We start from the raw sequence: 142867 nt of genomic DNA on the forward strand, positions 1-142867 counted from the left end.
ACAGCTCCTAACCACTACATCAGTGGTAGTGAACCTATGGCACGTGTGCCAGAGGTGGCACTCAGAGCCCTCTCTGTGGGCACGTGTGCCCAGAGTTCATCATGTGGGCGGGGCGGAAAATCACACCCCCCCTCCACACACACATATCTAGGCTGGCCTGGGCACAATCCTTTACCTGGGAGTAAGCTCGGTTGCTGGCAATGGGGCTTGCTTCTGAGTAAACTCTCCTAGGGTCGTGATTCACCCATTCGAAATGTTGCACGGTTGCTTCACCAAGCTTACTCCTGAGTAACGCGCACCTCGGAGCCAACCGTTGTTTCTAAACAAAAACCTCAGCATTCAGGTTAAATTGCCGCGTTGGCACTTTGCGATAAATAAGTGGGTTTTGGGTTGCAGTTTGGGCACTCGTCTCGAAAAGGTTCACCATCACTGCACTACACCAAGCGTGGCCTTGGCCAGCTTTCCAAGAAGGAGGCACTTGGCTTCTCCTTCCTTCCTTCCTTCCTTCCTTCCTTCCTTCCTTCCTTCCTTCCTCCCCCACCCCAATGGTGCCTGGGCTGGATGGTGCACATTTCAGCTCAAAGGGGATTGTGGAAAGTGGTGTTGGTGTGAAATGCTGTCCAGTCACGGCTAACCTGAAGGGTTGTTAAAGGAAGAGGCCAGCAGAGGTGGTTTGTCATTGCCTGCCTCTGAATAGCAACCCTGGACTTCCCATCCCAGTACTAATCAGGGCTGACCCTGGCTGAGCTTCTGAGATCTCAGGAGATTGGTTGAGTCTGGGCCATGCGGGTCGGGGCTGGGCAAAGGGAAGCAGAAATGAATGTGGTAGTTATCAGTGGCCCCTGAGAAGTTTTCCTGTATCCTAAGCCCTCACTTGACATTTATTCTCCACATCTACTACCCAGAGGATATACAGCCTCTAAACATGGAGGCTTCACTCTTGGCTGTTGCAGCTGCTGGTCCAGATCTTTTGTATGCTTTCTATTAACCCTATGACGACAGCTGACCTACCTGCCTCCATTAAGCGACCCTTCAGCTTGGATGGCTTCAAGACCCAGAGGCCTGTGCCTCCCCCCACCCACCCGCAGCAGAGTTGCCCATTTCTAAGCCCTGGGAAGGGTGCAGCTCTCGCCAGGTGTGAACAATTTCTTTAGAACTCCAAGAAGAGGACCGCGAGCCTCTCCCCATTCTGCACCTTCCCATCTCTGAGGCTCATGTTAGATGAGGGGCTTGTGCTGGCGAATGGAGAGAGCTCCCCCCACCAAGCCCTAGGGGTCTGCGGGGAGGACGCCCTTTCAGAAAATACATTTCTGCCTCCCCCAAGAGAAGAATGAAGTGCATCCGTTTGCAAGCTTTGCTATACCTTCCTGTCTCCCAAGCACTGGGCTATAGACCAGCTGCTCTTTTAAAAGACTGCTATTGACACTGCAGTGATCTCTCAGCCCTTTCCCCTGATGTCTCTGCAGCAGAGAGGCCTAGAGCAGTGGTGGCGAACCTATGGCACGGGTGCCAGAGGTGGCACTCAGAGCCTTCTCTGTGGGCACACGCAAGCAGAGAAGCCCCCCTCCCACACATCTAGGCTGGCCTGGGCTGCTGGGCTCGATTAGCATTAAACCTGAGACCTAGTTTTGGGGAAGCAGTGTAGGTAACCCTGTGTTAAGCATGCTAAGCAAACCCCACTCCCCGGGATTACTCATGCAAAAGAACTAAAACGCGATCCTTTACCTGGGAGTAAGCTCAGTTGCTGGCAATGGGGCTTGCTTCTGAGTAAACCCTCTTGGGGTCGTGATTCACCCGTTGGAAGAGTTGCATGGTTGCTTCAAAGCAAAGCCACTGACTACCACCAAGCTTACTCCCGAGTAACGTATGCCTCGCAGCCAACCCTTTTTTCTAAACTAAAACCTCAGTATTCAGGTTAAATTGCCATGTTGGCACTTCGTGATAAATAAATGGGTTTTGGGTTTCAATTTGGGCACTCGGTCTCGAAAAGGTTCGCCATCACTGGCCTAGAGACTTACTTTTAAAAAATGAAAGCTGGGAATTCAGAAACCCTGGTACACATAGTTGTTAAAATAGACTACTGATAACGTACTAATCTTGTGCCTTTTAAAAGAAAAGTAAAATCTGAAGGGGGAAATGGCTGTGGCTGCTGCTGCTGCAGCAAGGACAGCCTCAGGGAAAATCTGGGGGGACTCAACTATCCTTTCCATGGAGGATATGGCTGACTTTACGCATCTCCTCAATATTCTTTCCCCACTGAGCACCTGTATGTTGTTGTGGGCTTGATTTTCTATTTTGGGTGAGCAAAAATAGTTTAGCGTTTCCCCCCACAGGTGAGTACTTTTTGAGAGGCCAGAGTCTCATCACTTTGTTCAATGAAGCTCATGACTAGGTAGTTGGTGCCTCGCCTATGCTTACTTCATAGTGCCCTTCTGAATTCTGGTTCAGTCCCTTGGCTGGGAAGTCCTTCTGATTCTGCTTATTTGAAGATGATGATGATGATGATGATTCTTCTTCTTCAGACTGTGTCCTATTGCAAACTGCACACTGTAAATTGTGTTAAGGAAAATGCATTCCGTGTAATCCAGCCGTTTGCTGATTTTTAATCCAATCAACAGTTACTGTTCATGGTCTCAGAAAGCCAAGTGATTTGTTTCGTTATATTTGGTTTGGATCACGGCCACATGGCAGGGACAGACGAAATCTTTGTTTTGGATGACTTGGGATGTTCAGACAAGCCCCTGGAAAAGGACCGGAGGGACAGCAGAAGGCCTCTCTGTGTTCTAACAGCCCGTGACCTGCATTGTTTTTCTCTTGAGACCCAGCGTGGTGGATAAGAGCAGTGCACTCTAATCTGGAGAACTGGATTTGTTTCTCTGCTCCTACACATGAAACCTGCTGGGTGACCTTGGACTAGTCGCAGAACTCTCAGAACTCTCTCAGCCCCACCTGCCTCCCAAGGTGTCTTTTGTGCAGAGAGGAAGGGAAAGAGTTTGAGGCTCCTTACAGGAGAGAAAAGGGGGAGGGGGTATAAATCCAAACTCACCTCCTCCTCCTCCTACCAAACAGCCCCCTCTAGAAAAAAAGAATTTAACTATTAGCTCCACACTTTTTAGAGTTGCTGCACACAAATATGTCATATGTGCCTTCCAAGAAAGTTTCTCATTGAATATTAATCCCAGATATTTGTAGAAGCTACTTTGTCCTATTGGTGTACCCAAGATGCTCCACGCAGATTTCTTCTGAAGCCCACCACCTTGGTTTTGGAGTAGTTTATGTCCAGTCCTTCTTCCTCACAGTACATCCCAAGTTTATTCAGGAGTCTCATCAAGCCAGCTCTGGTCATGGAAACTAGGACCATACCGTTGGCATACAAGAGAATTGACACTCTTGCCCAGCCAATTGATGGGCCCTCCAACTTACCTACTACATCACGGGTGTCAAACTCGCGGCCCTCCAGATGTTATGGACTACAGTTCCCATCATCCCCTGCCAGCATGATGCTGGCAGGGGATGATGGGAACTGTAGTCCATAACATCTGGAGGGCCGCGAGTTTGACACCTATGTCTACATCATTAATATACAAATTGAACAGGAGAGGGGGCAACACGCACCCTTACTTCACCCCTTTATCTACTGGTTCTGCGCTGGTGGGTGGAATGACTACCTCAGAGAGTTGGTGGGAGTCTCCTTTGGAGGTTTTTAAAGAGAGGCTGGGTGGCCATCTGACAGGAGTGCTTTGATTGTGTGTTCCTGCATTGCAGGGGGGTGGACTTGATGGCCCTGGGGGTCTTTTCCAACTTTCAGAAAAGTGAAGACAGCAGTGCTCTCCTCCCCGTGTAGCCTTGGGGGTGGGAGCCAAAACAAAGAGCCCTGTCGCCACTGCTTTGCAAGGCATGATTTTTAGAAAGGAAAAGCATCCCTCTCCTCACTTTGTAACCTGCAGAACGCTGAGTATCAACAGAACACAAGCCCAACTTCACAGCAGTTACACTGGCTACAGATCTGCTCGGAATCCCAATTCAAGCTATTGGTTGCCACCTCTAAAGTCCTGCATGGCTTAGCACCATTTTCTCCCATATGTCCCTGCCCAGGAATTAAGATAAAAGGGAGAGGCCTTTGTAACTGTCCCACAAATCCAAGAGGTTTGTTTGGAGGGCCTTTTTAGTGGCAGCCCCATGATTATGGAACCGCTTCTCCAGAGTGGTGCGCCTGGCTCCCTCACTTGCACCCTTCAGATTGCAGCTGAACATGGCCTCAGGTCTGCAGGGAATGAAAACAGTCCTAAATTGTAATTTTAAGTTTCAGCACTTTCTTATGTTTTATGAACACAGGAAGATGCTTGAGTTCTGTTGAAAGACGAGCAGCTCATAAATACATTAAAGAAATCCTGAATTCTTCCTAGAAATTAAAATGTTACAAGACAAGACTCAGTGGAAAAGACAATAACACTAGGAACATTTGAAGGTGGCAGGAGCAGAGGGAGACCCAACTCTAGAAAGGGAGCTGCGCCCTGCAGCCCTCTACAAGACCTGAGCGAGGCTCAGCTCAGGTTGGCGGGGAAGGGGGGATTTTGGAGGTCCCACATTCATAGGATGGTCATAAGTTAGCGCGCCCCCCCCCCCCCCGCAGAAGGTCTACTGGCAGCATGATGTCCACAGAGCCATTTAATCCTCCTCCTCCTCCTCCCTGCGACGTTGGTGGTCCTCACACAACTCCCGGGAGGCGGGTCAGGTTCCGAGTAATGGGCTGAAGGGCGAACCCACCTGTCCTGCGGGCCTAACCACTGTACCATCCGGCCAGTGGTGGGATTCAAATAATTGAGCACCATTGTAACGCCCCGTCCTGCCCAAGAGGGGCGACCCTGCCGGTCCCCCCGCTGCCTCCGGGCCGCGCTAAAAAGAGACGGGTAGCAGCTTGGCGACCCCTTCCAAGCCAGCCGGTGCGGGAGGACGGGGCCGGGCGCGGGTTCTCGGCCGCAGCGCCGCTCCGGATGGGGCCACTCGCCCGCCCTGCCCGGTCCTCCGGCGCGCTTTTACGCAGGAGCCGCGGGGGCGAGGCCGGGCTGGCTCCGCCGGGGTCTGGGCGCTAGGACCCGGGCGCTCCCGGTGGCGGCGGCGGTGGCGGCGGCGGCGCAGCAGCCCGCCCGCCCGCCCGCCCCGGCGGCTCCCCCGTGGCCAGGTGGTCCCCGCTCCGAGCGACCCTCCGGCGGGGGCGCCGCGGCTGCAGGCGGGGGGCGCGGGATGGGTCCGGCGGGGGCGCGGGCCGGGCTCTGAGCTGCAGCATCCCCCGGCCGGAAGGAGGAGGAGGAGGAGGAGGAGGAGGCCTCCCGCCGCCGCCGCCGCCATGGCCATGGCCACCGAGCTGGAGCCCGCCGCCGGGCCGGCAGGAGCGCCGCTGGACGCCGACGACGACGACGAGGAGCACTGGCTGTACGGAGGTAGGCGGGCGGGCGGGCGGGCGGGCTCCTCGCGAGCAAGCCAAGGCAAGGGCCCCGCCCCCGCGGCCGCAGACCTGTGTGGGGCCGCCCCGGCCGGCCGGCTGGCTGCTGCTGCTGCTGCTGCCGCCGGGATGAGGAGGCGCCGCGCCGGCCCCGCTGCAGGTGGACCCCCCGCCCCTCCTCCGCGCGCCCACCCACCCACCCCCATCCCACCCCACCCCACCCCCGCCGCGCTCCTCCTGCGTCTCTTGCCTGCCTTCCTTCCTTCCTTTCCTGGGCTCCGCTTTGCTCCTCGCGCCGGCGCGCGGCTTTTGTTCTCTCTCCCAGCCAGCAGCCCTGTGAGGTAGGCCAGCGGCCCACCCCCCGCGTTGCAGCGGGAAGGGGGCGGCGACGCAGCCCAGAGGGGGTCGCGGGCCTCCCAGAGTCCGGGGGGGGGGGGCTGGAGCCCGTCGTGGCGCCTCCTGCCTTTGTCTGCAGCGCGGCCGGGCCGGCCGGCCGGGGCGTCCGAGGCGAGCAGGGGCTGGCCGGGCCCAAGGCGCCCCACGTGGCCCCCGACCCTCCCCCCGGGATGCTGCCGCCGGGCTGCCTGCAGGCGCTGCGCCGCCCCGCGCCAAGCAGCAGCCCCCCCTCGCTCCCTCCCTCCCCCCCTCCCCGAGCGGAGTGGACCCGCCTGGCTGCGCCCCGCTTTGTGCAGGAGCAGACCCCAAGAGGGGCGCCTGCCCCGGTCAGCCTACAGTCACGGGGAGGGGGGGGGCAGCCAGAGGCCTCGCTCTCCCCTCCACGGGTCTCGTTTCCAGGGGGGCACGAGGGCCGAGGGGCTAAGCCGTAGGCCAGGTGGGCTTTTAGGAAGGGGGGGTCACGTTATCAATTAGCTAACTAATTAATTAATTTCCAGGCCGCCCTTCCCCAGGCAGGCTTCGGGTGGCTTATAGCCATGAAAGCTACAATAAATGACAAAAGCCATAAAACGATTGCTTCGGCCTTATTTAAAATTGGGGGCTCAAACACCCCCCGCGCCCCCCGCCCCATCTCCACAAAACAGCCTTGGGAGGCAGAAGAAAGAGGGAGGCTGCAGAATTGCAATGACTCCCACCGGGCGGCCCCACATTTCACTCAGCCAGGGCAGAGATCCCAGAGGAGGGGTACAGCTGAAGGGCAGGGGCAGGGGGCACCTGGCTCTGGCACACCCCCAGTGTGGGGACAGGAAACCAGCACACGGTAAACATGCAACGGTTAGCGTTTCCATCTCAGTTTTCCCCATCCTTCAGCTCATTTTCAAGGGGATCTCAATTTGCTCAGAGGCTTAGTGAGGGCAGCCGACCAAGCGTGGTCACTGCTTCTGATTGGCCTCTGGCTCATATTGTACTGCAAGGGAAGCTTAGATGTCAGCTGGCAGTGGTTTTTGAGTTTTTCAGCGTAATAGCTTGTGAGCAGAGCTGGTGCCCACTTTGGGCCGTCCTGGGCATGGACAGCCTTCCCCCCGAGCCCCCCCCCCCAAGGTTGCCACCGCAGCCTTTCTTGCCACACTCCTCACTTGCCCTTGGGCTAACTGTGTGACCAGCAAGTGATAGTGTGTGTGTGTAGGGGGATTGGAGTGGGCCTGGAGGCTTCTGGTTGCTGATCCCTAAGCCAGAGGGGCCTTTCCCTCTGCTTTGCAGTCCAAAGATCCCACCAGAGGGATCAGCAACCAGAACCCCCCAGACCCACTCTAACCCCCCCTCCACACACACACACTATCACTTACTGGTTTCACTGGGTTGATTTGATGCTGGAAGATCTGGCCATGTCTGATGGCATCAGAGCTCAGCTATTGCCATCCTGAGCGCAGGAGAGTTGGTTTGAGTGACTGGTGTGTGTGTGTGTTTCCCCCCCACTTCCAAACCAGGCATCCTCCGTAGATGCCATGGAATTGCGACTTGCTGTGTGAGAGGAAAACAAAACGGATCGCCACCAAGGTTACAGTCCTGTGCACGTTTGCGTGGAAGTACGCATGGTGCTGAAGGAACTGTGTTCCTCCCATATCTGGCAGCCATAGGTGCTGCTTTTCCTTGCAAACAAAAATAAGTGGATGGCTTGTTTCAAAATGTCGGCTGCGTGGAGCGGCTGATTGAGTGAGGTCATGACTCTTGTGGCTGGATTATGTGTTGTGAGCTGCGATAGAAAATGGGCCAAACGGAAAACATTAACAACTCAATTAGAAAAGTAAGTTGTGGCCTCCCAATGAGTAGTGGTTAAGATGCCAGACTAGGGCCTGGTCAGGAGTTGGGTCACGACACGAAGGTAGGCGGTGGCAAACTACCTTCCAGCGTCGTTTGCCCTGAACAGTCCACTAGGGGGTGTTGTGACTTGACGGCAGAAAAAACTTAGCCTGGGCTAATAAGAAAAAAGTAAAGCGATGAATGAATGAAGTTCACCTTTGCTCAGTGCCAGGATGTTGTTGTATGCCCGTGGTGGCAAACCTTTGGCACTCCAGATGTTATGGACTACAATTCCCATCAACTGGCAGGGGCTGATGGGAATTGTAGTCCATAACATCTGGAGTGCCAAAGGTTCGCCACCACTGTTGTATGTTATTCCGGGGTGGATTCCTCCAAACTGGCGGTCTTTAGGCAGAGGTTGGACAGCTGCCTGTTATTGCTCATGGACTTCCTTTGGATTTCCTGTCCTGGTTCATCAGCCACCTTCCAACACTGATTCTAAGATATCTCACATATGGTCAGGATTTTCTAGTGAGGATTTTGTGGCTCCGTTGTTTGGAGGAGTGGGTTTTCTTGGCTGTGATAGTGCTTTGGTGTTTCCAAATGCCAGCCTTCCAGTGTTGTTGGATTACTGTCTGTGGGGTTTTGAGGACTGTGCTCCCGTGGGAATGCTGCTGGGACTCTGGCTGTGCGCGGTTGTCCACCGGCCTGTTTGGTTGGAGCCAGTTCCTATTTGCACTTCCTTTTCGCATCTGCTCACGGACCAAACTGGTTCAGCTTCAGCAAATCTGTAGCCTCCTGGGCAGTCCAGCCAGAATGTACCTCCCTCTCAGAAGGAAGGGGGATGATGATGATGATGATGATTAATTAATTAATTAAATTTATAGGCCGCCTCATCCCCGAAGGGCCGGGATCCCTACCAAGGCCAACAAATCCTTCCTTGTAGAAAACTTGGCGTGAGGGGAAATGGCTGGAGCGCAGCTATGTTTCTAAACAGGCGATTTGGGGAGAAGGATGTAGGCAGCCGGGACAGTTTGAAATGCTACAGCACTGATTCAGGTTTATCCTCTTTGTAAGAACCTGACTCCACTGATTACCCCACCTGTAGTCTATGGAAAAGTGGAGAACACAATTGATGTATCACCTTTCAATGGGACCAATCCTGTGAAAAAGAAACATATGCAAAATTTTGACTTTCCCAGAATCCTTTGTCAGAGCAGGACACGTTTATCAAAAAACGGGGGGCTAAATTTCAGCCGAGCAGGAGGCAAGGGTAGTTATTCTCCACACTGCGCTTCGTGGTAGTTGCCACTGCAGTGAGAGACGGCCTGGGCAACCGCTGCACATTTGCGCATGTCTTTTTTTCCCTGCTATCACTCTTGGCACCTTTCTGGTTCCTGCTGTTGGTCCCACACTGAGCAAATGCTTGATGTTAGTGTTTTTCTCCACCTTTCCATCCATGTCCCAGGATATAGTGTGCTGAGACAAGCAGAGAATGCTTATGGGATATTTTACCTTTTGAGTTTGGAACAAGTGTCCAGTTGTATTCCAGGTAGGTAGCAGACTGGGGGCAACCGTGGTTCCGAGAACAAATTGGTGTGTAAAGTTGTATTCATCTGTTTCGACTGTGTCCCTTTTCAAAGGCTCAAGGAAGGTAACTGTACTTGTTTTTAATGCTCACACACATACAAATGCAATATCTAATTGAAACGTAAGCCATCTCACATCTGCTAACTTAGTTCTGGCCTTTGAATGCCAGGCAGGTGCTTCATTTCTCATATAAATGGCAACAGAAGCGATGGACAATCTCTGTGATGGTGCAGCTTAGATGATCACCCAAGAGTGTAAACTACTGCAAAAGTGAATGGGAAGGAGCAGCTGTGGTCCATCAGGAGAGAACCTCGTGGTAACGCCTCCATTGCTGTTTCCTTTGGCAAGGAGTGGGTTAAAGAATCCTTTGTTCAAATCTGAACACACATATGAGTTGACATTGCGGGTCCTTTTGCTCAGTAAAACAGGCCTTCATTAAAATGAACTGCAGAAAAATGTTGTGTTGGAGAAAACAGAAAGAATCTGTGATCCGAAGCCACCCGATTACTTTGAGCACTGAGTACCTCTATTGAATGTGATAGGCCTGTTCTGGAATGTAGAGCGTGATTGTGACACATTTCTGAAAACGGAAGCATCCCTGGGTTCCCTCTAAGGGGGTGTTGTGCACAGCGGGGCCTTTTATGCTGTGGTACCACAATTTCAAAATGCGCTTCTTGAATGGCGACACCTACCCAGTTATGCCATTCTCTAGTGAAGACCTTTCTGTTCAGTTTTCTACAGGGATTCATTTCGACTGCTGCCAGAGATCTCATTTTTAATAGTATTTAAAATCTTCCAATTGTATTAATTTTTGGCCTAGTCCTGTTGATAATGTTAAATGAAGGAGTGGTGCACATAGGGGCAAAAAATCCAAACTTCACATACACGCTACAGGGGTCAGTGCTATCAGTCACAGACCAGGAAAGGGATTTGGGCATCTTAGTGGATAGTTCCATGGGAATGTCAACTCAATGCATGGCAGCTGTGAAAAAGGCAAACTCTATGCTGGGGATAATTAGGAAAGGAGTTGATAATAAAACTGCAAGGATTGTCATGCCCTTATATAAAGCCGTGGTGCGACCGCACTTGGAGTACTGTGTTCAGTTCTGGTCGCCACATCTCAAAAAGGATGTTGAAGAGATAGAAAAAGTGCAGAGAAGGGCAACGAGGATGATTGAAGGATTGGAGCACCTTCCTTATGAGGAGAGGCTGCAGCGTTTGGGACTCTTTAGTTTGGAGAGGAGACGTCTGAGGGGGGATATGATTGAAGTCTATAAAATTATGCATGGGGTAGAAAATGTGGACAGAGAGAAATTTTTCTCTCTTTCTCACAATACTAGAACCAGGGGGCATCCATTGAAAATGCTGGGAGGAAGAATTAGAACTAATAAAAGGAAACAGTTCTTCACGCAACGTGTGATTGGTGTTTGGAATATGCTGCCACAGGAGGTGGTGATGGCCACTCACCTGGATAGCTTTAAAAAGGGCTTGGACAGATTTATGGAGGAGAGGTGGATTTATGGCTACCAATCTTGATCCTCCTTGATCTGAGATTGCAAATTCCTTAGCAGACCAGGTGCTCGGGAGCAACAGCCGCAGATGGCCCTTGCTTTCACATCCTGCAGGTGAGCTCCCAAAGGCACCTGATGGGCCACTGCGAGTAGCAGAGTGCTGGACTAGATGGACTCTGGTCTGATCCAGCAGGCTAGTTCTTATGTTCTTATGAGTCTTAAAGTTTTGTGAATGCAATAAAAGAGCAGTTTTATGTTCACTGCAGACAGCCTGTCTTCTGCAAGTAACGCGCGGAGTCTCCTCCAGAGTTGCTTTTTGATGATTTTGTAATCCATGGTGTAATATTTTTTGCCTATTAAAAAGGGGGCGAAAAAGGCTCCGGTTTCTCTCCTTCAGAAATAAGACCTTTGTTGTTTTCAAACTAACAGTTTATGAGATTGAGGAATTTTGAAAATTAAGGAAACAAACCCACAAGACACACATTCCCCACTTCTCAGCAAACATGAAAACCATTCTCGTTTTTCCAAGATGCCAACCAAAGTCAGTTTTGAGAGAATAATTTTTCCCGTTTTCAGTGGAACTTGAATAGTTCCCACCTATGTGAACCTTTGGTTCCTCTGGTTTTAAAGTTTTATTGGGGCATTTCTAGGTGTGTTATTTTGTCCCCAAGGGACCCAAAGCAACTTGGGGGAGAGTTCACAAGCACAATAACTGCCAATCTAACAATACCATTTTAAAAAGTAGATGAAAACAAAGAAAGCATCACTATGCCTTGGGCTAGTTCTAGTCTGCTGGGCTGCTTAATGCTGGCCTTGGGCTGCAAGCTGAGGACTGAAATCCCTCTGTTTCCTGCCTTTTGGCTCCCACCTCTGCCCACACCCAGATTTAATTGCCGCAAGGAGAGAAAAAAAAAATTCAGCCCAAATGGTACTCAGGTGCTGCTAGCAAATTAGCAGGATCTTGCCCACTCACTCTGCTACTTGTGATTGTGTTTAATGCTGTCTTAATCTTATTGGTAAACCCATGTGTTTTAAACATTAAAGGGAAAGTGGTATGAGGTATCTTTTAACAAATAACTCGGTAGATGTCTAATTCTGCAGCCTTCTCCTGCATGGGGCCGTTGGCTTCAGGGTCCCAGAGGGGTTTCCACTCCTCTGCTGCCGGAGGTGACCGGGACTGGACCTCTGACCTCCTCGGAGGCCAGTTCTGAAAGTAGAGAGCTGGGAGGGTTCCTCGTTTGGGAGATTTTTACAATCTAGGATTTGCCACTGTTGCGCAGGTCAAGAGGTTCTGGATTCAAATCCCCAATAAATCCAAGCAGCCAGATCTGTTATCCAGGGCAGGTGTCTTGTTTGTTCTGTTTTGCACGCGGATGGTCAGCCTTGTGCTTTGGTATTACTTGGCCCAACTGCACAAAACGGCAAATATGTTTTTTTTACCCTATGTGGCCCTTTGTTTAGAGCTGGGCCAAAACTCATTAGTTTATAGGGCCTGCTTGAGAGCCTTTAAATTCTGGTTTTGCCTGCATTTCTTACACAACGAGCATTCGCTGGTTCACCTACTTTTATCTGATACCCAGGTTAATCCATGGTTCTCTCTAATAGAGAGAAAGATTGAATCACTTGGTATATCCCTCGACTCGCTTTTCCCGCTATCCAGTTCAGAATCCTGCAACTTGTTAAAACAAAAATTGTTTTTAATTTAATTAGGGCTGCTATGAAAACTTGTTCACCTTTACATCTCTCAGTACCCCTACATCAAAACAGGATGGCTCCCTGCTTGTATTTTTTTCACTAATCCTATTCAGAGAAGACCTCTCACACTTGCTTGTTTCAATGTTTTCCCCTCTGCTTAATTGCGTGGTAGATTTAACAACGTGGAAATGATTGAAAGGGTGTGCTCTTGTGGTGAACAGCAAATTGAAACATTGGCACATCAATTGCTCTGCTGCCCTAAATCCACAAACATCAGATTAAAATATTCCAATATCTTTTCTAGGATATCCAGCGAAATGGGAGAGTCAAGTAGACTCCCTTTCCTCTGGGACAATTCTGACAATGAAATTTGTGAATTGGTAGCAAGTTTTTTTTATTGGAGGTGATGCATAACCAATAGTTTATATTTTATCTCACACTTTTGTATCTGTATACTCCCTTATCACAGTTTTTGTATTGTGTTATGATTCTACTGTATTGTGCCAAATAAAGGCTTATCAATCATTTAAATATGTTTTTTGGAACTTTCCTTTTTTGGCCTGTGTGATTTCTCTCTTTTTTTCTTTCCTTGCTATATTTTCAGATGATAGTGGTAAGCAAGAAGATGGACCGATCCCTGGGTAAATGTTGTCAATTATTTATTAGCCAAATGTGCATTTGTGGGAATGTTTTACCCTCCTCCCTGTTATGGGAGCATCTTTTGCATTACCTGGGTAGCCCCTATTCCCTGGATATCATTAAGCAGAGGTGAGCAACACCAATGCATGCTGAGAGGGGGCTGCCTTTGTCTGTCAAAGCCTCCCCCCCCCAAAAAAAAGAAGACAACAAAGAGTTTGGATTTATATACCCCCCTTTCTCTCTTATAAGGAGACTCAAGGGGGCTGTCAATCTCCTTTCCCTTCCCCCCTCACAACAAACCCCCTGTGAGGTAGGTGAGGCTGAGAGAGCTCCGGAAAGCTGCGACTAGCCCAAGGTCACCCAGCTGGCATGTTTGGGAGTGCACAGGCTAACCTGAATTCCCCAGATAAGCCGCCACAGCTCAAGTGACAGAATGGGGAATCAAGCCCGGTTCCTCCAGATTAGAGTGCACCTGCTCTTAACCACTATGCCACTGCTGCCCCCCTTTCTAGAAACACCTGGAAAGGTGTTGATGAGCACCACATTGGGGACCTATAATATGTCACTAGGTTGCCAGTCTTGTATGAACTGAGAATTGGCGGAGTCACAGGACCATAATTCTTCAGTACTATATAAATCAAATATCAGTACAAACAACCCTGAACTGACTTTTGGATTCAGGCGGCTGCCCTTCTGGTATGATGGCTATTTGCACAGTGGCAGATAGGAAGTCGCTCCAAAGGGTGATCACTCCTGCACAGAGGATTATCGGCTGCCCTCTCCCCTCCTTGGAAGAACTCTCTAATTCCCGAAGCCTAAAGAAAGCCCAAAATATTCTGAGAGACCCGTCTCATCCAGCACACTCTCTTTTTGAACTGTTACCATCTGGCAGACGATACAGGTCTATCAAAACTAGGACAAAGAGGCTTAGAGACAGCTTCTACTCTAGAGCTGTGGCGATGCTGAACTCCGCGGCTTCGTGTTGATGTGTTTGGGGCTGTGTAGGGATGGGTGGAGGAAGGGGAAAGTGAGGATTGGGTATGAGTCTGAAATTGTGTGCATTGAGGAATGCTGCTGTAAATTTCGTTGTGCGTGCACAATGACAATAAAATGCTTATGCTTATTTGCGGAGCCTTTCCTCGCAGCTTAATACCCCAAGTGGCACAGTGTAAGCCTGCAAATTGCTAGCTTCTATAACTGAGGTGTTTTTCAGGAGTGGGCATAATGTGGGTCAGTTTTGTCCATCTTTTTTGTCAGACACTCCGAATCACATACTTTACAAGATGTTGCCCAGGAGAGCAGGATTGTCAACTGTGAAGACCGAGAGCTGTTGCAGCAGGTGAGTGGGATAAGCAGAGTCAGTATGTTACAGCCGTGATTCTTAAACCTTCTGGTGGTCCCCAGGATAGGAGAAGGTTGGGGAAAGAAGTGGGAAGGCTCTGTTTGGGCCCGTCTGGTGGCCTGTACATGTGGTTGGAGGGAAACTAAGTCCGGTTGAATCAGGCTAGAAGCAGTGTAGGTTTGGGTGGGAAATCTGTGGTAAGGACAAATGTGAACAGAAGAAAGTTTGTCTCATCCCCGCCTCTGTCCAAATGGGTTTGATTTCCAGTTTGGCCCCAGCTTTGCACTACGCTGACCTGAGGATACAGAAGAAAATCTGTCCACTGCCTTCCTCGGGGTCTTTGACAAAGCAATAAGGCATCTTACCTAACGTTAGAAGGCCTTAAACAGCATGAGGTTACTGGAATACTGAATACCTGAAAGCGATTCTGATAATATCTGGCCTACAGCAATGCTATCAAATACTACATGCCGGCACTGAGGTGCAAACATCAGAGAAACAAGCAAGGGCTTGTGGTGTCTGTTCTAGGCTCTTCCCAGTGGCGAAGATGACGAGGAAGACAGCGAGAGTGATAGTGACGACGATGACATCCGAGTCACCATCGGTAACATCAAAACTGGCGCCCCATCTTACATGTAAGCATTTGTTTGTTTTGTTCCATTTACTCTACCGCCCATCCCCGAAGGGCTCTGGGCGGTGTACAATAGTATACTAAAACATCAATATAAAATTCCATAAAAATAGCATAAAACTATTACATTTAAAATAATAAAACAATACTCAAAGTCTTCAGATGGCGATCAACAGCTTGTTCCACGGGGGTGGTCCAAATAATACAATCCCCAGAGTAAAAATAAGGGTAGAATAGAACAGAATTTCAAAATTTCAGGGATGGCACACAATTAATGGCTACCCCCCACCCTCCAAAAGCCCAGTGAAACAATTCTGTTTTACAAGCCCTGCGGAGCTGTTCAAGATCCCGCAGGGTTCTAACAGGCGGTGCTAGTGAGTTCCATCAGGCAAGAGCTAAGGCCCGAAAGGCCCTTGCGTGGGTGGAGATCAGCTGTATCATAGCAGGGCCAGGGACCACCAGCAAATTGGCCTCTAAAGAACGTAGAGGCCATGTAGGGGCATATGGGGAGAGACGGTCCCTCTGGTACAAGGGCACCAGGCTGTGGAGTGCCTTAAAGGTTAATACCAACACCTTGAAGATGATCCGGTATTCTGTTGGAGCCAATGCAGATGACACAGCACAGGAGAGATATGATCCAGTATAGAGCTTCCTGTGAGGAGCCGTGCCGCTGCATGCTGGACCAACTTCAACTTCCGGGTCAGCCGCAAGGCAGGCCCGCGTAAAGTGAATTGCAATAGTCCAGGGGTAGGGAACCTGCGGCTCTCCAGATGTTCAGGAACTACAATTCCCATCAGCCCCTACCAGCATGGCCAATTGGCCATGCTGGTAGGGTGTGGGGGGGGGGGGGGGTGGGGTGGGGGGGGTACGGTGGTGGGGGGTGGGGGGGGGCGGGGGGGTGGGGGGGGGGGGTGGGGGGGGGGTGGTGGGTGGGGGGGGTGAGGTGGCGGGGGGGTGGTGGGGGGGTGGGGTGGGTGGGGGGGGGGGTGGGGGGGGGGGGGGGTGGGGGCGGGGGGGGGGGGTGGGGGGGGGGGGGGGGGTGGGGGGGGGGGGGTGGGGGGGGGGGGGGGGGGGGGGGGGGGGGGGGGGGGGGGGGGGGGGGTGGGGGGGGGGGGGGGTGGGGGGGGGGGGGGGTGGGGGGGGGGGGGGGTGGGGGGGGGGGGGGGTGGGGGGGGGGGGGGGTGGGGGGGGGGGGGGGTGGGGGGGGGGGGGGGTGGGGGGGGGGGGGGGTGGGGGGGGGGGGGGGTGGGGGGGGGGGGGGGTGGGGGGGGGGGGGGGTGGGGGGGGGGGGGGGTGGGGGGGGGGGGGGGTGGGGGGGGGGGGGGGTGGGGGGGGGGGGGGGTGGGGGGGGGGGGGGGTGGGGGGGGGGGGGGGTGGGGGGGGGGGGGGGTGGGGGGGGGGGGGGGTGGGGGGGGGGGGGGGTGGGGGGGGGGGGGGGTGGGGGGGGGGGGGGGTGGGGGGGGGGGGGGGTGGGGGGGGGGGGGGGTGGGGGGGGGGGGGGGTGGGGGGGGGGGGGGGTGGGGGGGGGGGGGGGTGGGGGGGGGGGGGGGTGGGGGGGGGGGGGGGTGGGGGGGGGGGGGGGTGGGGGGGGGGGGGGGTGGGGGGGGGGGGGGGTGGGGGGGGGGGGGGGTGGGGGGGGGGGGGGGTGGGGGGGGGGGGGGGTGGGGGGGGGGGGGGGTGGGGGGGGGGGGGGGTGGGGGGGGGGGGGGGTGGGGGGGGGGGGGGGTGGGGGGGGGGGGGGGTGGGGGGGGGGGGGGGTGGGGGGGGGGGGGGGTGGGGGGGGGGGGGGGTGGGGGGGGGGGGGGGTGGGGGGGGGGGGGGGTGGGGGGGGGGGGGGGTGGGGGGGGGGGGGGGTGGGGGGGGGGGGGGGTGGGGGGGGGGGGGGGTGGGGGGGGGGGGGGGTGGGGGGGGGGGGGGGTGGGGGGGGGGGGGGGTGGGGGGGGGGGGGGGTGGGGGGGGGGGGGGGTGGGGGGGGGGGGGGGTGGGGGGGGGGGGGGGTGGGGGGGGGGGGGGGTGGGGGGGGGGGGGGGTGGGGGGGGGGGGGGGTGGGGGGGGGGGGGGGTGGGGGGGGGGGGGGGTGGGGGGGGGGGGGGGTGGGGGGGGGGGGGGGTGGGGGGGGGGGGGGGTGGGGGGGGGGGGGGGTGGGGGGGGGGGGGGGTGGGGGGGGGGGGGGGTGGGGGGGGGGGGGGGTGGGGGGGGGGGGGGGTGGGGGGGGGGGGGGGTGGGGGGGGGGGGGGGTGGGGGGGGGGGGGGGTGGGGGGGGGGGGGGGTGGGGGGGGGGGGGGGTGGGGGGGGGGGGGGGTGGGGGGGGGGGGGGGTGGGGGGGGGGGGGGGTGGGGGGGGGGGGGGGTGGGGGGGGGGGGGGGTGGGGGGGGGGGGGGGTGGGGGGGGGGGGGGGTGGGGGGGGGGGGGGGTGGGGGGGGGGGGGGGTGGGGGGGGGGGGGGGTGGGGGGGGGGGGGGGTGGGGGGGGGGGGGGGTGGGGGGGGGGGGGGGTGGGGGGGGGGGGGGGTGGGGGGGGGGGGGGGTGGGGGGGGGGGGGGGTGGGGGGGGGGGGGGGTGGGGGGGGGGGGGGGTGGGGGGGGGGGGGGGTGGGGGGGGGGGGGGGTGGGGGGGGGGGGGGGTGGGGGGGGGGGGGGGTGGGGGGGGGGGGGGGTGGGGGGGGGGGGGGGTGGGGGGGGGGGGGGGTGGGGGGGGGGGGGGGTGGGGGGGGGGGGGGGTGGGGGGGGGGGGGGGTGGGGGGGGGGGGGGGTGGGGGGGGGGGGGGGTGGGGGGGGGGGGGGGTGGGGGGGGGGGGGGGTGGGGGGGGGGGGGGGTGGGGGGGGGGGGGGGTGGGGGGGGGGGGGGGTGGGGGGGGGGGGGGGTGGGGGGGGGGGGGGGTGGGGGGGGGGGGGGGTGGGGGGGGGGGGGGGTGGGGGGGGGGGGGGGTGGGGGGGGGGGGGGGTGGGGGGGGGGGGGGGTGGGGGGGGGGGGGGGTGGGGGGGGGGGGGGGTGGGGGGGGGGGGGGGTGGGGGGGGGGGGGGGTGGGGGGGGGGGGGGGTGGGGGGGGGGGGGGGTGGGGGGGGGGGGGGGTGGGGGGGGGGGGGGGTGGGGGGGGGGGGGGGTGGGGGGGGGGGGGGGTGGGGGGGGGGGGGGGTGGGGGGGGGGGGGGGTGGGGGGGGGGGGGGGTGGGGGGGGGGGGGGGTGGGGGGGGGGGGGGGTGGGGGGGGGGGGGGGTGGGGGGGGGGGGGGGTGGGGGGGGGGGGGGGTGGGGGGGGGGGGGGGTGGGGGGGGGGGGGGGTGGGGGGGGGGGGGGGTGGGGGGGGGGGGGGGTGGGGGGGGGGGGGGGTGGGGGGGGGGGGGGGTGGGGGGGGGGGGGGGTGGGGGGGGGGGGGGGTGGGGGGGGGGGGGGGTGGGGGGGGGGGGGGGTGGGGGGGGGGGGGGGTGGGGGGGGGGGGGGGTGGGGGGGGGGGGGGGTGGGGGGGGGGGGGGGTGGGGGGGGGGGGGGGTGGGGGGGGGGGGGGGTGGGGGGGGGGGGGGGTGGGGGGGGGGGGGGGTGGGGGGGGGGGGGGGTGGGGGGGGGGGGGGGTGGGGGGGGGGGGGGGTGGGGGGGGGGGGGGGTGGGGGGGGGGGGGGGTGGGGGGGGGGGGGGGTGGGGGGGGGGGGGGGTGGGGGGGGGGGGGGGTGGGGGGGGGGGGGGGTGGGGGGGGGGGGGGGTGGGGGGGGGGGGGGGTGGGGGGGGGGGGGGGTGGGGGGGGGGGGGGGTGGGGGGGGGGGGGGGTGGGGGGGGGGGGGGGTGGGGGGGGGGGGGGGTGGGGGGGGGGGGGGGTGGGGGGGGGGGGGGGTGGGGGGGGGGGGGGGTGGGGGGGGGGGGGGGTGGGGGGGGGGGGGGGTGGGGGGGGGGGGGGGTGGGGGGGGGGGGGGGTGGGGGGGGGGGGGGGTGGGGGGGGGGGGGGGTGGGGGGGGGGGGGGGTGGGGGGGGGGGGGGGTGGGGGGGGGGGGGGGTGGGGGGGGGGGGGGGTGGGGGGGGGGGGGGGTGGGGGGGGGGGGGGGTGGGGGGGGGGGGGGGTGGGGGGGGGGGGGGGTGGGGGGGGGGGGGGGTGGGGGGGGGGGGGGGTGGGGGGGGGGGGGGGTGGGGGGGGGGGGGGGTGGGGGGGGGGGGGGGTGGGGGGGGGGGGGGGTGGGGGGGGGGGGGGGTGGGGGGGGGGGGGGGTGGGGGGGGGGGGGGGTGGGGGGGGGGGGGGGTGGGGGGGGGGGGGGGTGGGGGGGGGGGGGGGTGGGGGGGGGGGGGGGTGGGGGGGGGGGGGGGTGGGGGGGGGGGGGGGTGGGGGGGGGGGGGGGTGGGGGGGGGGGGGGGTGGGGGGGGGGGGGGGTGGGGGGGGGGGGGGGTGGGGGGGGGGGGGGGTGGGGGGGGGGGGGGGTGGGGGGGGGGGGGGGTGGGGGGGGGGGGGGGTGGGGGGGGGGGGGGGTGGGGGGGGGGGGGGGTGGGGGGGGGGGGGGGTGGGGGGGGGGGGGGGTGGGGGGGGGGGGGGGTGGGGGGGGGGGGGGGTGGGGGGGGGGGGGGGTGGGGGGGGGGGGGGGTGGGGGGGGGGGGGGGTGGGGGGGGGGGGGGGTGGGGGGGGGGGGGGGTGGGGGGGGGGGGGGGTGGGGGGGGGGGGGGGTGGGGGGGGGGGGGGGTGGGGGGGGGGGGGGGTGGGGGGGGGGGGGGGTGGGGGGGGGGGGGGGTGGGGGGGGGGGGGGGTGGGGGGGGGGGGGGGTGGGGGGGGGGGGGGGTGGGGGGGGGGGGGGGTGGGGGGGGGGGGGGGTGGGGGGGGGGGGGGGTGGGGGGGGGGGGGGGTGGGGGGGGGGGGGGGTGGGGGGGGGGGGGGGTGGGGGGGGGGGGGGGTGGGGGGGGGGGGGGGTGGGGGGGGGGGGGGGTGGGGGGGGGGGGGGGTGGGGGGGGGGGGGGGTGGGGGGGGGGGGGGGTGGGGGGGGGGGGGGGTGGGGGGGGGGGGGGGTGGGGGGGGGGGGGGGTGGGGGGGGGGGGGGGTGGGGGGGGGGGGGGGTGGGGGGGGGGGGGGGTGGGGGGGGGGGGGGGTGGGGGGGGGGGGGGGTGGGGGGGGGGGGGGGTGGGGGGGGGGGGGGGTGGGGGGGGGGGGGGGTGGGGGGGGGGGGGGGTGGGGGGGGGGGGGGGTGGGGGGGGGGGGGGGTGGGGGGGGGGGGGGGTGGGGGGGGGGGGGGGTGGGGGGGGGGGGGGGTGGGGGGGGGGGGGGGTGGGGGGGGGGGGGGGTGGGGGGGGGGGGGGGTGGGGGGGGGGGGGGGTGGGGGGGGGGGGGGGTGGGGGGGGGGGGGGGTGGGGGGGGGGGGGGGTGGGGGGGGGGGGGGGTGGGGGGGGGGGGGGGTGGGGGGGGGGGGGGGTGGGGGGGGGGGGGGGTGGGGGGGGGGGGGGGTGGGGGGGGGGGGGGGTGGGGGGGGGGGGGGGTGGGGGGGGGGGGGGGTGGGGGGGGGGGGGGGTGGGGGGGGGGGGGGGTGGGGGGGGGGGGGGGTGGGGGGGGGGGGGGGTGGGGGGGGGGGGGGGTGGGGGGGGGGGGGGGTGGGGGGGGGGGGGGGTGAGGGGGGGGGGGGGGGGGGGGGGGGCCGGCGGTGGGCGCTGGGCCGGGGCGGGGCGGGGGGGGGGAGTGGGGGTGGGGGGGGGGGGGGGTGGGGGGGGGAGGGGGGGGGGGGGGGGGGGGGTGGGGGGGGTGGGGGGGGGTGGGGGGGTGGGGGGGGGGGGGGGGGGGGGGGTGGTGGGGGTGGGTGGGGTGGGGGGGGGGGGGGGGGGGGGGGGGGGGGGGTGCGCCGCCCCGGGCGGGGCGGGGGTCGCGGGGGGGGGGGGGGGGGTGGGGGGGGGGGGGGGGGGGGGGGGGGGGGGGTGGGGGATTCAGAGGATTCAGATCCTCTGAAGATGCCAGCCACAGATGCAGGCGAAACGTCAGGAGAGAATGCTGCTAGAACATGGCCATACAGCCCGGAAACCACACAGCACCCCAATAATGTTAACTTTTGAACTGTGCAAAAAGTTGTTAATGACTTTCAACTGGTAGATGAGGTTTTGTGTGAACGTTGTGGGTTCACTGGGCATTTTATTTTATTTTCTACATACTTGTTACACACCCAGGGACTTCAGAGATTGGCCGGTAATAAGTATACAGAAAATAAATAATAAATAAATAAAATTTTCTTCGGCTCTTCTCCTGGAACATCAAGGATTAACCATTTCAACATCGGGGGGTTGTGGGGAGGGCTCCACAAGAGCATGGCTTCTTGTTACCCTTTTGCCAGTCTGTGCCCATGCAGTCATTTTCTGTGCCCTGAATCACTAGTGGAAAGATGGCTTCCTGCCTCATGTGTAATGAACCTGGTGGTCTCCCGGCAGGCTGGCATCGGGCTGTGGACCAGACACGGTGGCCCTTGTGGTCTGGCCTTTGTGGCTTTTCTTTGCCTGTGAACCACTTCAAGAAAGCAACATAGCAGAGTGTGGACCAGGGAGATCTGGATTCAAATCTCACTCTGCCACAAGTTTTTGATATTTTGTTGCCCCAAGCAAAGAACATCTATCCCCTTCTGGGCCCCAAGATTTTATGCTGCTCAGTTTGCCTTCACAACAATCCTGCAAAGTAGGCTAGGCTGAGAGGGTGACGGGCTCAAACTCACCCAGTGAGCTTCAGGGCAGAGTGAGGATTCTACGTCCTACCCCAGTACTGTACTGACTGGCAAGAACGCCATTTTCAGTTGCTTAAACTGATGCGTTGAACAGCTTCGGAACACAGGAACGCCTCGGAAAAGAGCTGCACCTGAGTTTTGACTTCATAGCATCCAACCTCCCCATTTTTCAGGCTTTGCTTTTCCCTTTTTTTGAAATTACTGGCCAAATCAAGTATCTCACGTTTTGCAAAAATAATATTGTAAGGTGATAGTTAAGAGCAGGGGTCTTCAAACTACAGCCCTCCAGATGTTCATGGACTACAATTCCCATCAGCCCCTGACAGCATAGCCAAGTGGTAGGGCTCATGGGAATTGTAGTCTATGAACATCTGGAGGGCCATAGTTTGAAGACCCCTGGTTAAGAGAGATGGATGCCAAAGGTCAAAAGCATTACTTGGTCAGGACCCTTTTGAATCAGAAGAGTCGTAGCCTCCGTGAACACTTTCTGGCTGTTGTTGAGGCGAGGGTATCTGACACACACACACACACCCAGTCATAGGCCGGGACTAGCCCCAGGCCACAGATACCTTGGTGGGGGCAGGGAGGTTGGCATCCGCACTGTGAATCTTCCAGTCATCGCCCTTGATTCTGGATGGAGATCTTCTACATCCAGGCCTGCATGCCAGGTCAAAAAGGCAGCTACTGACGATATTGAGGTGGATTGACTTAAAAGCCAGCAGATGAGATGAAAAAATGAAGGAAATGTTGGGGTGAACCCTCACTGCCCCCCACATCTAGCCCAGTCAGGAGAAGAGGGGAGGTACAATCTGGAGGTCTACCTGGTGTCTCAGTGAGACGGAACGACTAGGACAGTGGTGGCGAACCTATGGCACGGGTGCCAGAGGTGGCACTCAGAGCCCTCTCTGTGGGCACACATGCACAGAGTTCATCATGGTGGGGAGTGGAAAATCGCCCCCCCCCCACACACACACACATCTAGGCTGGCCTGGGCCACTGGGCATGATGTGTAGGTAACCCTGTTAAGTGCTGTTAAACCCCACTGATTTTCATGGGAAGAACTAAAGCGCAATCCTTTACCTGGGAGTAAGCTCGGTTGCTGACAATGGGGCTTGCTTCTAAACCATAGGTGTCAAACTTGTGGCCCTCCAGATGTTATGGACTACAGTTACCACCATCCCCTGCCGGCATGATGCTGGCAGGGGATGATGGGAACTGTAGTCCATAACATCTGGAGGGCCGCGAGTTTGACACCTGTGTTTTAAACCCTCCTAGGTTCATGATTCACCCATTCAAAGCGTTGCACAGTTGTTTCAAAGCAAAGCCACCGACTACCACCAAGCTTACTCCCGAGTAATGCACACCTTGGAGCCAACTGATTTTTCTAAACCAAAACCTCAGTATTCAGGTTAAATTGCCGTGTTGGCACTTTGCAATAAATAAGTGGGTTTTGGGTTGCAGTTTGGGCACTCGGTCTCGAAAAGGTTCACCTTCACTGGACTAGGAAGAAGGTAAACAGGTAAATGATAGTCTCCTTCTTGTGCACAAAGGCGAACCTCCCTCTGGCATTGCCGCTCGCTCTGTCAGAGGAGCAGCGACCTCGTGAAGGCCGGCCTGGGTTGTGCCTAGAGGGAGCCAGTCCCCAGAGGGCTTCTTGGTGAGCTTGCCTGAGGTGAGCTGGAGCTGGTGGGAGGAGAATTCCTCCTGTTTGTTCAGCCTGTGAGTGTGCTGAGATGGTAGGTGGGGACAAGGCGAGGCAGCTCTTCTCATGACTTATTTGGAAGGCCAGGCCCTCCTGGGCACAGTGACACCTGGCTGCAGTTTTGGAAAGCACAGGTGGAGATGGCACAAGGCCCTTTCCGCACTGCGGAAAGGGCGCCCCTGCACTGGCAGGAATTCTGCCGGTGGAGGGGTGGGAACCGTTCGCACGGGAGCGTGCGAGCGGCCCCCGTTGAGCGGCCCCTGTCCCCCCCCCCACTCACCTCGTTGCCTTCGTCACCCTGCCGGACTCCTAAGGCCCGCCCACACTGCCCTCCGACCTCCAGGGGTCGGAGGACAGCGAGGGAGGGTCTTAGCAGTCCAGTAGAGCGATGAAGGCGATGAGGTGAGTGGGAGAGGGACGGGGAAAACAGCGTGTTCCCGGCGGTGCTGTTCGTACCACGCTGCCAGGAATGCGCTGTTTTCCAAAAAACCTCCCTTCAGGAGGGAGGTTTTTGGAGGCGGCCTGACGCCGCCCTGGGGGTGGTGGAGGGGAGCCAGGTCGGCGCTGCTGCATTTTAGCAGCGCCGCCTGTGCGAAGGGCTCTCTGGGGACGCCTTTTTTGCCGTCCCCAGGGTGCCATAAATGGCCCGTGTGGAAAGGGCCACAGTGATGACCATCTAAGCCTGAAGAGGAAGGTGAATTTTCAGGCTGACCATAACATTTGTGAAAACTGCATAGAACTGAGTTAACCAAATGGAAGGTTGTAGTGTTAGAGATGTGGGTTATTTGGACCCTAAACTGATCTGCTTCTTCCCAGGGACTATTTTGTTTAGCAAGCAGGAGTCCATCCTTAAGTGTTCTTCCATTCTTCATCTCTTTCCGCTGCCTGTAGTTGGTCTCAATCTGACCGGAGTGGTCTGAGATATCCCAGTCCCATCAGATTGTATATGGGACCTGCGGCGTTCTTGGAGACTAAGCAGCGCTAGCCATGGTTATTTCTTCAGTGGGAGGCCGCTGAGGAAGTCCAGGGTTGCTATCCAAAGACAGGAAATGGGACTACTGCCCTTTCCCCACAACACAAAGTAAACATTTTGAGGAAAGAAATAAAATGTTTTCTCAGACAAGTTCTGCACAGTTTGCAAAACATTTTGGGAACATTTTATTTCTGCCTCAAACTGTTTTGTGTGGATATGATAAACTAGCGATCTTCTTTTCCCAAAATGTTCTCTGCTTGCTGTGTGGAGATCAGGGAATGTTTTATTTCTCCTTCCCAATTTTGAAGGTCTCACTTTCATTTCTCTGTTGCCCACCATTTTCTGCTGCTTCAGTTCTTTGAGCTGTCCATTATTTGCTGAAGTTTCCTACGGATGTTGTTGCATCTGGCATCGCGGCAGCCCACAATTTCCATCGCTGTTGTACAATAATAAATTCATTTTTGCCTGCCAATCACACCAATGTGCCTTTTTTTAAAAAAATTGTGTGAGGTAGATTCGATGCTACGTAGACATGATGTCTGAATTGGTCCCCATTTCAGGTGAAATCATTGGAGTTAGGATGACGGTGCACCACAGTAGTTTCTTGATGCTTTTTACTGTGCCAGCCCAGGAGTAATTTTGCGGCAGCAGCTTTAAATTCTTTAGGAACATTGGCTTCCAGTAGAGTTCCGAATCATCTTCAAGGTGCTGGTGTTGACCTTTAAGGCCTTACACGGCCTGGGACCATCGTATCTTCAAGACCGCATCACCCCATACATCCCTATACGGCCTCTTCGATCGGTAGAGGCCAATTTACTGGTGGTCCCTGGCCCCCTCGATGATGCGGCTGGCCTCCTTTATAGCTCTGGCCCCGGCCTGGTGGAACGCTCTCCCTCCAGCTGTCCGGGCCCTGCGGGACCTTGGTGAGTTCCGCAGGGCCTGTAAGACGGAGCTGTTCCGCCAGGCCTTTGGAGGGACCAGCCGCTGATAGTGCCCCCCCCTTTTTAGGCCCTTACATCCGGGCCGTTTGTCATCTAATGGGACTCGCCGCTCCTCCCTCTAGGGGAGGGGACTTTGAAAATTGAGTTGCTGGACGCCACCTATCTTTAAATTTGTATTTATTATATTAGTATACTTAGTTTTATTGTTCTTATCGCTGCTTTTAAAGGTTTTAGTTATCTTACGATTGTACCACGCTATATGTTGTACACCACCCAGAGCCCCTCGGGGACAGGGCGGTATAAAAGTCTAAAGTATAAACAAACAAACAAACAATGTGAAGACTTCGGAGCAGATCTATGTGTGTAGGAGCATGAGGTAGTGTAACAGACCGTGCTGATTTAGGAGGCAGACCAGGTAATTGGTTGAGAATGTTTGAAAAGTCACCTCAAGTGGCAAATGACAGATTGGCATCATCCTACCTGGTTAGGTTTTCAATGGCCGGATTTGCCCGATTCCCTCTTGCGTCTTCTTACATAAGGGATTTTTTTTTAAAAAAGCATTTTTCCTCTGCAACCTGTAACAGTACAGACCACGCTGCTGCCTCCCCCACCCATTCGTCTGAAGCTCCGGCTCCAGCCACTTCCCCCTCCTCACTTTTCCTGCCTTTTCCCAGGTGCTGACCTCTCTGACTATTTCAACTACGGGTTCAACGAGGAAACGTGGAAAGCTTACTGCGAAAAGCAGCGTCGGCTTCAGCTCGGCCTGGAGCCCTCGGCCCCCGTCAACACCGAGAATAAAATCACGGTAGGAAGTGGAGCTGGAGAGGGTCAGTTTGAGGGGGGTTTGTTTCCAATCCTCCCGCCCAGGAATGCCCCGCCCCCAGAATGCCCGGCCACGCCCCCGTCATCCCCCGCCCAGCCCCATTGGCGCTATGCCACAGTTTGAATCCCACCACCATGGGAACCAGTTACTAACATTTTTGGATCCCACCACTGGCTACATTGTCCTGCAGTCTCAGGCCACCGTCCATGCTTATTTTGCAACTCCCTGGGACATGCTGCAGAGGGCCGGGCTGCGAGTTCTCTCATTGCGAGTCAACTCTGGAATCCAGCTCTAAGATGGCTTCCATACGTGCAACAGATGGCCGTGTGCTAGTGGCCGCAGCATGCAGAGCCCCGTATTTTTCAGAAGTTGTTTGCACATGCCTGCAGTGGGTTGGATCAGATCATTCAATTGTTGCTGATGGAACAAATTGATCCACATGCAGAAGAATGTGCCCGCCATGCCTCTGCATGTTACTGCTCTAGCCCATCCAATCAGGAAACATGCCCAGAGGAAACTCATGCAGCAAAGCATTAATGGGTTCATCTGAGGATGGGTAATTCAGTGGCGTAGGAGGTTAAGAGCTCGTGTATCTAATCTGGAGGAACCGGGTTTGATTCCCAGCTCTGCCGCCTGAGCTGTGGAGGCTTCTCTGGGGAATTCAGATTAGCCTGGGCACTCCCACACACGCCAGCTGGGTGACCTTGGGCTAGTCACAGCTTCTTGGAGCTCTCTCAGCCCCACCTGCCTCACAGGGTGTTTGTTGTGAGGGGGGAAGGGCAAGGAGATTGTAAGCCCCTTTGAGTCTCCTGCAGGAGAGAAAGGGGGGATATAAATCCAAACTCCTCCTCCTCCTCCTCTTCTTCTTCTTCTTCCTTCTCCTCCTCCTCCTCCTTCTCCTCCTCCTCCTCCAACAGTAACATTTTTTCTGGTGTCAGAGTGAGGTATTCATTCCATTTTAATTTAAAAAGGCATCTTCCTGAGCTCTGGGAGCTGGGGCCGAGGCCTGGCAGAGCGAGGGACTTCAGCTGCATTTGGGATTCCATATTCTGGCCTGGTTGACCCAGCATCTCAAAGGGAATATGGCAGATTGGGAAAAGGAGCAGGTGAAGGTGACCAAAAGGACAAAGGAGCCCCTTCCCTGTGAGAATGCTGAAGAATTTGGGGCAGCGCCGTAGTGAGGACAGCTGATATTGGCCTATTACCCAAGGAGCAGCTGCCGTGCACTGTCAGCTGGAGCATTTTGGGGCAAGAAATCTTGCCCCGACGTGCTTCCTCCCTGTGGTGCTCTGAGAGAGGAAGCGTGTCGGGGCAGAAAGCAGAGTGGGGCAGAGCAGGCCCTGGGTGATCGGCTTTGTCTTCCTCTCCCGAAATACTGGAATTCAGAGGCACTCCGTGAAATTAGTAGGCAATAGGTTGGGGATGGAAGAAATTAGGTGCCACTTTGCGCCTGGCATCATTCACTTGTGAGACTTCCTTCCATGTGATTTTAAAAAAAAAATGTATTATTTTGAAAACGTGCGTGCTTTTCTGGAGCCTTCCTGAGGTGACTCGCAAAGAGGAAAACACAACGAATGAAATCAACATATAAGAACAAAAACTAGTGTTTGCGCCTAGGTTAGACGGCTTGAAAAGGGAAGAGGGCGACTTCACACAACGTAGGTCCATCAATGGCTCATAGTTCTGACATCTGGATGGAACCTCTGTGCTCGCAAGGAGTCCGGCTTTTTTGATGTTGTTGGTGGCACCTCTGGGGCACCTGGTCAGTCCCTGTGGGCCAGGCTGAGTAACTGGGCCCATTGTTCTGATCCAGCAGGGCTTTTCCTCTTTTGAATGCTCCCTTCATTCTCTTTCTCTCACACACAATTTTTGCTCAGGTTCAGCAAGGAAGGATAGGAAATGCAGAAAAAGAACCGGAGAACAATATCGTCAAAATGGATTTTAAGACGGATTTTGTGGCCCTTGTCGGTGGGCGGATGAAAGCTGGGCCTCCCCCTAACAGGTACAAGGACTGTGTTTTGAGCTTTTCATGTTAAGTAAATATTACAGCAATCAGATTTACTGGAGGGTTTTGCACTGAGACTGATTTTGCATATTAAAAGTGCCCCGTGGTTGGCACAGGGAATGCCCTGGCCCCACAGCGTGTCTGGCACACAGTAGCCCCAGCACCGCCCCGCAGCAGTGACTTTGCTGTGGGACTTTCCAGGACTGCAAACGTTGGAGACCTTTTGGAATGTCCCTCGGTTGCTCCGGTGGCTTCCGCTGCTGAGAAGCCTCCTTGGCAGCAGAACGGGGCCATTTCTCCTTCCTCGTTGCTCTGGCCCGCCCCTTCAGTGAACAAGGACAAAATCAGCCTGATAGATTCTTAATTGCTTTAATCTAGACTTGCTTGTTGTCAAAAATGTTTTCAGCAATGCAGATTGGCCTAAATTTATTCGGGTCGTCTTGCTTCTCCAATATTCCTTGTTTACCCGTGTGAGAGAGGATGCTGGACTATTATTATTATTAGTATTAGTATTATTATTAGTATTAGTATTAGTATTAGTATTTTTTTATTATTATTATTATTTTATTTATTTATTTATTTATTTATTTATTTATTTATTAAATTTCGTATACTGCCCTATCCCCAAAGGGCTCAGGGCTAGATGGGCTCTTCTCATGTTCTGTTGAAGGCCTCAGCCTCTGTGCCCTGTTGTTGGACCTCCTGTGGAACTGGTTTGGCTACTGTGTGATACAAGATACTAGAGTAGATGGACCACCGGTCTGATCCAGCAGGGCTCTTCTTATGTTCTGTTGAAGGCCCCGGCCTTGATGCTTCATTGTTGGCCCTTTGGAGGAACTGGTTGAAAACTGTGAGACATAATGCTAGACTAGACAGACCAGTGCCTCATGCAGCTGGGGTTTTCTGACGTTCTTAACCCTTTATTCCAATTCACCTGCATGTTTCCGTTCTGCATCTCCAGTTTTGCCTGAGCGGCTGGAAAAGTGCATCTGTGGCTTTCCTGCAGAGAATCTCTTGGCTTGGAGACGCTGTGCTGTGGCTTAAATCCCAGCACTCTTGTTCTCGGAACTCTTTGTTTTCTCTCTTGTGCATGTTCTCACGCACCTGCCCCTCCCACTCACCTACACAGGTAGAAGACGGGGGTGGAAGTGAGCACTGAGTGCAGGCCAGCCATCCCCATGCTTGCAGGGTGCAGCTTTTTGCTTCTGACCTTTGGTGCCGCACTGAGATGTTCCTTTTGCCTTTTGTACCAGGAAGCTGGGTGGGACCATCGATGTGATTGGCGGGCAGGCAGGCACCATCCGAAGGGTGGAAGGAAGGCGCCGCGACAAGCATGCCTCTGAGGAGAACCCCATTCAGGTAAGGACTCCTCGGCAGAAACTTTGGGAATGTCAGGTTGGTGGCCATCTTGGTTTTTGGAGGAAAGATGAAACCACCGTCTGGTGTCCCTGGCAGGAAGGGACATCTCTTGCATTCTGTCTTTAGAATGGTTCAGTCTGAATCTTGTCTCATGTGTTTGAAGATGGTGAGCAGGAAATGTTGGGGGAATAAAGTTTAGTCAGTTCCCCGGACACCTGCGTCTCCCCAGCCAGGGCTCTGTCCAGGTGGCAGGGTTTTGGTTTTTTGTCTTCTCTTGAAATCTTCTAGTTAGGCTTCTGCCCATTCTTGATTTGTTCATGGCAAACATTTCTCTTCCACCTCTCATGCCTGGCTTCATTTTTGATAGCATTTCAGAATTCCAGAAGCTCTCAGAAGTCTCTCTCTGATGGGCCTGACGTCCCCCAGCCCAAAGAGGGACGCTGCGTATGTGCCTTCACCTTGTAATCTACGCAGAATAATTTCTTGCTCAGACACTCTTTCAGGGCAGCTACTGATCTCAGGAGCAGCAGTGGTGTAGTGGTTAAGAGCAGGTGTACTCTAATCTGGAGGAACCGGGTTTGATTCCCTGCTCTGCCGCTTGAGCTGTGGAGGTTTATCTGGGGAATTCAGATTAGCCTGGGCACTCCCACACACGCCAGCTTGGGCGAGTCACAGCTTCTCGGAGCTCTCTCAGCCCCACCCACCTCACAGGGTGTTTGTTGTGAGGGGGAAGAGAATGTTGTTGTGAGGGGGGAAGAGAATGTCAACCTCTTTGAGTCTCCTACAGGAGAGAAAAGGGGGGATATAAATCCAAACTCTTCTTCTACTCCTATAACTGGTATGAGTGGGGTGGAATAACTCCATTCTCATCAGTTGGATGTTCCAACCCTTGACTTCCTCCGGCATCCATTTGCAGGGCAGGATGAGTCCCAATTCCTGGTGTGGACAATGAACGAAAATGACATTCAAGGAGTGCTATACAGGTTGGCTACCGAGGGCAGGCCCAAAGAAGTCACCTGCAGCCACTGCTTGGAGGTGTGAACCCGGCTGCAGAAATTCTCTGTTCTCTGCATAGTTCAAATGTAGCTCACCCTGCGCCATTTATTTCGGATTCTGCATGAAGTCCCTCCTGCCATTACAGGCAATATTGTGCAGCCACTCCATTGGCCTCTAGCGTTCCAGCAGACGTTGCCCCTCTTTCAGGCATATTGTCCTAGTTGTTGTGTCTAAAACCTTGATTTCTTCTTCCACAAAAGTTGCGTCCCAAGCCTGGGGGCGGGGCAGGGGCTACGTCATGGGGGTTCCTCACGGTTCTCCAGCCTCACAGCAGACTCGCATCCCCGTTGGTAGCACGCGTGCAAGTTCTGGGGGAGGGGATAAGTGGACTTGCAGCGTGGGAAGGCGTTTTACAAAGAGCCTTTCCTTCTGGCCTCATGTTGTTTTGAAGGTTCTTGGGGATCATGGGAGCAAATCGCAGCCCCCGCAACAGCCTCAGCAGCCATCGCAGCCTCAACAGCCTCCTCAACAACAGCCGTTTGCGCCACCGACGGGGCCTCCGCCGCCCATAGGGGGCCCTCCTCCTCCTCCGCACTTTCTCCATCCGCCTCCGCCTCCGGTTACCTCTGTCCCGCCCCCTCTCCATCCGCCAGGTGGGTGCTGGGCAGCATGAACCATGAAGAAAAACAACTATAACCTAGCTGCACAAAAAGGGATGCAATTTATAAAGATAAGGTATGTAGCAGTAATGCAAACAATACAAATTCCACTTCACATACAGAACTACAATAATGCCAGTAGAGAGCCATTGTGGTGTAGCGGGTATAAGAGTGGGTGCACTCTAATCTGGAGAACTGGGTTTGATTCCCCGCTCTGCCACTTGAGCTGTGGAGGCTTATCTGGTGAACCGAGATTAGCATGTGAACTCCCAACACATGCCAACTGGGTGACCTTGGGCTAGTCACAGTTCTTCGGAGCTCTCTCAGCCCCACCTACCTCACAGGGTGTTTGTTGTGAGGGGGGAAGGGCAAGGAGTTTGTAAGCCCCTTTGAATCTCCTACAGGAGAGAAAGGGGGGATATAAATCCAAACTCTTCTCTTCTCTTCTCCTAATCAAAAAGCAATAATACGGTGCTGTGCCATCACTACCATAGCAAATGTTGTGAAACTAACATGGTAGTTCAGTTTTCAACAATCTGCTTTTTAAAAATCCCAGAGTCATTAAACACTATTTAGTTATTTAGCATGAAGGGAAAACGAGTTCCCTTGTGACTCTGCATGCGTTTCCTTGAAACTTGCTCCCTACTCCTTTTCAGTGCTTCTGTTCTTAATCATGGATTTAAATTGTTTTTTATCATTTTCTTATATTAATACTTTACTGCGATTCAACGCTGCTGCTCTGAAGAAGAAGAAACTCTCAGGCAAATTCTGTGTTGGTTTTACAGCTTTTAGCGTGGTAGCAATGGCATAGCACTATTATTGTTTTTTGATGTCTGGTATTATCATAGTTTTGTATGTGAAGTGGAATTTGTATTGTTTGTATCACTGAAGCATACCTTACCTTTATAAATTGCATAACTTTTTGTGTAGCTGTATTTTAGTTTTTGTTTTCTATAACACAGTTTACTGACCTAGTCAGGGGCGTGGGATCTGAAATCCCTCCTGGGTCTCTGCAGTCAGCCAATCAGAAGAGAGATGAGTGGCTATACGTAGACTAACCAATCCTGTGTCTTCCAGAGTATTGGTTCCCTGTGCTTTTGATAACTTTACTCTCAACACTAAAACTAGAAGAGTGTTTCTTTGCTCTTAAATTGCGCACGTGTTTACTTTTGGAATATGTAGGATTAAGACTGACTGATCTTTTAAAAAGCCCATGCTCTGTCTTGCTGGGTATGTCACAGTGGGTGAACCTCTGACTGAAGGAATGTTAATCCAGAGCTGTGACTCATTCAGATCTGCAGAGGAGCAGACTCCTCTGAGGACAGGTAATTCTGTAGCGTATCTGAATAAAACACAACCAGTTGAGAACTGCCATAGAATTACCTGGTCAAGAGGAGGCCATTTGGAAGGAAGCAAAATTGGAGCAGTGACTCGTACCTTGCTACAACAGGCAGACTCCACTGTAGGTTGGGGTTTTAAGCTCACAAAGAGTTTTTAACTACTGCATTTGTTTCTTATGGCACATTAACAATTAAGACCTTCAGTCCCATAATCACTAACTTGGGGAGATAAAATTTGTTGAGAGGGATGGGTTTGATGCCTTTGGCTAGAGAAATCGGGCAGACAAAAAAGCACAAGTGCAGTCCCAGAACCAGATGGACGAAAATCACGAATAGAGTCTGACATTCTCTGCTGCAACAGAGGAAGGTAGAATCCAGGGCTGGACCACTCCAGGGAAAAAGGTCTTAAGTCATGGGACTTGACAAGATGTCTTTGCGAGACCACACAAGGATTCTGCCTGTTGAGTGAAATGGACCACCTGTCTGTTTCTGGATGGGGCAGCTTCACAGCAGATCTTGGTTCATTCTCCAGTTAAATGGACTCAAATCCAACCTGGCCTTGTCACCTCTATGGGGGTTATTATGACTGTTGTGCTCAGGATTGCTGTGGATGCCTTTATCCAGCTTCTCAAATCTGCCTTCCACGAGGGCTCGCGGGACTCTGGATCCCATGCGCGGAATCCCACACCTGTTGGAAGGGATTCTCACATGGGGCTGGATCCAGGCTCGCCTGGGGCCACCTCATATGTGGTGTTACACTGTTCTGTACTTAACAGTATCTAGTGATATATTGGGATGGCTTACTTTTGGGGGGGGTAAATATTTTTGATTGTTTTCTCATTTATATAAAATATTATAAATACAAAAACCCACAGATAAGGTAATGAAAGAAAAAAGTTGTGGAAATAAACAAAATTAAAATACGAAAATAATAAGGAAAACAATGTTTTGTTGGGAGGCAGCTTTGTGGAGCTTTTCTGCTCGCTTGCAACCGCTAATCTGGATGGTTTTCTTTGGTTCTTGTGGGCCTTTTTCAAGGGGCCCTGCAGCCCCACTTTTCAAATTTTAGGGTCGCCAAGATCTGGGAAGGGTTAAATGAAAGTCACCCTTCCTGTGCTCAACTCCGTCCTCTCAGTGAAGTCCACTTGGGAGCTCTCAAACGCTCTCAGCCTCCACAAAGCGCCACGACACTCCGAACGTCCGCATTAAGCTCTGTTGTCGTGTATTCCAATAATTACATTATTTTGAAATGGTTATTTTCAATCAATGCAGGCTGGCTAAACGCTGCAGCCGGATTTCTTGCATATATTTTTAAACAATCTTAGTGTTGTTTGTTTTATTGTATTCCCTCATTTTTCATTTTATTTATTATCCTGCCAGCCTAGGCTTGAAAGGATTGAAAGTGAAATTTGAAACTGTCATCCGGGCGTAACGGAGGGACTTGCTTTGTGCACGGTGCGCGCAGCACTGTCACTGTTCTCAGTGTTCTTTTGTTGGTTTGTGTAGGTCTTCCACCACCCGGCCCCATTCCAGGTATGTACCTCTGTGTGCTTCAAATGACAGGAGCAAGTTTCCTTGTGTTTGAGTGGACCTTCCTGGGGAAGGGAGCAGGTCAGCCTAAAGGATGTGAATTGGTGCTGGGGGACAGTGGCCGGGGGGGGGGGGGTCCTCCTCTCCACGTGGAACAGGGTTGGCAGCTCTGGGTTGGGATGTTCCTGGGGGTCTGGGCCTGGAGCCTGGGGGGGAAATGCATTTGGGAAAGGGAAGGACCTCGGCAGTTGTAACGCCATAGAGCAGCAGGGCTGTCAATCCCGCGAGCCAGTTGAGGCAACAGCCCCACCCACCCCCACACCCCCTGTCTGGTCTGGAAAGGCTGCTGAAGGGTGATGGTTCCGGTTCCGGTTGCCGTTCCGTGCGGTCGCTCCCTGACGAGCTCCTCCGCATTTTTAAGATAAGTTTTTAAAAGTTCTTTTACCTCACTCACTTTTTATCTACTAGCACTCCTTTTTAATCTAAAATTGTTTTATCATTATCGCTTAATGCTGGCGACATGCCAGCTGCACTCCTCTAACTGGGCTCCGTGTTCCTTGAGTTTCTTTTAAAACTCTTAAACCTACTATCTTTCAGCTAATGTTGGCTTTTAATTTAGTTTAGTTTTAGTACATTTTAACTTTTAACAATTTTATTGCTGGGCTTGATACCAGTGTCCTTTTATTAGGGTAATTAGAGACAGTTTAACTTTTTAAAAAAAAAGGTTTTTAAAAGATTTTAGCAACTGCTAGCTCCTAGCTAATTGTTTTACTGTTTTATTGTTCTATTGGGTTTCGTTGTAGTTTTGGTTTTAGAATCCCCAAAGCCTTAAGGGGAAGTTTTAACTAATCAATTAACTTAAGGTGCCCACCCCAACTGTAACAACAGTTTGTATTAATCTATTTTAACTCATTGATAGAATATGAGTGCCAGAAAGCGTCAGCGTGATATGGAGAATTCGAGCACTTGGCCAGCTCAGAAACAATTAAAAATAAACACATATTTTGCCACGAGAGACTCTACTGAGGATTGCTGCTGAAGGGTTGCCTCAGCTGGCTCACAGGCCTGATAGGCTCCCTCAAGGCAGCAACCCTACACCACTGTGGGATTGCCAGTCCAGGCACCCCCCCCCTTCCTTTCAGTTCTAGGACCAGCCAAGGCAGCCAACCCCTGTCCCCCGCCCCCAGCCTAACCCCTGTCCCCCGCCCCCAGCCCAACCCCTAACCCTGACCAAGTCACATTTATGGCATGTCTGGCCCTCATAACAAATGAGTTTGGCCCTTCTGCCAGAGAGTCTGTGTCCTCCGAAGCAGCCGCTTTCTCCAGGGGAACTAATTGTTGTTGTCTGGAGATCAGTTGCAATACTGGGAGATCTCCAGGATCCACCTGAAAGTTGGCAGCCCTCACGTGGAAGTGTAGAATACCTCAAGAGTGTTGCAAAGTTCCCAAGCACAGAGAGGATTCTGGGGCGCTTTCTTCTCCGCCCTGCCTTTAATCCAACATCCGGGTGGGATGAATGCTGTTAAGAGCAGCAGTGGTGTAGGAGGTTAAGAGCTCATGTATCTAATCTGGAAGAACTGGGTTTGATTCCCAGCTCTGCCGCCTGAGCTGTGGAAGCTTATCTGGGGAATTCAGATTAGCCTGTGCACTCCCACACACGCCAGCTGGGTGACCTTGGGCTAGTCACAGCTTCTCGGAGCTCTCTCAGCCCCACCCACCTCACAGGGTGTTTGTTGTGAGGGGGAAGGGCAAGGAGATTGTCAGCCCCTTTGAGTCTCCTGCAGGAGAGAAAGGGGGGATATAAATCCAAACTCCTCCTCCTCTTCCTCCTCTTCCTCCTCTTCCTCCTCCTCCTCCTCCTCCTCTTCTTCCTCTTCTTCTTCTTCTTCTTCTTCTTCTTCTTCTTCTTCTTCTTCTTCTTCTTCTTCTTCTTCTTCTTCTTCTTCTTCTTCTTCTTCTTCTTCTTCTTCTTCTTCTTCTTCTTCTTCTTTTTCTTAACCCCCTGACCAGTTCTCCTTAGATATGTGGTGCTGACTGTCCCCGCATCCCCAAGTGATTTGTTTTCGTCTTCTGGCGTTTTCCTGTTCATGGTTTTAGGGGGAGGTTTCTAAATCCAGGGTCAAAACCCATAAAGCGCATGTTGGGACAAACCACATTCACGTAGCTACATGCGAGGATCTTTGCACAGTCGACAGTAGACCTGTCTCAAATGATAAGAAGGCGGCTGATTTCAGAACATTTGAAAAATTTAAAAAAACGGAGGAGCATTTCAGCTGAGATTCAGTGGCAGCCCCCTCCTGAGCCTCTGTGGAAACAGAAGGTTCCTTTCTGAAAAAGGAGCAGGCAGGCCCAGAGGGCTGGTCTGGAAGCAACTGCTGTAGCTGCAGCTCTGGAGCTTAGTAGAGCTGGTCCTTGTGAACATGTGGGTCGGCAGCCCTGGAAAAGCTGCTCTGCAGAGACCCCAACATCTCAGCAGGGACCTTTTTCTCCTTCGCCCCTCCCCCCTGCGATCAGAAGTGAAGCCTACACCGAATGCTTTGTTCCCAGATTGCGTCTTTGCCAGTTCTTCCTGGTGGTTGGGGAGTGGGGAATGGCACAGCATGCTGGTGTTGGGATGGGGTGAAGCATTCCGCCGTGTTACCCAAGGATGCCTCGATGCCCTTGTCCCTGGAGGAGCGGATGACTCTGCACGGCCCGGAACACTGCTCAATGAATGCCTTTCTTTGCAGGGCTGTTCCCTCCACCTCTTGCTCCACCGCCTGCTCTCCTCATCCCGACGTTAGATGGGTAAGTAAGAACAGAGCTAAATTGCTATACAGTGGTGGCGAACCTTTGGCACTCCAGATGTTATGGACTACAATCCCCATCAGCCCCTGCCAGCATGGCCAATTGGCCATGCTGGCAGGGGCTGATGGGGATTGTAGTCCATAACATCTGGAGTGCCAAAGGTTCGCCACCACGGTGCTATGATAAAAGCTTGTTTGTGAGCCCCCAACCGGATGGCATCTCCACCCGGCGCTCCACCCTCTCGAAAGGCTGCGGCATTTCAGCCTCTGTCCTCGTGGATTCATGACTGGTCTTGGTGGGGATTCCCAGAGAACCCCCCTTGCTCCGTTTGTGGGCAAGTTTATATGCGACCCTCCAACAATATGGGTCACTCCTGTTTTTGTCAGCTAATAATGGCATAGCCCCGCCTTCGGGTGTCCCTGGGACTTCTGGTTTTCTCCCTTCCACAAATGTGTCCTGAGGTTTCTTCTGTGGACTCTTGGAGAGCAGCGCTGAGGGCGTTCTCTGTTCCTCTCTAAGGATTGCAGGGTTAGTCCTGCCGTTTGAGGTCTGGCTGCCGTGCATTTGAGGGGAGGGAAGTTAGAGACTAAGCTGGGGCCAGATGGTTCTATGTGAGGCAAGGAGTCTCATGTGACTTGTCTCAGCCAATTGATGCGAAGAGGCATTGGTGGGTCTCCGTTCCGTTCCTTTGTCGTGGTGGCCAGAGTCAGCCGGTGGCTGTGCACAGTGTGAATCCCTGCCCGTTGCTCCTCAGGTCCCTGTATCAACATCTGCTGCTGACTCCAGCCCTGAGAGTAAACAGCTCAAAGGATCCTCTAATCCAAATGCCCAGCCTCAGTCATTTTGGCTGCTGTAGGAGCCTGTTGTGCTGTGTCTCAGATCCTTCATCCGGCCACCGTCTAGTTAAACAGTGAGTCATGTGAGCCAGTTTGATGTAGTGGTTAGGCAAGGACTGTCAATGACCCGCATTCAGATTCTAACTTTGCCATGAAGCTGACGGGTTGACCTCCCTTTCTCAGCCTTGTTACCCAAGGAGCAGCAGTGGCGCAGGAGGCTAAGAGCTCGTGTATCTAATCTGGAGGAACCGGGTTTGATTCCCAGCTCTGCCGCCTGAGCTGTGGAGGCTTATCTGGGGAATTCAGATTGGCCTGTACACTCCCACACTTGCCAGCTGGGTGACCTTGGGCTAGTCACAGCTTCTCAGAGCTCTCTCAGCCCCACCTACCTCACAGGGTGTTTGTTGTAAGGGAGGAAGGGCAAGGAGATTGTAAGCCCCTTTGAGTCTCCTGCAGGAGAGAAAGGGGGATATAAATCCAAACTCTTCTTCTTGTCTGCCTCCCAGAGTTGTTTTGATAATGAAAGGGAAGATCCACGTGAGCTGCCTGGACGTCCTTGGTGGAGAGGTGGGACACAAACACTTTAGCTCTGGTGGAGGAAGCGCTGCATACTGTTTATTACTTAGAAACTGCTTATGAGTCCCGGTAAGCTGTGGCAGCCACCGTGTCGCTCTCTCGGGCTCCTCTGGCAGCCACTTAGTAACAACGTCCACCAAGCTCTGTAGGAACTCCACAGGTGTCTGCAGGCTCAAGAAAATGGGGGACCCCCACTGTAGATGATGCCTTTGAAGAGACTGGGCAGGAGCCCCAATTCCTGGGCAATGGGACCCCAGAGGGTGGCTTGGTGAAGGGCCTTAGGCACGCCTCGTGCTGGAGCATTGGAGAAAGTTGGGGCTTCCCATACAGCACCGGGGAACAGTTCCATGGAGTTAGCCCAGGAGTTCTGGTCAAATGGCTCTGGAAGCCTTGATTTTTTGGCTAGTTCAGCTCATTCTACAGGTGCTGTTGCTGAATTCATGTTTTGTTGGGGAATGGCTACCAAAGACCTGTTCAGAAAGATTTCTCTAAAAAATAAACCAACCTCAAATGTAGTAGGTTAAGAACATAAGAAAGAGCCTGCTGGATCAGACCAGAGTCCCTCTAGTCCAGTGGTGGCGAACCTTTGGCACTCCAGATGTTATGGACTACAATTCCCATGGCCAATTGGCTGATGGGAATTGTAGTCCATAACATCTGGAGTGCCAAAGGTTCGTCATCACGGCTCTAGTCCAGCACTCTGCTACTCGCAGTGGCCCACCAGGTGCCTTGGGGAGCTCACAGGCAGGATGTGAAAGCAGGGACAGCTTGCTGCTGCTGCTGCTCCTGAGCACCTGGTCTGCTAAGGCATTTGCAATCTCAGGAAGGGGGGTGGGTGGGTGGTTGCTGCTGCTGCTGCTGCTGCTGCTGCTGCTGCTGCTGCAAAAGAAAGCTCCCCCCCCCCCCCCGGCTCCATCCATTGGTAGACTCTTGGAGCATGAGAACCACAATGTGTTTTCTTCCAGTCCTGATACAATTGGGCTGGAGTCAGGTGAGGCAGAAGTGATCTGTATAGCACCAAAGCTGGTCTCCTAGTTGTTCAGTCCTGTGTAACCAGCCAGGGGGTATCCCTGGACCGTGTCTGGCCTGAGGATGTCAGAAGGCTTCCTGGGCAGCTGCAGCTGGTCTCCCCTTTGGCTAGATGCAGGTTGGCTAGATGCAGGTGGCCTCCCCTTTGGCTAGATGCAGTCCTGAGGATTTCGTGGGTCATGAGTTCAGGTCCCGCCACAGGCTGATTTGACACATTACAAAAAACCTGGACGGAGGCGTTGCTGCTTCTTGTGACAGGCTGAGAATGTGAAAGGAAGAGGGAATCCTGCCTCTCAACTAGGGGAGGCGGCGCTTGGTCGCAGGTGCCACCTGGGAAGCCACGATGCTCCATCCGAGCAAGGTTTTTTCCACCCCCAGGGCATTAATGGGCATGAAAGGTTGCTAACCGGCTGATTGTGTTTGTGTGTGTTTTGTGTCTTGCCTCAAAGCCAGCCTGCCAGCTACAGCAACCGACAGGGACCCCCATTTGGCTACAGCTCCGCAGGTAAGCCCCTCAGACGCCCCCCTGCTCTGTGCCACCCAGTCGTGGTCCTGGGATTTGACTTCCGGGGGGAGGGAGGAAGCAGAGACCGGGCCATGTCCTTCAAAGTGTTGTCTGCTCTTGGAAGTGACTTCATGCCAGCCGCTGCTCTCTGCACGTCAACACAGGCAGGAGGGTGGGGCAGGGTGGCCTGGTTTTTCCATGGGGGGATGTGTGTGTGCACGCGCACGTGTGCGTGCTGCTGTCCTTTCATGCGGGCAACAGTTGATCTGGGTGGGGTGTCCTTCACTTGGCTGTGGGAATACCTTTTCTTCTCAAACTCCCCATCAGCCTTTGATATTTTGGACTGTTCCCTTTCTCGGCCTCCCTCTGCTCTTGGCAACAGTCTCTCCTTTCGGCTGACGTCCTTGGATCCCCCTGCATTTTCCTGTGCCTTCCTGTTTCCTTTTGTGTGCCTTAGTTTGATGTAGCTAGGCCCGGATTGGCCCCCAATGTAGCTTCATATCTTTTTATACACTTATACAGGAGCAGCAGTGGCATAGGAGGTTAAGAGCTCATGTATCTAATCTGGAGGAACCGGGTTTGATTCTCAGCTCTGCCACCTGAGCTGTGGAGGCTTATCTGGGGAATTCAGATTAGCCTGTACACTCCCACACAAGCCAGCTGGGTGACTTTGGGCTAGTCACAGCTTCTCGGAGCTCTCTCAGCCCCACCTACCTCACAGGGTGTTTGTTGTGAGTGGGGAAGGGCAAGGAGATTGTCAGCCCCTTTGAGTCTCCTGCAGGAGAGAAAGGGGGGATAGAAATCCAAACTCCTCTTCTTCTTCTTAAAAAAATATTAAAACGAACCACTGAGATGCACCTTTCCCACGGGTGGCTTTATCCAATAAAAGAAGCCTCGCCAAAGGCTGCAGGCTGTGCTGGCACCGGCAGAACTCTGAGAATCGGGGGTTGTCCGTTGATAGAGAGGATGGTGGGCTTGGCACCCCAGATGCCAGTCCTCAGCACCTGCCCGCACCTTCCAGCCGCTCCTGTGAAACAAGTCTGGCTGTGCCCAGTCCAGTGGGCGTTCAAAGACCTCTATTCTGGCAGGGGAGCAAAGAATTGTGGCCTGCAGAGGATTGTGCGCACCTTTTTAGAGCAGTTGTGCGTGTGTAAAGTCACAGCCAATGTATGGGGACCCCAGCAAGGCGTTTTCCAGGCAAGTGAGAAGCAGAGGAGATTTGCCGTGGCCTTCCTGTGCACAGCCTTCTTCAGTGATCTCCAAGGAGCAGCAGTGGCGTAGGAGGTTAAGAGCTCGTGTATCTAATCTGGAGGAACCGGGTTTGATTCCCCGCTCTGCCGCCTGAGCTGTGGAGGCTCATCTGGGGAATTCAGATTAGCCTGTGCACTCCCACACACGCCAGCTGGGTGACTTTGGGCTAGTCCCAGCTTCTCGGAGCTCTCTCAGCCCCACCCACCTCACAGGGTGTTTGTTGTGAGGGGGGAAGGGCAAGGAGATTGTCAGCCCCGTTGAGTCTCCTGCAGGAGAGAAAGGGGGACATAAATCCAAACTCTTCTTCTTCTTCCCACCCAAGTACTGACCCTAGTTAGCGTCTGAAATCTGACGAGATCCAGCTATTCCGTACCGGCCTTCCCTCTTTCACAGAGGTCAGAGGACTGTTAATAACCTCGTTCCCACTAGCAACAAGAGCCCCCATTGGTAGTTCGCTCGGTTTTATTTCTTGGCGATTGACAGCAAGTGGGGGGAGCAGCAGTGGCGTAGGAGGTTAAGGGCAGCTGTACTCTAATCTGGAGGAACCAGGTTTGATTCCCCGCTCTGCCGCTTGAGCTGTGCAGGCTTATCTGGGGAATTCAGATTAGCCTGTGCACTCCCACACACGCCAGCTGGGTGACCTTGGGCTAGTCACAGTTCTTCTAAGCCAGTGGTGGCAAACCTATGGCACGGGTGCCAGAGGTGGCACTCAGAGCCCTCTCTGTAGGCACGCATGCACAGAGTTCATCATGTGATAATAATGTAACTATTGGTGCGGAGCTTTGGGCTGATCTGTCATCAATATGCTGATGACACTCAGCTCATTCTGTTGATGGAGGGGGGAGCGGTTGCCGCCCCTGCGGCTCTCCAGCATTGTTTGGAGGCGGTAGCTGGTTGGTTGCAGCAGAGCAGGTTGCAACTGAATCCATCGAAGACGGAGATCCTCTGGCTAGACCGCAGGGGTGAGGTTAGGGATTTCCAGCCGCCGGTGTGGGAGGGGGTCTCATTGGCGCCGACCCCCTCTGTTCGCAGTCTGGGGGTCCACCTGGATTCGTCTCTCTCAATGGAGACCCAGGTGGCCCATACAACCCGGACTGCATTTTTCCATCTTCGCCAGGCCCGGCGGTTGGCTCCCTTCCACTCCCAGGCGGATCTGGCCACTGTGATCCATGCAACGGTCACCTCCAGGCTGGACTATTGTAACTCGCTGTACGCCGGCCTTCCCTTGCGTTTGATTCGGAAGTTAAAACTGGTCCAACATGCGGCAGCACGCCTGCTCACAGGAGGCGCCTTCAGAGAACACATCCAGCCTGTGTTGCGACAGCTGCATTGGCTCCCGGTTGAATTCCGAATCATCTTCAAGGTGTGGGTTTTGACCTTTAAGGCTTTGCGCGGCCTGGGACCCTCGTACCTTCGGGACCGCATCACCCCATATGTCCCAACTTGGCCTCTGCGCTCTGCAGAGGCCAACTTACTGGTGGCCCCCGGCCCCTCTATGATGTGGCTGGCCTCCACGCGGGCCAGGACCTTTACGGCACTGGCCCCGGCCTGGTGGAACACCCTTCCTCCAGCTGTCCGGGCCCTGCGGGACTTGGGTGAGTTCCGCAGGGCCTGTAAGACTGTGTTGTTCCACCGGGCCTTTGGAGTGTCCAGCTGCTGACATGGTGCCCCCTTACTGCCCTGCCCCTAGGGCAGTTACATCAGGGTCCCCTCATATTGAGGGGTCCTGCCATCCCCCCCCATGGGGGTAGGTTTTAAATTGGGGTCGGACGCCTTTAAATTGGGGTCGGACGCCTTTTATTATGTATTATGGTTTTTTGCTGTTTTATGAGTTTTAAGCTATTTTATGGGATGGAGCCTATGTGTTTATATTTGTACGACCGCTCCTGTTGATATTTTAGTGAATGTTGTTCACCGCCCGGAGCCCTTCGGGGATCGGGCGGTATACAAATTAAATAAATAATAATAATAATAATAATTTAAGGGAGATTATTAGCATCAAACCTAAGACCTAGTTTTGAGGAAGCAGTGTAGGTAAATCCTGTTAAGCTCTGTTAAACCCCACTGTTTTTCACTAAAGCGCGATCCGCTACCTGGGAGTAAGCTTGGTTGCTTCAAAGCAAACCATCGACTACCACCAAGCTTACTCCCGAGTAACGTGCGCCTTGGAGCCAACCGTTTTTTCTATACTAAAACCTCAGTATTCAGGTTAAATTGCTGCGTTGGCACTTTGCGATAAATAAGTGGGTTTTGGGTTGCAGTTTGGGCACTCGGTCTCGAAAAGGTTCGCCATCGCTGTTCTAAGCTCTCTCATGCCCACCTACCTCACAGGGTGTTCGTTGGGGCGGGGGGAGGGAAAGGAGCTTGTCAGCCCCTTTGACTCTCCTTACAGGAGAGAAAGGGGGGATATAAATCCGACTCTTCTTCTTCTTCTTCAAGTCCTGACTCTACAGAAGCATTTTGCCCGTGTCTGCAGCTGTTCTCCCCTCTGTTGAGGATTGAACCGGGGTCTAGCTGTGCTCAAATCAAGGTGTGGCCCACTCAGCACTGAGTGTTTCAGAGAGATTTGATGTAGCCACAGATTGGTCTGGTCAGCATCCCGGCCTGGTGCAGGAGATCCATGGCTCAGCAGGAGAGGGAAGCCCCACCCCTCTGCCAGATGTGTAAGAGAGTGTGTGCCTGAGAGAGATGTAGAACTCTAATCTTGTGTTTACTTCTGAAATGCTCTCATTCCGAGCGCAGTGGAGCAGTGGGAGGCCCCAGTCTGCTTCTTTGCCAGATGAACAGTAGTTCCCTTGTAGAAAATGTCTGCAGCAGCAAGCAGAGGGGGTGGTATCCACCGTTGCATGACGGAAGCCTCTCTTCCATCCCCGCAGATTCAGGTTTCATCAGCTACCCACCTATTTCCACGTCTCATGCGCCCTGGGTGACCACCGTGGACAAGGCCTCCAGCGCTTCTGACGGTGGTCACTGGGAGTACTCTGGTTCAAGGAGGGAGAGGGAAAGAGATCGTGCCCGGACCCCCACCGCCAGTGAATACAACAAGTGAGTGTGAATGTTGCCTGGGTTAAGATGCCGCTTGGAATGATGCTGGCACAGCTCTGTACCTTCCGGCAGCCTGCTGATTGAACCTGACATTGGCATCAGGAGCAAAAGTCTAACATGTTGAAGTTCTGAGATGCAGTCTGCTCTTCTCGTGGGGTGTCTGAGATACATCGATCGGGACCCCTCTGGGTTGAATCTTTCCAGGGCCACAGGTTATCTCTGTCACCTTCATTCTGCCCACATGCAATATTTATTTCTGTATTTGAGCCCATGTCCCGCCTTTTCTCCCAAAGCAGAGAACATCATTCTGTTCTCCACCATTTAATCCTCAAAACCCCGTGGGGTAGATTGGCTGAAGACACCGACTCATCCAAGTTCCTTTGGGAAGCTTCCACAGAGGAGAGGTGATTTGAAGCCGGGTCTCCCTAGTCCTCGTTGGACCTTCTCTAACCACTATGCCATACTTGCTCTCACCAGTGGAGATAGTATGAAGATAATGGCTCCTTTCTGGGGTGACAACTAGGGACCGGATTATGCCGGTCCTGTACCAACTGCACTGGCTGCCAATTGAGTACCGGGTCATGTTTAAAGTTTTGGTATTGACCTTCAAAGCCATTCGCGGCCTTGGCCCTGCTTATCTGAGGGACCGTCTCTCCCTATATCGCCCTTCTAGGCCCCTCCGCTCGTCGGAGGTGGACCTACTGGTGATCCCTGGCCCCAAGGCGATCCGGCTGGCCTCTACAAGGGCCAGGGCTTTTACGGCCCTGGCCCCTACCTGGTGGAACAGGCTTCCAGGTGAGATCAGGGCCCTGCGGGACTTACAAAGTTTCCGCAGGGCCTGTAAAACGGACCTGTTCCGCCAGGCATTTGGCCAGCTGGGATGATGTCAACTTCGCCATAAGAACATCTGGCCTCCCGTGGGTACATAAAAGGGGAGGGAGGGGTTGAAGCCATCTGTAGTCTTGGTATTTTTATGTATTCTTTTATGTAAATTTATATATTATGATGATATTTTAAACTGTTTTATTATTGATGGACACCGCCCTGAGCCTTTGGGGAGGGCAGTATATAAATATAATAAATAAATAAACAAATGCCAACTTTTCTAGTAGAGATATGGGCAGGGTTTCACCAAGACAGACTACATGAAGCAGTGCAAATATTCAGGACAGTATGTAGTAGCAGTAATTCCAAAAGTTGTGAGCCCCTCACCCCATGACAGTAGGTGTACTGATATAAGTTCAGCAAGGCTGGAATGGGACTAATCCAAATGTCCCAATCAGGATTTAAGGGCGCTGTGTGAATTTCTCCAGAACAGCAGAATTAGAATCATTCAGATTAGTTTTGGTGAGACACTTGGGAGCCTCAGCAGAAGTCAGTTCTAGGGTGTGTCCATGTTTGCCCTTCTGGAGGTAGTTTCAGAGGGTAGCCATGTTGGCCTCCAGTAGAACAGCTGGATTTGACTCCAGTAGCTCCATGGAGACTGACAAGATTTTGGGTGATAAACATTTCAGAGTCAAAGCTGCTTTTGTAAGAGGTGGTATCTGACAAAGGGAGCCGTGACTCACCTGTGCTTCCGCCTCTCACATCTGGTAGACTTCTGTGGTGCTTCTGGACTCGGATCCAGCTGTTCTTGAGGTAGGTAGGGCTGTCCTGAATGTCCCATGGGGAACCCGTGTTGCATTTTGTGGGGCGTGCTTTAAATTAGTGGAGAAGAGCTTGATACCCGATCATTTACCTTCTCTCTTTCCGAGCCCCACAGTTGCGTGTTCTTTCCCTTTCAGTGATGATGAACGGTATCGTTACTACAGCCGGGAGCGCAGTTACGATTTTGAGCGGGACTACCGCAGGAGCCGGGAGCGCAGCCGGGAGCGGGAAGATCGCCATCGGGAGCGAAGGCACCGGGACAAAGAGGAGGGCGGCAAACACAAGTCCTCCCGCCGGTAAGCCTGTCCCTTTGCAGGACGCCCGAGCCCAGACTGATTTCTAGTCCAAACCTTTTCTTGTGCCACCTGAAGCTTCTAAATACCCATTAAAGGCATCTCCATGGAGCAGTTTTATTTTCTAAATCTTCGTTAGCCAAAATTTTCTGTCAGACTGGCTCAGACCCTCCACCTCACCCCACCACGACAAAATCCAGTACAGTTCTCCTTAGAGGAGGAGGAGGAGGAGACTCATGGCTCAGCTGGGTCCAGGCGCAACAGAGCGCTGCCTGCCTGCCTGCCTGCCGGCCCCATTAAAGGTGCTGGAAGGTGAAGGGAGGGGCCTGTCCTCTGGAGCCCAAGGCAGGCACGATGCAAGGCTACTTGGCTCCCCTTGGCCCTCCTGGAGCAGCAGTGGCGTAGGAGGTTAAGAGCTCGTGTATCTAATCTAGAGGAACCGGGTTTGATTCCCCGCTCTTCTGCCTGAGCTGTGGAGGCTTATCTGGGGAATTCAGCCTAGCCTGTACACTCCCACACACACCAGCTGGGTGACCTTGGGCTAGTCACAGCTTCTCGGAGCTCTCTCAGCCCCACCTACCTCACAGGGTGTTTGTTGTGAGGGGGGAAGGGCAAGGAGATTGTCAGCCCCTTTGAGTCTCCTGCAGGAGAGAAAGGGGAGATATAAATCCAAACTCTTCTTCTTCTTCTGGTGCTGAGCAATAGTTTTGCCCTGGATTAATAATAAAGGTGCTTGAATGAAAGGACCGAGTTCATGTCACGTGCAGCACAGATGGATAGTTTGGGGGAGCGGCTTCTTCAGCCATCCCCCCTTCCCTTCCTTTCCTCTTTGTTTTCTGCCCTCTTTTCCCCTTTACCTGGTTAGTTATGCACCATGTTGGGGTTTATTGTGGGGTGTTTTGTTGCTTTTATGGTGTACTGTGCTTGGCATGAATGTGCTGGTAGCCGCTCTGAGCCTGCTTCTGCAGGGAGGGCAGGATGCAAGTCAAACAAACAAGTCAATGTGGTCCATGTAGATGTAGCTGTGGAGCTGACTCCTTTGGTGATCCCAAGTGAGTGGCCAGAGGAGTCCCTGCAATTCTCACTTGAGGCAAAAATCATTTGCTGGTCAATATTGCTGGTCTTGATCGTCTGGGACGTGTCTTCCTGAGGTCCCATCTGTGCATGAGGGGGCAGTCAGCATTCTGAGGCACAGCTATATTCCAAAACCAAAGCCTGGTTAAGATTGACTGAGTCCAGTTTTCAGTGGTGTTGTGGGTCTGTTTCGCAGCTTGCATTATTCTCTTTGAACCACGCTGAGCTTGCTAGGTTAGCAGTGTTAGCCCAAAGACTCCAATGCATGCGTGCGCCCCCCTCTTGTGAAGTCTGTAAGCACATAGAAGGTAATGCCATGAGTACTAAAAGTCAACGTGGGTTTCTCAAAAACTAGGCATGCCAGACTAATCTTTCTCTCTTTTTTCTTGTTCATAGAATGACAGGTTTGGTAGGTGAAGGGAAGGCTGTGGATGTGGCAGACCTTGATTTCATTAAGGCCTTTGACAAGGTCCCCCATGACATTCTTGTGAGCAAGCTAGCAAAGTGTGGGCTAGACAAAGCTGTTGTTAGATGGATAGGTAACTGGTTGACTGACTGAAACCAAAAAGTGCTCACCAATGTCTCATCTTCATCCTGGAAAGAAGTGACTAGTCGGGTGCAGCAGGGTCTGTCCTGGGTCCAGTTCTAGTCTGTATTCTTATCAGTGACCCGAGTGATGGAATAGAGGGCATGCTAATCAAACTACACCAAATTAGGAGGGATGGCTAATACCCCAGAGGACAAGATCAGAATTCAAAGTGACCTGGACAGGTTAGAGAGCTGGGTCAAAACAAACAAAATTAATTTCAACAGAGATAAATGTAAGATTCTACACTTAGCCAGAAAAAAAATGAAATGCACAGATATAGGATGGGAGACACCCATCTTGACAACAGTTCATGTGAAAGGGATATGGGAGTCTCAGTAGATCACAAACTGAACATGAGACAGCAGTGTGATGCAGTAGCTGAGAAAGTCAATGCAATTCTGGCTGCATCAATAGGAGTATCATGTCTAGATGGACGAACATAGTAGAACCTTTCTATTCTGCATTGGTCAAACTTCACCTGGAGCGTTGTGCCTAGTTCTGGGCACCACAGTTCATGAAGGATATTGACAAGCTGGAACAGGTCCAGTGGAGGGCCACCAAAATGGTAAAAGGCCTGGATTCCATGCCCTATGACAGTGGCATGCCCTATGACTCGAGACCGAGTGCCCAAATTGCAACCCAAAACCCACTTATTCATCGCAAAGTGCCAACATGGCAATTTAACCAGAATACTGAGGTTTTAGTTTATAACTGTTGGCTCCAAGGCATGCATTACTCACGAGTAAGCTTGGTTGTAGTTGGTGGCTTTGCTTTGAAGCAACCGTGCAATGCTTCCAGCAGGCGAATCACGACCCTAGGAGGGTTTAGAAACAAACCCTGTTGCCAGCAACCGAGCTTATTCCCAGGTAAAGGATTGTGTTTTAGTTCTTCCCATGAAAGTCAGTGTGGTTTAATAGCACTTAACAGGGTTACTTATCGCCGCCGCCCCCACCCCCACATGACGAACTCTGTGCACATGTGCCCACAGAGAGGGCTCTGAGTGCCACCTCCGGCACCCGTGCCATAGGTTCGCCACCACTGCCCTAGGAGGAGCAGCTTAGACAGCTAGGAATATTTCGCCTGGAGAAGGTTAAGTGGGGACATGATAGCCATGTTTTAAATATTTGAAGGGATGGCATATTGAAGAGGGAGCAAGCTTGCTTTCTGCTGCTCCAGAGAGGCAGACAAGGAGTGATGGGTTCAAGGTGCCGGGAAAGAGGTACCCCTTCAGTGCTAGGAAGAACTTCCTGACCGTCAGGGAATGCACTGCCTCGGAGGGTGGTGGAGTCTCCTCCTTTGGAGGTTTTTAAGCAGAGGCTAGCCGGCCATCTGTCCAGGGTACTTTGGTTGTGTCTTCCTGCATGGGAGCGGGTTGGACTCCGTGGCCCTCGGGGTCTCTTCCGTCTCTCTTGATTCTAAAGGCAAGTTGGGCTCCTGTGGGATTCCTGAGCTCGGCAGCCAAACTGACCCGACCCTTCGGCTTCTTGTTTCCCATCTGTTCCCAGGAAACAGCACGAGGGCGAGGAAGGGGAGAGCCATCGGCGCCACAAGCACAGAAAGAACAAGCGCAGCAAGGAAGAGAAGGAGGCCAGCGAGGACGGAGTTCCCGAGGGGAATGAGCAGGACTCCAAGGAGTAGCCAGTCTGGACGGGGCGTCAAAGCCGGCCAACGATACCAGCCTGCTGCTCTCCTGGGACTTCTTCCTGTTTCCCAGGAAAACGCCTGCCGACGGGGAGCCCAGCGGATTACGGATTGCCCACACTTTTTGGACAGAACAGCCCAGCAGTAACTGAGCACCGAGGGCTGCTTCATCACGTCGGATGTTGTGCTTTCTGATGGGAAGCGGATTTAGCTGAAATGAATGGGTTTAGTTTCTTGGACAGTATCCAGCAGCCCCGTCCCCCCACCCCACCCCCGGACAGTCGCAGGAGCTTTATTGTCCAGAAAACAAACACAGAGACAGGTTAGGTCCTCTTAAGAGCCAGCATAGAGCCTGGCTTCTGTTAGTCGTCCCGTTCCCCCCAGTAGCTGTCTCCTTCGAGAAACGTTTGGTAGGAAAGCCGGAGCAGCCTCCCCAGCTGCCGGCTCAGCACGGACATCTGTAGGGTGGCCGGTTTCCCTGAGGAGTGAGCTCTTTCCCAGCAAGCAGAGCCTTCCAATGCTGCCTGGGCTGTTTGGCTTTGGAGAAGGCCAGAGGCTTCCTTGTGCCCTGACCGGGGGTGGGGGGGGGGTGTCTCCTCCCAAAGCCTGCCTAGCTATGGAGAGTGTCATTTTTCAGTGGGAGGTTAGGTTTTGATCACTCCTTGACCAGGGTCAGCAATACTCCTGTGTTCTTGTCGTCGTTTTCCCTGATCTCTTTAGGTTCTGGGGAGGGATTTTTTTTTGAGGGAGTGGGAGGCAAGACCCCTCAAGAGCTCCTCTGATGCTCAAGAGTGAAACTCACACTTCCACGTGCATCCCACCTCTCTTCCACCCGCAGAACTTATTTAAAAAACACTTCCTGAAGCTATTTGAACTTTATATATATATTTTTTGTGTTGTAGTCATGCAACTTTGGGTGTTTGTATGGAGCCGACGACCGTGGAGACTTGAGCCCGTTTGCCAATGAATTTTTGGTCCGTATGCTATGATAGTGCAGAGAGCAAGTCAAATCAATCACTGAAAAAATGTGTGGGAAATAAAGCAGTTTCTTTTGGAAATGGGTGTGTGTGGTCGCAAAAGACGAAGCACCTTCGTGGCAGAAGTAATGCTTGATTTGGGTTGGAAAAGCAACAGGACGCCGAGGTTCTGACGTCAGGTGAAGGGCCTTTGGAATAGAAGAAGAGAAGAAGAGTTTGGATTTCTATCCCCCCTTTCTCTCCTGCAGGCGACTCAAAAGGGCTGACAATCTCCTTGCCCTTCCCCCCTCCCAACAAACACCCTGTGAGGTAGGTGGGGCTGAGAGAGCTCCAAGAAGCTGTGACTAGCCTAAGGTCACCCAACTGGCGTGTGTGGGAGTGTACAGGCTAATCTGCATTCCCCAGAGAAGCCTCCACAGCTCAGGTGGCAGAACTGGGAATCAAACCCGGTTCCTCCAGATCAGATACACGAGCTCTTAACCTCCTACGCCACTGCTGCTCCTCCATTTGAAGGCCAGCCCTGAGAAGAGGCCTGCCAGCAGCACAGAGCTTCCCTCGGTGGAGCTGTAATTGCCGGGCTAGCCTCAGAGGCGAAGGAGGACTGGGCCTGGGAAGGACTTGGAGGGGAGACCACCGAGGAAATCCAGGTTGCCATGCAGAGGCAGGCAACGGCTAGCCACCTCCCAATGCCTCTTGCTTTGAAAGCTTCTTGAGGGGCTGGGGCTTGGTGGAACTTCCCAGCCCCTGCCGTTGAGTTCCAAGGCAGCCTGACCCAGGCTGGAGGGCTTTCCCCAGAATGAGTCCCGGAATTCTTTGCTGCAGACACCCTTCCCAGCAGCCCGGCGACCTCCCTGTGGTGAGCGTAGAGGGGGCAAGATGCAGTTGGCCACAGATGTTCAGAGCAGCTTAAGTAAAACACGTATTTAAAACTAATTCGCTTGGCATTGCACGGAGGTGGAAAGTGCTGTCTTATGGTGACCTAGTCACGTAGCTACTGGGGGGGGAGGGGCGCCGGCACACAGGGTGCTCACCGTTGGGGTCAAGCGGGGGCGGAAAGTCACCCCCACACCCCTTTGCCCCGGCAGCCGGGAGCAGCCTGATGGTGCGGCAAAAGCGGAAACCACAAAGAGGCCCCCCCGGAGGCCTCTGCAGGAGTTGGGGCTTGCAAGGTCTCCTGGGAAGTATCGTCCCCCCACTCACTTTAGTTCAGCTGTCTGCAAAAGCACCCTGGTGGGAACTACATTTCCCAGGAGGCAAGGGATGAGCAGAGGGGGCTTCCCGTTGCCGGCCTCCGCAAAGGAGCTATCGACTTCCTTGGTGGTCCCCCATCGGCATAGTAACCAAGGTTGACCCTGTTGCCCTCCAAGATCAGGCTAGTCTGGGCCACCCGGGTCCAGTATTGCAGACTGACAGGTTTTTTTTTTGGGGGGGGGGGGGGGGTAAAAACTGGTTTAAAGCAGTTGTGGGGGGGAGAGATGCTGGTGATTAGTAAAGAGATGATGCTTTTCTCGGGCGGGGTGTGCCTCAAAGTGTGAAAACAGAAGAAGGCTCGTTTTGGGATGGGGTGATATCAGGTAAGAAAAGCCCCCCTCCCAAAGATGCCTAAGGTGTGCTGCCTGTTCGTTGTTCAGTTGGCTTTTCAGTCATCCCCCTCCCCCGATACACTATACAACTGTGGTGGCAAACCTTTGGCACTCCAGATGCTGTGGACTACAATTCCCATCAGCCCCTGCCAGCATGGCCAAGCCATGCTGGCAGGGGCTGATGGGAATTGTAGTCCATAACATCTGGAGTGCCAAAGGTTCGCCACCACTGCTATACAAGAACTCTGGACCCTGTTACTGACCAGTCGTCTGGATATACATGTTTCACATAACAGGAATAACAAATCAGATATGAAAGAGACCAATTTCAAGATCTTGTGCTTCTACTGAGTGTGGGTTGGGGGAATTGCTCCTACAAGGGACCCGTCTTTGTTCCACCTTTGGGCAAGAATCCACCATTACCTGGTGAAACAAGGGCCCAGATTAAATAACCTAGCGCCAATCGGAGGAATGGTGCAGAAATACTCCGAGAATATTTAACTTTTTTAGAGATGGCTATTGACTATTGCCAGCGAAAGACGCTGGCGGGGCCGGGCAAACCAGATCCACAACTTCCATCGGGTAAACCAGAATAATTTATAAGCACTGGAAACAAAGGACTGTTTACCGGCTTCTACAGAGTTAACTTAGTGCGAAAATCACTCTAGTAACATCCCTGGACATTCCCTTGTGGAGTGAAGGCTGCAGCCAAGGAACCTCGTAAGACAGATTAGCATGGGGAAGCGGAGCTTGCCGTCCCACACCCTCTTCTGCCCAGTAGTCAGGAATGCAGAGCATGGCCAAACCCTCGGCGCTGGAGTAGTGCAGCAAATACATGTTGAAGTAAGATAGTTTTCTCAAGTTTGTTGTTGGGATCTTGTTGTAAAGAGACATACCGGTTAGTATTACATCAGTCCTTCAGTCTTGTTTTCCTCTCCCGTCGTTCTATTTTATAAACACACGTTGCAACAGACCCTACCTAGAGGGCTGACCATTCAAAAGCTGACCTACTGCTGTGCTGGCAGGTCAGTGATGCGTTCCTCTCTCCTGAGATGTGCCGCAACCCGCATGTGACAATTCAGAGCCCTGCAGGTAGCGGCGAAACGCTGCTTGCCAGCGTGCTGGGTTGAGACTTGGCACTTGCAGTTGCCTGTAGGTTCTTTCTTCCATAGCTCTGAAATCCCTTAAGAGATCAGATGTTCGAAGTCTGCTGCTGCCAAATATAAGCTGGTTTACCTTGCAATGAAGCTGCTTGTTGAGAGAGCTGGATGCAATGGAACCTCCCCTCAAAGAGGGGAACTTTCCGCAGGAGTAAAGAAGGCGAAAGCAAATTCTGCGAGGGAGAAACGGCTCCTTTTCAACTCTGCCTGCCTGGGGGGGCTTGGTCACCGGCCACGGCATTTACCACCTGAAACTACAAAGTTTGAATTTTGCTTACTGTTTACACTGCTATGTGGGGCTCTTAACTGTTAATCCGGAGATCCTAAGGAGGGAGCCGGAGCAGGGAGAAAAAGGGTCACAAGCCCCCCCAGAGGGGGAGAGCAGAAAGGGCTTTATTGTTCCAAGACTCTCACAAGGACGAGCTGCTCACCTATTATTTGCCCCCCCCCCCCAAAAGGCACAACTGAAGGTCTAGCTGTGGGGTAGATGGGAGAACATAGATACTGGACACTGCCGTGCTGTGGCCAGCCATTGATGTGAGTGGGGCAGGGCTGATGGTCCACCCTGATGGTCCACCTGAGTCTAGCAGGGCTGCAACCATCTGTTTGACTTCCCCCAAACTGCGGAAGTTTCCCACTTGCTGATGTACGACCATTTCTAGTCTCTGCAGTGAGGATGAAAGAGGAGCATGAAGTCACAGATATGGGGTCCTGCGTCAACTTGGACTTGCGACTGGTTCAGATAAAAGACACCGGGGGTGGCGGGTGGGTAGTTCAACAGGTTCACTGGGGATAGGCTTTGCAGGTAGAAGGGTACGGACTGGCATTCCACCACATGGTGGGCTGCGTTCAGCCCTGAAAACCTGTTTCTGAATGTTCTTCCAGCGGCTTTTTCCATTGCCAGCAGTGGGGTAGCCCCTGGAAGAGCTGGAGGCCCAACTCCAAAGAAGGCCGGGCAAGCTCCAATGGTAGCTGGCCTCTCAGCGGCCTTTCCTTCCTGGGCACTGATGCTTTGAGGACAAAGCGCTGCAGGTGAAAGCGAGGGGTGGGGAAGAGAAATTAGCAAGGTGTTATCTCAGCCAGTGGAATTTGGACATACACTTTCTAGCTACTTAAAAAAAAAAGGGGGGGGGGGGAAGAGACCTAGCTTTGGCAGGGTAGTTCCTGCCACAGCCTGCCTTTAGTGGCTGCTTCCTGCTGGCAGACTGGTGTGACTACCAACCTCACAAAAAGTTAAATACTAGCTACTAATATAGAGCGTTTTGGGCCACGTCCTCTCGAAGGCCTGCCCCCTCCCCCAGCAGGCTCGCACTTGTGCTCTGGAGGAAGATTAAGACATGGTTCAGGAGGGAAGCGGGCAGGGCCTCGGGGGTGCCTGTAAGGTGGTGAGGAATTTAACTGTTCTAGGGACAGAATTCTAACGGCAGAAACCTGCTCGTCTGCCAGAGAGCCCGGCGCAACCGACATTCCCTTTGGCATAGCAACGGGTCTGGAGGAGGCCCTGAGTGGCAAAAGTGGTCCATTCACTGTCCTCTCGATTCATTCGCTGCGCCATCCATGGCGGGAGGAATTCCAGAATTTGACTGTACAGGAAGACAGAGGTCCTACCACTACACTTTCGGCTGCTTGACCAAGACACCCGCGGTCAGCGTCCTGTCCTTGTTGCGTTGTTCGCTTCCAACATGGGAATCAACAATGGCGCTTAATAGCTCATGCCTACAGCAGACACACCGTTGACGGCCACAATTTCATCTCCGCACCTAAGTCAGCAGACAGGAAACACCACTCATCAGGATAAAGCTATCGTCTAGTCATGTTGGTACAGGAGAAGCTGCATTGGGTTCTATGCCAAGAATATTACTGATCAACAACAAACAATCAACAATGTATTGTGGAAGGGGTGCTGTGTGGTTTCCGGGCTGTATGGCCGTGTTCTAGCAGCATTCTCTCCTGACGTTTTGCCTGCATCTGTGGCTGGCATCTTCAGAGGATCTGAAGGCTGGCATCTTCAGTGATTCCGGCCGTGAAAGCCTTCGACAATATATTGTGGAAGGCTTTCATGGCCGGAATCACTCTGAAGGTATCAGCCACAAATGAAGGTGAAACATCAGGAGAAAATGCTACTAGAACACAGCCATCCAGCCCAGAAACCACACAACACCCCAAAAAGTTAACATGCATTGCTAAAGGCTTTCACGGCTGGAATCAACTGGCTGTTGTGGGTTTTCCGGGCTGTGTAACCCCGGTTTGGCAGATTTTGCTCTTAATGTTTCCCCCGCATCTCTGGTTGGCATCTTCAGAGGCTTGTCACAGTGAGATGTGTTTCCATGGTACAACGTGGAGTGTTTTGTAAACACATCTCACTGTGACATGTCCGTGAAGATGCCAGTCATAGATAAGGAACCCAAACAATAGGAGCAAAAATGGCCGGACCACAGCCACGTAGCCAAGAAAACCTACCACTGCCAAAATGTTCACATTTACCCAGCCTCTCATTTCCAAGCTGTGGGCTGGAAACATCAGTGCACCGTGAGAAATAAGTTGAAGGGCGGGAGGTTTCTGTGGGCCCAAAGGAGGCTGCCTCTGCTGCATCACTCTGGCCTTGGATCCTGGGGCAATTTTTCCACGTTTGCACTCATTCCATCAATCCATGGAAAGAAATGCAGCCACTGTCACAAATGGCTGCCAGTAAAGCCAACGACTACCTGAACTGCCCTTCAAAGAGCCCCCACTGCTTATCAAGTAGGCAAAGCTAACTGACCCCAACCGTGTGCCTACCTCAGTCTTTTGTCCCAGAAGGCCGGTGTTCCAGGGACAACGGTTTTAATGAAGAAGGGCTGGTTCCCTTTATTTTCTTCAAACCCACCGACGATGCTGAATCCCCAGCTCTCCAGGCTGCTTTTACGCAAGACAATATCTTGACAGAAGTGGAGGTAGCTGAAACAGAAAGCACACACAGGTCCACATGCGGCAGAACAGCTCCAAAGCAAAAGGGAGCAGAATCACCTTGCCAAGAGGCAGGCCCACCAAGAACATTGCTGGTGGGCCTCTGTCCTATCAGCCAAGAGGAGCTGTGTCAAGCAGTTCCTCCCATTGGAAAACAATGAGGGGCACTCCCTTTAGGACTCCCTGGAACCAAACCTCTCACCTAGCTTAGGTGCATTTATCATCAGTGAGTCTCCCAAAAATCCCCTGAAATTTGGTGCTGCAGCCACAAAACTTCGCCCCCTGCACGGGCTCAAAAGGGGCTAAACTAAAAACAACTAAAAAATACAAAACCCAAAGCAGACCAGAATTTTTTAAGGCGCCCAGGGCGCGTGCATCTGGTCTATTGCAATCTTGCTTTTCGACCCGACCTCCTGGTACAGCCTTCATGCTCTGGTCTCCCTGGTCCTCAGCTCCCTCGAGACCCATTGCCGTTCTCTATAATTAGTCCTCCTCTGGGCACAAACCCCTGAGGGCTTTTGTGCCTTGAGGCTCTTGTTAGAAGAAGAAGAAGAAGAAGAGTTTGGATTTATATCCCCCTTTCTCTCCTGCAGGAGACTCAAAGGGGCTTACAATCTCCTTGCCCTTCCCCCCCCTCTGGCTAAACTTACACCTGTGGAGGTGGGTGGGTGAAGCTGAAAACTCGAGAAACTGTGCCTTCAGCCCAAAGGTCACCCAGCTGGCATGTGTGGGAGTGTCCAGTGCTAATCTTGAATTCCCCAAGATAAGCCTCTACAGCTCAAGGCTGACAGGCAGAGCTGGGAATCAAACCCCAGTTCCCTCAGATTAGATACACGCAGCTCCTAGAACTCTCCTAAGCTTAACTGCTGCTCACTTGCAGAGTCATCGAGCGATGTGCCAAAAAAAAAGTCCCCTGAAGCAGAAGCAAACTTTTGGAACTAACCATGTGGGGGCAATACCTACTTGCTATGGAAGTCAGACAACATGTTTATTGTGGCTGGCAACGTCCAAGTGCTTCACGTACCTCAGTCTTCCCTACACCAACCCACAATCCGGCAGGTCATATGACTGTTCCCATGTTGCCCTCAGTGAGCTGGAACTCAGAAGTGGAAGCTTGTCAAACACCCCATAGTGAGTTTGCAGCCAAGGTGAAGTCTGAACCAGTGGTGTACTCCCATAAAGTGGCGCCCACTGAACTCCCGCTGCCGAATTCTCCCCACCATCACGCTTCTGCCTCAGCCGGAGAGCCCCAGCCCCCCAAATGTAAATGTGCGATTTACGCCATGCCAGTTGCACAATTACTGCGTCACCTGAGCAGAAAACATACCTGGGTAATCCAAGAGCCACCTGACCTGCAAGCTAGAGGGAGACCTGCTCAACCCGAACCGCCTTCTCTGCTCTCACAGGAATCTCCACTGACTCAACCAGCGTCTTCTCTGGCACACAATGATCTCCCAGGGCTGGCTTCCAAAGCCACTGACTAGGCTTGCAACGCTGCATTTGATTTCAATGCAGAGACAGCTTCGCTGTAGTTTAGATGAGTCAAATCAATATTGTTGATAGTCAGAAGCACATCTCCTGTAGTGGAAATGAAGGACAAAATGTAGACAATCTTCTGCTAGAAAGCTGTTTGTTTCTTCAGGGATGTTATTTAGACAGCTACAGTGTCACTGAGCAACAAAATGCTAGGGAAGAAGACGATGACGAAGAAGACAACTAAGTAGAAGAGGAGGAGGAGGAGTTGGATTTATACCCCACCTTTCTCTCTTGTAAGGAGACCCAAAGAGTCTTACAAATTCCTTTCCCTTCCTCTCCCCACACCATGTGAGGTAGGTGGGGCTGAGAGAGTTCCGAAAAACTGTGACTAGCCCAGGATCACACAGCAGGAATGTAGAAGTGGAGAAACAAATCTGATTCACCATATAAGAGTCCACTGCTCAGGTAGAAGAGTGGGGAATCAAACCCATTTCTCCAGATTAGAGTCCACTTGCTCTTAGCCACCACACCACACGACATCAAGCACCAAATGCTAAACCTGAGACTAAAGTCTCAACGTGTCTTACCTTTTTTAATCCTACCGTCCCTGAAGAGGCACCCAACAGGTTGGACGCTGGTCACATAAATAGGGAGTCTGTGTTTACTGTCTCTCCCACCTCCAATTGTTATTCCAAGGGATTCTTTTGGCTCCTTTTTTATCGTCACCACTTTGTCCTGGCTGAGGTACCCTTGAGGAAGCGCCTAAAAAGGGAAAGAGAGATTCAGGTGATACAGTCAGGTGACACAGTGTGGTTGTGTGAAAGGAACTTCATGGCAACAAGCTCCAATGGCTGACAAAGCCACGCAAGGAGTTAAGAAGAGCAATTGCATGAGGAAAGCTGAAACAGCCTGCCAAAAGGAGAATATTTAAATGGAAGACAAGGAAAGAGGGTTTATGCGAGGGACTGGCAGTCGGTTGATGTGAGAGTGACTGAAGATGGGAAACAACCTGCCAGGGGAAATACCAAACCTCATTTTGCAGAATAAAATTTTACAGAAGTGAATATTTCCATTGTTATCACAGGATAAAGAAAATATAAGGTCTAATCCCACCCCTACCAGTATGGTTTCATGCCATTACAAAAACTGACCATTTTTCAACGAATGTATCTGATTTTTTTTTCATTAATCATCTTTAAGACTTTTATGCTGATAAATGTAGATATGAAGGTTGTTTTCCCAATTCACAAAATCGGGCCAAGTATAGGAGGCGCTCCTGATTTCCATCGGGAAATGATATCTTCTTATCCTGCTGTTAATAAACTATTTTTTCCCTGCCTGTGGGGCTTTAGATAATGAGCCAGGGAACTCTCGGTTCTGATAGCCAGCTGTACCCAGTAATTCCATAAATAATACAATACAGTTTAACATGGTGATGTTTTTATGAGTTTATGGTCAGTATTGATTTTATTTGTAAGTGGCAGAGTCGAGCCAATCTCCACTGGCTCCCACCCTTATCCCATTTCCCCCAGTTTAACTCCCAATGAGAAGCTTAATAAAACCTAAGCACATTGAGGAGATCAAAGAGAGAGGAGAGACAAAAAGCAAGAGGGAGGAAAGAAAGAAAGAAAGAAAGAAAGAAAGAAAGAAAGAAAGAAAGAAAGAAAGAAAGAAAGAAAGAAAGAAAGAAAGAAAGAAAGAAAGAAAGAAAGAAAGAAAGAAAGAAAGAAAGAGGGAGCACATTTAAAATATCTGCCCCCTGACAGTTCCATCAAGTCACAGCTGACTTAAAGGCAGCCCTGTAGGGCAGTGGTGGCGAATCTTTGGCACTCCAGATGCTATGGACTACAATTCCCATCAGCCCCTGCCAATTGGCCATGCTGGCAGGGGCTGATGGGGCTCTTGAAGTCCACTAACTATCAGGAGTATAAGGAGTGCCAAAGGTTCACCACCACGGCTGTAGGGTTTTCAAGGCAGGAGATGTCCAGAAGTGGACTGCTTCCGCATCACGACCTTGGAAGTCTCCAGGGCCAACCCTGCTGAGCTTCTGAGAAGACTATCCTGGGCCATTGAGGTCAGGGGATGTTGCTGGAAAACCTAGGAATTGTCTTGTTACGGATTACGTGAAATGAATATGTTGTGAAAGAATTAAACCACAACAGAACAAATGGGGAAACATAAGGCTGCGTGAGGTCTCGGTCCCTTAAGCCAGGGGTCTTCAAACTATAGCCCTCCAGATGTTCATAGACTACAATTCCCAGTAATGTCCTACATTGGGCTTGGCCATGTGCAACTTGGCAGAGGGCTGTTGATGGGAATTGTAGTCCATGAACATCTGGAGGGGCCATAGTTTGAAGACCCCTGCCTTTAAGCTCAATATAAAGCAGGACTCTGGAAAGTATTAGTCGAGAGCTTTCCGCGGCGGAGATCACTTGGGTGCTGTATGTGGTTTCGGGCTGCAATAGCCGTCAAGTTCTCGAAGCAGCATTCTCTCTGGCCCGTTTAAGCCTGCATCTGTGGCTGGCATCTTCAGAGAGGATCTCTGAACCAAAAGGACTCTAGAGAGTGATGATCGAGGCCAGCAACAACAGCACCATACTGAGTAAAACCAGTTCTGGCCGAGAAACCTTCGGCATTCCTGAGTCCCTTGCTTATGCCCCGAGTGAGCCCCATTCCCGTTTTCCCAAGAATTTGTGCAAAACAGCCTTTGGAGCGAAGGCACCCCAAGTTCACTAGCAGATAGCAAGAGGAAGCCACCTGGCTCCCTGCCCCATGAGATAAAAAGCAGCATTGTTCCCATGGGACAGGAGGGCCAGGGGAAGCGTAGTTGTCTACGGAAGTATGAAGCCATAAGGCAAAGATCAAGGAAAGAATGTGCAGGTGGCAGTGGTCACACGTAGCAGGTTGGTTGAATATATCTTAATAGCAGCAGCAATGTGTTATATTAAGATGGTACATCTCAATCAACTAGATAACATCCCCCTGACTGTGACAGCAAGCTCCAACCATCAATACACTATCCATACTCAAAAGTCCCCTGAAACAATGTTCTTTCCACCTACCTCCTAATATCAGCAATGGATTTCCTCAGAGCATATCTATTACCTAGGTGCTGCCACCAGAAAGGCCCTGCCTCATATGGCCACTCATAAATCCTTTCCCTAGACTATGCAGGACTTTTGAAGGTGACAGCCTGCACTTTGAGTTGGTCCTAGAAAGCAACCAATGGCGTTTGGGCAGAACCAGAGGAATTGGCTCTGTGCAGCTCCCAGTAACACCCTGACAGTCACATTCTGGACCAGCCAATATTTCCAAACCTTTTCAAAGGCAGCCCCATGCAGATATAGCACACCCCCTCAATTGAAACAACCAACCTTCAGATGTTAAAGACAACAAATACTTCGGCTTTGCAGTAGGTAGACTGCTTCAAAATCTGTTTTAAAACAGTTTTCTCTGATTTCTTTCTAATTTATCAACTCTGCCTGTCACTGGTACATGACCTCTCTGTCATGCTGCCAACTCAGTCTTACTGCCGTCCCTCTAGAACAGGGGTGGCCAACCTATGGCGCTCTAGATGTTCATGGACTACAATTCCCATCAGCCCCTGCCGTGCACTTGTGGCCAATAGGTCACGGGAACTGATGGGAATTATAGTCCATGAACATCTAGAGCGCCATAGGTTGCCCACCCCTGGTCTAGGACATACGTGGAAGAAATTAGAAGAAATGTATTTATTTAGGAAATGTACAGGTTGCTTGTCCAGACACCTGCTCAAAAGCACCCAGAAGTGCTGTGGAAACTGATTCAGTCACTTCAAAGGCCATGTAGACGAAAGCAGGGTATAAAATGCCTCAACAAAATGCTTCAAAGATACCCAGTACATTTCCAGACTTTGTTCTTTCTGAACAATATTTTCCCACTTCTTTCATGGAACCATCAAGTTATCTTTATCCACTAAAACAGACAAAGGGAAAAGAAACTGTTCCTTACAAAAGGAAGTTATAACATTCTTGATAACAACCACTGGCAAACAGAGTGTCTGTTCCTCAGGTTAAAGATACACGAGAACAAAGGAATTGCCCTGTCCTCAAGATACTATCAACGAATCAAAACACACCTAAGCAGCTGCACTACGTGTGAAGGCAGATCACGGACTGCAATCTGGTGATGGACTATTTATGCACACACATTTATGTGCACTACAGGTTTATTCGTTTACTTCATTCAGGCCCTGCTGTCCTCCTTTGTTCTCCACTCCCCCATTTTATCCTCAGACTAACCTATCCCAGAAGGTAGGTTAGGCTGAGGATCTGCAACGGACCCAAAGTGGCTGATAGCATTCTCCTCTTCATGTTGACTTCACCCCAGCTCTGAGAGGTAGGCTGAGCTGTGAGTGTATGGCTGGCCTAAGGCCACTCGGAGAACTTCTGCAACGAGTAAAGCCAGTGTGGCGCACTGGTTAAGACACTTTCCCCCATGAACAGCAGACTGTAATCTGGTGAACCGGGTTTCCCTGCTCCTGCATGTGAAGCCTGCTGGGTGACCTGGGCATGTTACAGTTCCCTCCCAATTCTCTCAGTCCCACCTGCCTCACAAGGGGAATGCTGTGTGGATGGGACGGGAAGGGAAGGAGTTTGTCAGCTGCATTGAGTTCCTTAAAAAGAAGAGTAAACCAAAGCATCAAAACCAACTCTTTCTCTTTTAGCTCAGAACCTGGATCTTCCAGATCCTATTCCAACATCATAGCCACACAATCACACAGGCTCTTTTGTGAGATGAGGTGCAAACCCAGGGAAGGAAAGGACCCTGCAGGATTACAACTCTAGCAGGGCCTCTTATCAGCATACTACGCAGCCACAGATGGCCACACTGAACGCACCAACAGGGTTCTAGAGCAGCACTTGTGCTGCTATGTGAACCACCATAACAATGACTGGGCGCACCTGCTCCCCTTTGTGGAGTTTGCTTACAAAAACACTGTGCGCTCTAGCATGAATAAGAGCCCTTTTCATGTAGTCTATGGTCAGGAGAGCAAACCATTCCCTCTGACGGGAGATCTCCCGCCCGAGCTGTGAGACTTCCAGGAATGGGAGGCAACCATCCAGGGCTCCTGGAATTCAGTACAAAAGGCGTTGCAGAAAGCCAAGGAGGACTGTAAGAAGCAGGCTGACCACAAGCAACGCCCTGTATCCTATGCGGGGGGTGGGGGGTGGAAGCTTTGCCTATGTTTCCACAAAGAACTTAAGGGGCCTGCCGGGTACCCACAAGTTAGGACGTAAATTCATTGGACCTGTTAAAGTGGTGCGAATAATCAGCCCAGTAGCAATGGAACTTGAACTGCCTAAGAACTTACAAGGTGTGCACCCTGTTTTTCATTCTAGCTCCATCAAGGAAACAGCCCCGAGCGACAGTTGGCATCCAATCCCAAAGCCTCTGGAGCCCCGCCAGGTGAAGGGTGAGCTACACCACGAGGTTGTCAGCATCCTGGACGCCCACCTGTACCGTGGCCATCTCCAATGTGGCATGGACTAATTTGCCTCCCGATTTCAACGAATGGGTCCACCATTCTCTCGTTTAATAAAGGCATTCCACAAAGCGCACCCCGACCGCCCAGGGGCGAGGGGGCCTTAAGGGAAGCAGAATGTCAGGCCTGCGCCATTCTGGGCCTGGCAGTTCGCACGTCCACACCCGGCTGCAGATGGCCTGGCCCTAGCCCAGTGATGGCGAACCTTTTCGAGACCGAGTGCCCAAATTGCAATCCAAAACCCACTTGTTTATCGCAAAGTGCCAACACGGCAATTTAACCTGAATGCTGAGGTTTTCGTTTAGAAAAAATGGTTGGCTCCGAGGCGCACATTACTCGGGAGTAAGCTTGGTGGTAGTCAGTGGCTTTGCTTTGAAGCAACCGTGCAACTCTCCGAATGGGTGAATCATGACCCTAGGAGGGTTTACTCAGAAGCAAGTCCCATTGCCAGCAACCGAGCTTACTCCCAGGTAAAGGATCGTGCTTTAGTTCTTCGCATGAAAATCAATGGGGTTTAACAGCGCTTAACAGGGTTACCTACACTGCTTCCACAAAACTAGGTCTGAAGTTTTAATGCTTATAATCGAGCCCAGCAGCCCAGGTCAGCCTAGATGTGGGGGCGGGGGGCGGGGGGGCAACTATGTTTGCACGTGCCCACAGAGAGGGGTCTGAGTGCCACCTCTGGCACCTGTGCCATAGGTTCGCCACCACTGCCCTAGCCATTATCATCGCTCAAGGCTACAGAGGCCTCCCCCCGCCTGCGTGTAACTAGTCAATAGAGGTTGGCCTTTCACCCTTATCTGCCTTCCTGGAGGAGTGAACTGTCTGTCCTAAACAATGCCTCTATTTCCACTGTCCTTTCACATGCTGATATTATGGGGATGCGAAGGGGGGGGGGATTTTTGGGTCGAACCTTTCTGTAACTTACAGGTACATACCAGAGGTCAGAGAGCCAATCTTCAGTTTCGGCTGTCTGAGCCTTGGACTGACACGGTTCCAATAAAGCTCTTGAAACCTTCTTGAGTCTCGTTTGATGATCAGAGTAACAGACGCTTACACTGTGGGGCTGCCTCTCCTCAAAGCAATGTCCTAGGCAGGGGCCAGCCCATACCACTGCCCGTACACGGACCTTCTCCATTGTGTCCTCCCACCTTGTGGGATGGTCGGCCTGAGGAGGCTCACACTCTCCTGGCTTTCCACAAACTATGCAAAACTGAATAATTCAAGAGGGCTTTTCTATGCAGGTGATAGAATAGTCCTGTACTAAAGGATTCCCAGTTACTTAGATAAGTTATTAGGTAATGTGGTATATGCTACTGTTTATAGGTTGTTGAAACAAGGATCCCACTATGGAATTGAGAATAATTTAATCTGTCATCTGGTTGCTGTTGGTTTTCTGGGCTGTGAGGCCATGGTCTGGGAGTTTTTGCTCCTAATGTTTCACCTGCAAAAGCTACCAGACCAATGCCACACTGCCCAGAAAGTCCACAACAGCTGGTTGAAAGTCTTTGACAATACACTGAGGTGTCATGTTAATATTCCCACTTTGCTTCAGTTCTGATTTAAGACTTGGTTTTTTCTACAACTTTAGTCCTATCGCATTATTTATTGAACATCCCAGTGGGCTGACTGTATTGACTCCCTGTGCTCTGCCTTGAGTCCAAGTGAGAAAGGCAGACTATAAGCAAACGAACAGGGCAGGATACCACCAAGCACACTTCCAGCTTCATTTTAAATGTGTATTTGTCGCCTTACACTTCTAAGGGGGGAAAAGGAATGAAAAGGAGGCCCTGCAGGGAGGCTAGAAGGGAAACAAGAAATGCAAGACGTGCTGGAGTGAGCAGCGTCCTCCCCAGGCTGCTTCCATGAAAAAACAAGCCTGCCTGTGAGGAACTAAACCAAACTCAAAAACTCTGAGCCCCCCCCCCCCCCACATGCAGCTCAAGAGAAATTTTTTCACACACATGAAAGCTTAACTATAGACCCATCTGTCACCGGCACTGTAGTGACCATCTGCTCAAGCTGCTTTTTCTTGAGGAGGAAATTGGGAGGTGAGGCGAGAAGAGCAGCTGGTTAAGTCCTCAGAAAGGCTGTTGGGTCAGGAAGCTTTAAGGCTAACCTGAAACATTGTCCCCACTAGACCTCATTGTCAAAGTACAAGTTCTGGTTGAGGAATCAAAAGATAGATAAAAGCTACCAGCAAGAATCAAATGTAGTAGTGCAAAATGAATGTCTTGGAAAGGGTTAATACTCTGCCCCTGCCACTAGGCAGCATGGTCTCTAGAGCACACCAGAGGATAATTCCACCAGAGTCAACAGGGTTTTCCAGCTTCCCATCCCTGAAAGACAGACAGGCCCTCAAGAATGTGTCCACTGCATTGTGCTGTCACAGGAGGGTGCTAGTTGCGATTAGAATCAGAATGAGAGCTGATACCAGGCCTGGGCATAACCCCACATGGTCCAAGGTATAAAGGTAAAAGAAAGGTCAGCTTAGTCCGCTGTGCAAGCAACAGGTCATTACTGACCCAGGGGGTGACGTCACATCCTGACATCCAGTAGCCAGGTGATGCTTTCAGGATGGTTTGCCCTTGTCTTCCCCAGGGGCCCACACTTTACCCCCAGCAAGCTCGGTACTCATTTCAGCGACCTTGGAAAGATGGAAGGCTGGATCAACCTTGAGCTGGCTTCCTGAAACCCAACTTCTGCCGGGACTGACCTCAGGTCATGAGCAGAGCTTTGACTGCAGGACTGCAGAGCTGACCACTCTGCGCCATGGGTCTCGATCCAAGGTGTGCCCTGTCATATATCCCAGAGTCTTGTGCCAATATGCAGGGGCCTTTATGACTGTAGGTCCATTGAAGATGGCTACCAATCTTGATCCTCCTTGATCTGAGATTGCAAATGCCTTAACAGTCCAGGTACTCGGGAGCAACAGCCGCAAAAGGCCATTGCTTTCTCATCCTGCATGTGAGCTCCCAATGGCACCTGGCGGGCCACTGCGAGTAGCAGAGAGATGGACTAGATGGACTCTGGTCTGATCCAGCTGGCTTGTTCTTGTGTTCTTAAGATTTGTTTCACATTCCATTTCCAGGACCCAAAGTTTGAGACTGAGAATAAAGGATTTCTTGATGACCACTGTGTCTTGTTTCCAAAGCAGGTCAGATCAGGATAAATCAGTATGATTTATGGCTATAACTTATTAGGCGATGCAATAAAGGGATGCTAGGGACGTGCAGGGGTTCCTCAACAGGTATGAAAAGGAAGAAGAAAGGATTCTTAAGTATAGAAAGTATGAAAATGTAGAAAGTATGAAGTATGTGTATTTAGAGTCTTTTGCCTATCTATCACCAACTTCACTTAAAAACTCAGCATTTTTGGCTCTTACTGAGCAATGGTTGCTTAGTTGTCTTTAATATTATTAGCTAAAAATATCTCCATAAAGTAACGCATCAAAATGAAATGTAAACCTACTGCACACAGCCTAGACCCGTGGTGGCGAACCTTTGGCACTCCAGATGTTATGGACTACAACTCCCATCAGCCCCTGCCAGCACGGCCAATTGCTGGCAGGGGCTGATGGGAATTGTAGTCCATAACATCTGGAGTGCCAAAGATTCGCCCCCACTGGCCTAGACCAGTGATGGCGAACCTATGGCATGGGTGCCAGAGGTGGCACTCGGAGCCCTCTCTGTGGGCACGCGCACACAGAGTTTGTCATGTGGGGGGCAGAAAATCACCCCCCCCACACACACACACATCTAGGCTGGCCTGGGCCACTGAGCACAACATGTGTGCACCTTGGGTTCGGAGCAGGGGAGGACCTTGGCTGGCAGGCCTTGGTAGCCTGTGCTTCTGGTATGGCTGCTGCCCTGCCGGGAGGGGGGGCCTCAGAGCAGCCAGAGATGCTAGAGAGGCACAGAAGAGGGTGGCTAAGCATCGCGGAAGGACTTGCTGGAGGCTAAACGGCAGGCTGGCCTGCTTTCGGCCCCGAGAGTGGTGCAGAGGAAGAGGGAGCCAACCGGTTTTTTATAAATGAAAACCACAGCATTCAGGTTAAATTGCCAGGTTGGCATTTTTCAATAAATAAGTGGGTTTGGGCTACAATTTGGGCACTTGGTCTCAAAAAGGTTCGCCATCACTGGCCTAGACCAGCTCCAAGGTGCTCTTCTGTAAGCTGAAGTAGAAAAGGACTCAAGAGAAGGCAACATCCTCTCTTAAACCAGCGCTAAGCACTCCCCACAAGACTCACCTTCTGATAGCACGACTTTCTTCGATAGCGATTCTGTGCAGTTCTCCTGCGACGGAGCACCGGGCTGCCTCCATTGCTGCTGCTGCTGCTGTTGTTGGAGGTGCTGCTGTCTTCAACAGAATATGGTAGCTGTATTCCCGAATGACGGAGAACGACAAAGTTGACTCTTGCTTCACTAGACTGCCAGGAAAAGCCCAAAACAAAAAGCTTAATTTGGACATTTGAAAATACCCACAGATTCCCACAAAGAAACACGAATGCATGTTAGCCTACACGAAGTCATCTCGTATCGCCCTGCGCGCAACCTTGACTCAGAAAGGGTGGTGTAAAAACCAAACGAACAAATACTGGATCAAGATCTATCACAATCAGGATTGTCTATCCCAGGGATCTGCAATCTGCGGCTCTCCAGATGTTCATGACTACAAATCCCATCAGCCCCTGCCAATTGGCCATGCTGGCAGGGGCTGATGGGATTTGTAGTTCATGAACATCTGGAGAGCCGCAGGTTGCAGACCCCTGATCTATCCATACCAGCAGCAGCTTTCCAGGGCCTCAGGCAGAGGTCACAGACTCACAGAATAGACTCATACAGTCATAGAGCTGGAAGAGACCACATCGGCCCCTGCTATACAGGAAGACACAATCAAAGCATTCTTGACAGATGGCCATCCTGCCTCTGCTTAAAAGCCTCCAAAGGAGGAGGCAGCGCATGCCACGGTCCAACAGCCCTTACTGTCAGGAAGTTCTCTAAATGTTTAAACCAAACCTATTTTCCTCCACCTTGAATTCATTACTCCTTGTCCCAATCTCCGGAGGAGCAGAAAACGTGACATCCCTTCAAATATTTAAACATGGCTATCATGTCACCACTGAACCTTCTCTTCTCCAGATTAAACAAACCCATCTCCCTAAGCCGCGTGGGATTCTGAGCCTGTAGGCCTCACCTGGGCCTCTGGGGTCAAAGCTGTGCTTTCTCCACTCTGTGGAGTCCCAGGACATGCTGGAGTGGGCCCTAGCACTACCCCAGAAATCCACAGCTCCTGTATGTACCACATCAACAAATATTTGCGCAAAGCTATTAAGCTCTGGCACCAGAAACACAAACAATGGCTTCTACTTCTGAGCATGACAATAGTAGGTGTGATTTGAAGATACCACAGAAATTTGGAAAGTCCAGCCCAGAAGTCTTTGGAGGAGAGGTGGGATAGAAGCGTGTGTGTGTGTGTGTGTGTGTGTGCACTGCAATTAGAAAAGGGTTGTTCATTCTACGGCCACTCAATCAGTTTGTCTTCATTTCCATTTGCCTTCTTAATCCATTTATTAAATGCTTCTGATCAACTTGGCTAACCCTTTCTCCGATAGCCCTGTGTTCTGGGCCTCACAGTCCTTCCTCAACAGTAGAAATTCATTGACAGAGTGTCCTCATGTTTTCAAATTATTCTCTTGGCCGCTATTACAAAAGAGGAGCATTTGTCCTAACTACAGAGCGCTTTATCAAAGCTGGTCTCACCTTTTACCAACTTCCAAAACCTGCCAGTGAACAAACTGGTTTCTGTTCTCCCTCTTGATCTCTCCCAGGTCCTTTTCAGTTTAAACAGCATTCAGGCGCCCTGACAAAACTGAAGACATCACCTTGCACTGATAGCAGGCAGAGGCCCAAAATGACAAGGCTTGAGTGCTGGGATGAGAAGTGTGGCGCACTGGTTAGAGAACTGCACAGGACAAGACAGACCCAGCTTCGAATCGCTACTTGACCATCAAGCTCACGGGCTGACCTTGGTCCCATTCCTTTCTCTGAACCAACCTACCACAAAGGGCTGCTGGGAGGATGAAATGACAAATGGGATTCTGCCTCAAGTTCCTTGGGAAAAAAGAGGTGGTCATCAGGCAGAGAAAAGTGTTAAGAGGCTGATACTCTGCAACCACCGTCCCAGGTGAAACCACACACATACTAACCACACAGGGGCATGTGATACAGTCTGCACGCTCCATAACGATCTACAAGGCTGGAATGTTCAGGAAATAGTTTATACCAGCAAACCCAAACATGGTGCCCGTTAGCACCCTTCCTGGCACCCCCAGGTGTTTTTAGAAAGGAGGTGGGGCCAGGTAGGGGTTTTGTCCAGCAAGATTTCTCATTGTCTGTGCAGATTTCTTAAACGTTACTCAAGCAGCAGATGCCCCTGCAGCACGAGGATCTTCATGGCAGGCCTGACAGCAGGCAAGAAAATATTTTAAAATCAGGAATTAAAAAAAAAGAAGATTATACACAACTTCTGCCCGGAGTGCTGAAGTTCTAGGGTTCTTTCACACCTGCTGAATAAGGCACTTTCAATCCATTTTAACTGTCATTTGCAAATGGATCTTGCTGTTTCACACAATACAATACAGCTGCAAAGGTCATTGGAAGTGCATTATTCAGCATGTGTTGTTTAGTGCTAGCTTAAAGATGGAATTAGCTTAGCTTAGTATATAGGATTTAGTATTAGTTACTGAGTTAGGTTTGTATTGTGTTATATGGTTTTAGGTTATTGGCTAGTTAGTGGGTTTTGGATTTATTAGTGATTGTATTGTGTGGAAGCACACTAGTCACAAGAAAGCCATCTTTTAAGAACCAATGTTCCTAAATTTAACATATTGGTCTTCCTTTAAAAGAGGGATAAGATGCAGGAATAGTATTGTGGTGTTATGTATTGCTGTTATGTGTATGATGTGTATGATGCAGTTATATTTTATGCTAAGTGCTAATATGCTTTTGCTGTTTGTTATTCCGTTAAGAAATGTTAATATTATTGACATGCTGTTTAGTGATGTTTGATAAGCTGGGGTTATGGTTTTGGTGTACTTGTTGTTGTTCATATTTATTTATTGCTCATATTTGATTCTGTTATTCTGTTTTGTTGGTTGTTAGCCACTCTGAGCCCTATGGGGGAGAGCGGGGTACAAGTCCAATAAATGAAATGAAATGAAATGTACGAAAGCCGAGTTCCACTAGACCTCCCTCCTTGCCATTTTGGGGTTGGTCCACCTCTCATGACAGTAATGTTATGGTTGCCCCCACCAACCTGTGCCAGAATTCCAAAGGTGCCCACAGGGTGAAATAGGTGGGGGGTCCTCTGTTTCATACAAAGAAGCAAAATATTCAATAACTGGCAGTAAAGCCCATTTCAAACTGCGAAGACGCGGGCTCTGAACAGGGTGGGGGGGAGAGTGCATGAGGGGGACTGGGCAGGCTGGGGGCAGTTTTTCCTGGCCGTCCACCTTTTCCGACCCCCCCCCCCTCGTTTATTCTGCCGCTTCTCTCACCCCAACTTACTCTGGGGTCACTGTGGTGCTCTGCTGTTGCTCCATGCTGGCAGGCCCCTTCAGGCCTCACAGGTGGGTTGCTGGGGCCGAGGTGAGAGGCCAGAGGCCAGTGTCCCGGTTGGAGGGCGGGTTGGTTGCTGGGGCAGGGTAAGGATGGCTGGGGGAAAGGGAAGGTGGGTGGAAGGCCCGGCAGGAAGGCAGCTAAGTGCCATTTCTCTGCCAGGCCAGGGTTGGGGGAGGGGATGGGGATGGGGATGGGGATGGGGATGGGGATGGGGGGCCTGCTGGGATGGTGGCTTGGCGGTGCTTGTCCGCCAGACCCTTTTGAACACAACCACTAACCCTCAGCCAATGGCTGCACAGAAGAGTCTCCTGCGTGCCCACTGGCTGACGGCCTGTCATTGTGACATTAGCGACTTATAAAGGATAAGATTATTTCCAGGAAAGGTTTTGTGAATTCAAAGCAGCTGGGTTGTTGAGGGATTTTGACACTTGACACTGCCAAGTTTGTACACATCATTTCTTGAAGCAACTCCGCTGTATCAGGACCTCCTATTTCTCAAGCAGCCAAGTAACTATTAATGAAAACAAAATAATTTTCAAGAACATCCACCGCAACTGTAATTGCTGTATGAAATGCAGTTGCTTAAGCGAGACAGACTCCTCTTGATTATAGTTTATGATGTAACTTGTGTCCAGTGGCACAGAACGTCCTTCCTCTCCCTGACCCTGCTTCATTAGGTATTATTATTATTTACTTATTATTATTACTGCCTTAACATTTGGTATTTCTTTAACAGGGGAAAAAAACCCTTCCCTCCATTTTTTCCTCCTCCTCTTTTCTGTGATTCCTTACAACACTGGTTCCATTGAAATTTTGAAATGTAAATCATGCTGAAGAGGTATTGCTTATGCAATATTTTTGAAAGTGTAACAGCTTTTAAAAGACAGGAGCCTCTGCACTCCCTCTCTGCTGTGTATGCTGGGGGTAAGTCAGTACAAGTATTCTGTGTCAAAAAGCAACTGTTATGAATTCCTTGAGCAACTACAAAATAAAGAACTGCAAGGAACACATCTGGTACGGTTCTCTCAGAGGCCCTCTCCACACAGCTCATTCATAACGAGTGTAACTCACTAGGAAAGAACCCCTCTCCCCCTCAGCACATAGCAGCAAATGCTGCGGCTTCTTCGCACAGGGACACATTTTTTCCTTCCCAGGATGAATGTGTAGCTCTGTGGCCACGCAGTGCCCAGGCAATAAAAGAAGAAAAAAGTATCTGCCCCCCATCAAGAATCTCCCCCTATCTCAACATGGAGGCCGCCATTTGAGAGGATTCTCTTGAGAATCCACTCAAACGGTGCATGTAAGGGGGGAAATTGGACGCTTCCTGCGGCCGTAGTTCGCACAGGCAAGCAGGAAGTGTTTGAAACCCAGATTACAGGAAAAAGATTGCTCGTTTAGCTATCTTCATTTAACCCGGGTTGAGGTCTCTAAAACGAATCTGACCCATTTTGGGGGAGTGTTCTTTGTGAACCTCTGGCCCCCAAATGGGCTTTTTTGCCTCATCCCATTTTAGATTGGCTGTATGGAATCTCCTAAAGATTCTTAAGAAATCTCTGGGGAGGGGCTCAGTGGAAGACTGTTTGCATTCCAAAGGACCAGACCTTGAAGAACAGTTGGAAATCAGACCTGGTTGAGACATTGGGGCTTTCCGCACTACAGAAGGGAGCTAAGGTCGACTCGGTTCCCTTCAGTGGGGGGCGATTCCAGGTTGTCCGCACAGCAACTTACTTGGCCCCCTGGAACCGAGCTAAGTGGGCGGGATCATCTTGGTGCCTGTTTCGCTCCTCGATCGTGATTGGAGCTTGTGTTACCATGGGAAACGGGAGCGTTCTTTTTTTCCCCACAGTTTTTACAGTTTACAGTTACATGCTGGCCACGACTCTCCTGTTCTGCGCATGCCACAAAAGCGGCTCCTGATTGGTTGAACGGATGAGGTGTCATTTCGATGCGTTCGCACTTTGAAGCTTCGAAGTGGTATCGACCTTGTTCCAACAGAAAGGTGCAGTTCATAACTGCGACAGGGATGTCGCAGTTCTGAGGAGGGGAACTGAGACAAAACAACGTTGAGCTCAGTTGCAGTGCGGATACACTGAGGTGAACCTAGATAGAAACCAGTACAACTCTGTCAGTGCGGAAAGCCCCATTGACTCAACCTAAGGACACACGTCTCCCTAATGCAAAACATGAAAAACTCCTGTGATTAATTCATTCCAATGCGGGTGGCTTCATTACAAACAGTTACCTGGATTATTTGTGCAGCTGTCTCAGGTGTTCCCTGTTGTAAATCCTGCCCATTGATGGAAAGGACTTTATCATTCCGACTCAGTTTCCCATTCTTGGAAGCCAGACCTCCATCTAGCAAGTCCAGAATAAAAATTCCTGGTTCGTCAGCTTTTCTGATCAATTTGATGCCAAGGGGTTCCGATGGCTCTCTCTTCACAAGAGTGACGTGGATCACTTCCTGGTTTATCATAGGGTTGGAATCCAGTTGCTCAGGCCTGGTGGTAAACCCTTTCTCTTGCAGCACTAGGAGGTGGAGTGCCACACAGGGCTGGCGCAGCAAGGAGATGGCTTGGCTATGAGTCACACTGCTAATGTTGACACCGTTCACCTTGGCAGAAGGATAAAAACACTGCTGATTAGAATGGCATCGCTGGCAGTTCATGACACCTCCTCTCCCGATTTCTCTCTCCAGCCCCCAGTCCTTGCAGGCAAAGACGAAGCAGAGGCCACAAGCACAGCAAGGAGGCAGGCAGGAGTCCACAGGCACAGACTGTTTTCTTATGTGTTTTTGTTGCCATAGTTAAAGCAAAGGCAAAAAGAAAATCTAACGTGGCTTTAGAAAGGAATGCAGGGAAAAAGCCAGTGACGGAAAGCAGAAGTAGAGCAACATCAGGGAAGGGCACTGATAGTCAGAAGAAACCAGATCAAGAACAGTATCTGCCCCTCTTCCCTTACGCAAGGCAGGATATACCTGCAGAAAGCCCCACCACCCACAACTATGAAGTACCACACAGCTCTACATGAGAGTCAGTTCAAGACATCCCTTTACTATCTCGGCCGGGATAGGTATAAATATAATAAAATAAAAGAGTGCTAATTAAATCATTCCTGTATTTCCACACCCCACTTCCCCACACACCATAATATCCTGAACTTTCTTAATTCCAAGGTTTAAGGCAGAATAAACCAACCAGATTTTCAAAATGGCAGCTGATCCTTTACACTGTTCAGTATTTTTAACTTGACCTAAACCCTCCTCACCTCCAGGATATGATCTCCAGGTGCTATCCTGCCATCTGTGCCAGCAACAGAATCCCGAGGAACCTCTTGGACAATGATATTACCAAGCGGTGTGTCTTTACCACCCACTATCCGCATCCCAAGGTCTTCCTCAGGGTCGTCTCGGTGTATTTCAATCAAACTGGTCTCCGCTAAAAGACTAGCTCTTTGAGGCAAATCTGATTGTGGGAATCAAAGAGAGATGTAGTTGCAGATAAGTTCAAGAGGTTTTAAACTGGTGCGTGTCCATTGTATATAGTACTGCTCTCAAATAGCCTGATAAAGGAAACCTTAAACATTGAATATATTCTTCAAACTTTCACCTTCATTCTTTACAATGGGAATACATAAAACATAAACAAATAAAAACAACAAGTAAAAGTGGTGAAGAGTGGGTGTTCCATGCTGGGCATAAGGCATAAAAGAGCCAGAGTCATAATGCCTTTACAGCCTGTTCCAATTAAGGGGGAAAAAGAGATGACGACATACAGACATGATAAGATGTTTACAACATTATCAACGGCGTGAAAAAGTGGCTACAGAGAACTCCCGCCCCACCACCCTTGTCCCCAAATCCCTAGAATTTGTGGTGACTCAATGAAATCAATTGACAACATGTCAGGTAAAAAGCAAATACTTTTCTTCATACAATAACTAATCCCAAAAGACAGCTTTAGGACAATTCTGCACAGCAACTAATACGGGGTGGGATCCAGGAAGAGCTGGGCAATCAGTGCCCTGCGGGATAGACTGCATTTGGTTGGGCTCTGTGAAAAACAGGCTGTTGGACTAGCAATGCTTTTCTGAACTAATACTCAGCAGTGGCGTAGGAGGTTAAGAGCTCGTGTATCTAATCTGGAGGAACCGGGTTTGATTCCCAGCTCTGCCGCTTGAGCTGTGGAGGCTTATCTGGGGAATTCCGATTGGCCTGTACACTCCCACACACGCCAGCTGGGTGACCTTGGGCTAGTCACAGCTTCTCGGAGCTCTCTCAGCCCCACCCACGTCACAGGGTGTTTGTTGTGAGGGGGGAAGGCCAAGGAGATTGTCAGCCCCTTTGAGTCTCCTGCAGGAGAGAAAGGGGGGATATAAATCCAAACTCTTCTTCTTCTTCATGTCCCTTGATTCCTCCATGGATTCTCTTGAATACAGTGCATTCTAAAGCCCCCTTACTTATTATGACACAAATTATTAAGTATTTGCTATACACAAAGATTTATAAAGTCTGAGGGCTTTCAAGAAAAAGAATTATACTCAGACAAACCAAATTCTGCTGGCTGTATACACCACATAAATTAGGCAGATTTGAATAACCTATATTTTTCATCATTTGTTCATCATCATTTGTTCATCACAGGGGAGAGCAATTACATGAAACACTGAAGCCACCAGAAAATTCATTTGGCCCCCTCTCTGGCTTTATTCAGGACTACAGCACACTGCTGGTCCCATACCCGGTCAGGCCTAACTTTGCAGCCAGGAGGGATAGAAAAACTCAGTTATTCAAAAGAAAGCTAATGTTCTGCACCTTTGCTAATCCCTTGTGAAAATGAAATATAAACAAATCCCTGCATATAAAACTGCAAACTTTCATCCCTTCTTCAAGTCCAGTGAAGTCTTATGAATATGTCAATGGGAATAAAATACATATAATTCTGGCACACTCGCCTACAGGGGACAGTTGGTTTCAAATGTAGAATCACTTTCTCTGGTTACCACATTCCACCCTGAGAGAGAGAGAGAGAGAGAGAGAGAGAGAGAGAGAGAGAGAGAGAGGAAGGAGAGAGAGAGAGGAGAGAGAGAGAGGAGAGGAGGGGGGAGAAAGAGAGAGGAGAGAGAGAGGGGGGAGGGAGAGGGGGGAGAGAGGGGGGGAGAGAGGGGGGAGAGAGAGGGAGGAGAGAGAGAGGAGAGAGAGGGGGGAGAGAGAGGAGAGAGAGAGGAAGGAGAGAGAGGAGAGAGGAGAGAGGGGAGAGAGAGAGGGGGGAGAGAGAGGGGGGAGAGAGAGGGGAGAGAGAGAGGAGAGAGAGAGGAGAGAGAGAGGAGGGAGAGGGGAGAGAGAGGGGGGAGAGAGAGAAGAGAGAGAGGGGGAGAGAGAGAGAGGGAGAGAGAGGAGAGAGGAGAGAGGGGGGAGAGAGAGAGGGGGAGAGAGAGAGGGGGGGAGAGAGAGAGAGAGGAGAGAGAGGGGGGAGAGAGAGGAGAGAGAGGGGGGAGAGAGAGAGGAGAGAGAGAGGAGAGAGAGAGGGGGAGAGAGAGAGGAAGGAGAGAGAGGAGAGAGAGAGGGGGAGAGAGAGGAGATAGAGAGAGGAAGGAGAGAGAGGAGAGAGGAGAGAGAGAGAGAGGAGAGAGGGGGGGAGAGAGAGGAGAGAGAGAGAAATGCATACCTTCTTCACTCCCATCAAAAGCTGGATTAACCAGCCCGGGTTCTTCCAAGGAGACCACAGCAGCAACTGAGCTTTCAGCGACCAGTGTGGATAGCCCATTCGCTATCTCAGGCTCTTTCAGAGTATTTGCTTCCAGTCCCAAAAGGGAGTCGCCTGTCAACCTGGAGCGAGGATTCTTCTTGCTGTCCAGTTGAGCTCTGTATTTCCTGAAGCCAGGGCACCTGCAGAGGAAGGCAACAGAACAACTGAAAGAGGCCGTATGAAGCAGTTCGGGAGGCATCATGTATGGCGCTGTGTTGGGGAGGGGAAGAGGAATGCCATGATTTAGGCCTCCCACCTGCTAGCGAGTGCACACACTCACACTCGGTCAAACAGAGCAACTGATTTAATAAACCAGCAAAAAGAAGACAGAAAAAAGCATCATATTTTTAAAAATTAATAACCAACCCTTGCTATTTCAAAAAATGCTCTTTTAATGCTGAAACAAATGCTTTGACTCCGGAAAGTCAGAGGAACAACCAGGCAAATGGGTCTCCTGTGACTAGAAGAGAGACTCTGGATATGCCTGCATGTTTCCTAATGGTTTCTGCCAGGATAATTACATAAAAGGTTACCATGATGATTTACTTGGCTTGGCTCAAAGAGGCTTTCCCAACGCTCAGCTCCCTCTAGGGCTGCCAGAGAATGAATGAGCAGGTCAATTAACACTCCCTGCAGCATATTTTCCAGGAGCAGGGCAGCCCAACCTCCGGGAGGGTAGAGGGAGAAGAATGAGAGCCATTGATGAGGCGCGAGAAGGACATTTGCAAGCACTAAACACCAGGAACTTCACAAGGATTTTTCTTGGTTGGCAGGACAGTCAACCAGCATCTCTTAGAGCAGGGGCATGCAACCTGCAGCTCTCCAGATGTTCATGGACTACAATTCCCATCAGCCCCTGCCAGAATGGCCAATTGTCCATGCTGGCAAGGGCTGATGGGAATTGTAGTCCATGAACATCTGGAGAGCCGCAGGTTGCAGATCCCTGTCTTAGAGACACGATGACTGCGGTAACCCAAAGCAACTGCTAAGTAAAAAAGAATATATAATATCTGTTAAAAGGTGCCGTGTAGTAGTCAAATTGTTGTAAAATGACTGGTGACCCCAGCTCAAATCTATGGTGACTTTGGGACCATAGCTACCTCTCAGTCTACAACAGAGTTGTGGTGAGAGGACCCCACAATGTCTTGCGGGGGTATCTCTAAGATCAGAACTGAGTCAAGGATCTAGCGAAACTAAAGCTTGGCTGCCAGCATTTCAACACAGGCTAAAGGTAATTTTTTCCACAAAGAAAGATGGCCTGCTCCATGAACTTAATGAAGATCAGTTCTATTCCTGCTGATTGCAAGAAATTGTAGTCCATGAACATCTGGAGAGCCGCAGCTTGCAGATCCCTGTCTTAGAGACACGATGACTGCGGTAACCCAAAGCAACTGCTAAGTAAAAAACTTCACCAAACTTGGCTGGTATCATCAGGAGAGTCACCTGACGATAGCCTGAAATTTTGGTGCCACTACCGTGTTTCCCCGAATATAAGACAGTGTCTTATATTAATTTTTGCTCCCAAAGATGCGCTATGTCTTATTTTCAGGGGATGTCTTATATTTCTGTGTTCTGTTCATCGGGCGTGCTTCCAAACAAAAATTTTGTATGTCTTACTTTCGGGGGATGCCTTATATTCCGCACTTCAGCAAAACCTCTACTATGTCTTATTTTTTGGGGATGTCTTATATTAGGGGAAACAGGGTAGCCTAAAAACTGAGCCCCCTGCAGGCCAAAATTGAAAAAAAACCAGTAAAAAATACAGAAAGCCACAAACGAACCTGCAATTTTTGCGCCCACCACAAGGTGGCGTCGGGGGCACTTGTCCCCGGATGTTCCCATGGTAGCTACGCCTGTGACTCTGTCTCAGAAAAAGATCCAAGTGTGGTTGGTAGCTGTTATGCGGAAGTCGAGTACTTTTGAAGTAGAAAATATTCCCGACTGTACATAGACTAGCATATGACAAAGGTCAGACAAGGTCCCCTCCCTTCCCGCTCTGACTTCTTCGTTCGGTGTCTTTGCTTAGTTTGGCATTGCTGCTTGGTGGGAGCCCCCCGGGGATCGGGCGGTATATAAATTGAAAAAATAAAATAATAAATAAATAAATAAATAAAGGCGCCCTTCCAAACCCGAGACATGGACTAAGGAGGGACCCGCCTCTTCAAGGCACACAAAAGGAGGTCAGAAGCGACCAGCCAGATTCCTGCCCTTTCTGAAGTCCTGCAACTCCCGCACAAAACACAGAGGAGACTCTTAGCAGGTTGGAGGTGGGAAGTGGAAGGGACACCCTGCTATGGCTTCCTATGACTTCTGCAGTGGGCCTTGGAGGCGAAGGGCTGAGCGGAAGGCGGCGCTTGAGGTGAGGGCGCTGGGTTGCCTTATTCTTCTGCTGTGGTGTCTGGCAACTGGGGAGCACCTGCAGCGCACCACCAAGAGGGCACAGTTGGTCGAGGTTTGGCACGCTTAGAAGGAAGGAAAACTCTGCTGGATCGAAGCACCTGCCAGCTCAGGAATCCAACACGTTTGCAGGGGCCAGTATGCGGAGCCGGAGAAGAGTTGCGTGGAAACTGGAGGTGAGCAACCAGCGGGGCAGGAAGTCTGAGCGGGCACGGCTGCTGGTGTGTGGCTCCTTTCCCTCTACTGTTGCAACGCCTGGGATTAGTGGGGGGCAGGTGGGGGGCTTAGTCTTTGGGGCGGGGGAGGGTTGGAGGGCACTGTCGGGAATATTTTCTACTTCAAAAGTACTTGGGAGGGCTGGTGCCGGGCACTGTGATCCAAGCGGGGAACAAAGAAGGACCAGGAAGTGGAAATGGATGAATTCAAAAATCTCCTGAGATCTTTTGGTGAGACAGAGTATAGTTTCTACCTGGCTAGTCCTCCAAACATCTCTGCTCAAAAATGTATACACAATCCCTATCCCCACCCCAGTTCTTCATTTGGTTTCATTTTCTTCCCATGGAGTAAAATGTAACTCAACCCTCCTCAGTTCAGTCACACAAGAACTTTGAAATCTGACCTTAGTAAATATTCTAGGGAAAGATATCTGATAACACTCAAGATTGCCAGCAACGCAAGAAAACCACCTTCTGCCAGCTGCAGGTAAAACTGGCCATCTGAAGGGCCACGGACATGGCTGTCGCAAGCCATAACATCTACAGGTGGTCGTATCTCAGTTAATTTTCATGAACCTCCCACGTCCTTGCAAAGTAGTGCTGAGGTAGATGTAACGAACAGAGCGAGTATCTCACAAGCGTTCTAACCTCAAAAGCAACTTCAGAGAGGTTTCGATTCAGACTGGGCTGTGGCACTGGGGGAGGAGCTATGTGTGTTGGTGGGAGGGGCTCAACTGCTTCTTTCATTCTATGTTTCTGACAGAAATAATCTTACAGTACCTCCCGCCACAAATGAAGCATTTCCAGGAAGGAGGGGAGCAATTTGCATTAGGAAAGCAGACCAGATGATGATACTCTACTCTAGTGAGGTGGGTTTTTGATTTGGAAACCAGGTGGGGTTGGAGCGGGAGGGGCTGGAATTCACTGCCACCACGTCTCTGGTCCCTAGTTTGCAACTCTCCACACTGTAAAAATCAAGTGGAAACTCTTGCTCACATTATTCTTGACTGTCCGAGATATGTGGGCATTAGGAAATTCTCTCCCAGGCTGGCCCTAGACAAATCTGAAAGTGACTCTGACTGTGCTGTTGTGGAGCTTCTGTTAAACAACACAGATGTCATGCTCTTGGAAAAAGTCGCAAAATTTCTTTTACAAGTGACAGAACTTTCTAAGTAATGTATACTGCTATATAGTCTTCCTGTCTGCGCTTTGAATGTACTCTTGATTTGCATTTCAAAAATGTCTGGCAATGCTCTAGAACCTATTTTTAAATGCCAAATAAAGGTTGTTGTTGTTGTTAACTCTCCAAATGTCCCAACAACAATGCGTAAGTTAGGGGGGTTCACTGTGATCTATCCTCTCAAAGGGTCCATAAATACAGCCCGGAAACATGCAAGATGAGCTAGTGACATACACACCTATTCTGCAAGTGGGCCTCCAACTCGCACCGCTGCATTGTCTGCTTGCACTCCTCTTGAAAGGGACAGAGGACCAGGAGCTTGTCCAGAAGGTTCCGCACCAGCAGGCTGGACTTCCGGCAGTGCTGGAAAGAGAGTTTTTTCCGATCCATAGGACAGAAGCTGTACTCCTGCATGAAGTTTTCCAGGCACTTGAAACAGTACGTGTGTCCACAAGGCGTGTCCATCGGCTGAAGCAAAGGCTGAAGGCAAATGTGGCAGACCAGCTCATCGTCCACTTCATCCTGGAAGTTATAGAGATGATTGTCTGGCAACAGGTGGGACTGCCCACACTCATGGCAGACTTCTCGAACTTGGCATGAAATGACCTCTTCTCCTGCAGGCTCAGCCATGGCGCCCAGCAGCCGGCCAGTTCACATCAGGGGAAGGCAGGGAAGTCCTCTGGATCTGCTAAGAAGATGCTGACAAAGGGGCAGGTTTCTAAAACAAAGGAAGACAACACAGGAATCAGTTTTCTGGCATTCATGGAAGGTTAGGATTCAAGCAGTCTTTCAGGACCGCACTTGGAGTCCTGTGTCCAGTTCTGGTCGCCACATCTCAAAAAGGATATCGAAGAGATAGAAAAAGTGCAGAGAAGGGCAACGAGGATGATTGAAGGACTGGAGCACCTTCCCTATGAGGAGAGGCTGCAGCGTTTGGGACTCTTTAGTTTGGAGAGGAGACGGCTGAGGGGGGATATGATTGAAGTCTATAAAATTATGCATGGGGTAGAAAATGTTGACAGAGAGACATTTTTCTCTCTTTCTCACAATACTAGAACCAGGAGGCATTCATTGAAAATGCTGGGGGAAGATTTAGGACTAATCAAAGGAAACACTTCTTCACGCAACGTGTGGTTGGTGTTTGGAATATGCTGCCACAGGAGGTGGTGATGGCCACTAACCTGGATAGTTTTCAAAGGGGCTTGGACAGATTTATGGAGGAGAAGTCGATCTATGGCTACCAATCTTGATCCTCTTTGATCTGAGATTGCAAATGCCTTAACAGTCCAGGTGCTCGGGAGCAACAGCCGCAGAAGGCCATTGCTTTCACATCCTGCATGTGAGCTCCCAATGGCACCTGGTGGGCCACTGCGAGTAGCAGAGAGCTTGACTAGATGGACTCTGGTCTGATCCAGCTGGCTTGTTCTTATGTTCTTAGGAATAGCCACCATTTCAATTTCTTTCTCTCTGCTCTATGACTCTGTTGAAGCTGTTTGATTTTAGCTTTCATGATGATAAAAGACCTATTCACCCACCAAAAAACAATAAGAATGGCTTTTGAATTGTGCTCCAGGCTCCCTAGAAGCCCTCTGAAGTGTCTCAATGGAAGGAGAGGAGGTAAACATATGCACACCCAGGAAACAATGGGAACTGTTAACAATGGGTAGCTTTATGCTAATAGCTACTCCAGCATAGCTACTCCAGTCAGGCGGTTGAAGCAACAAGAGGGAAGGGAAGGAGATCAGCTTTTGTGTGTCCAGATAAGTCCCAGGGCCCCCTTCCTAGGACTGAAATGGCTCCAGAGGGAGGGTGGAAAAGATCCCACAATTCTTGCACCCAAGGATCACAGGATCCAATCCATTCCTGCCCTCAGGATCCATCCTGCCTCATTAACTCTTCACATTAACTCATTAACTCTTCACTCTCTGAAATAGGAATGCAATAAAACCAACAGTGAGTACTCTCTGAAGTTTCCAACCAGTATTTCTACTGGCATCAACAAGCATACGACATTGTTCAAGCAATCAGTATTTACAGTACATGAGACAGCGAGAAGGGGGGACTTAATGCTTAATGTTGTGCCCACAGTTTCATGTACTGTGTGAGAACACACTTTATGCCCACAAGCAGCGGATGACACTTATTTGTCAAGCCGCTGGAACAGTCAGCAATTGATCCACATTCCAGCCACTCTGCAGGATGTCCCTGCGCTAAGTTATCCCAGCTTTGCATCTCGTAATGCAACTCAGAATTTATTTTTAGTCTGCTGACAACTTTATTACTTGACAGTGACAGGCCTGTCTGATGAAGGGCGCTCGTCAGACTAGTAATTTTGCAATTAAGAGACAGAAACTGGGGATTACTTAAGGCTGGCCTATTGTTTAATTCCCTAGACCAGCGATGGCGAACCTTTTCGAGACCGAGTGCCCAAATTGCAACCCAAAACCCACTTATTTATCGCAAAGTACCAACACGGTAATTTAACCTGAATACTGAGGTTTTTGTTTAGAAAAAACGGTTGGCTCCAAGGCGTGCGTTACTCAGGAGTAAGCTTGGTGGTGGTCGGTGGCTTTGCTTTGAAGCAACCTTGCAACTGTATTGTCGAAGGCTTTCACGGCCGGAATCACTGGGGTGCTGTGTGGTTTCCGGGCTGTATGGCCGTGTTCTAGCAGCATTCTCTCCTGACGTTTCGCCTGCATCTGTGGCTGGCATCTTCAGAGGATCCTCTGAAGATGCCAGCCACAGATGCAGGCGAAACGTCAGGAGAGAATGCTGCTAGAACACGGCCATACAGCCCGGAAACCACACAGCACCCAACCTTGCAACTCTTCCAATGGGTGACTCACGACCCTAGGAGGGTTTACTCAGAAGCAAGCCCCATTGCCAGCAACCGAGCTTACTTCCAGGTCACGCTTTAATTTAACAGTGCTTAAGAGGGTTAGGGTTAGCGCTTCACAGGGTTAGCGCTTAACAGATGAAGGATTGTGCTTTAGTTCTTCGCATGAAAATCAGTGAGGTTTAACAGCGTTACCTACACTGCTTCCCCAAAACTAGGTCTTAGGTTTAATGCTAATAATCGAGCCCAGCAGCCCAGGCCAGTCTAGATGGGGGGGGGGGGGACTCTGTTTGCGTGTGCCCACAGAGAGGGCTCTGAGTGCCACGTTTGGCACCCGTGCCATAGGTTCCCTACCCCTGCCCTAGACCAAGACCATTCCCAAAAGGCCCCGGGGAGATAATATCCAGTGATCTTTAAGCACAACAAATTCACTCCTCTTTGTTTACCAGCAATCATTTCTTTCACCAGAGACAGACGTATGCACAAAGTTAATTCTGGTGCCTTTAGATATTTATTGTAGTGCTGCCAGAAGGTGCTTATCATGGATCTAAAATATAAAATTTCTACACTTGGATTGGTGAAATTAAATTAAATTTCCAGTCTGAATCATCCCAGAATGGAACAGTTGCTTTAAAAAAAATCTATTTACACTGGTGGCAGCGCAAAACAGGAATCTTTTGGACATGTTTATTTTCCAAACTCCCCAAATATGGTGGGGTTTTTCTTTTCATAAGAAAAAAAAGTATTGAGGGAGAAGAAATGGAGCTCGAGCCTTAGCATTTATTTTTTTAAAATATTATTTTTATTCTGATTCTCAGTTCAAATATTAAGGAGACAACTTTCAATGTTAAAGCAGTAACATTATAACTACTAAACTCACTAGCAGCAGCACACACATACACCTTAAAAGTACAAGCCCACCATTCTAGCCCCTGGATACACACAGACAATTCAAGTACATGGATTGACAGTGCAGACATACACACAATTCATCAGCATCCCAACGCTTAGTAATCCTACTGCTATGAGAATTTCTGTAGGGAGAAGTTCCGCAGCCCAGACTCCCCATCTTTGGTTATCCACCTTGCCTGAATCTGACCTTCAGTTAAGGGCAGGAAATGTATAGGAATACCACTCGGTAAGTAATCAACAGCATCCTGACCTGTGCCTGGAAATAAAGAAGTATACAGAAGTGGAGAGAAAGGACCTGGACAGGGTAGAGGGAGCAAGAAGGAGGACTGAAAAACATGTCAAGTGAGACATCACCGAGAAGGGCAGGTGGACCTAGATCCCATTCAGATTTCCAGACACAACCAACCGCAGACAACCAACCAAGTCTTCTAACAGAAGCCCACCTGGGCTTCAGCAAGTCTCCTATTTTTCCATTGGTCTGTGACTGTGAAATGGGTGGCAAGTATTCAATAAGCCAAGCATAACACACGGCTTCAAAGAGTCACAAGCAGTGCTGGTTAAGTTCAGCATCAACAGTGGGACATACTATACATCAGGGGTAGGGAACCTGCGGCTCTCCAGATGTTCAGGAACTACAATTCTACATGCTGATGCTGACAGAGGCTGATGGGAATTGTAGTTCCTGAACATCTGGAGAGCCGCAGGTTCCCTACCCCTGCTATATATATATATTAGCCTTTGCCAAATAAAACAGCAATTGTTCTGTTTTTAAGACCAGATATCATGTTGGGTTTCTGAAAGGGCTTGCCCCCATGCAGCCTTGGAGGCCATCTTCCGCATTCAAAAGGGTAAAAAGTCACCAGGAACCCTATCTAATAGAAGTGGGGACCAAAAAAGGTGCCAGCAGGCACTATGGTGCCAATGGGCACAATGTTGGGGACTTTTGCTATAAGCAAAGGAGTCCAAGTCTACAATATGATTTCAGCTTCTGTATTAACCTCCAATTGTTGTTAGCTGCTTGAAGGCCGACTGTTAGGCAGAAAAGGGGCATATACATAACTTGACATTGACATCATAGAAGGTGAGGTATCCCCTTCCCCGACCTGGCCTGGATGGCCTAGGTTAGCCAGATCTCATCAGATCTTGGAAAGTAAACAGGGTTGGCCCTGGCTAGTGCTGGGATTTTGCACCTCCAAGGGTGGTACAAAGAGGCAGGCAACGGCAACGCACTATCTCTTGCCTTGAAAGCCCCACGGGGTCACCATAAGTCTTTCTCCCACCCCCACCACTTCCACGTTCCATGCAATTCCTGCTTAATCCTCAACCAGTTTTAGGAGGTCAAACATATCTGCAATTAAATCCCAGCAGTGTCAGATTTCTACGTGCACCAAGGAACTGCAAAATGCATTTCACTGTTGTGTCTTTGGCGCGTGAAAGGAAGTCGCTTCAGCCTTTCGGAAGCCCAGACTCTACCTTTGTGATTAAAGACAATCCACACCTGTCTGCCAGACAGTAAGGTGAACAGTACTTCTAGGGGTGGCAAGCTGGAACTAGTCTGTGACTCAAACCACCACGTGGGACACAACAGCATAGCTTGATTCAGTAAACCTCAGAATTGGTTCCATGGAAATATATGCGTAATCTCGTTTGTATCTCACAGTAAAATGGTCACAGCCCCCCAACTCAAGACAAAGGAAGGCAGGTTTCCACGGGGCATTCTGGCAGCGCCTGGTGGGCCCAGTCAGTGCTGCATGGGAAGTGACTGCACCCTACATTTTGTTCCAAGCAGGGGTGACACACTCGTTTGTTACAATGGCCAGATATGACATAAATGTGACTTGGTTGGGTCAGGCCCGGGGTGGGGTGGGGGGCGGTGGGGCATCCTTGGCTGGCCCCAGAATGGCACAAGGGTGTGTGTGTGCCTGGACTGGCTTGAGGGGGCTTCTCAGCTCCACGAGTCAGCTGAGGCAAGCCCCCCTTAAGTTGCCTCTGCTGACTCACAGGCCTGATAAGCCCCTCAAGGGGCTAGATCTGGCCCCGGCCTGGTGGAACACTCTTCCGCCAACTGTCCGGGCCCTGCGGGACCTTGGAGAGTTCCGCCAGGGCCTGTAAGACCGAGTTGTTCCACCGGGCCTTTGGGGAGGCCGGCCGCTGATGGTGTGCGCCCCTCCTGTCCCTCCCTTTAACATCTTGGGAGTTTGTGACATCTATACCGTCCCCCTCTCTGGGAGGGGTTTTTACTGATAGTTTTAACGTTGGACGCCAAATGACTCATAGAATGCTGTAATTTTATATATTTTAATGATGTTGATCTTAATTTTATTGTTATATTGTTTTGTAATATTTGTTGTTCACCGACCAGAGCCCTTAGGGGATGGGGCGGTTTATAAATCTATATATATAAAAAGCAAACAGTGACTGTTAGTCACTCCCTAACGCCGAAACGGCTGGACGGATCGCCCCCAAATTTTCACATGACGTTCCTCCCTGTTGCGGGCAGGTAATTGGGCCTTCAAATCGCCAAAAGTCCATACCTGAGCCAGGTAAAACATCTTTTTCCTGGCGCACCAGGCCATGAAGCTGGCTGTGTTTAACTGTCACCCTTAGAAGGTTTGTGCAGCCTGTCTGTCTGTGGCCTGAGGGCTTGGGATGAGGGCTTACATTGTTTGTGCAGATGGGCAGAGATGAGCAGTTAAAACAGTAAATAGGTAACACTGTTAGGTAATACAACTGAAAGTGAAACACATACACACTTTGCCGTGTGCGACACCAGGTGGGGTTCCCCCCGCTCACACGCAGGTAACTTTCACTCTCTGTGCCTCACCCACTGCTACCACATAACATACATACTTTCATACACATCCAGCTCATCCTCACACACTTCACTCTGCCCTCCCTCACATCCAACAACCATGTTACCCACTTCCTCACCCATATTCACCACAGCTCTCTTTTACTAAAAGCAAGCTGTAGTTTGCCTTTTTCTTCTAAGAAAATCCACGGGGTGGGGGCGAACCAACACTACCGGCTCCGCTTCTTTTGCACGTGGCCCTTTAAGAACCCAGGCAGCTGGCCTCGATCTGAGCGCCTCACCACCCTGCCTCTGCTGCCTGACTGGGATAGCCTCCTTGCCCCAGTTCTGCCTTACCCAAGCCAGGACTGTGCATGTCAACCAGCCTCATGGACAGCGGGATTTACACTCTGGACAGTTCCGTTGTAGAATGGGAAGGGTTACCTTATACTAAAAAAACAAGACAGCGCCATATAACGATGTGCATTGAAAAGGGAAAGAGGGATTCTGCAGCAATAACAACCCACAATGTTAACAACAGAGCTGCAGGCAGATGACTTCCAGCCATATCAAACCAAGCTGGCTCAATTATATTGTATAATCCTGCTAATTTAAAAGTATTCACTAAAATGCAAGCAAGTTGTCTCCTCTTGTTCTCATCATGTCAAATTATAGGGCTTTCACCAGTTGCTGAATCACAGACATGCTACCCACATTTGCACATCTGTGGCTTTCCAGAATGCTAATAACTTGGGTATCCTGCCAAATGCAGAGACAATGAGACTTTTAGTTCTCTAGATTGTGTGTAATCTTTAAATCTATGGGTATATGAAGGAGCAGGGTAAAATGCTGACTAAAGGAGCCCTGTTGAACCCTTTCTGGCAAAATATTGAGCAAGTCAGGTCTTACAGGCATCATCGTATCTTGCTCTATCTACCTACAAATGAAATAACCCCCAGGGAAAAGCAAAATAAGACCCTGGCTTCAAAAAAGAAAATAGACAAGAGGCCTCATGGGAAAGATGTCACTGTCACACTGATGCAGGCAAAGGTGCTACTACTGCCATCTAAGACAGTGGTTCTCAACCTTCCTCATGCCGCGACCCTTTAATACAGTTCCTCGTGTTGTGGTGACCCCCAACCCTAACATTTACCCATTTTACAGATGGAGAACACTGATGCAGAGAGTCTTAGGCGACCCCTGTGAAAGGGTCGTTTGACCCCCAAAGGGGTCCCAACCCACAGGTTGAGAACCACTGATCTAAGACCTATGGGGGGGGGGGGGATCCACTCAGCCCGGCCAGTTACAGCTACAATTCAGGATTCTGCAAGCCTGAAGAAACCCGCCAGGTTTGGGAAAATGTGATTAAAAAAATAAGTTGGGGGTGAAAACACACAAAAGAGTCAGAATCTAGAATTTGTGTTCTGGAAAAGCTGCAGCCATGAAAATAGTGCCTGGAAAAGACACAGAGGAAGGAAGCTGAACTGATGCAAGCAGGAAAGGGTGAGGGGAAGGGGAACCAGTGTGTGGGGGGGTGGGGGGTTGAGGCTGGCGGAAGAACGCATTTTCCACTCTTCTCTTTTATATTTATCAGAAAAGAAGAGGAGGGGTTTGGATTTACATCCCCCCTCAATCTCCTGTAAGGAGACTCAAGGCGGCTCACAACCTCCTTCCCTTCCTCTCTCCACAACAGACATCTGGTGACACAGGTGGGGCTGAGAGAGTTCTGGCCCAAGAGTTCTCACCCATGTGTAGGAATGTGTAGGAATGGAGACACAAATCTAGTTCACAAGATGGTGATACAGGGACCGGAACTGATAGAAACATCACACAAATCTTAGAAGAGATCAGTACCAGTTTTAAGATCAAGTGAAAAGATTGCACCGTGGGTGCAAGAATGGGGAAGGGGAAACAATTTTAATTGCCATCTGAATTTTTATAATTTATATATGGTTTTAACTGGGATGAATGTGAAATGGATTTTAACTGTTTTTATATAATTGGTGGACACCGCCCTGAGCCCTTCGGGGAAGGGCGGTATAGAAGTTTAACAAAATAAATAAATAAATAAATGAGTTTTTCTAAGCAGTAACTTCACCAGATGGGACTGAATGGAACCCTTAAACTGTTAATAGTCACAGACAAGTTATTAAATTCCTCAATTATGTCAACTATGTAAGAGGACAACATAATGCAGATGGACTGGACAGCCAACATTCCAGCTTCCTGGCTGGCAACAAAGTAAACAAGACTAGCATTCCCAGCATCGTATAGGTGGTTAAGAGAGGTGGACTCTAATCTGGAGAACTATGTTTGATTCCCCACTCGTCCACATGAGCAGCAGACTCTAATCTGGTGAAGCAGGTTTGGTTTCCCCTGCTCTTCCACAAGAAGCCTGCTGGGTGACCTTGGGCTAGTCTCAGTTCTCTCAGCCCTCTCTCAGCCCTACCTACCTCCCATGGTGTCTTCTGTGGAGAGAAGAAGGGGACTGTCAACTGCTTTAAAACTCCTTAAAGGTAAGCAAAAGCGGGGTATAAAAACCAAATCTTCTTCTCTTGTGTGCACAGATCGAATGAGAAGGCCAGAAAATGGATTGGCCCTCTGATGAGCACACAAGAGGGCAGATGTCTCATGCCTTTTCACAGCACAGGCTGCAAAGAAACTCACAAAGAGATCCAGCAGAACAACCACATCTGTATGCAACAAAGCCCCGCCTCCTACATGGAACAAGAAAACCAAGGAAAGGAAAGGCAATGGAATCCAGATCTTCCCAAAAACTTGCTTGAACAATTTCATTATCATCCAGGTTCTTGCAAGGCAGTTCACAGGCATGATCATTAAAAGAACTTTGGAACTTGTTTAGAAGGCAGTTACCTATATTTGGTCTGACCCTCAAAAACCTTTAGTTACTTAGAATGAGATATATCCATTGAATCATTCACCTTTGCTGGGAAAAACAAAACATTTGAACATAACTGAGTTGTGTTTCAGCCCCTCAGTTTATGCCTGCTTTGTCCCCTCTGCTGTCATTTTCAATGGTTCACCAAGGACCTTCCCAGCATCTGCTCCCCAAATTTCTCAGATTTGCCACAGCATGGATAGAATCGGGGACCAATGAAATGTATTTCTCCCAACAGGGCATGGCTGCTACTTCCGCCAGCTTCTAAAATGGCTGCCACTATTCATGGCGGGTTTTTTAAAGTTTGTTTGTTTGTTTTGTTTGTTTGTTTGTTTGTTTTGTTTGGTTGGTTTGTTGGTTTGGTTTGTTGGTTTGGTTTGTTGGTTGGTTTGGTTTGTTGGTTTGGTTTGCTGGTTTGGTTTGTTTGTTTTGTTGGTTTGGTTTGGTTTGTTTGTTTTGTTGGTTTGTTTTGTTTTGTTGGTTTGGTTGGTTTGTTTTGTTTGTTTGGTTGTTTGTTTTGTTTGGTTGTTTTGTTTTGTTTGTTTTGTTTGTTTTGTTTGTTTTGTTTGTTTGTTTTGTTTGGTTGTTTTGTTTGGTTGTTTGGTTGTTTGTTTTGTTTGGTTGTTTGTTTGTTTTGTTTGTTTGGTTGGTTGGTTGGTTGGTTGTTTGGGTGTTTGGTTGTTTGTTTGGGTGTTTGTTTGGGTGTTTGGTTGTTTGTTTTGTGGTTTGTGTTGTGGTTTGTTTGTTTGTGGTGTTGTTTGTGGTGTTGTTTGTGGTGTTGTTTGTGGTGTTGGTTGTTTGTGGTGTTGGTTGTTTGTGGTGTTGGTTGTGGTGTGGTTGTTTGTGGTGTGGTTGTTTGTGGTGTGGTTGTTTGTGGTGTGGTTGTTTGTGTGTTTGTGTGTTTGTGTGTTTGTGTGGTTGTCTGTTTGTCTGTGTGTGTGTGTGTGTGTTTGTGTGTTTGTTTGTTTGTTCGTTCGTTCGTTCGGTCAATTTCTATACCGCTTGATCCCCAAAGGGCTCCAGGCGGTGAACAACACAATTCAAACATCAAGCAGGAGCAGGTCATACACAAAATACAAATACATAAGCTCCATCCCATAATCATCAATAAAACAACCTAAAAACTCATATAAAACAGCGGATTTATTTATTAACTAATAAATAAAACAGTTATTTATTAACTAATAAATAAATAAACAAGAGGCGTCCAGAAACCCCAATTAAAACCTACCCTAAGAAGGGGGACGGCGGGCTCCTCAATATGAGGGGACCCTGATGTAACAGCGCCGGGGCAAAGAGCAGTGAGGGGGCACCATATCAGCGGCTGGGCACTCCGAAGGCCCGGTGGAACAACACTGTCTTACAGGCCCTGTGGAATTCACCGAGGTCCCGCAGGGCCCGGACAGTTGGAGGGAGGGTGTTCCACCAGGCCGGGCCAGTGCTGTAAAAGTCCTGGCTCGTGTGGAGGCCAGCCGCATCATTGAGGGGCCGGGGAACACCAGCAGATTGGCCTCTGAGAACGCAGAGGCCGAGTAGGGATGTATGGAGTAATGCGGTCCCAAAGGTACGAGGGTTTTGCTACAAGCAGGCAGGGCCAGGACACAGTCAAAGATCTGATGGAGCTGGTAGGTGTAGAGTGTTAATATGTGAAAGGCCACCTTCTTTATGGCCAAAGATGCAAAAGAGATAGGATTCCCCTGTAAGAATATTTGGAAATAGCTAAGGTGTTTTCCTGTGATCACTCACACTTCCCAAGTCAGACATCACCTGACAAGAACAGGTGCAACAGCTGCGTTACGTTGCTCCTAGTCAGACCACACTGGCCTTTTCACTTGGACTCTATCAGCTCTGATGTTTGCTTAGGTGGAACCAGATCCCAGCAATCACGAGCAGGAAGAGTTTCTGTGGCTCAGAACTCAAAGGGATCCAAGATACACACCTGCACAACAGAGTGGTGCCAGGTTGGCAAATGTGGGGAAATCATAGTTTGGAGTTGCTGCAACGGGTTCTCAAATACAGAGCCTCTGTGTGGGTGATGTGCAGTTGCGATTCCAAAAACAACCTTCACACCTCTGCAAGCATTTGTGAGGGAGTTGCCTCTGAGCGAAACAACCTTAAGAGAATCTGCTCCCAAAAGGTTTTGCCTGCCTACAGAGCAGGGCTGTGAGACAACAGGGCAACAATAATTTCATTTTCAAATTAACCCACTGGAAACTGCAGTATAAATAAAAGGACCCTGTCACAAAACGCAAACCTATTGTACTAAAAAGAAAAAGCTCGACATGTATAAAACAAACATTACACAGTTTCATCTAATTGCTGCCTTTCTCTTTCATCTTCTCTTTTTGCTTCTAGTCTGAGAAGAATTCTCAGTCTTTCAACTGTCTGTCTAGGCTTTTTGTTAAATATTATCAGACCTGGTCAATTTCTCCAAAAAAGCAAGCCAGCATCCATATGTAGATTATCATCTAATTGCTTGGAACATCAGCTGTCGTATCCCAATATGGTACTTTTCTGGTTTACTACAACTGTTAAAATCTGAAAATTAGATTTATACTTCAAGAATCTTCCCAAAATGAACATGATCCTCACTGTAAAGAATTTCAAAATGTACGTTGCTAGAATTTGTTTAATTTGAGGTGGAAAAAATCTAGACCACATTAGAACTCCAGCTGGGTAGTCATATTCGTTTGTTACTAACAAAACAAGGTCGTTTTTGCACTGTCAAAATATCCTGGGGTGAGCATGGAAAACATCCTTGTGCAGTCGGGAATTCAGAATGGCTCCCAAAGCTGCAAAGGGTTTGCCCCAGACTTGCCCCGCTATATTTACCTTCGCCTGGGATTTTTTAAATCGTCAGTTTTGAGGTTATTTAAAAAATCACGGTGTGACCCTGCTTGTGCCTGTATCTTGCAAAAACCGATCAGGAGCAGGATCATTTTATTTTTCCTGCCCAGCAGCCTGATCTCCCTGCCTGACGTTCTTTCAAGATCAACAGCAATCATAATGCGGGACACCAGGCAAACTCACGTTATGCTTCAGATGTGCATTGAATTGGTTCGCATCCCTCCTCATGGCTTGGGTTCAGAGTTGCTGGTGGAAACCAGTTGTCACTGGTGCAGGACTGATCCTACGAGGTTCCACAGGGTGTAATTCTATTCCCCCTCTATGTTCAATCTCTATGTAAAACTATTAGGACAAACAATTTGTAGTTTTGAAATTGGTTGCCATCAATATGCTGATGAGATTCAGCTCTATATACCCTATTCAAATCTCCTGGTGACGCAGCAGAGGTCCTGACCGCTGCCCAGCTGCTGTGGCTAACTGGCTAAAAGTGAACCAACTGAATCTAATCTCGGAAAAGGCAGAAGTAATATTAGTTGAGAAGGTGGAAGTCTTGAAGGACATTGTTCTCCCCACTTTTGGTGGAGTTCAACTGATCTTTGCAGTTAAAAGCCTTGGGATCACTCTGTATCCAGATTTACTACTGGAGAAGCAAGTCAATGCAGCTGCCAAAAAAGGATTTCTGTTAACTCAGTCTAGGCTGAAAGATGGCCCCTTACTTTGATATAGCTTACCTGGCCACCTGGATCCACACTACAGTCATATCCAGACTAGGCTACTATAAGGCACAGTACATTGGTCACACTTCAAAATCAACTCGGCGACTCCAGCTGGTCCAGAATGCTGTAGTTTAGCTATTCTCAGGAGTTAGACAGAACGTGCATATTGTTGCCCATTTGTTACCAGGCTCAATTTAAGGTAATGGCCATCCCATTCAAAGCTCTTCATGGCCTTGTACTCTCTGATCTGGGAGACTGTCTCTCCCTCTATGGCCACCATGATGACATAGTTACTCATGTCAACAGGGGCTTCTACAGGTGGCAACCTGCAAATGGGCAAACCAAAAAGTGCCCAGACACCTGCATGCTCCACTGTGGCTCCCAAATGGTGGTACAGCCAGCTCCCCTGGCATTCTGCAAACGATGCAGAATTGAATTATTAAAGACTCCTTTTCTGCATAGGTAATGAGGCTGCGCTAGACAACTGAACAGTTTTAGTGTTTTCTTTTGTACAAAATGGTGATTAGATGCAATAACTGCAGAAAATACTTATTTTTACTGGCATTGATGGACAGATTTTTTTTTCACATTTTCACCTTTGGAACAACAGTTGACAAGTATTAAATGGAAATGTGATATGTTTGAAACAAAGTGCTTGTTCCACAGCAATGAAAGACAAAAGGAACAGGTGCATTTCTAAGTACAGTAGGCAGGTGTGCAAGTTAGTGGAAAAAAAGAACATCACCTGGGGGTTTGTTAGAGGATGGGCAGGAAGAGAGTCATGACAGAAAGGCCTTGTGCATGCAGAAGCTATGCCCTGAGTGAATGTAACATTGAGAGATGAGCAGAAGGTGAGTGTCAATGGTCCTATTTCCCCTGGACCAGCCGCCTTTTGTCTCTCCCTTCCTGCAGCCCATACAATGGAAAGCAAACATGCACAAAGCCATAGGATTTAGAGACTCAGAAGCTAGACATGGCCCTTCACTAAACTTTTGACCACCAACATCAAAACAAGGCACATCCTGGGGGCCATCATGCTTTTTGTCCCTCTTGACCATGACAAGTCTAAGCAGGCAACATGAAGAGTTCTTTTCCTGGCCTAGTTCAGGCACTTATGATCTGGTTCCTGAAAACAGAATAAATCTGCATACAGGCATCCATGTTACATATTGTGAGTGTGTTCAGAAGGAGGGCAGAAAGAACAGAGGCCTATTCGTTCATGACAGGAACAGAACCTTCAGCTTAGCCAAATGTCTCACCTGGTCCCCTGATGCTTAGAAAGTCACTAGAATTGTAAGGTTTCAAAAAGGAAGAAAGTAATCGGAGGCGGAAGTGCAACACACGGCAGATGAAGAAGTTGTTTCAGATCAGGAGGAAGACAGGGGAAAATGTGCCTTCTTCAGAGACTGAGGACATCTTATCCATGTGGGGTATGGTGCAGGGGTTTGTGGAGGAAAATCACCCAGACAAAGCTGTTGCAGGCCATGTCTGCAACTTGTTTAATGGTAATGTCTTGCCCCATTTTAGGAACATCTTGAAGAGACAGCAGAAACAGACGTCTTTGGACAGCTTTCTTGTGCAACATGGGTCTGAAGCTGGTCCTAGTGCCAAAAGACCAAGAAGGGAAGAAGGGAAATGATCCCAGATAATGCCTTGAACCCTAAGGTCCTTATGGAAGGGGATTCCCCTTCAAAACAATAAGTATGTGCAGTTAAATGTTCATGTTAAATGTTCAAATGTTTTTTTATTCTGTAAATTTTATTCTGTAAATTCTGTAAATTTTATTCTGTAAGTTTATTCTTTTATATTCATTAAACACTCCATTTTTTCTCTATAAAATGTGTTTTTGGTATGTATTTTGGGTGTCTAGAACGAATTAATTGGATTTACATTGATTCCTATGGAAATGTTTGCCTTGGTTTTTGTCGGTTTCAGATTTCGCCGATTGTTTTCGGACGGATTACCGATGAAAACCTAGGTTCCACTGTAGAGCAAATGAATTCTGAAAAAACAACTATGCAAAAGTGAAGATCACCTTGTAAGTAAGATCTAAGACCTCCTGTTTAACGTAGGTACAGAAATGGAGAAAGTTAAAGAGTTCATGATAAAATGGGCAATATAGGTCCGTGGTGGCGAACCTTGCTGGCAGGGGCTGATGGGAATTATAGTCCATAACATCTGGAGTGCCAAAGGTTCGCCACCACTGCTCTAGGTTGTAATATGGTGCTAGAACATTGAGAATACATGTGGAAAAAAAGACTAAAGTTCATGTCTAATTACAATCTTAGAGAAATTTTCTATAAAATGTATTATAGATGGTACACGACCTCACAAAAATGTCAAAAATTAATAAAGGACTTTAGGATAAATGTTGGAAGTGTAAAAAAGAACTTTATATCACATGTGATGGTTGTGTAAAAGAGCAAAAACATTCTGGCAAAGTACGCATCATGAAATTCAAAAACCTTTTAAATTGAAAATACAATTTAAACCTGAAATATATTCGTTGGGTTCCATAGACTAGAAGATGAAGAAACAGTTGGTGAAGTCTTCTGGTATTTATCACTGGCTGCTAGAATTGTTTGGGCTTGAAAATGGAAATTAGGTGAATTACCAACTATCAGAGAATGGCATGTTAAAATAGCTGACTTTGTCCAAATGGAAAAATTAACAAAAATTATTAATGGGAATACATTATTGCAGTTTGAGGATTATTTATTTATTTATTAGTATTTTTATCCCGCCCCATCCCTCAGGGGCTAGGGGCGGGTTACAACAGAATTAAAACACATTCAAACCTTAAATAACAAAGCAGCGTTGACAGAATGGACAGAGTTAGCAAACTATCTTGAAAATATATATAAGGATAAATTAATGTTGATAAGCTTCAAGGAGTAGAGGAGAAAGAAAATACTGATAATGCTAGGAAAAATTAACATTGTTATGACTGGATTATACAAGAGACATCTCTACTTGGGAAAGTAATCTCTTTTCAGTTATTAAAGTTAGGGTAAGTGGGACAAACTGTGACAGGTCTATGTCTCTTGACAGTTTGGTGGGAAGTCCATGTGTGTGACAAATTAATCTGAATTGTTTTGTGCATATGTTGATTGATCGATCGATCGATCGATCGATCGATTGATTGTTCCACTTATATACCGCCCTCCCCCGGAGGGCTCAGGGTGGTTCACAACAATAACAACAAACAAGTGGATAGATAAAAATACTTTAAGTTTTGTTAAGTCAGTGATTAATTGCAACTGTAAACTATTAACTGTAATTGCAATCTTTAATTTTAAAGATGTGTTAATAAAACCATAAAAAACCAGGTCTGTCAGCTGGTATAGCAATCTGCTCACATGCAGAAAAGCCTTATCATAGAATCATTTCCGAATCTTAGGAGGTTTTAATTCCTAACTCCAACTGAAAAGTACTATCTATTCCACTGAAACTTCATCACCTGCTCTATTTCTCCCTCCTCCTCTAAGATCGGAACAAGTATATGTGTACAAGATGAACCCACATACAGTCTGCAGTTAATGGGAGTAACATTCACTAATTTAAATTAAGGACTATGAAATCTAAATGTGTGTGTGTGAAATGCTGCTTTCAGGAAAGAGGACACTGCAGTAATGAGAAATAATTAGAGTTATGGAAAGAACCACAAACAAGAAATGGTGGAGAAACGGGAGTTGTCAGCTGATGACAAATCAACATTTCTCCTTAGACTTGTGTTCTCAAACCATTATCTTGTCCATCTGAAATTGGGAGTCTTCGCTTACAAACAGATTAAGAGTTGGCCACTGTACCCACAAAGATATATGGCAGGAAGGAATTCAAATGACAACAGGTGATAAAATTAGTAATTATGCAGAGAAAAAATATGAAGGATACCTTGCAGAAGCTGAAGGAAAATCACAACATGGAGACGGTTCCAGCAGCTTTTGCTAGTGATGCTATTTGAAGCAAAGTAGGGAAGAGGGTGCTTTTCCTGACCCCCGGAGGATTGTGTGCGGGGAGGGGGGGATTGCTGGTTTGCTGGTAAAAGCTCTAGAACAGCAGTCTCCAATGTGACACCCACCCATGTGTTTCCTGATGCCCGCTTCCTCCTGGCATTTTGTGTATAAAAGTCAAGAGTCTTAAATAAGAAAAATCTCTAAGAAACTTCAGGTCACTTCCTACCAGCGGAGTGACCAGCCAAGAGTCGTACTCACCCAGGACTGGTCTGTCACAGACTTTCACCCTTGGCTTGACCATGCAGATACAGACTTCCTTACACTGCTGAGCTTGACAGCCTCCTAACTGAAGTTGTGCAAGGACAATTCTCTTCTCCTTTAAAACCTAAAACTTCTTCCCCACAGCAAAAAGCCAATCTCAGCTTTCCTCTAACTCAGTGCAGGAAGCATGGAAGAGTCCAGGGATGATCAAAAACAGCTGCTGCATCAATGTTCAGATGACCAAGATCAGTTCACCTGGAGAAAACAGCAGCTTTGAAGGGCGGGGTCTGTGGCATTATATCCTATTGAGTTCCTCCCTCTCCAAACCTGACCTTCCCCTTGCTCCACCCCCAAAGTCTTCTGGTATTTCCCAACGCAGAGCTGGCAACCCTAAAGGCTGAGGACTCCTGGTCTAGAACGTTCTGAAATTAGCTCTATGCCTCTAAAGAGTTTATCCAAGTGACTGTACAGAGACCACAAACAAGAACTCATGATATTTAATAACACAAATGTGTCTAGTAATAACAAACTATTTTATTTGCGGTCATAAAGCAAAATCATAACAATATACAACACTTACAAATTATAGACTAAAACATCAGATTAACTTTAGTAATAAAATCAACAAGCCAAAATCCTGAACCGTTAAAATATTAAATAAATTATTACATAAGCTAAAACCCTTCCTTATAACTTTTACAAATTGTCCAGGCAAATTTAGCAACCTCATATGTCACACCTATATCGGTTCCAGCAACCAATAAGGACATAAGAGTCCTCCTGTCTCTACCTCAACATTTATATAAAAATAGTGGGCCCGGCCACATGTTGCTGTGGCAATTGTCCTTCTTATCACAGTCCACAACCCACACAGATGTCCATGCAGGTCCAATGATCCCCAGCATAGCCTTTTGGGAGCAGCAGTGGCATAGTGGCTAAGAGCAGGGTGCACTTTCTAGATCACGGGAGGAGCGAGTTTGCCTGAGTTCCCAGCTCTGCAGCTTGAGGTTGTGGAGGGCTTATCTGGGAAATTCAAGTTTAGCCCAGGGGAATTAGGGAATTCTCTTGACTCCAGATGTTCAGGAACTACAATTCCCATCAGCCCCTACCAGCATGGCCAATTGGCCATGCTGACAGAGGCTGATGGGAATTGTAGTTCCTGAACATCTGGAGAGCCGCAGGTTCCCTACCCCTGGGTTAGCCTGTGCACTCCCACACACACCAGCTGTGTGACCTTGGGATAGTCACAGATTTTCAGAGCTCTCTCAGCCCCACCCACCTCACAGGGTGTTTGTTGTAAGGGATGAAGGGCAAAGAGGTTGAGTCTCCTACAGGAGAGAAAGGGGGGATATAAATCCAAACTCCTCCTCCTCCTCCTCTTCTTCTTTTGGGGTGGTCAAATGGAATCCCTCTTTCCCTTTTCAATTCACATTATTATATGGTGCCGTCTTGGTTTTTAGTACAAGGTAACCCTTTCCATTCCACAACGGAACTGTCCAGAGTGCGAATCCCGCTGTTGGCTGGTTGATACGCACAGTCCTGGCTTGGGTAAGGCAGAACCAGAGGTGGGATCCAACCAGTTCTCACCACTTCTCTAGAAGTGGTTACTAATTTTTTTCTGAGTGCCGAGAAGGGGTTACTAAAGCAACCTCCCTTCCCAATAGGGACTGGAGGTGCGTGTGTGCGAGGGCGCCACTGTTTGAATCCCACCACCATCAGAACCTGTTATTAAAATTTTTGGATCCCACCACTGGGCAAAACTGGGGCAAGGAGACTATCCCAGTCAGGCAGCAGAGGCAGGGTGGTGAGGCGCTCAGATCGAGGCCAGCTCCCTGGGTTCATAAAGGGCCATGGGCAAAAGAAGAGGAGCCAGTAGTGTTGGTTCGCCCCCACCCCGCGGATTGTCTAAAAGGCAAACTCCAGCTCGCTTTTAGTAAAAGAGAGCTGTGGCGAATATGGGTGAGGAAGTGGGTAAGTGGTGGTTGGATGTGAGGGAGGGCAGAGTGAGGTGTGTGAGGATGAGCTGGATGTGTATTGTGTGGTAGCAGTGGGTGAGGCACAGAGAGTGAAAGTTACCTGCATGTTTGTGTGTGGGGGAACACCACCTAACATCTCACATGGCAAAGTGTGTATGTGTTTCACTTCCACTCGTATTATCTAACAGTATTACCTATTTACTGTTTTCACTGCTCATCTCTGCCCATCTGCACGAACATCCTAAGCCCTCATCCCAAGCCCTCAGGCCACACACAGACATGCTGCGCAGACATTCTAAGGGTGACAGTTAAACAGAGCCAGTTTCATGGCCTGGTGTGCCAGGAAAAAGACGTTTTACCTGGCTCAGGTATGGACTTTTGGCGATTTGAAGGTCCAATTACCTGCCCGCAACAGGGAGGGACGGCATGTGAAAATTTGGGGGCAATCCATCCAGCCGTTTCGGCGTTAGGGCAAGACCAACAAACGAACGGTTAGCTTTTTATATATATAGATAAGATTAATTAACTTCCTTCTTTCCTGGTCTAAATTCTGAGTCGAATATAAGATGTTCCAGCGATTCTATAAAACCATCCTGGCATAAACATAAACATTCTTCTCTTGGTCTTTTATTGCATTTGCCAATTAAGGCCACTGTTGGCAGGACATTATGTGTGATCAGCATGAAGATTCTTCACAGTTCAGGGACATCTAGGTGCTTAAAATAAGGAGTAATTATAATTTCATTCAGTGTGCTGGAATCAAAAAGTAAAATTTTATTCTGTTTATATCATGGCTCCTCTCCACGTCCAGTAATCTTTGTTTAATTATTGTTCTGGCGTCGGTACACTCTGTTTCCACCAGTGCCTCAATAGATAGACCACACCTTCTCACCTTAGTTTCCACAGTTTTATGCCAAGGTGAGTTAAATGGATCCTTGTTGATAAGATAAAGGAGACCTTTAGATGGATCAAAACGTCTGAGCCAGTGCAAGGAAGCTACCAACCAAATGCTAGCATCAACCGTGATCATCCCAACCTCCAGTCTAATCGCAGCATTTGGAATACATGGTAGAGCCTGAAAAATGGCTTTCAACATTTTTGCCTGAACTCTTTCAGTTATAATTTTTTTACCTTTTACGCAGAACAGGGAGCCGAACAGCAGTTGTGCCAAGGGTTTAGCTTTATACAATCTTAGTGCTGCTTCTATATTACAGGCACCCTTATTCCAAAAGAACTGCTTAATAGCGCCTATACTCAATTCAGCCCTGGCAGAGGCATTCGCAATATGCAAATTATTCTGGCCATTGTCCTGGAAGACCACACCCAGCTATCTATAGGAGTGCACCTGTTCCACACTGACAGAGTTAATCCACCACTTACGCAAACCCTTCCCATTACCACATGCCATGATTTTAGTTTCATAGTTAATTTCCAGGTTGTTATCATGGCAGTTGCTTGCAAATGCATTAAAAGCTTGCCTTAGTCCTACGGGATTGCAGCTTAGTAAAATAGCGTCCTTAGCATATAGTAATACAGAAATATGACGATCTGCTAATTTGGGGGGGGGGTGGAATTCTAATCTCCGCATATGCGATATCAAATTATTAATATAGAAATTAAATAGTAAGAGAGCTAACATGCAACTAGACTGTTTGACTCCTTTTTTGGTATTTATGGCCTCAGTTAGGTGCTCCTGAAAATTACATCTGATCTAAATGTAGGTGTTTTCATATAGCTCCCTTATTAAAAATAGAAGTCTCTTATCTATACTAGTCATGGCAAATTTATTCCAGAGCTTGTTCCTGGGAACCAAATCAAAGGCCAATTTAAGGTCAATAAAGGCCAGATAAATGGATGTTGTCTAGATAAAATGTAACATAGTTATCACTGGTAACTTCACAGATGACATGCCGCTGTTTTGACTTTTCAGCTGGTTCAGAATATGGCTGTTTATTTCCTGTCTGGAACTGGATGTTAGAAGCACACAACATCCATGGTGTTGAAGTGCCACTGCTGAGCAGAAATATATGCAACACTTGCTTTCTTATAAAACCTAAACTTATTTTATATCTTTAACAACATGAAGTACATCATTTGCAACTCAGCATATAAAATTATTCTATTTGGCTTATTTATGCAACGTTAAAGTATAAATGCCATAGACAGCAATTCTTAGCAGGTTTATTCAACATTCTATTGCAGTGGTGGCGAACCTTTGGCACTCCAGATGGTATGGACTACAATTCTCATCAGCCCCTGCCAGCATGGCCAATTGGCCATGCTGGAAGGGCCTGATGGGAATTGTAGTCCATACCATCTGGAGTGCCAAAGGTTCGCCACCACGGTTCTATTGGGATCTATTCAGTGGGGCTCACTCCCAGGAAAATATTCTTAATATTGCACTGTTAGTCAAGTTTCCATACAAGATGCATGCGTTATAGCGCCCCACGCCGCCAAGAGTTCTGCCGGCGCGGGCTGAGCCCATTCGCAGCGCGAAGGCGATGCAGGCGGCAGAGGTTCTCGCGAGGAGAGGTGCGTCTTACGGGAGCCGCTTCTTCCCCTTCTCCCCCCCCCACCGTCCCCGCCGAGTAGCCTCGCTGGCCGGTGAAGCCTCGCCATCGCTGCCCTTCCCACCACTGTAGGTTGGAGGACAGTGTGGGCGGGCTTCCACGCCAGCAGGCTTAATGCACGGGACATCGTGAGTGGGCGGATGAAGGGAGACAGCATGCCTTCTCCCCGGGCGAAATGCCTCGCGACCGCTGTCAGCTGGAAGATTTTCCCCTAACAACAACCCTTTAAAGTTGTTGTTTAGAAGCTGCCCTAATGACGCGCCCTGAAGATGGTGGGGCTATCAGGTCGATTCGGCGCTGCTGTGTTGCAGCGAAAGCATACCTGTATCTTGGCGAACGTATGCCTGAAGGCCGGCGTTTTTACTGCCCCCAGGTTGTCGTTTTTGGGCCGTGCGGAAACGGCCTTAGTTTTTTACAAGAAACCAGCACATACATCCAAGACTTGAAAGACAGCTGCAAACTGCTGTAATCCCTGGTACCTTAGCACAAGTACCTTAACTACATGAGTCACAGGAATGTTTCTCCTGCTCCTTGGCACCTCAAATACATGGAAGTATTCTCTAGTTGATAGGGTACTTTCACTCACATTTTAGGCTATCAGCAGAAAACTGAGCTCCAGTAAAATACTGGGCAAAACGAAACATTATAGTTCAAAGGATTATGCAGTTATATTAATCCAAGTCATCTAGACATTAATCATGAGAAATGGTTATATAATCCGCCTGCTCACAAAAAAAACTGCACTCTAAATTTCATAATTAGCTGCAAGACAATGAAAAGATTAAGAACAGATACCGTAATAGCTGGGAGGTGGCTAACGTACAAGAAATAACAGCTAGAGTTTGGAATTATATTTTTAAAAAAGAGACAGATAATTAAAAATATGGAGATTAGAGAAAATTGTTTAAAAGTGTTTTTCCCCCTGTCAAATCAAATCTGGTGGGGCTTTCAAGGCACGAGAATTTCAGAGATAACTAGAGGATCTCTTCTTTATGTACAAGCAACCCCCAGAGGAGAAAGAAAGGTGGGCTTACAAGTTTTGCACTGGACCTATAAAACAATGCAGCAACTACATCATTGTAATATTTCTCATTTTTTTCTTTTTGTTAGTGTAACCTCTATCTGTGGGTTCTGTGGGGCAGAATTTGGAATGAGTTTGCAACAACAAATTTTAAAAACAAAATGGTTTACTTTCTTAACATATAACATCAACATTTAACATCACACTTCAAGGTCCTGTTCAGGTTGCATTTTCAAGTCCTTATATTTACAGACTACTGATATTGCCAAGTCCAATTATTCTTTGCAAGAGGGTTGGCTGCTGAAGACTCCAAGGGCTTGATGAACAGGATTCAACATGATGAAGGTTTCCAAGAGAACTCTCACCCATTACAAACAAAAAAACCCCCTGAAACAATAAACTCCAACATTTACAACATAGCAAAAATAAACAACTACCTTCCCAGTAGTTCCCAACAACATTGCAGTTACCTTAACAAGGTGTTAAGTGCTTATATCAATCAAGGTCCGAGTCTGGTAGCCTTGTCTCCTCCAAACTACATGAGTTCTGCAGCCTCCTGTTCCACCCCTTTCTGGGTCAACCCATTCTGAGCATGGGGGTTACATTAGCAGACAATCAATCTGGCCAGGACCCCTCTTTTATGGCACCTGCTGCCAACCCCCCAACCCCCAAACAGTTAAGACTGGCCATGGATGAAAATAACCATAGCCTTGCTCTCACCCAAGTAATTAAACATGACTTTCTGGAGAGCAACCTAAATTTATCTGTTCCAAAGATCTAAGCAACTGGTGTTTTGTGAGTCAGGTTATGTAGGAAGGCAACCACAGTGCAAGTTTAGTAAGAGGTCAAGTGGAGGAGAGCTGAAGGGGTTCTGCTTGTATTTCTCAGACATTGTGTGGGATGGAGAAGACAACAGAAACAACTAGAAAATCAAGAGAGAAGTGTAGCAAACAGGTAATGTGGTGTTCCCCACATATTAGTGTTCATCAAGCTATGTTCCAAGGAACTCCAGGACTACTTCATTGAAGAAAAGGAGGAGGAGGAGTTTGGATTGATATCCCACCTTTCTCTCCTGTAAGGAGACTCAAGGCAACTTAACAAACTTCCTTTTTTCCTTCCTTTCCCCACAACAGACACCTTGTGAGGTAGGTGGGGCTGAGAGGCTCATTCCGCACATGCAGAATAATGCACTTTCAAACTGCTTTCAGTGCTCTTTGAAGCTGTGCGGAATGGCAAAATCCACTTGTAAACAGCTGTGAAAGTGGTTTGAAAACGCATTATTTTGCGTGTGCGGAAGGGGCCAGAGAGTTACAAAGAACTGTGACCAGCCCAAGGTCACCCAGCAGGCCTCAGGGGTAGGAGCAGGGAAACAAATCCAGTTCACCCCCACTCATGTGGAAGAGTGGGGACTCAAACCCGGTTCTTCAGATTAGAGTCCACCACTCTTAACCAATATACCACATTGGCTCTCAATGGTGAACATTTCCTGAAAGACCATGAGCCAGCCAGTAACAACATTCCCCTACAGGACAAAGCATCAACGGAACAGGGAGCATTGCAGATGCACTTCAGATGGGACAACTATGCTCTGGGTGACATAACTTGAGTATCCTAAAATGCAATCCTCTGTATTGATATTCCTTGGAAAACAAACTGATGAGGAGAACAACTTGAAAGCCTTGAGACAGGTCAACAAATTTACTTTGGCATCAGACCGAGATCCCCAGACTTCATGACCTTTGGAATTCTGACTCAGCGGGCTGGGCGCGGCAACACAGTGGAAGAGCTGAACAGCCAGACGCAAGAGGGATGCCACAGCTTGCCTTCAGTCACACAGTGAAGACCTGTTTGCTGTGGGGGCGCCTACTGCCAAAAACATTTTTAGAAATCTGCACAGGCACCCAAATCTCCAAAAGCCAATTCGACCTCCTGCTGGGCAAAAATCTCATTTGTCCATGCCCACTTTCTTAAAAAGCTACTTTGGTGGATGGCAGAAAAGTTTTCAGTGCAATGGAGCCCAGAGGTGCCACACAGGGACCCTGGCATCAGATTTTGAGAGGCACGGCTCACTTCAAGTTGGCTGAAAGATTTATACCTGAAATCAGAAATAGCAGCCAACCTGTAGGCATGTGGAGAAGAACTATTACAAAAGTCAGTTTCCCAGGACAAGGTGTAAAATGTTATATTGCAAAGCACAGACAAAAACAAGAACTAGTCAAAAGAGCAAAGGATTCACTCAGGGTGGGTGTGGAGCACTAACTATAGATCAGTGGTGGCGAACCTTTGGCACTCCAGATGTTATGGACTACAATTCCCATCAGCCCCTGCCAGCATGGCCAATTGCTGGCAGGATGATGACAAGGTAATCCCTGTAGTCCATAGACATCTGGAGTGCCGTGCTGTTCACCACCACGCTTTATAGATGAATTCCCAAAGTACAATGAATGTGAATATTTCCTGTGAAGAAACAATTACTTTTGGTTGCGAGCTCACCTTCCTATCTTGTTGATACAAAAGGGGCTATCTTGTTGAGTGAAAGGGCTTTCTAAAAAAAGTGCTAAGCCTTTGGAAAAATGCTCCCCAAACATCTTTGTATTGGAGATTTTTTTGAAGACCCCTACTTGTAATTTCACCAAATCTTCCTGTTTATCAGGTAAGCACAGATAAGTTTATCCACTGGATATCTAGTTTGCTGTTTCCTCCTCCAGTATGAATCACTGGCTCTCTTCATCCAAATACAATGAGTGAATTTGTCCTTTCACTATTCCATTTCTCAGACTTCTGGATCACATCTCATACAGTTGGTCCACTAACTGTGGCACTTCCCCCAGCACAAAGAGCGTTCTCCCTGGTCACAACTGGCTCTGTTGGCAAAACAGAGCTGTTGTGCTCTTCTTGGAAGCTGGGCTGCCTCCTCCCTAAAGCCTCGTTTGATTATTGCTGCTTCACTATAACGTATATATGGTTCCCATGAGAACCACAGCACCCACTGTTTTTAGAAAATGAGCGGGGGCAGGCAGAACTCCAGCCAGCGGGTTATCTGACTGGCCACTGGAGATATAGTTTCCTGGGCAAATTGGTGAGATTTGGGTGCTGGGAGCTCACAAGGGAAAGATGGCGTGTTCTAGCAACATTTTCTCCTGACGCTATTGTATTTGTGGCTGGCATCTTCCAGAGGATCCTCTGAAGATGCCAGCCACAGATGCAGGCGAAACGTCGGCAGAGAATGCTGCTAGAACATGGCCATACAGCCCGGAAACCACACAGCACCCAAGTGATTCCGGCCGTGAAAGCCTTCGACAATACATTAAAATAATATTGCTTCAGTGGACGTTGCCACCATAGTGTGGGTTTTATTCTGTCTCACTCCTTTTCCTCGGTGTATTTTTAAAATTACTCCTCTTTCCTGCACTTCAGCTTCCTATACGAGTGTGACTCCCCCTCTAGTGGGATCTATTGGGGGATTGGCCCATGACTCTCTACCAGAATTCCAAAAGTGCCTGCAAGATTCAAAATGCGGGGTTTGACACATAGATAATCCTGCTTTGATATTCGTGCCTTCATAAGGGAAACAAAGACTCCAAGAGGGCAAATTTAAGAATTAAGACTCAACAAGCCACATCTCTGCAAGTAAGACACACGATCAAAAATAAAAGTTAAGACCCAAACTTTATCCAACTGAAGAGTTTTTACCAAGATAATCGTTCTGCTTCAAGGATCCTGGCTGAGGCTGAAAATTGGAGACTGGGTGTCTATCACCTACATTGTTCAAGAACCTCACCTCAAAGAAACATCTCATCCCAGGAGTTTATCTAGAAATTCCATTTTACTTTTAAATAATCTTAGGGAGAGATTTAAGGAGATTTAGTAAAAGTATAATGCCTTCACAGCCAGGGTTTCAGAATGGGGTTTCATGCTGGTTCTGCCAGCTAAACTAGAGTTGCTAATATCCAGGTGGGGCCTGGGGATCTCCCAGAATTACAATGATCTTCAGATGACAGAGACAAAGTTACCAGACACGCCCCCAGTCGCCAGCAGAAGATGGGAGGTGGGACAAAGTTTCCAGCTCCAGGTTGGAAGATTTCTAGAGATTGGGAGGTGGTGCCTGGGGAAGACAAAGAGCTTGGGTGGAGGGGGGGGGGTGTACAATATCATAAAATCCACCCTCATTTCCTCCAGGGGAGCTGATGTCAGTAGTCTGGAGATGAACTGTAATTCCAGGGGACCCCCAGGTCTTACCTGGCAGCTGGTATTCCTAGAGGTAGATCAGTTCCCCTGGAGAAAATGGCTGCTTTGGAGGGCGGACTCTACAGCATTACACCCGAGATCCTGTTCACGCCCCCCAGCCCCTCCCTCCCCGGCTCCACTGCCAGGTATTTCCCAACCCAGAGTTGGCCCCCATGCCACATACCACAAGCGCTCCACTTCCAACCTTTGTTTTCTGGCTGGAAAGGTGTTCCGACGCCACCGATGTACACTCCTTTTCGCCCTCTGATCCCTCTCCAATCATTCCATAGCAAGAAACAGTTCTTCTTAAACACAACTTGGAAATGTTAATGAGAACGTCTAGCCAGTCAGTCATTCGCGTATCAGTAATAAATAATGTCTGCCAGGAACAGAACAGTGATGACAAGAAACAGCACTTTCCGTTTTGATTTTCAATGAGATAGGATATCAGACATAATCATGTTTTATCAAAGGTTCACTATCATATTAAGCTAATTTTGTTGACGAGCAGGCGGGATTTTCCATTACATGACGATACTTAGCATTTGCTTTCAGTGTTCAGAGCACCTTCAGACCGATCGTTCTGTTGTGAATTATTTATTACAATATTTATATCTCATGTTTCTCTAAGGATTCAGTGGTTAACAAAATGCAGAAACTCACTAAAATCCATGTGGGGATGGAGGGCAGAGGTTACACCGACCAGAACACTACCAGACAACTTAGCCCAAACACTTTATTCTCTGGGATCTCAGCTCAAAACATCTCAATTAAGGGTCCTCAAGGAAGCAGTAAGTAATGGTAGGAGTCCCGTGGTGCGGAGTGGTAAACTGCAGTACTGCAGTCAAAGCTCTGTTCAATCCTGACAGAAGTCAGGTTCAGGTAAGCCAGCTAAACGGTGACTCAGCCTTCCATTCTTCCGAGGTCGGTAAAATGAGCACCCAGCTTGCTGGTGGTAAAGGGTAGACGACTGGGGAAGGCCATGGCAAACTACCCCATAAGCCCAGTAAATGTCATGGCATGACTTCACCCCATGGCCTGGTGCTTGCGGGGGGCCATTTACCTTTACCTAATTAATGGTACCTTCTCCAGACTTCTTCCCAAGTTTGATCCAATGGCAAAACAGCCCTGGACTGTGGAGAAGACTGATCTGCAAGGGAGCAAAACAAGTAACAACTACCTAGTCGAGTGCAATTTGCTGGGCATGTGCCGTGGGCCAAACCCTGGGGAGCAAGGAGTCTTCAGAGGGAGAGCTCAGGCCAGACAGAAAACCAACAGGGGGTGAACCCAGAGGAGCCACAGCCCTGCAGGATTCACAGCAGGCTAGCCAAAGTGCCTGCAGAAGCAGGTTGTTCCCCCAGCCCTGACCCAGCAGAGGTGCCTCAGGCAAGTAGCTCACCTGAGCTCATTCACCAACAGACATCGCTGTAGAGAACTGCTGCATGCTAAAAGGCAAAGTATATGATTGTTGGCTCAGAGAAGGCACCTCCTTAAGCAGGAGGAATCCGATTCCTCACAGTATACATGCCAGGCTCCCAGGAGAACCTGTAACAGGGAGGTTTGCAAAACACGCCGGCCTGGACGCAACTAGGCAACTGGACTGCTGCATAGTTTTCATGTATCAGGCTGAACCCTGTGGACTCTGACCCCTGGATCGGGCCCTTTGGACTCTGACCTCGTGTGATGGAGTCTTGGTTTGGTGCACTGATCATTCTGGCTCTAACCCTGGAACTCTCGACTTGGCTTTTTCAGTTTGTGGGCTCTCAGTTGCTGGCTCTCAGCTCCCCACTGCAACCTGAAATCCCTGGCCGGCAGCCTAAGTCAGGACAGCCTGCATTCCATTATCCCTGTGCTGCAAATGAGCAGCTGAGGGTGTGCAGGGCTAGTCTTAGTGATCTTAGGGACCAGGGCAAAAATCAGGACAGGACCCAAGAATCACTGCCATTGCCCTGCCCCCAGGTCTCTACCGTGTCTACCCCCTGCCTGCATGGCCCGAGCGAGGGCTGGTCCTCTCCCCATGTGAGGCAGCTGGAACCCACTGAGCTTGAGGCTGAAACTGTGGGTGAAGCCAGCACAAGCCACTGATGCTGCCAGCTGGCTGTCTCCAGCCATTGCTGGAGTGGGGTTGTGAGCAGCTGCCCCCCTCTTCCCCAGGATGGCGTCTCGGACAGCAAACTCATGGCAAAGGTAAGATGGAAACAGGACCATCACTATACCAGACTAAATCCAGACCATAATTAGTGTAACATATCAGCAACAAACAGGAATGTTCAAATTCTTATCTTAACAAGCTGCTGCTAGACTTAAATTGTTGTAGGCTCTCTAAGCATAGCAGAGACAAAATAAAAACATACTGATCTCCTGGCACTGTTTATACAAGGCCTTATGGTAGCATCAAAAAGAAGTTGTAACAGTGGGATTTAAGAAGTCAGTGATCCTATGCAGAGTTACTCAAAACAAAATCTACACAAAGGCTCAGACTGGAGAAACTCCGCACGGAATTGCACAGGGAAAAGAAATGAAAATTTTGTGTTTATTTTAACGAATGTTTTTTCAGGTGGGATATAGGTATCCGTCCAGATCTTTTCTTGAGTAGCAGCAACTGATGGTATCTCAAATAAAATCACGGTTACATAATCTTATTCCAGTTTTTCCTCACAAAATCTCAAGTCACATTCATGTTCCAAGGCAGGGGCAATTAGCACAAGCTGGGCTGCAATACACTATAAGAGGCACTGCAGTTACAGAACCAGGAACTGCAATTTGTTCAAGAAAGCCAGGTCACATTAGGACTGCGAGGCTTATAGCACAGCTCTATCAAGTAGCGCTGCCAACCTCCTTGTTGATCTCCTGGAATTACAACTGATCTCCAGTTGAGTGTCCTGAGAAATAATGACCCTGGCTAGTATTTGGATGGGAGACTTCCAAGGAATACCAGGGTTATGGTGCAGAAACAGCCAATGGCCAACCTCCTGTCTCTTGCCTTGAAAACCCTGTGGGGTCACCATAAGTCAGCTATGGCATAGCAAAAAACAAAGCAAACATGGCTGCCTTGAAACTCTTATGGCGTTATACCTGCTCCCTACAGTTTGCACTCATTGGTCTAACTAGCCAGTTAAGATTTTATGGTTCTGCTTGTTTGAACGGACCATTCCTTGTAATTTGCTGGCCTCCTGCTGACTGTCAGGATGTGGTGAGTGTGTGGTCTGTCCTTGGGAGGTGGCTGTCAGCTGCTTCTGGCTATGCCGAAGGCTATGAATATCTTACTGCCTTTAATACTAAGTTTGGACAGTTTGAATATCTCGTAATGCCATTCGGATTAAACGGGGCACCCGGGGCTTTCATGTCTCTGATCAATGAGGTGTTGCAGGATTTGTTGTTTAAAGGTGTGGTGGTGTACTTGGACAACGAGGAGGAGCATGTTAAATTAGTCCGGACTGTACTGCAAAGGCTCCTCGATAACTCCTTATTCGTAAAATTATCCAAATGCACCTTCCACCTGTAGTTCCCACCAGAACAGGAAGGCCTGTTCTCCAGCCTGCTCGGTTTTCTAAAGTAAGTATGTGGGAGGGATACCGCGGGGGGCAGGGGAGGGGAAGGGGATTTTGCACCCCCATGACCCAAATTCATGCGCCCAGTGCGTCGTGTACCCCCCCCCTTCCCCCTGGGAACTTCGCCGCTGTATTCAGGGATCCTCAGTTTTCTTTTGTAAGATATGTAAACATTTGAGTGCGGGGGCGGGGTGGAGTCCAGAAGCAAGTGGCCAATGTCTAAAAGTGGCTTGGAACTAGAGCTTGGGTCTTGCTTGCCCAATTTTCCTGCATACGACAGTCCATATGGCATATGTCTACATGGATCCGTTGGCCCCCAGCATTTATCTTTTTGGTGGTGAACGGAGACTCACCATTCTCACCCAGTGGAAATATTGGTAGGATCCTACCCTAGAAGACTGCAGGGCTGGACTTACTCATACAAAAGTAAAACCCAAACACCCTGTCCAGTGCTGCATGACTTTCCCTTACCTTCCAGGCCCTCCTTAGCCACACAACCACCATTGTCATTTCATCCCTCCTATTGTCCAGATAAGCCAAAGACTTTCTAAAACACCAGTTTATAAGAAAAGCAAATGTGTGTGTGTCTGTGCGCACGCATGTGTGAAAAATGCCATCATGTTGGGGTTTCAAGGCAAGAAGCTAACAGAACTGGTTTGCTATTGCCTTCCTCTGCAAAAAACAAACAAATATAACACTTTATTTTAAAAATACACTCTTGGTGGAAAAATCAGTATAGAATTGCATAGCATAGGAAATATGCATGCCAATGCACATGAGGATACTAGTCTTTACTGTATTTATAACTTGAAGCTCACGTATTTTACACATACGTGTATGTATGGCCAGCTCAATTTGAAGTCATTTCTTTGCATTCTATTGAAGAATATTTAGCTGGTCACGAGACGACAGAGTAAGCTACTCTTCTAGATTTATACATTTATCAAATTCTTTTCAGCTCAGGAGGATTTTATTTTCAATTTACTCTGTACCAGAGTTGCACTTCCATCCTGGTTGCTTTGGCCCTCTTTTGGTTCATTCACACAGTTGTACTTGGAACACACAAAGCTTCAGCAATATCCTAAACTGGAGTAACATGGAGCCCTTTGCTAAAAATGTGCCTTATTGGTTGAAAAGGTTAAGAGTTTTATGGTTTAAACAAATTTGAAGTTTGCAAAATTATCCACCAACAGAACACTGTTGAGGCTCTGAATCAGTCTGTACTGAATCAAACCGACATTAGTATAGATCAGAACAAAACCCATATTGAGTTTGGCCCCTTTGTGTCGTAGAGCAACATCTGCCCACACCCTAATGTTAGGCACTTTCCTGTCTCCAACAACCAGCAATGATGAATGTGGACAAGTGGACACACAACATTGTGGTATCAAACTACAGAGATGAAGGCAGTGTCCTTTTTGGCTGCAGCCTCATGACTTTTTGTCATGGTCAGTACTGCCTGCAGCCTAGTAATCCGAACAGAGCTTGGGTAAAGCATTTATAATGGAGGACAGAAACCAGGCTTAACACTGGGATTAGGGGGAGGTTTCCACTTATTACACAACTAGTCATTTTGCCTGTACTGCAGCATTAGACTTTTTTTCCTCTCCAAAAAATAATTTATCTCTCTGAATGCACTGGATTGTTTGGTCCTTCAATTTTGGCACAGGCAGAAGACACACCAATAATCACATGAATAAAAGAAAAACCCAACAGGAATTCTCAATGGCACTTTTCCAGGAGAGCTTTACAGTTATCAAGGTAACATCTCAATAAAGTTTCTATTGATAGCTGACAAAGACAACTTATCACTGCCTCAAGAAGACGCCTCCCAAGGGACCATATAATTATGTCGTCCTCTTCTGTCCAGTCAAATCACATCCTCCTGTTTATGTTTTCCTGAGGTGCATCAGCACAATACCTAGGTAAGCATTGATTTATTATCTTTTCAATCATCCTTTTCAGAAAAGAAATAACCCTACTTTATTGTCTCTGAAGGCATACGCACCTACTCATTAGCATTTCCTCTGTAAAAATGGCACCTTTGGATGAGGACATATTTGAAACCGTATGTTCATTTTACCTGTATTACCTGAAGAAATATTTACAATACTACAGAATATTTTTCTCATTATAATTATCTGGAAATTGGAAAAGAAGCACCTTGTTTCTAAGGCTTGTTTTTTGTGACTACATCACAAACACAGGCTTTGGACAGTTGGCCAAATGTTCACGTCAGTGGCTCACAGGAAAACAGGCTAGAGTGACCTGTTTATTTGATTTTTTTTTAAAGTGAAGAAAATTTTCATGAGCAACATATGACAGCATAAAGTTTGGCCATCTCTCTTTGGCCCCACCCTAGTCAAAGAGCATTAGAGTGAATTTGCTCTTCCTTGTCAATGCATTCTTTGGGCATCTCTCACTCTTTCTCTGTAAGTTCTCACGCTGCAGGCTTTTCAGAACGAAGGGTGCTTTATCTCCTTTCCCCAGTGCAAGACACAGAAGATAAACACACAACAGAACAACAGATACAGGAAACATGGCATTCACTGCACGAAAGGAAGACTGTGCATTTAAAACTCAACTCTATATACAATAATGCTTACAGGGAAGTGGGTTTTAGCCATAGATCTTAATGTGAGCCATTTTTTCTTTTTCTAACTACACAAAAGGCAAACAAAAGATTACCCAATCAAAAAGGGCAGAGTCCAAACTAAAGCTCACATATAAAAGAACAACTGTGAATCATTACCTTAGAAACACTGTTTATTACTTGTTTATTCTTGCAACTAGGATTTATTGACATGTTAGATTTAATTTTAATCTAATACACTGAATTTACACCCTACCTTTCGCCCAAATGGGGATTCAAAGCAGCTTATACCGTTTTCTCTTCCATTTTGTAATTACAACAGCAGAATGATGTCATTTAGTTTGGTCCAAGGTCACCCAGCAAAGTTCAGAAGTGGCAGAATTAGGTTTTGAAGCCAGGTCTTTCAGAGCCTAGTTCCATGGTGGCGAACCTTTGGCACTCCAGAAGTTAAGGACTGCAATTCCCATCAGCCGCTGCCAGCATGGCCAATTGCTGGCAGGGGCTGATGGGAATTGTAGTCCATAACATCTGGAGTGCCAAAGGTTCGCCACCACTGGCCTAGTTAGATACTCTAAATCCTGGCCAATTGAGGAAAACTCCAAGACCAAGATGGCCACAATTAATCATACCAGATGAACCTAAATAATACATACAAGCTTAGAATTCATTATCACGGAATATTCCTTTCTACAAAACCAACTATTACCTTTTAAACGCACTCACACACTGCAGGATTGTACAGCAATTAGTCCCACCATGCTGTTCCATTACTGATTTTGATAGCAATCCTAATTCCATGTACTAAGGGCAATAAAATCAACTGGGCTCTGCAACATTTTTACTGTACAAACACACACAGTTTTATGCTGACAGATATTTAAGAAAGAGTATTAGCACTGTGAGGCACCGTAGCTAGTGTTAGACTAGGATCTGTGAGACTCCTATTGAAATCTGCACTTGTGCCATAAACAGGCAGACCTTAGACCAGTTACTCACTCAGTCAGCCTGACATACCTCAAACGGTTGTTATGTAAAGATAAAAGCACACAAAAGGTTAAGCTGCTTTTGGTCCCCACTGGAGAAAAGCAAAGCATAAATATCTAAATAAGCAGATAAATAAATGCTATTAGTACAGAGCTGCATCTATAGTAATACTATTATTGATGGCAATCATAATCACAACTTTCCTCCTTGTATATGCAGTTTATGTACAAAAGCTATTGTTAAGTGTGATAACACTGGTTCTTAGAGACCCATTTTATTATGTAAAACTGGGTATTATCTCATGTTTGAGTAATTAATATTTCATAATTTTCATATTTAACATTCTTAAAGGCTTATATGTTGTAAAATTAGCATTGTTATCTGATCCACCTAACTCATAAGTAAAGTTGTAACTGACCCAGATTTTATCATATAGGTTAAATGTTTTAAAGGGTTATTGATGGACTATATGTGTGTATATGGCCTTTGGTTAATAAACGTTTGTTTAAACTCGAACTACAAAAGCTATTGTTTTCTATGTTTTCTAAGCCCCTTGATATGATGGGGCTACATTTGGTCTGATGGTTCATCAGCTTGACCCAGGGTATAAAGTAGAGACTACTTTACTACATGAATGGAAAAAAATCACCCTTTGGTCACTTTGATAAGAAGCGCCAATCAAGTAGTAATAATATACATCAAGTACCCTTGAGATCATGTTGCACAAATGGTGGGCTATTTCTTGTTCCTTCATTGCTCGTATGTTGTCCCTTACATTTTCCGTTAAGTACCTGATTGGCAGCCCTCCTGGAAATCCCCTGAATGCAAACTTGAGTACCATTATGAAAGAAAAGCACAATATAAACATCATCAATAGGGATAATACTGTTGATATCACAGACGAAACTCTGTTTTAACATGTGAATAGCATTTTTTTTAGGATCAACAAAACATCTAAAGTAAATGAGCAAATTTTCATGTTCACCAGAACCTACAGTGGTGGAGGGGAGAAGCAGGATGTTCAGAGCAAAATATGAAGATCAAATCTATAGATTTACACTTTTTACAATCTACCAACTCATATTTTTACCTAAATCTTCTCATGCAGTTCTAATTCAAACCAGGGGTGTCTGTCAGTTGGACTTAGAACTTTGCCAAAAGAATCTCAAAATCCCTAAAAAATAGCCATACAGAGCCCCAATCGATACCAGAAGTTGTGAGGGGGGGCTTTTGGCCCCAACCTCCCCCGCCCCATTTTCTTATTCACATGTTTCATTTACTCACCAAGGGATGCTGTGCAAATACAACAGAGCAAGAGACACACAAAAAAACCCTATATTCAGAATAGGAGTCTGATGCATTCTAATCTGGAGGAACCGGGTTTGATTCCCAGCTCTGCCGCCTGAGCTGTGGAGGCTTATCTGGGGAATTCAGATTAGCCTGTGCACTCCCAAACACGCCAGCTGGGTGACCCTGCGTTAGTGACTAGACACAGCTTTTCGGAGCTCTTTCAGCCCCACCCACCTCACAGGGTGTTTGCAGTGACGGGGGAAGGGAAAGGAGATTGTAAGCCCCTTTGAGTCTCCTACAGGAGAGAAAGGGGGGATATAAATCCAAACTCTTCTTCTTCTTCTTCTTTTGTTTTGTTACCACCCCAATAAGGGTCTTGTGACTCCTTAAAGACCAGCAGATTTATTGTCACAGACGTTCTTCGGCATGCCCCTTTGGACAGACACATGGCATATGTTTTCAGACATCAAGACTAACATACACATGAAGAAAGGATATTCCTTTCCCCAGCTGCAATGTCTGAGGAACCCAGAGGAGGCCTGGCTGTTAACTAACAGGGAAAGTTCCTTGTGGACCACTACAGCCAGAGTCGAAATCCAAGAGCTCTTGCCAGGGCTGCTTAGCTCTGGGGCTTTTCAACTCTGGCCCAGAAAATCTCTGGAAATTTCAGTGCAGAAAAAAAAGGGTGTAGCTTCAAGGAGGGCTGCCCACCTCTGTTGGTCTTCCCAGCACCACAAGACTCTTTTTGTTCACGTATTGTCAAAGGCTTTCACAGCCAGGACTACCTGGTAGTGGTGGGTTTTCCAGGCTGCGTGGCCATGGCTCAGCTGTTTTGTGTGCGGGTTGCAATTCTTTGTTGTGTGTGTTGCAACAGGCCCACAGCACAGCAACCACGCTGCAATTTCTATTTTTACGCATTATGCTGCATAGAAGATCTCCTGAGGCCCAAACTCATCATCTTTTTAAAATTTTCATTTGTTACTTGGTCACAATTCCCTGAGGACTATGCACGTGTGTGGGAAGAAAGTTAACCTATTTACAATATCTTCATGCCACCGTTCCACCCGTTCAGGGTCCCCAAGTTGGCTTATAGGGTCCCCTATAAAAACATTCAAACTTTTGAAATAATTCCATAAAAACACATTAAAGGGAGTTCAGATATTGACAGCTGAAGCATATAAAAACATTAAATGTCCAACACAAACTAATCAAAAACAGTATTATTTAAAATTATTCAAGTTAAACACATTATTTGTGAGGGAGTCCGTGCCCCTTCTGCTCCCTTGCTTTCCCTCTAAGGCTCATTCCGCACACGCAAAATAATGCACTTTCAAGCTGCTTTCACAACTGTTTTTGCCATTCCGCACAGCTTCAAAGAGCCCTGAAAGCAGCTTGAAAGTGCATTATTCTGTGTGTGCGGAATGAGCCTTGATCAGAGCCCCAACGTAGGGGACTATCAACCAACCAATCAATCTTTTATTTCGGTCAAAGACCAGAAAGTATCAGATATCAAATATCAAATCCAGATAGTACATTTCCAGACCAGATACAAAATAAAATTGAGGTAACCAGTTTCCAGAGACTGTTTGTCCAAAAAATAATAAGTTCAAGTTAAAAACCGGAACAAAATTTGAATAAAAGATAAAATCATTGATCCAAAGTTCCTATTTTTTATTGCCCTACTTGTCCGCGCCTTTTAAAGTAGGGGACTATAAAAACATTAAAACATTCAAAACAATGCATCAAAACACATCCTCATTTAAAAGTATCCAAGTAAAACCCCATTATTCGTGAGGGAGCCCCCTGCTCGTTCTGCTCCTTCGCTTTCCCCCTAACCAGACTCCCAAACTTGGGGGCCATAAAAACGTTCAAAATGTTGAAAACAATTAATCAAAAACACATTATTATTATTTAAAATAACTCCACTTAAAACACATTATTATTATTATTCGTGAGGGCGCCCCCGCCCCTTTCTGCTCCCTCACTCCCCCCGCCCCCCGATCACAGCCCCAAAGTTTAGTCCCATAGAATAATGAATGAGCAAAGACAAATCCCAAACAGCTCCCCCAGAACTGCCCCGCATCCGCCCAGGAGCCTCTTCTGCGGCGCCCTTCGGAGCGCGAAATGGAGGCTCAGCGGCCCCTTCCCTCCAGCCCCCTCCCCACGAGCGGAAAAGGGCCGGGGGCGGGGCCAGACCAGCCCCACGCCCCGCCCCGAAGACCCCGCCTGGGCTCCCAGGGACTCACCTGGCCAGGTGCGGGGGGCGCCTCAGACGCCGCGCGCGGGAAAAGCCGGCCGCTGGTCCAAAGAGGGCGCCGCGGGGCGGGGGTGGGGGGTGGGGGGTGGGAGCCGCCGCCAGCCCCGGGGCCGCTCCGCTCCGACTGAGGTAACGTGGCCGCTTCGCCGGTGAGCTTCCGGGCGGGGAAAGAAAGTCGAAACCAGCGGAGGGCGGAGAAAGGGAGGGCGGGGGAGGCGGAGGCCCAGGTGCCTCCTCAGGGAGGGGGGAGGAGGCGGAGGCCCAGGTGCCTCCCGCCCGGCTGGAGCAGGAAACGGCGCTTGGGAAATCCTGCTCGGCCCACCTCTGGCCTGATCGGGGCCGTCCCGGAGTTCAGACGTGACGTGTCGCTGAGTTGGTCCTTCTGCGGCACGGGTGGCTTTCCTGGCCTTCGTTTTTGGCCATCACGGCTGTCAGGGGCGCCCTTCGGGGCAAGCCTCACGACGGCTTTGTAAGAACATAAGAACATAAGAAGGAGCCAGCTGGATCAGACCAGAGTCCATCTAGTCCAGCTCTCTGCTACTCGCAGTGGCCCACCAGGTGCCTTTGGGAGCTCACAGGCAGGCGGTGAAAGCAATGGCCTTAAGAACACAAGAAAGAGCCAGCTGGATCAGACCAGAGTCCATCTAGTCCAGCTCTCTGCTACTCGCAGTGGCCCACCAGGTGCCTTTGGGAGCTCACCTGCAGGAGGTGAAAGCAATGGCCTTCTGCGGCTGTTGCTCCCGATCACCTGGTCTGTTGAGGCATTTGCAATCTCAGATCAAGGAGGATCAAGATCGGTAGCCATAGATCGACTTCTCCTCCATAAATCTGTCCAAGCCCCTTTTAAAGCTATCCAGGTGAGTGGCCATCACCACCTCCTGTGGCAGCATATTCCAAACACCAACCACACGTTGCGTGAAGAAGTGTTTCCTTTTATTAGTCCTAATTCTTCCCCCCCAGCATTTTCAATGAATGCCCCCTGGTTCTAGTATTGTGAGAAGGAGAGAACAATTTCTCTCTGTCAACATTTTCTATCCCATGCATAATTTTGTAGACTTCAATCATATCCCCCCTCAGCCGCCTCCTCTCCAAACTAAAGAGTCCCAAACGCTGCAGCCTCTCCTCATAGGGAAGGTGATCCAGTCCTTCTATCATCCTCGTTGCCCTTCTCTGCACTTTTTCTATCTCTTCGATATCCTTTTTGAGATGCGGCGACCGGAACTGGACACAGTACTCCAAGTGTGGTTGCACCACTGCTTTATATAAGGGCAAGACAATCTTTGCAGTTTTATTATCAATTCCTTTCCTAATTATCCCCAGAATAGAGTTTGCCTTTTTCACAGCTGCCGTGCATTGAGTTGACATTCCCATGGAACTATCAACTAAGACGCCCAAATCCCTTTCCTGGTCTGTAAGGTGGGCCACTAAGAAAAAATGGGAACATTTTAATATATTTTATGTTTATTTAAAACAAATGGGATTTTATGTTTATTTTATGTATATTTTATGTTTATTTAAAACAAATGGGAACATCTGGGAACAAGTGACACTGGACATTTTCGATATAATAACAAAGAATAAACTGGGACGAGATAAACAGAGCGAAATTTTGAAGATCTGGACAATATCTGTCAGTGATGGCGAACCTTTTCAAGACCGAGTGCCCAAATTGCAACCCAAAACCCACTTGTTTATCGCAAAGTGCCAACATGGCAATTCAACCTGAATACTGAGGTTTTAGTTTAGAAAAAAGGTTGGTTAGGAGCTTGGTGGTAGTCGGTGGCTTTGCTTTGAAGCAACCATGCAACTCTTCTAATGGGTGGATCACTGCCCTAGGAGGGTTTGCTCAGAAGCAAGCCCCATTGCCAGCAACCGAGCTTACTCCCAGGTAAAGGATCGCGCTTTAGTTCTTCGCATGAAAATCAGTGGGCTTTAACAGCGATTTACAGGGTTACCTACACTGCTTCCCCAAAACTAGGCCTTAGGTTTAATGCTAATACTCAAGCCCAGCGGCCCAGGCCAGCCTAGATGTGCGGGGGATTCCCCCCCCATATGACGAACTCTGTTTGCACGTGCCCACAGAGAGGGCTCTGAGTGCCACCTCTGGCACCCGTGCCATAGGTTCGCCATCACTGATATATGTGGACTGGATGAAAGAAGCTGGAGTCCATGAGGAAATATGGGAGAAGAGATTACAAAGAATGAACTTACTGCTGTTTGATAAAATCATGAAGAAAACACAGGGGGGAAAGGGGAAAATGTATTGTTTGAAAATGAATGAAGAAGAGTACTAATATAGAAGAAGAAGAGAAGAGTTTTGGATTTATATCCCTCCTTTCTCTCCTGCAGGAGACTCAAAGGGGCTGACAATCTCCTTGCCCTTCCCCCCTCACAACAAACACCCTGTGAGGTAGGTGGGGCTGAGAGAGCTCTGAGAAGCTGTGACTAGCCCAAGGTCACCCAGCTGACGTGTTTAGGAGTGTACAGGCTAATCTGAATTCCCCAGAGAAGCCTCCACAGCTCAGGCGGCAGAGCAGGGAATCAAACCCGGTTCCTCCAGATTAGATACACGAGCTCTTAACCTCCTATGCCACTGCTGCTCCTGTAATGTTCAAATGATACAATAAAAAATTTTTTAAAAAGAAAGAAAAAATGTAAGGTGGGCCACTGAACCAGCGTGACTCTTCCTCTCACAGGTGGGCAGCTGGGTTTCCAATGGCTGCCCCAAGGGGGGGAATCAGAACCTTGCATCGTCATGCTTGAGGATGAAATCCGTTCAAATTTGATTTTTTTTTAAAAAAAGTAAAGTGAATTTTTTCATGATACCACAATCTGAGCATGTTGATTTACAGGTAGACCTGTTATGTTCAGTAGGATTTTTCTGCCAGGTTTGTAGCCTGAGCCACTACATTGCCTCTGGTTGCTTCTCTTTATAGGGTTTCAGCAGGGATGCTCCAGGTATGGTTTTATGTCGGCGCAGCACTTTAAGAACAGTTACGAGCTCAAGAGGTAATGTATTAAATCAGTGAGTTTTACATGCACGCTTTCTCGAAGGCGGCACACCTACCAAATGCATACCTGGCTTCTATCCAATCCTGCCACTAGTGCGATACACCACTTCGTTTATTTAAAACAATTTTTATGCCACCTTTCTACTCAATCAGGGTCCACAAGGCAGCAAACATAAAATATATAAAAAATTAATTTAAGCAATTAAATCATGCAAGATTATAAAATAATTCAATTAAACACTGAGGTAATTAACTTGTGTCTCCCGCCTGTTGGCACAAATGGCAAGAATTAGAGAGAGAGAGAGAGAGAGAGAGAGAGGCATGTGAGTCAGGGCAGCAGAGGGAGAGGCAGCGGTGTGTGGGGGACCCCCGGTGGCTGCGGCCACCCCACCACGACCAAAAAAAAAGGTTTTTGGCACCAGGTCATTTCTAAATCATCATCACATTAAAAATGCCCCAGAGAGAGTTCTGAAGAACTGTGACTAGCCCAAGATCACCCAGCTTGCATGTGTTGCAGTGCACAGACTAATCTAGTTCTCCAGGTAAGCCTCCACAGCTTAAATGGCAGAGCATTAGATTTTTTAATTAAAAAGTAAATTGTTAAAAATGGTATGTTTGTGCAGGCTGGAAACATCATCGTTGGGCATTGATCAGAGTACTGTAGTCTGTGGAACTCACTGTTACAAGATGTCATTAACATAAAGGACCTCAGGGAGATATCTTATTTAATGCAAAACGAGTTTCCACTGATATGCTCTGAGAGAGGGATGTGTGAGAGAAATTCAGTTAAATTACAAATTATTCCTGTTCATATGAAGGCTTGCGATATTGTCAAACACAGATATTGTGTTCATAGTGTGGACCTAATAAATCCAAGCCAGCAATAAAAGATAAACACCCAGAGTCTGGGTGGTTGTTTTTTAAAATAGCTCCCTTCAATTAGCATGTGGCCTACCTCTCTGTTAGAAAGTGCTATTGAACTGAATTGTCTGTTTCAGCTGTACTCACAGGCTGTGGAAATTTGAGCGTGGCTCTGTGGATTGTGAGCCTGATTACCATCTTCACACTTAATACCTGTGCTAGTTTGCATCACTGTAGAGAACCTTGACAATTTTAAGGCGGACTTATAGCCGAGATATCGAGGCCTTGTTGTTTGTAACTTCCCATAGGTGGGTGTGTTCCAATCAGAGTGGGAGAATCTTGGCATCATTTTGCTCTCCAGTTAGCATATGGAAAAAAATTGGACGTAATACTGCCTCCTTCCTCGCTTGTGATAAAGCTAACTGGTAAGCCAGATACCATGCATAGAAGGGACTCAAGTATGGGAAACTAATGCTTCTTAACATGAGTGATTTTAGAATACAGCTATAGAGGGAAATAAAGCCAGGGACAAAGCTGTGCAATGTTCAAGCAGGTGTTCATAACCGGGGCTGCAGAAAAACCTCTCTTCCTTCCTTATTCTTCCCTGGTGCTCTGCCAAAGCAAACTGCTTCACACATACATACATACATAAGCCTTTATTGGCATAGTCAGAAAGAAATACATAAATCAGGAGCAATTGTATGAATACATAGTAAATAAAAGGCCCCACGAGGAGCACAACAAGTACGTTCTACTGAGAACTCTCAACTATCTCCGCAATGAAATCTCTTCACAAAGACCTCTTTGGCCCTTTCTGCAATGAGCCTGGCCCGAGTGAGTCACCTCGGCTGGGAATGGATTCACCCGAAGTTTGAACCCATCGGGGAAGGAAGTCACGCCTCGCTCCGCTCGCCCTCTCTCCAGTCACTGGGGCTGCGTGCACACACGAGTCACATTTGGCCCAATGGGCGGCCGCATGCGGCTGCGTGTCAGTGGTGTGTCATAGGTTCGCCATCACCGGACTAATCACAGTTCTTTGGAGCTCTCTCAGTCTCACCTGCCTCACAGCGTGTTTGTTGTGAGGGCGGAAGGGAAAGGAGATTGTAAGCCCCTTTGAGTCTCCTTATCAGGGACATAGGTAAAGCGGGGGTCTCAGGTTCAAACCCCCCCATTGCATGTCCGAAGCTCCGCCCCCATTTGTGGGTTTTTGCATTTTAACGTGGTTTTTTGTTTTTGGCCTGCAGGGGGCGCCGTTTTTAGGCTAACGGCACCAAATTTTCAGGCTATCGTCAGGTGACACTCCTGATGATACCAGCCAAGTTTGGTGAAGTTTCGTTCAGGGGGTCCAAAGTTATGGACCCCCAAAAGGTGTGCCCCATCCCCCATTGTTTCCAAAGGGAGCTAATAGTAGATGGGGCTACCCTTTTGAGGGTCCATATCTTTGGATCTCCTAAGTCAAACTTCACTAAACCTAGGTGGTATCATCAGGATAGTCTGCTGCTGATACCACCCAGGTTTGGTGAAGGTTGGTTCAGGGGGTCCAAAGTTACGGACTCCCAAAGCGGGTGCCTCCATCCCCCATTGTTTCCAATGGGAGCTAATAGGAGATGGGGCTACACCTTTGAGAGTCCATAATTTTGGACCCCCTGAAACAAACTTCACCAAACCTGGGTGGTATCATCAGGAGAGTCTCCTAAAGATACCCTGAAAGTTTGGTGCTGCTAGCTTAAAAATTGTACCCCTGACAGCAGGCACCCCCCAAATACCCCCAGATTCTCTTTTTAAATCCACCCCCTTCGGCATGGATTTAAAGTGAGAATCTGAGGTCCCCAGTTCAAATGTTGAAAGTGATGCTGTTTCAGGTGGGGAGAATCCACCCCAAAACACCATCACTTTCAATGTTATTTTTACTGGGGACCCCAGATTCTCCCTTTAAAATGGATTTAAAAGAAGAATCTGGGCTCCCTAATTTAAACACCGTCGAAAGTGATGCTGTTTGGGGGTGGATTCCACCGTCACAGCAGCTGCCCATAGTGGGGGGGGGGGAATGTGCAAACCTCAGATTTTGCACTGGGCTCCATTTTCCCTAGCTATGCCTCTGCCAAGAGGGGAGAGAGAAGGGACTGTCGGCTGCCAGCTGGGGAGCCCAGCCAGGGGGGGGGGGGGCAGGTCACAGGAGTCTGCCATTCCTTGCCTCGGAGAGCTGCTTTTTATAAGCACTGAGGCCATGGGCATGGCTTGGAGAGGCGTGGCCACACCCCCAGGGGTGGGGGGGCGTAGCCTCGCCTCCGAACCCCCCCTATAAAAATCTATACCTAGTCACTGCTCCTTATAGGAGAGAAAGGGGGATATAAATCCAGCTCTTTTTCTTATGTCATGTGCTGTCAAGTCGCTTCTGATTTCAGGCAACTGATGAATTATTTCTCCAGCTTTGCAAAGGGAAGACCATGGATTCTTTTAAGCCAGTGGTGGCGAACCTATGGCACAGGTGCCAGCGGTGGCACTCAGAGCCCTCTCTGTGGGCACACGCAAACAGAGTGCCCCCCCCCCCCTCATCTAGGCTGGCCTGGGCCGCTGAGCTCGATTATTAGCATAAAACCTAAGACCTAGTTTTGGGAAAGCAGTGTAGGTAACCCTGTTAAGCGCTGTTAAACCCCACTGATTTTCATGCAAAGAACTAAAGTGTGATCCTTTACCTGGGAGTAAGCTCGGTTGCTGGCAATGGGGCTTGCTTTTGAGCAAACCCTCCTAGGGTCGTGATTCACCTGTTGGAAGAGTTGCACGGTTGCTTCAAAGCAAAGCCCCCGACTACCACCAAGCTTTCTTCCAAGTAAAACACACCTTGGAGCCAACCGTTTTTTCTAAACTAAAACCTAAGTATTCAGGTTAAATTGCCATGGTGGCACTTTGTGACAAATAAGTGGGTTTTGGGTTGCAATTTGGGCACTCGGTCTCGAAAAGGTTCGCCATCACTGCTTTAAGCTAGTCCATCTCATGTTGGGTCTTCCTCTGTTCCTGCTACTTTCACACTTTTCCTAACATAATTGTCTTTTCCAGTGAATCTTTGTGGGACAGCCTCCTGCAAATGTTGGTGCAATGATGTGGGTGGGGGAATTTAGAAAAACTCGTTTTTAATGGCCTGTTTTGTTTTGTATTCATAATTTATGATGATTTATAATTTTGTGGTGTTAAGTTTAGTTGTAAACTTGTTTGAGCAGGATGTCAGAGAGGGGGTTGCCATTTTCTGAAATAAATAAAGTAACATTTGCTCTTGCTGCCTGTTGAAGTCTCTCCCCCTTTTAAAAGTAGAAACAAGGTCACTGGAGGGTGTTTCAAAAACACACAACGGATAAATTTTGTTTGAAATATGTTTTCTACTTATTCCATCCAAGCTTCTAACATAAAGATTATAAACTGAGGATCTTTATTATCATACTATAAATTACTAATGAGGACTTTAGTACAATTCAGGTAAAGATTCATCGTAGACTAGTAGCTTCAAGTCTGAGCAGAGTAATGGCTGAGGGGAAGGGAAGAATTGTTTAATTGGTTCTCTGCCTGCCAGTTTTCCACTCAGAATCACACGTATACACAAGCACGTTTTCCTTCTGAGGAAGGGTAAAATCCATTACTTTTGCTTCTCTCAGAGAAAAAGCAACTTTAAGTGGAAAAACGGATGAGGAAAAAAGCATCACGTTCACTACTTTTATGCTCAAACTCACATTTAATCCCAGTTTGTATCCTAAGAGTCTGAGGAAGCAGGCTCCTGATTTACCTCAGCACTGGGTAACAAGGCAAATTGGATCTGGATTTGAGGCTTCCCAAGCCCAGAAGGCTTCAACCACTCTGGTGTTTTCCAGACAACATTTAATGTTCCAGTTTTATTTTCTCTGTAACTGTTTCTTCCCTTCATTTCCTCACAGCACAGTTTCACTATGGCCCCTTTCGCACACGCAAAATAATGCGTTTTCAAACCACTTTCGCAACTGTTTGCAAGTAGATTTTGCCATTCCGCACAGCTTCAAAGAGCATTGAAAGCAGTTTGAAAGTGCATTATTCTGCATGTGCGGAATGAGCCTGTGTGGAGAGGCTGTCTGGAAAATGCCACCGTGCACAAGGGGAGGTGCAAGGTGTACATACTTATTCTAAAAAAGCATGAAAGAAGGTAATGTTCCTCGTTTGACCTTTCTAAAGTCCTTCACCCTTGTGAAAAGCAGAAGAAAATTGAATATAAGATTGCAGTGCAATTGTCAATCAACCATGGTTTCATTAAAAACAAACTTATTTAAATTCCTCTAAAACTGCGTTCTTGTTTTCATGCATGTCTGTCGACCACAGGAGAAAGGGCAGAAAACTTTAAAGTAGTTTGTGTGGGTACACTCAGTGGTGGGATTCAGCCAGTTTGCACCACTTCGGCAGAACCGGTTGTAAAAATGGTGCTTGTAAACAACCGGTTGTTAAATTATTTGAATCCCACCACTGGGTACATTCCTCATTTTAATAGTATATTTAGAAAAACCTCAAGTTGTCTTCTGTTTGAGTTAGTTTGTAATGCAAGTGTAACACCTGCACTATTTATTTGTTTATTTAATGTGTCTAGTGAGAAGGGAATGTTTAGTGGGGTATATATTGTCCATGTCCCAGGACACAGTGTGTAACAGACTTCCCTCTGTGATACACCTCTGAAGATGACAGCCACAGATGCAGGCGAAACGTTAGGAACAAGATCCACCAGACCCCGGCCACGCAGTCTCGAAAATCCATCAGAGCCAATCCTGAGTCGGTTTACTATAATTATAATATGCAATATACTTCTTTCCCTCCTTTCAGGAGATGAAATTCTATTTCACTAAAATTTTACCTGGAGCTCTGGGTGGCACAGCAAGAGCATTGGTTGTGGGTTTTCTAGGCACCGGGTGGGAAACAGGATGCTGCAGTAGATTGACTCTTTGCCACTATGTGATCATATGGGTCTCTTTTTATAGTTTCCTTGAGGTCAAAATGTTTTAGGGAAGATTAATAATTGGGCAGATTAATTAATAATATGCCACTTAACTGGTTAATTGGTTCATATTTAAATTAATCTGTAAATTATAAATACCTCCCTATAGGGTAAGGTAACAAATGCACTATTACAAATTGTCTTCCTAACTATATTTTCTGTTTTATTCCATATTTCAATAAGAGAATGGAGCTTCTCATAGAGATGGCAGTGGAGGAGTACAGTGAGTTGGAAGAGACCCCAAAGGCCATCAAGTCCAACCCCCTGCAATGCAGGAAAACACAATCAAAGCACTCCTGACAAATGGCCATCCAGCCTCTCTTTAAAAACCTCCAAAGAAGGAGACTCCACCAGAGCTTCATGAGCTCATGTGACTTAATGAAGTCACAAAGCCTTCAGCCGAGTTTGAAAATTGAAATGCACAGATATAATAATCCCAAAAACTGCAACAAACTCATGTAGAAGAACAGTAGTTTATTGGTAATGCGGATCTCCCTGGCTAAAGCCAGAACTGGGATTTGCCCATGCAAACCCCTATAGTTAAAGCAGGGTGCACCCCCCCCCTCGTGGGATTGCCTGCCAAAAGAACTGCAAATGAGATAACAGTGAAGACAGCCAGGCACTGACCTTGGACAGCACCTGGTACCATATAGCATCACACAGAAGACAGAGAAAAGTCAGTTAGAAATGCAGTTAACCCATTCCACAACCCTCAACAGCCAGAAGGCAGCAAAAGCAAACCCCATAATCAACAGGCCTCCCGACATATAGGCAGAAAAAATGAAATGCACAGATATAGAATGGGTGACACCTGGCTTGACAACACTATATGCGAAAGGGATCTGGGAGTCCTAGTAGACCCCAAACTGAACATGAGTCAGCAGTGTGATGCAGTAGCCAAGAAAGCCAATGTGATTCTGGGTTGTATCAATAGGAGTATAGTGTCAAAATTGAGGGATGTAATTGTACCTCTCTATTCTGCATTGGTTAGACCTCACCTGGAATATTGTGTACAGTTCTGGGCACCGCAGTTCAGGAGGGATATTGACTGGCTGGAGCGGGTCCAGAGGAGGGCAACCAAAATGGTAAAGGGTCTGGAGTCCATGCCTTACAAAGAGAGCCTTAGGGAGCTGGGGATGTTTACTTACGAAAAGCGTAGATTAAGGGGTGACATGCTAGCCATGTTTAAATATTTGAAGGGATGTCATGTCAAAGAGGGAGCAAGAGTGTTTTCTGCTGCCACAGAGACTAGGACACGGAGTAATGGATTCAAGGTACAGGAAAGGAGACTCCACCTAAACATTAGGAAGAATTTCCTGACTGTCAGGGCTGCGACAGTGGAATTCACTGCCTCTGAGAGTGGTGGAGTCTCCTCCTTTGGAGGTTTTTAAACAGAGGCTGGATGGCCATCTGTCGGGAGTGCTTTGATTGTGTGTTCCTGCATTGCAGGGGTTGGACTTGATGGCCTTTGGGGTCTCTTCCAACTCTATGATTCTATGAATTGGGAGCCTCAATGGAACCTTTCTGTAAGTATATGTAATAAACAGATGCTGCAAATTAAGAGTACCTCTTCATGCTGAATCTCATGCATATCATAAATTCCTAAAGAAAAGCTGCTTTAAAAAAACAACAACCAGGCATCATGCCATTTATGTCAGTGTCTCAAATTTTAATAAACCTGGCCTAGCTGTGTTTGTGAGCAGCCCAGATAAAGTTGCTTAAATTGGAATAGATGTGGTACAGTAATGTTTAGGAGGCAGGGGAAGAATCTATCTATTTCTAGGAGAATTGTGGCATTAAAAATGTGTATAATGCCAAAACTCTTCTATCTATTTCACACTTTGCCGTTAGAGATTAAGAAGAAACAATTTGAAGAATGGGACAAGAAAATTAAATTATGGGCATTTAATCAGAAGAAACCAAGAGTAATGAATAAAATAGTCTATATGACTAAAAATTGAATGGGTTGGGGGCTCCCAAAACTACAGGAATATTACGAGGCATTTCAAATAAAAAGTTTGATGGGATTCCAAATAGACAACAGAGACAGATGGATGAAGTTCGAAAACGAAATAAATTTGAACATTGGTAGCTTTGGAATATATTCAAACTGTTCAAAAATAGAAAGACAAAAATTAAAAGGCCCTCGAAAAGTGTTAATGGAAATCTGGGAGAAATGGAAGGGGAAATGGATGCCAGGGATACTGGACACGGCACCACTTGGGAGCATGGTTGGACAGGAAGGAACACAAGCAATAAGATCTCTACATAGACAAGGAATACATAAGGTAGCACAACTGTATAATGAAAGAGGAGAATTAATACCGTTTCCAAATCTTATAGAGAAAGGAGGTAAAGAGAACTGGTTATTATTAAGAGGAATTTGGGAAAAGATAAAAGCCTCCAGGATCGAGGATGATTGTATAATGAAAAGTTGTATAAAAATATATGAGGAAAGGAGAGGACAAATGTTAGGAGTGTTATACAAATACATGATAGAAGATCAGGGATTTATGGTAAGAACTATAATGGAAAAATGGCAACAAGATGGAGTGAAAGACATAGATCTTATTAAACGAACTATAGACAATATAAATAAGATAAAAATAGATAAATATGCAGAACTGGAGAAGAAACTAATATTAAAATGGTATAGAACACCGAAACAGTTGGCATATATGATAAGTGGACTCAGTCCAAAATGTTGGCATTGTGGGGAGAAAAATGCAATATATACCCATATGTGGCTAGAATGTACAGAAGTAAAAAATATGTGGGAAAATGTGATAATATATATAGAAAAATATGTGAAGGTAAAAATAAAGATAAATATAGATTTTTTATTTATAGGCATATCAGATTACACAATAATAGAACAAAGAAAGAGAAAGCTTTTCAAATTCAAGATCAGAGCGGCCCACGCAGTAATAGCATTGGGGTGGAAAGACAAAAAAATATGGACAATGCAGAAATGGTTGGAATATATATGGGAGCAAATACAATTAGAAATTTTTGACATAATGTCAAGAAATCAAATATGGCAAGAAAAACAAAAAGATATGAAGTGGATCTGGATGGAATTCAAAGACTGGCTAAACGAAATTGGAATTACAGAAGAAAAATGGACAAGAAGATTGAAAAGAATGGACCTGCTGCTGCGCATCTAAAGAAAAGAAGAACAGGGGGGAGGGGGAAAGGGGGGGGGAAGGATATGGAGGATGAATACAAAATATACAATATAAATCTGTAATAATTCCAAAATATCAATAAAAATATTTTTTTTAAAAAGTAATGTCTAGGAGTGTTACGGTAACTTCCACATCAACCTCTGAAATAGAAAGATTATGGCATGGATTCAGTCTTGATGTAAGAAAGCTCTATGAGCACCAAATTTTCAAGGTGGGATTTTGTACAGCATTTTTGAGGGGAAGAGGCTGGGTATTTTAATAAATATTTAGTATCACATTTATTTCTCATATTTATTTAAATTAATAAAATATTTTATCAGAAAAAAATATGAACAAAGCCTGGAACCTCCAAGGGAGGTTTCTTAAAATTGACTCGCAAGAGCGGAAATGCCCCCACTGTACTATAGTGGTACAATCCGTGGAACATATAATGCTTAACTGCCCCAAATACGAGGAAGCTAGGACCAGGCTTTGGACTTTCCTTCCTGCTAAGTTTAAGGAATACTCTTGCTGGGAAGGTTGCATTCCTGCTAAACAACTCTTCTTCTGTGATTTTAAATTCTGTAGCTAGGTTCCTTTTAGGAACTTTGGAATAATACCTGTGATAGTTTTATGTATGGAACATTTGCCTGGATAATGCTGGTTGTTATATTGGTATTATGCCTAATAAAGGTTTTATGTATGTATGTATTAACAAAGCCTGGAGGAAAAATACATTATGGAAAAACAACCTTGAATAAAATCCACAAGCAGACTTGTTTAAAATCCACAATCCACAGAGATAAAGATTTTGATCATTTGCTGATTCAAACAGTTCTTCTAAACCATCATCAATTGTTAAACTTTGGTTTATATCCTTGTGAGAATTTCCATCTCCCACACAGCAATAAACTTGTATTCAATTTCCCCCCTTGATGTTTCTTCTTAGAAAAGCAGGAACTTCCATATCCCTTGGAAGCAGTATAGACGCACTTGCAAGTCTAATATTCTCTCTAAGGAGTGGACGTTGTCCCAAGAAATTGCATTTAGGCAACTATAAAACTGTGTTTGTTTCAAAGAGTGAAAGAAAAAAAACCAGCAGCTGTTTAACTATTTGAAAGTTAGGAGCACTGTTGTTATTTGATAGGATGTGTTCAAAACATTTTATTTATTTAAAACATCAGCTCACCTTTCTCTTGCATAGTGGAACTGAAGTCAGATAACAAAAGAAATCAAAAAAGCCAACAAAAAAATGAGATATGTCACCTATAGAAAGGATTCTTCTTTTCCCAAGACAGAAGTAAACCATCTTTTCCCAACTGGAAAAGATCTAATAAAATTAAAGGTCTTCAGTGCTGAACTGAAATATTTGTCACAATGAAAAATATGGCAGATCCTTTATTATAGGTTGTTTCGTTTAAGAACATAAGAACAAGCCAGCTGGATCAGACCAAAGTCCATCTAGTCCAGCTCTCTGCTACTCGCAGTGGCCCACCAGGTGCCTTTGGGAAGCCTCATTGATGCACGGATGAATCCAATGCCTTCTATGCTGTTGCTCCCATCACCTGGTACCTGTTAAGGCATTTGCAATCTCAGATCAAGGAGGGATCAAGATTGGTAGCCATAAATCGAATTCTCCTCCATATAAATCTGTCCAAGCCCCTTTAAAGCTATCCAGGTTAGTGGCCATCACCACCTCCTGTGGCAGCATATTCCAAACACAATCAATCACACGCTATGGAAGAAGTGTTTTATTAGTCCTAATTCTTCCCCCCCCAGCATTTTCTGGCAATGGATGCCCCTGGTTCTAGGTATTGTGAGAGAGAAAAAATTTCTTCTCCTGTCAACATTTTCTACCCCCCCATGGATAATTTTGTAGACTTCAATCATATTCCCCCTCAGACGTCTCCTCTCCAAACTAAAGAGTCCCAAACGCTGCAGCCTCCCTCATAGGGAAGGTGCTCCAGTCCCTCAATCATCCTTGTGTTGCCCTTCTCTGCACTTTTTCTATCTCCTCAATATCCTTTTTGAGATGCGGCGACCAGAACTGGACACAGTACTCCAAGTGCAGTCGCACCACTGCTTTATATAAGGGCATGACAATCTTTGCAGTTTTATTATCAATTACTTTTCTAATGATCCCCAGCATAGAGTTTGCCTTTTTTACAGCTGCCATGCATTGAGTTGACATTCCCATGGAACTATCAACTAAGACGCCTAAATCCCTTTCCTGGTCTAGTAATAGTGATGAATATTTAATGCACTTAAATCAGTGAGACTTGTCTCTGATTATTTCACTTCCAGAGTCAATATGTTAAATGTAAATATATATTTGACCCCAACAATATAGCAATTGTTTAAGTACTCCCTTTTGTTTCGTTATATTGCAGTATTACTACATTTCTCAGATAGAGAGCTGGTATAGTGCAGAGGCTGAGGTATGAATCACTTTTCCTTCCCTGAGGCCACCATCTGTAGTATAAGGATAATAATGCTGATCTTACAGGGTTGATGTAAGGATTACAACAGGATAATATGTGTAAATCACTGCCTAACAACTAAGGGCTAGCCCCTGTGCAGACGGACTAATCTGTACCAAGGGGCCAGAGTTTTCCAAACCTGGACAGAATAATTCTGCTTAAAAAAACAATGAATTTGGGCGTGAAATGTGGGGGGCGATTTTCCGCCCCCACCTGACGCAGTGGGGGCCTGCCTGGGGCAAATGTCCCCACATGTCCCTGTTGCAGCTACGCCACTGCCAGGTGGGGCTTTTGCCCAGCAAGGCTTCTGATTGACCACTGGCAATTTGATTGGCTGTATAGATTTTTAAAAACATTGCTTTGACATCAGCTGCCACCACAGCCAAAGATCTTCACTGTGTGATTGACGGTAACTGTAGCAGCCATTTTGTGGCTGGCGCCACCCCGGTGTCTCCAAATTCCAAAGGTTCTTACAGGAAAAACACTGAGGCCTCTGCTATGCAGGGCTTGCACAGCTTGGCAGTCACACTGTGGAAAAGGCTAGTTTGGCATGTGGCAAGGGAACAGAGAAGGGCTGAGGGATCTATCAAAAACACTAACACAGAACAGGCTGCTAAATTTTGAGAATCTCTGCTCAAAAGCATTTAAGTCAGTGATGGCGAACCTATGGCACGGGTGCCAGAGGTGGCACTCAGAGCCCTTTCTGTGGGCATGCATGCACAGAGTTCATCATGTGGGGGTGGGATGGAAAATCACCCACCCACCCCCACACACACACATATCTAGGCTAGCCTGGGCACGATCCTTTACTTGGGAGTAAGCTCGGTTGCTGGTAATGGGGCTTGCTTCTGAGTAAATCCTCCTAGGATCGTGATTCACCCATTCGAAGCATTGCATGGTTGCTTCACCAAGCTTACTCCCGAGTAATGTGCGCCTTGGAGCCAACCGTTTCTTCTAAACTAAAACCTCAGTATTCAGGTTAAATTAGTGTATTGGCCCTTTGCGATAAATAAGTGGGTTTTGGGTTGCAATTTGGGCACTCGGTCTCGAAAAGGTTCGCCATCACTGATCTAAGTGATCAGCATTTGTGAGAATTGTGAGCAATATTAGAATCACTCGCATTTAATCACAAGCTCTCCATCACGTCTTTATCATAAGGTGCAGAGGTGCTTTGCGGAAAATGAACCAAATGTTGACAAAAGGCTCCACTGGCTGTAAATTCAATACAAGTATAACTGTTTTGCTCATTTTGTTACAGATATCCTGTTATTCAGGAGCAGGGGATGTGAGCAGACCTCTGCCAGCCTGCCAGTCCCACAAGGTAAGCCACCCTGGCCCGTAGGGACTCAGCTACCCGTCTGGAACAAACAAGATGGGACTCTGGCTTCTGTTCATAAGCTCTTTACTTTTGTCAGGCAGTTAACCACGCTCCTACAATTTGAGCCGTGCCCCACACCAGCCTCCTGCCCTGCCTCCCTTTTACCCCTCTAAGGAGGTCTCTCCCCTCCTGGGAGTGTCAGGATGGCATCCTCCTGTCATTGGGGGCGGGGGGGGGGGAGTCAAGCGAGGGATGCTGATTCTCCTCCCGATGTCAGCAATCTCGCCTCTGGGCCAGTCGGCCTCCGGGCCTGGTTTAGCCCCCATGCTTCTAGATGTGAAACATTTTATTCCCTTTGTACTTTCGCTTTGATCCTGTGGGAACGGGAGAGATTGGCACCGTTTGGCCAGCTGGGCGGGGGGGGCATTGGGGATTTAAGCTCCTGCTTCATGTGTGGTTTTCAGACGCGTCTATCGATTGTTACTCTTTGGTGCTCCTAATAAAATCTACAGCTTGCAGCTACAATTTCCTTATTTTGGACCGGAGTCTGACAGGGAGCTCCCTGTTCAAGGATCCTAGTGGCCGGCAAGCTGTTTGTCGTGACCTGCCAGCCTGAGACTGGCTCTGCAGCTTTCCTGGCCCTCCTCCTCCTTGACTGCAGCCTGGCTGGGGCGATGCCAGTCCTGCCCCACTCCCTAAGGCTGCTAAGGGCTGTGCCGCCTCCACCCTTTCCTCTGCAACTGCTGCGGCTTTGCGTTTGTGAGCAGCCCTTTGTGTTTTGTGAGCAGCTGTTGCTGTGCAGGCAATCCTGCCATTTCTTCAGTGTCTCCCAGCTTCTGACTTCCTGGAGACCCCTGCTTCCTGGGGTAAGTCCAAGGGTGGGTCTGCCAGTTGTAGTGGGCTCCAGGGTCTCTGGGTGGGCATTTGTGACAAGGAGGGGGGTGGAACTGGCTGCCGGCAGTGGGGAGTCAGCCCCGTCCCTGGACAACGGAGAAGCTGCAGATGTAATTGCCCACGCTGGCATTTAGCCATTCCTGCTAGTAACAGAAATGCCTTTCACATTCCTGGGGAAATTATATGTTACTAATAGTAATAAATAATAAACTGTGCAGTTAATGTCTGCACAAATTTGAAAAGAACTTGGAGAGAGAAAGAGGATGCAGCGAGCAACTGGCTGGGTCAACCGGACTATTTCATGACAACCATCACTTAGGTGAAAGAACAGGATGTTTCTGGTACAGTCCCTCGTGTTATAAAAGAACAAATGGAGGGACTGAGGAAATCAAAAGCTTTGTCTGAATAATTATGTGCTGCAGCTGGGAGCAGAAATGTCAGATTACTGACTGTCCTGTAAAACAAGGCATCAGCTAGGAAATCATTCCTGAAACTTTTCTTGTAGAAAAAAAATATCCAATTTGTAAGATTACCGGTATGTATGAAGAAGATAACTCAAAGTTCCAATCCAATCCAAAAACCTTTATTAGGCATAAAGATAACTCCAAGTTACTTTTGTAATGGAATAATAATTTATACCCCACCTTTCTCTCCTGTAAAGAGTCTCAAAGCGACTTTCAAACTCCTTCCCTTCCTCTCCCCACAACACTTTGTGAAGTAGGTGGAACTTAGAGAGTTTAGGGAGAATAGTGACTAGCTAGCCCAATGTTACCCAACAGTCTTCATGTGGAGGAGCAGGGAAACTAATTCAGTTCACCAGATAAGTGTCCGCCACTCATGCGGAGGAGTGGGAAATCAACGTAATTCTCCAGATTAGACCACCACTTTTAACCATTACACCATGCAGAATCTCTCGTGTTCCTTGCCTTTTAAATATAGATGGTCCTTCCCCATTGTATGTGAGATGCTTGAGTTTATCCCTGCAGCAATGTGGTGGCCATTTAAAAAATATAAATAAGACCTTGCTTTGCATGAAATCTCGGGTTGCACTTTGTGAGAGCTTGACGTGGCCATGGTGGATATTGCCTTCTCTCGTGCCATTTTTTGTTCTTCCCACTGAATGTGCTGTATCCACTAATCCATGGAACAATGTCAAGTGTCCTTGCAGATGCTTCTGTTTTCAGCTGGAGACTCTGGGACTTCTGCACAGACAGCCTGCTCAGGAGGCTGCTGATTGGCTCTCCCAGCCGCACTCTTTCAGAACCCCCACGAGAGGATTGTTTCCCTCCCCTCTTTTTTTCCCCAACTTGGAATAAAATCTTTTTCAACTTGGGGGAAAAAAGCTAAGTGAGGGCATGATTTGATAAGGAACACACTGAGTTGCCTTAAATCCATTAATTAAAACATACAGAATTGCCGTTGGGAGTGCTTCTCACCCTTTAAGGGATGTGGTTGCACTTCAGGAATCTTTTTATGTAATTCTGTTTAGATATCTAATTTTGAAGTGGGCTCCCTGCCTGCAAATATTTAAATCCACAGATAAGGGCACCCTCACCCCAAACAGATGTTTCTTCAAACTTGGAGTACTCTCCAGGTTTGTAGAAAAATATGAAAAGTAAAAAAAGAGGGGGTTGAATCTCTCATTTTTTTTAAAAAAAAGTTGCCTGTATTCATAGTTCATAGCCCATGCCGATTGATGAAGCCTGTAAAGTTGTAAAGAAGACACCAGAAATGGGAACCAGGAAACAAGCAAAGTTGAGGTTTATATGTACTAAGTGTGCCTTTAAGCAATGGAGTGGCCAGGTCTGGCATATTTAGCAATGAGAGGTGAACCTAATTTTGACCTTTTCCTTTATAAGAACCATGATTTTTCTCCACTTTGTCATTTCACAGTGGGACTTAGTAGTGATCAGGTCTTGTTTGAATCCAGTCTATGTAATTGACTCTGAAGTAAGTCATGCAGTTGTTTCTTGTGAGTGTTTAATACTCTTGAAGTTTTTTTTAGCTTTAACAAAATTGATATACTTTAAAAAATTTTAATCTTTATTTGAAAGTAACAAAGTTTTAAAATACAGAATCAAATAATATAAATACTAATAAGCATACCAATTTTATTCCGTTTAGCTTTATAGGTAAGGAAGAGTTCCTTGCATCAATTTCTATTTTCACCACATTGACTTCTTTTGTCTTTCTTTATGTGTCTTTGTAAAGTCTCTTTAGTGGAGGGCAAGCTGGACCCCGCTGGGATGGCTCCCAAGACTCTTATGATGGCATCAGATCCCGCTACCTCACCTCTTGATAGCTGTTGTGATTAAGCCGTCGCTCTTCAAAAAGGGGGTTCCACAGAGTCTGCAGTGGACAGCAGGAATTTTCCAAAATTCTCAAGTAATTGCAAGTGCGAAACAGGTCTAGGGATCGCACCTTCGGGTAGGTGCAACCTGCCGTTCCGAGAACAACTTGCCAATCTACAAAATGGCTATACTTCTCATGGCCAGAGGGTTTTTTTATTTCGTAACTTTTTGCTAATGTATTGACGAAGCAGAAAGTCTCAGGCCATTTAGTCTTTTTACTACATTTTTAGGTAATGATAACATTATTTGTGGAGAGGCTTTTACACATTCTCAGTTTTTTTTCACATCAGTTTTCCTCACATCTGACTTCCTGTTTCTTTGGCATATTTAAAAGTTTTGCATTTGTTTTGCTCTTCCTGATTATTGATTTGGAATCACACAGCTTTAAATTAAGTGTTTCTTCCTACAGTTTAAACCAGCAGCTTTTTGTGTGTGATATAAAATTGGCATTATATCAAATTGACCACTGGAGGGAGCAAATCACATACAGAACTGAACCCTCAAGAACCAGGAAGTTGGACGCAAGATACATTCAAACAACGCTCTCCTGACACACACCAATTTTCAGATCTGCAGCAACAGCTGCTACACCTGCTTACAGATGGGAGAAAGGATGACCTGAAAAAGTACACTGCAATGCAATATTTAAAGAAAGGCCTGCCTGTTGAATGCTGTGCTTGATTAATGCATCACAACATATTTCTGCTTTTCATTGCTGTAGACCTGTTTCTTCCTGTGTGTAATTGAAAGATAATTCCTACTACTAAACATTTTTAGAAAGCATATCATTAAGGTCTTCAAAGGATTTACAAAACGTGCTTGCCATTAATGTTGATAAAGACCTGCGGCAGTCTCATAGGTAGTTGTTTTGTGGTTTTGAAGAGTAGCTGCAGGAGAAATTAGGAATTTATGGCTTGACAATTATGAAGAACTTGTCATAAAGCATTCTGACTCTCTCGTTTTCAGTGTGTGGTATTGTACATCAGTCGATTTAATTTTTTGTTACAATACAGAAAAAGAAGTGTATCTCAGTGAAACAAACGGAACAGTTGCAGAATGCAAAAAGGATACCAACTCAGTCAGAAACACAGCACTGCAGGGGGAACCATCGGCGAGCTCGTGCCTTGTGCACTAATACAGAGATGTGCACCATTAAATGTATGGGATTACAGGGCATACCCACCCTTCAAGGAAAGGAAGAGGCAAGGAAGGTCACAGAGGAATGGCTCCAAACGCAAAGCCTGCTGTATCGTGGAAGGCTTTCACGGCCAGATTCAACTGGTTGTGGTAGGTTTTTGTCAGGATGTGGTGAGTGTGTGGCCTGTCCTTGGGAGGTGGCTGCCGGCTGCTTCTGGCTTTCTGCCTGGGATGGGGATTTTTGCTTGTAGGTTATCTCTACTTGCCTGTGGGAAACTATGCTTTGTTTATTCTGTATTGCTTTGAGTATTGGCTTTGTTTATTCTGTATTGGCGGGAATGTGATATGCCACTGTGTAAAATCTTCTATCAGAGGTCTGAGGCTCTCAGACCTCGCATTGCCTGCATCTGACTATGATTGCCAGCGCAATAAAGAACTGAAAACGGTTACTTTAGCCTGGACTTTGCTAGTTCGTTACAGTTTTCCGGGCTGTGTGGCCGTGGTCTGGTTGATCATGTTCCTAACATTTCTCCTTCATCTGTGACTGGCATCTTCAGAGGTGTATCATAGAGGGAAGTCTGTTACACACTGTGTCCAGAGAGAAGGGAATGTTTAGTGGGGTATATATTGTCCATATCCCAGGGTGGGGAACCAATCAGTAAGTGTTTGGGTGGAACTTGTTATGCAAAGATGTGGTCAATAGTATTGTATTGTGGGTGGGGCTTATCAGTCCAGGGCGTGATTCACATTTTCATGCCTTGCAGCAGCAGCAGTATTGGTGAATGCAAATCCTGTGTTTGGGTGGAGTCCGTTGTTCATGAACTTAGCATGCCCTTGGGGTTTGCTTTTGGGGTTTTTAAGTGCTGGTAGCCAAGCTTTGTTAATTCTCTGAGTCTCTTCTTTCCTGTTGAAGTTGTCTTGGTGTTTGTGAATTTCAATGGCCGCCCTGTGCAGTCTGACATAGTAACCTTCTGAATTGTCCAGAATTTCAAATAAAATGTTATGTCCAGTTTTGTTTAAGTCATATTCTGCAACTGCAGATTTTTCAGGATGGTTAAGCCGACAGTGTCTTTCGTGCTGCTTAATACGAGTCTGAATGCTGCGTTTTGTGGTTCCTGTGTAGACCTTTCCACAGCTGCAGGGTATGCGATAGACTCCTGCAGAAGTGAGGGGGTCTCTCTTGTCCTTTGCTGAGCGTAGCATCTGCTGTATTTTCCTGGTAGGTTTGAAGATGGTTTGTAGGTTATGTTTCTTCATCAGTTTCCCTATTTGATCAGTGATTCCCTTGATGTATGGTAGAAATATTTTTCCTATGGTGGGCTGTTTCTCCTCAGTCCTCTGGGTTTCTCTTGGTCTTAAAGCTCTTCTGATTTCTGTTGTGGAGTAGCCATTGGCCTGCAGAGCCCAGTCTAGATGACTGATTTCATCAGGGAGGAGGTGAGGTTCACAAATTCATGTTGCACAATCTGTCAGAGTTTTGATCAAGAAAAGCTGGCTCAGAAACAGATTTTTTAAAAAAAGATTTGCAGTAAAAGGACTTGAAAAAACAATGGAGGAAAAATTATAGGAAAATGTTTCTGAAGCCAAAGGAAAGGGGGAGTGATTTTTTAAAAGAATTTGATAGCATGCAACAATTTGTACCACAAATGTAGAAAAGGCCTCAGTCTCAAGTTATCAGGCCTTAGTGAACAGAGTTTTACACAGAAGAGAGAGATGGTACAAAACGTCTTTCTGTCGGTTTAGTCATCCCAAAAAGTCTGCAGTAGCAGAGCATGCTCTAAACAAAACTGGACATAACATTTTATTTGAAAACACTGAAATTCTGGACTATTGAAATCCACAAAGACCAGGACAACTTCAACAAGAAGAGACTCTGAGAATTAACAAAACTTGGCTACCAGTACTTAAAAGCACCAGAATCAAGGGCCATGGGCATGCTAGGTTCATGGACAATGAATTCCACCCAGACACAGGATCTGCATTCACTAATACTGTTGCTACTGCAGGGAATGTAAATGTGAATACAAATGTAAATGGACTAAAAACCCCACCTGCAATACAGTGCAATCCACCACATCTTTGCATAACAAGTTCCACCCAAACACTTACTGATTGGTGTTCCACCCTGGGACATGGACAATATATACCCCACTAAACATCCCCTTCTCACAGGACAGAGTGTGTAACAGACTTCCCTCTGTGATACACCTCTGAAGATGCCAGCCACAGATGCAGGCGAAATGTTAGGAACAAGATCCACCAGACCACAGCCACACAGCCCGGAAAACCCACCACAACCAGTTGAGTCCGGCCGTGAAAGTCTTCAACAATACTCTGTGTCCTTGTTTACCATCCCTTTAGTGACCCGATCTACGGGAATACTTTCAAAGGGATTGTTGCTAGAGATCATATGAGCAGCAATGCTTCTGTCTTTGAACGGTTCACACATATCAGGATGCTCCAGCAGTGGCGTAATGGTTAAGAGCAGGTGCACTCTAATTTGGAGGAACTAGGTTTGATTCCCTGCTCTGCCGCTTGAGCTGTGGAAGCTTATCTGGAGGATTCAGGTTAGTCTGTACACTCCAACACATGCCAGCTGGGTGACCTTGGGCTAGTCACAGCTCTTCGGAGCTCTCTCAGCCCCACCCACCTCACAGGATGTTTGTTGTAAGGGGGGAAGGGAAAGGAGATTGTCAGTCCCTTTGAGTCTTGTTGCAGGTCAGAAAGTGGGGATATAAATCCAACTCTTCTTCTTCTTCTTCTTCTCTTCCTCCTCTTCTGCAAAGTTAGTCATTTGCTGGCTGTTAAGTTACCTTGCATAATTTGTTTTTATCATAGGCAAACACTGCAGGATCAAAGACCTAATGGCAGGGAATTGCAGCTCCCAGTTTTCCTTGCAAGAAGCACACAGAACATCTTAACAAGACATTTTCCATCATGTCAACCTAAAGATCTCCAAAATGTTGGCAGCTGTCTGTTCTCTTCACAAAGGTATTGTGAAAACTCTTTCTACAGGTTCTTCAGGCTGGAAAGGTTTCGGCTGTCACAGTTGTTTTGATACTAGTTGACAACGACACTTCCTTCCTAACTGGGCTCGTGTCTGAATTAGTGAATGTCCGTGCCAGTCTTGTATGTGGTTTCTGTAGCACTTGTACACACTGTGACATCAGGATGGTGCATCTTGCCATCAAGGGTCCTGAGACAGGGACGCAGGGGTAGAAAGTGGCAACCGGGTGCCACCCCTGCCCCGCCCCACCCCCACAGATGCACATCAAAGGAAAGTGGGTGGGGTGGGGGTGATTTTTCTGCTCCCAGACGTGCGCCCGGTGCAAACCCCTCCCCCCCCGTTCCCTTGTAGTTACGCCAGTGGCCTGAGACCATCCTAAACGCCTGAAGCTGCCTTCTCCTAAGTCAGACTGTCAAGGTCAGTGGCTCGCCAGGGTCCCAGAGACCTTTCTTCTCTCCTGGTCCTCTTATCTGGAGATGCCTGGGATTGAACCTGGGCCCTCATGCGTGCCAGAAGAAACTGCCTTACTCCAGAACCACGCCTGTCCCCAAGAGCCCTCGGGAAGATTTTCACCTAGGATTTATCAAGTGCACAGTTCAGTATATAAAGCATTACTGCAAAAGGTTTGAAAACATGTTGTCGTGGCACCCTGTCAAAGTATTCCTGGGGTATACTTGAAAGCCCAGATTTGTTGCTATGCAGTGTGTGGAATGGCCTGAACTTCCACGGTGTATCCCTTGAACTATCAGACTGGGTAATATTCAACAGCAGCATGTTTCCTCTAGAACAGCGATGGTGAACCTTTGGCACTCCAGATGTTATGGACTACAATTCCCATCAGCCCCTGCCAGCATGGCCAATTCCCATCAGCCCCTGCCAGCATGCTGGCAGGGGCTGATGGGAATTGTAGTCCATAAAGACGTTTATGGACTACAATTCCCATCAGCTTCCCATCAGCTTCCCAATTCCCATCAGCTACAATTCCCATCCCATTCCCATCAGTTTATGGACTACAATTCCCATTATGGACTACAATTCCCATTCTGTCCTTTTATAGCTTGTGCCTTATGGTGGAAATTTTTGGCACTGGAGGCCTGTATTGTTACCCCTAAATATGTAAATCTGGTAACCTGATCTATTTTATTACCCTGGATTTGCCATTTTCTCATCTTTGGTCTTTTCCCAGACACAAGAATTGTAGTCCATAACATCTGGAGTGCCAAAGGTTCACCACCACAGCTCTAGAAGATGGCTCTTACATCACCTATATCAAGTTAGCAGATGGTGGCTGTGTGTGTGTGTGTGTGTGTGTGTGTGTGTGTGTGTGTGTGTGTGTGTGTGAGAGAGAGAGAGAGAGAGAGAGAGAGAGAGAGAGAGAGAGAGAGAGAGAGACTCCACATAAGCAGACAAGCCTTGGGTCTGTCATGTGGGCTCTCACTGTTTGCTTGATAATTTTTAGCTTAAGAAAGATAAACGATTCCTTGCCAGTAGAACAAGAAAGTGGAATTACACATTTAGCACTCTAATCCTCTTCATCTTGCAAAGAGTAAGGAAGGTGATGATTTTTGGCAAGGTCTGCATTCCATGCAATTAGAAAATAGGTACAGACTTGAAGTAGGTGCTTGGTTTTGTATGTGGTTACAGCCTGTGTAAACTTTGCACACATTTTCCTGTATTTCTGCTGCCATAGCAACGCTTTGGTCTCCCATCCTGTCAGCCTTACCTGGAAAACCCAAAGGATCTTCTGCTTCTTCTCTGCTTGCAGACTCTTCATGGGAGATAACGACCCACGTCATCAAATTCTGTCTTCGGGTGAGCGGGT

General features: G+C 48.8%; 2 protein-coding genes across 2 annotated transcripts; one reads left to right on the forward strand and one right to left on the reverse strand.

Moving 5' to 3' along the window:
- The first annotated feature begins 5198 nt into the window (after nucleotides 1–5198).
- Nucleotides 5199–50364, forward strand: LOC125442896 (pre-mRNA 3'-end-processing factor FIP1-like). The gene is made up of 15 exons (XM_048514670.1): nucleotides 5199–5441; nucleotides 9108–9191; nucleotides 13040–13076; nucleotides 14332–14413; nucleotides 14945–15051; nucleotides 25880–26126; nucleotides 28022–28146; nucleotides 29403–29508; nucleotides 30956–31157; nucleotides 34010–34036; nucleotides 36763–36820; nucleotides 39711–39766; nucleotides 43894–44062; nucleotides 45847–46005; nucleotides 49171–50364. Exons 1-15 carry the CDS (start codon nucleotides 5348–5350, stop codon nucleotides 49301–49303), a joined length of 1686 nt encoding a protein of 561 aa, XP_048370627.1. The 5' UTR covers nucleotides 5199–5347; the 3' UTR covers nucleotides 49304–50364.
- Nucleotides 50365–52696: 2332 nt separating this feature from the next.
- On the reverse strand, nucleotides 52697–118121 carry LOC125443097 (ligand of Numb protein X 2-like). Its single transcript, XM_048515003.1, has 10 exons — nucleotides 117807–118121; nucleotides 80369–80848; nucleotides 76258–76478; nucleotides 73859–74055; nucleotides 72837–73205; nucleotides 67222–67401; nucleotides 58036–58210; nucleotides 57300–57550; nucleotides 55805–55963; nucleotides 52697–54786 (listed from the first exon to the last, which is right to left on the reverse strand). Exons 2-8 carry the CDS (start codon nucleotides 80758–80760, stop codon nucleotides 57453–57455), a joined length of 1632 nt encoding a protein of 543 aa, XP_048370960.1. The 5' UTR covers nucleotides 80761–80848; nucleotides 117807–118121; the 3' UTR covers nucleotides 52697–54786; nucleotides 55805–55963; nucleotides 57300–57452.
- Nucleotides 118122–142867: the final 24746 nt, after the last annotated feature.

This window comes from Sphaerodactylus townsendi, linkage group LG13 (genome assembly GCF_021028975.2).
Source record: "Sphaerodactylus townsendi isolate TG3544 linkage group LG13, MPM_Stown_v2.3, whole genome shotgun sequence".
NCBI lineage: Eukaryota > Metazoa > Chordata > Lepidosauria > Squamata > Sphaerodactylidae > Sphaerodactylus > Sphaerodactylus townsendi.

Coding starts and splice junctions, on each gene's coding strand:
- LOC125442896 (XM_048514670.1), top strand. CDS start 5,348: ATGGCCATGGCCACCGAGCTGGAGCCCGCCGCCGGGCCGGCAGGAGCG. Junction 13,077..14,331: donor GAAGATGGACCGATCCCTGG/GTAAATGTTGTC, acceptor CTTTTTTGTCAG/ACACTCCGAATCACATACTT. Junction 39,767..43,893: donor ATTTGGCTACAGCTCCGCAG/GTAAGCCCCTCA, acceptor CCATCCCCGCAG/ATTCAGGTTTCATCAGCTAC.
- LOC125443097 (XM_048515003.1), bottom strand. CDS start 80,760: ATGGCTGAGCCTGCAGGAGAAGAGGTCATTTCATGCCAAGTTCGAGAA. Junction 74,056..76,257: donor TTTTGATGGGAGTGAAGAAG/GTATGCATTTCT, acceptor TCCCACAATCAG/ATTTGCCTCAAAGAGCTAGT. Junction 73,206..73,858: donor CTGGAGATCATATCCTGGAG/GTGAGGAGGGTT, acceptor CCTTCTGCCAAG/GTGAACGGTGTCAACATTAG.